The sequence below is a fragment of the Genypterus blacodes genome, unplaced genomic scaffold (genome assembly GCF_046128005.1).
Source record: "Genypterus blacodes isolate CSIRO-AG114 ecotype Tasmania unplaced genomic scaffold, CSIRO-AGI_Gbla_v1 ptg000011l_1, whole genome shotgun sequence".
In the NCBI taxonomy this organism is placed as follows: Eukaryota; Metazoa; Chordata; class Actinopteri; order Ophidiiformes; family Ophidiidae; genus Genypterus; species Genypterus blacodes.
Genome location: NW_027466825.1, coordinates 1,138,274 through 1,282,452, shown reverse-complemented (window position 1 = coordinate 1,282,452; position 144,179 = coordinate 1,138,274). Strand labels below are relative to the sequence as shown.

The 144,179-nt window shown below is 46.7% G+C and overlaps 1 protein-coding gene across 4 annotated transcripts; it reads left to right on the top strand.

Annotated features, from left to right (window-relative positions):
• Window positions 1-44,663: 44,663 nt before the first annotated feature.
• Window positions 44,664-140,991, top strand: pcdh7b (protocadherin 7b). Of its 4 annotated transcripts, XM_076161451.1 has the most exons (4): window positions 44,664-48,741; window positions 91,926-92,145; window positions 136,383-136,401; window positions 137,611-137,689. In XM_076161451.1, exons 1-3 carry the CDS (start codon window positions 45,667-45,669, stop codon window positions 136,397-136,399), a joined length of 3,312 nt encoding a protein of 1,103 aa, XP_076017566.1. In that variant the 5' UTR covers window positions 44,664-45,666; the 3' UTR covers window positions 136,400-136,401; window positions 137,611-137,689. The 4 variants fall into 4 exon arrangements, with proteins under 4 accessions (XP_076017566.1, XP_076017558.1, XP_076017549.1 ...); XM_076161443.1 differs by lacking the exon at window positions 136,383-136,401 and having other exon boundaries at window positions 91,926-92,121; window positions 137,611-140,991; XM_076161434.1 differs by lacking the exon at window positions 136,383-136,401 and having other exon boundaries at window positions 137,611-140,991.
• The last annotated feature ends 3,188 nt before the right edge of the window (window positions 140,992-144,179 follow it).

Sequence of the window (144,179 nt, the reverse complement as noted above, 5' to 3'; positions counted from 1 at the left end):
GAGTTGGAGACATGTTGACAGCTGTCAGTACTGGTAAAGCCAAGATTTGGTTTGCAAGTGTTCAGGAGGTGTGGGTGAATAATCGCAGACGCACAGATTTTCCTATAACTTATATGTCAGTCATCAATCAGGGCGACCTGATGACTCGATTGCGGGCTGCCTGGGTAATTAATCGCCGTCACTGTGCTCCTCCAACTGTTGGTAAACTTGGGCCTGAACTCTGATTTCTCTGCCTTGGACTGTACCAGCAGAGAAGGCGTTTGTGCAGAAAAGCCTGTTGGATCTTCATTTGTCTGAATTTCTCATAACAACTGCAGGATTGTAGCCAACCCAGACAAAAAGTTGGCATTAATGATGAGTCCTTAAATTCATTTTTCCTCTTTTTGGCATTCATTCAGTATTTACCTATTGTTAGGGCCGACCGCGATGCAAGAATTGACTTTTGCTAAACTGCTTCTTCCTGCTGGCCTTCACCCAACCTGGACTTTGCCTGAACTCTAAAAAAATCCTGCCATCTTTCCAGTTAATTCACTAACTTGGCTACGCTGCAATCCATCTTGGCCCATTAACTTTTGCAGGGCTTTGTTAAGAAAAAAAAGGCTCAATTTACAAGACAAGACCGTTGAAACCCAGCCAGCTGCGAACACAGCAGCAGAGTTATCGTTGCTACTCCTCACATCATTGTAGCGAACCAAAAACACTGGACCCAAGGAACTAATGATGATTACTACTAAAGCCCAACATACAGAATCTCACACACTGCTTAAGGGATTATGTGGTAAAACTCGTAGTTTTAGGAAAATACACCTTGACACTTTCCCCTCCTTAGCTGCCAACAAGCTGCAGTGTATTCCCTGCAGCCCATTAGCTGTACACTATGCATGCCACTGTTTTCCAACCGTGACAACGAATATTGAATTCACACAGCAAATTGGGGCGTTGCGCACAAACAGTAATGAGTATAGCCAGGCTGTGACACACACACAGTGCAATGCTGGGAGAGTTAGGCCTTATATTACATGGACACACAATGCAGGACAGCTGTTCATCATCTCCAATGATGCAGAAAATGCGATTTACTACATAACTATGTTAAGAAAGACAATAAATTACCAAAAAATACAAAGGATGGATGAGGTCTGATGCTATTAAAGGTAAACTTCTTCAATCAAACTTTATTTTTAACGTAGTAACTCAAAGTGTTATACCATAATTGTATTGTATAATTATATAAAAGTATGTTTAATGCTAAATATATGTTTAAGGATTTAATTAAAAAGGACTTAGCATGAAAACAGTGAGATGATAGCAAATGTATATGAAGATAACCAAAAAGAAATTCAAAAAAATAGGACAGAATAAGTGGACATTAAATATTAAACAGACAGATGATAAAAAAACTACAAAACAAAGAAACACATGTTAAAAATGATGAGAAATCCTACCATAGAATGCATGGTGTATGCCAGACTAAAGCTTAAAACATGCACTTAAAAGTCTCCACCTGCTTTACGTTATAAACATCTCTCTGGGAGGATCTGAGAGGTTGACCAAGGCCGAGATTTATAAACAAGTACAAGAATTTAAAAATCAATACAAAAACTAACAGGGATCCAGGGTAGGGACATTAAAACAGATGATATACCGTACTTACTCATCGCCTGATCCACACTCCAGCAGCACGGTTGTGCATTAACGGTAAATTTGTCAGGGGTTTGTGACGTTCATTCCTCTCTGACCATTAATCTCTCTCCTTGGATCAGTCTGGTATTAGCTACTTTCCCTGCTCCTTCATGGAATTCACACACACACACACACACACACACACACACACACACACACACACACACACACACAAAACATGCATTGATACGACGTCCTCACGCCTGCCAATCACAAATCCACAAAGGTGTGTGTGTGTGTGTGTTCATGTGTGCTTAGTACTGTGACAGATTAAATAGGCGTGAGTTGCCATTTAGACAACCGCAGCGTGTGTGTATTTGAACAAGTGTGTGTGTATGTGTGTGTGTGCGTGTGTTGTGTTTGAGCATCAGGTGTTGGGTAGGGGAGGGTGAAGCTCTCTCTCTGTGACAGATGAATAGTGGAAAGAAGGGAATCTATTTGCCTGGGGAGCCGCTACACTTTCTTGGGTGGGTGGGACCGAGGGGAGCATGTAGGTAGCGGTGACAGATGATATTAATTCACTTAGGTACCCGTGCATACTGCCGGTGTCACACACTTTGCCGAATTTTGACATATGTGCTGCACGGCTGCTATAGATTCAAGTAAATGCAGCTCCTATCTCTCTCTGGCTTTGTGTTGTGTGTGTGCGTATGTGTGTGTGAGTTCAAAATTGAATAAATGGTTGTCGGTTTTAGCAAAGATATATTTTAGTCCAGACATTATCTGAGGTCCTCTACATGCCTGGATCATACCTGATACTTCAAATGTTGTACAGCCGGTATATAACCATAATGATACACAATATGCTTTACCTGGTTCAGGATCTAGACAAAAATTCTCTGTGTACATGGACATTACATTCCTAGGAGTGACTCAGGCCGGCTTACAGTGAGGCACGAGGAAATGAAAGCTACACCAGCCCAGTAGGTGGAAGCATGAACACTAACACGTTGTCGCAGAAGAAGAAACCTCTTAGAGACTATTTTTGGATAAACAAGTGACATCTCAATTATAAGAGTTGTTAAAAGGCCCAACTAAGGATTTGAGCGACTCCCCTACTTTCTGCATGTTGCTCTGTGATTTCTTATAATGTGTCAAAGAAGTAACCACCATTCTAGGATTTTACGTCTTTGATTATCTAAAATTTGTCAGAATTGCATTAGAACTAGAAAACAATTGAAATGAGGCACAACAAGCAACCCCTGTTGTGCTGCTCGTACGAATTGTACGAATTCTGGGGATAACTGTCAGTTCGCAGTATTAAACACGGGGATGATGTCTAATTTAACACTTTCACGAGGACAAACAGCCCGGGACTAAAGCTCACTGACAAACATTTAGGTCCAAGATCTGGCAGTGCGGCTGTTGCTAGACAGAAGGCCAGATTGATGTGGTTTGGAATTGAGAGGGGAGAAAGGCTGCAAACTTATTTGTCAACGGCAAAAGTCTCAATGTCACAGCGAAATGAAATGAAGTGAAGTGACAAAAAAAAAAGTTTGATTCACACAGGGATGGAGCTGAGAGTGCACAATCCGCTCTGCCTTTCAAGATGACAGTTAGCATTGAGTCGGGGCGCCTTTGAGTCTGAAAGCAGGTAATTTACATTGGAGAAATGACAGCAACAACGTCTACAAGTGCTCATTAGGAACAAGGTGAATATTGGGCTGTGACATCGCCGGGATCTGTTCTGCCTAATTTGACATCTCAACGCGAAGACGGAAAGCAGGAGGCCTTATGTTAGTGGCGCGTCTCCGCATGAATGTTTGTAAAGGAATTTGTTTCAGCGGGGAAAAAAACGACCTTTCCGTATAGATCATATCAACCAAAATTAAGTAAATAATCATATCAAAGTATTTCCTGACATCTGTCATAATTTCCTCCCCATCACTGACAAAACATACAAACAGATGAGACGAATTGTTTGGCTGAGATTTACTCACATGAACTTTTATTATATCTTTTGATGATGAGAGGAACTTTGACCCACAATGCAACTGTGCATCGCTTATTAAACCACACACGGTCAAACTGTAGCTTAAAAATTATGGAAAATTATTGAAATCATGCTTTTCTTCCCCTTGTTGTGTAAGCGGCATTACCATTCCAGATTTTCCTCAGTATGGCCGTTCCCAGAATAGTACCGTGGAAGGGAGACAGAATTTCCCAGCTACATTGGCATAAGTGAAAACAAAGTTGACCCTGTGATCAATATCCCATCCCTCAGACTGCTTGTTCTAGTGTTGTATGGAATGTTCGGCACTAAACTCGTGGCGTCTGTTCACCAGGCATGACGGTAGCCTATGGGAACGTGGTCAGGCCATTGGCTTTGGGAATAAAAGTAATTATAAAGTGACTGCTTTTATCTGACCTCTATGTGCTGAATATAGAAGTCCGCTGTGGTAACTTAGCCTGATACAACAACTCTGACAGACTTAATGTGCCTATGCGTATGATTGGAGAGTTTGCAGCGTTAACATGCAGCTTTTCTCCCCAAAGTTTCCATGTTTCGTTGACATCTAGTTAAAGCAACATCACAATAACTTTTTGACCATTTTACCACATTTCTTGGACGTATATCCCGGCAATCGCAGCACAATGAGCGGTGACATTGTTTACAGCTTGTTTACTTCTACTTCCACAGATTTGTCTTAAGGGCACAACAGGCAAAATGTAATTGCCTTGACTGCGTGGCTGCCAGCGTCTTATCCTGCTGATCCCGATCCCTGCTTGATTGCTCACTCCCGCAGTCACCGCGGCGTGCATGATGTCTTTCATGGGCTGGAGGATGGGTTTGCATATAGACTGATAATCCTTGAGATTTGTTCTTCTCTTGAAGCGCCTGACCCGTTTCTCCCTGACAGGCTAGTATTCGCAGCGCCAGATCACACAGCCAGTCCATTCTCTGATCACTGACCCGGTGCTGAACGTGTCTCTTCAAAGTCCCTCAAGACACTGGAGACGCAATCAAATATGATACCCAGATTAAAAAGCCGCGGCGCTCCGTGGCAGCAGTCAGATGAGTCATGCCTTTCCCTTTGTGCATTTCCATTTAGACTCCGTCGCTCCCTTTGTGATCCTTGCAGGCAAGGTCCTCGCATGCATATCTCTGCATATCTTTATTTTCTCTTTTCAGGACTCCGGGCGAAATGTCACAAGCGCTTCGGATGAGAAATGAGCCGCGTGGTGCAAACACACCGGCGAAATATGAAAATTGGATGACAATTAATGGCCATGTGGTTTTAAGTGCAGCGGGTGATGATTGCGGGCGCGCCGACAGCCCGCTCGCCTCACGATTGATATTCAGTGTTTGAATAGGCACCTGCCACCATATTTCCACCAGTCTGCAACCCTTTTTATGTCCTCGCCGCACAAAATTGTTAAATGGAGGAGCTGATGAGGTGGAATGTCGAAGTAGATTGCATATGACAGGCCGCAACTGGCGAGAGAGAGAAATCCTCATTTTCATCGCTCTTCCGCCTTTTTTTTTTCTTGACTGGCAGAAATCGGATTTGGAATTGCGGCACATTTCCAATGAAAGAGTTGTGGAAGATTGTCATAGAGGGGTGGGGGGAGGAAAGGAGAATCTATGTTGAAGTCGGCGCCTGTCACTTTTGTGTTTGTGTCATTGTTGCCAGGATTCATCTACCGAATAGCAGATAAAGGGAATAAAGAGATACGGCGCCTTGCAGCTGGGCGGAGAACAACAGGGGAGATTGGAGTGTGACGGATGGCGCGTAACACCAATCGCGCGTGCGGCATCCCGAATCGCCGTCAAGGCCGCTCGCCAATCTCAGATAAAATTGTGATGCTTTTGTGGATTGTGTACAGTTGTGTAAACTCCTTATGACAATATTACTCATAGTAGTCAACAGCCTTACATTATAGCCGCTGCTCAGTCTTGTTTGCGTCCACTGTATCCAACCAATATAATAATTCTCTTTACATTTTTCCACCTCCGCTGTTCTTCTGTCCAAATTCGCAGGAGCGTAACGCACATTTTCCCTTGACGACAGCAGCTCGGCGATGTGAGACTGTGTCCATATAGCTGAGCTAGGTCCCTGCGTCCCATTTGCTCCGCTTTTCACCTTTCCCTCTTAAATAATAGGTCTCTGGCCTTCACGGCTGGTCATGGACATTGCGAGGCCATAAGACAAGACTGTAACCAAAATTAATGGCGCCCCGGGCCCGGACTCTCTCCTGGCTGACCGCTTAACGGTCTAGAGCGCGTGGACACGGAGGGAAAGACTGATAATGGGAATTGGACGAGGTGAAACACACACCTAACCATTCAATTATGGATAGTAAGACGGTATTGACAGATCACTGCAGATACATTACAGGCAGATATTCCCCTTATAATAGAGCTGAATGATCTAACGCTGCCTGGATGGCTTTTGTCAATACTAACGCACATTCTTGTCTGTAGAATATCTGTAATAAAACTCCACATTTGCCTAAATGTTATAAATGAGCCCCGTGTACGTGGAGTCATGTCGATTTCATTTCCACACGCTCCCCTGCTTCGCTACTTTCTTAACCTCGGGGTGAGAAGTGGTAAACGACTTTTCCTTCCGTCTTATCAGCAGCCAGCAATAAAGCTTTCCAGGGGGCACCTCTATCAGATCCTTTGCACTTTTCATCATCGAGCTTTGCTTCCTCTTCCTCTTCCCCATTTCTCCCCACAGCATTTTGTTTTCCCGGCTAAGAACACAAAGACGAACACGAACGGGGCGAGGAGACGGAGACGCCGACTCGCACACATCTCCTGGCTAATAATCCACGAGAGGAGACAACAGTCATTCATCTGCGCGTCGGCTCTGGCAGGTTGACTTTCTTGACTGAAGGAGGGGGAATAATTGCGAGGCTTTCGCGGCTGATGAATGCAGCCGAGACTGCGGCGCCGACAGCATCCCGGCTCGCCGCTCTCTTTGTTTTTGTAAAGAGTGGGAGAAGATGAAAAGAGGAAATGCACACAAAGGAGCATTTACGTAACAACACAAGATATACGTATCAAAGGAGCTGTGTTCCACTTAGCGACAGCTCCAAAGCCAGTCAGGACGATTCAATCTCCACAAAACAAAGCCGCCGGCAGACACACACCTCAGATTTTTCACGTTTTTTGCACGTTTCAACAAATTCAAACGGAAATTTGCAGTGAGTTGGGGAGCTTTTTTATTTATTTGCCATGGAAGGCAGGCATGAGCACAAACACATACAGGTTTGTGGAACTAATCAAAAACTTTCCACACACAAAGCTGCGATGGTAAAAACTATCAATATTCCTCACTTTGATCACACAGCGCCGCTGGAACTTACAGGGTACAAACGCCAGCCTCTCGTCTACAACGCCTCCCTGCTCTCCTCCCTCTCTCTCTCTCTCTCTCTCTCTCTTTCTCTCTCCCTCCTGTCCTTCGCGCCTCAGGTTCCCTCCATCTCCTCTTTCTCTCTTTCTCTTTCTTTGTCGTCATTCTCATTCCCTCGCTTCCCTCCTCATGTGGCGTCGCTTCATTTGCAACGCTCTCCCCGGGTCAGGGGGCGGGGGTGTCGTCTGGGTGTGGTACAGAATGCAGAACTAATCGCACACGCTTGATTCTAGTCTCTTTTTCTTCTTCTTCTCCTTTTTTTCCCACACAGGTTTTTGAACACCTCAATCAAACCTCCCCCCCTCAAGGTCGCCTTTGTAGCGTGTTCGGCAGATTAAGTCACCGCATCCATGAGCGGCACGCGCTTTGAACTGGAAACGCGGGGAAAGACAGACAAGAAGAGAGACAGAGAGGAGAGAGAGAGAGAGAGAGAGAGAGAGAGAGAGAGAGAGAGAGAGAGAGAGAGAGAGAGAGAGGGGGAGAGACTTTTCCCTTCATCCCTTGCTTTCATTAGAGCTCAAATAAACACTTTAGTCCCTGAAGGTCAACATACATCTAAACTTATGGACCGATTTTGATTTCTAATGCGTGTGAGTCAACTTTTCCGGGCAGTCCTCTGCTCAGATCTCATCAATTTGGGCGGCTCATTGATGCCGACTCCCCTTTCAAAGTAGTCCAGCTCGGCGCTCATCAGTACCCCCATGGCGGTTTAACCTCCCATCCTGCGCTTGATTGTCAACACTCGAATGTTCCAAACAATTCCATTAAAGCTCAGCCTGTCAACGGCGGACTGTGCCGTGTGATGTTGATGATAGCAGCGGGGACGACGCCGCCGTTATGAATGGTCTGCTGGACGCAATGTTCAATTTACGGCAGCCTGAGATTTCCATCTATCATCGGTGCGATGACAGAGAGCCAGGCGGAGAGGAAGAAAGAGAGAAGTGAAGCTCCTTCCCCTGTTCTCCCTCATGAACTGAATACCAACTGGGTCGTGAGGAGTGGAGTGTGCAGGCATGCTGTGTGAGTGAGTGTGTGTGTGTGAACGTGCACGTGCGCGTGAGTGTGTGTGTGTGCATTGCTCACAGTGTTATCACAGCCGCGGATGTCTCCACGTCTTCCTCGCTTTCTTTCATCACAGTGGTGTAGAATTCTGCCGTCTCTGGATCTCGCCTCTGTTTCCATCACGGGGAGGGGTACAGTATGAACCGCACCCTCGCCTTCCTCTCCCTCGCTCTCTCATACGTGCGGCACCTCGCAAACATACATCACCGCACACCGGTGTTACGCTCCAGGCTCGACGGGATTCGTCCTTACACATGCTTGCCATCCAATTTGCAAGAACAATGAAATTATCTCACCGAGTCCAACCGATCATTTATCAAACCATCAGGCCACGACGGCGCCATCTCTGCCCCTCCCAATCCGCCCACCGCAAGGTAAAAGAACAAGAACTGCGTCATCACACCTCGACGTCTATCGCCAGAAAAGATGAAGTCGTGCTCACACACCAAGACGTTAATACATTGGGCAATTTTCAGCTCCAGTGTTGCCAACTTCGTTCTTTGAGTTTTATTCTGCCTGCATGCTTAAATAAATCTTAATTTGGTGGCTTCCGGCGCCAGCTTTTATGTGCTCGCCTCCCCCTCTCGTACATACGTCACGGACGGCCAGACACGTCGGCGATACCTGAAATGGAAAAGTACGGCAAAGACCCAGAGCTCGTGCCGTCTAATTACCTGCGTCAAGGATCTGTTGCCTTTAGCCACAATCCCTGCGAGGTCGCCTCATTCCCACCTCTCACCTCCTTCTTCTATCCTGGCAGGCCTACTTCCTGCATCTGTAGCCCGCGGCTCTACCCGTGTATCGCTATGATTCAATTAATTAGCACGCTGTGGCTCGTTCGGAGATTTAGAGAGTAATGGTGTGCTAGCGCCGCGGCTGTGAATGTCTTAAATTGGTGGAATCCCAGCGGGCCATGTTTAAAAAAAGGGTCATGTTATTAGAGAGCAGTGAGGTGTGGGCTGGTGGACAATGGGGATCTGTTAGCATGCAGGCTAAGAGCGATTATGTAAAGGTCTTATTCGACTGAGAATTCCAATTCCTGATTAATCAGTTATCATTAGATGCCATAGGTCATTGATTGGTCGCACACGGAGGCCGAGTCGTTGACATTCAAGTGTCATGTTCTGCTCCTACATCCCACGCACCTCTTAATGCGTCCCCCGCCCACACACATCACGTCCATCTATCCTCGAAAACAAATGATTAGTCTAACGAACGGTCCGCCATATCGATCGATCACTTGTAGATGCTACGACAGGAGCTCAAGGTTAATTTCACACCGTCTCGTCACAGGCGGACAGAATGATTGAGAGCCTCCACACAACTTACTACTGTATATTCAAAGCGTATGATGTGCCGAGGTCATGTCTGGGTAAGACCGGAGATCTCAGGTACTATGCTGAAGGTGGATATCATGAGTACATTTATGATTTTGCTATTTTTGTACTTCCTGATGCAGGATTCCTGCTGCAGTTTTGCATTGTGCTATTCATTTTACTTCAAAGGATTGAAGTACTTCTCCCTGTGCCGTGTAGTGCAGATTGAGCCATTATGGATTTGAATTCGATTTATGAGCAAACGCCACAGTGCAATTAATTACAGGCAGCAGCAGAAGTTGGATCCAGGCGCCACAAAGACGTGGCTGTAATGAAAGCAATTATTTGTGCATCCAAAACAAAAATACTGGTAAGCTGTATCAGAAACGGCCTCTCATATGAGAACCTCATCTCTGGGCTGCTTGATGGCTTCTGCCCACAGAAGGTTGGGAAATGCTTTTCCTGCGATTAGTCTCATTTACGCAGTTTTCCTTCCCCGTGGTAAATTGTTTCCGATGAATGGGGGCGGAAAAGGCGGCAGGTTGGAGGAAGCTAATTTTCCACTTGAGGAAACTGTCTGCGAAATCATAATCTACGGTTTGTTATGTGAAAATGATGATCTCCCCCGACCCTGCCGGGAGCCGGTAATAGCGGTACTGTGGAGGCCTTCACGCCGGAGCTGCGCCTTCCACAACTGGCTTGTTAGCCGGCGTGCTGAAGCCTGTCCCCGCACAGGGCAGGTGGGCTGTGACTGCAGCATCTGCCAGGCGCTGGGTCTGGGGACGTTCTCAGGGCGCTGCCGCCAGCTCACAATGTACCAGTGGAGACACGTCCTTTTATGTGTTTATTTGTTCATCATATCGGCTGATATTTCGTTTGTGTACGGGGTTTTAATGTGTGTCTACATCTCCAAATCTTTCTATGGGTCTGAGTCTAATCGCGGACAACCGCAGCGTTTCAACTCCAAGGCAAATCTCATTTTGAAAGCTATTTTTAAGGCCGTCTGCTTTCAAATCGCAGCATTTCCTCGGATGACACAGAATAATGCTTTGCCATAAATAACTTTTCAGAGGAAATCCACCCGCCGCAAAACTTATTACACTACCCAGTCTTTGGCTGTGAGTCGGTGTCATGGTCGTATCAGTGAAAGAAAAGGTCACTCCTCTCTGAAGAGTTATGCAAGTGGCCTTTAGAAGAGCTTCATTTGGAGCTGGGGGGAGGGAGGGGCTGCAATGTTTCACGTATGCAGCTTGGGTGTGGTGAAAGCCAACAATCCACTAATCCTCCTTCCCCCCTGAAGTTTGTCTGTTGATTCAAATCCGCTCAGCCGAACTTTAAGACGATAAGATAGAGCGATACGGCCGTGTCACAGTCAAAGCCGGGCAAACAACTTACGGCAACAGCACTCGGGTGTATTCCTTTCTTTCCCTGCTGATTCTTTGGTATAAAGGTTCTTAATATCAATTTATGAATCTTGATTTCTGATCTAATCTAATCGCGTTTGAGCGTTCCTACCTCCAAATGCATGCTGGGTGAAGTGAAAAGAGGAATTAGATTTAAAAATGACTCCTGTAAACTACCACTAATGTCTCTATTTAGCCATTATTCTTCCTAAACACTGTATCATAGCTAATAAAGCAACAGCCTGACACACACACATGTCAGAAAAGCTGAGTTAATTAATAACACAAGCAAGCATTTGATATGAGACACACACTTTAAAGGCTGGGTTCTATGCCCTGCATGTTATTAGCCAGGGTGTGTGAGCTATTCACACGGACGCAAATTACCCCAAGTATCATTTTTCCTCATTTAGCAGAGTCTACGAGTGCCCTCCTTCTGTTAGAAATTAATTATTTGAGCTGGCTGACTTGATGTGGAGCCATTGAATAAGACAAAGAGCAGCAGTTTGCCATTCACTTGAAGGGAAGCTACACGTGAATAACAAGGGAAACAGTGAGGCAGTGGCTCAGTGGGTAGTGCTTCCGCTTGGGAACCGGAGGGTCGCCGGTTCAAGCCCCTGCCGAGGTGCCCCTGAGCAAGGCACCGAACCCTCAATTGCTCCCCCCTCTGCGAAGGGTGGTAATGTAATGTAAGTCGCTTTGGATAAAAGCGGCTGCCAAATGATCGTAATGTAATGAAAACTTGGGGGAAAAAGAAAATGAAAACATTGTAATATAAGATGATCAAAGTGATGATGTAGCTGCATTGCATATGAGTAATCTATATATGTCAAATTATTGATGAGGCATTTAAAAATCTGATTGATTGATCTCTGTATTTAGCCTGTACCAGTTCACTCTTTGCCTCGGTTGCCTATTTAGCTCTTAGAAGCAGGTTAAAGGGTCGTGGCTTTGAAACCTTAGGCTATTAGGTTTGCACCCATAGCGGCCTCATGCACTTTTACACACACACACACACACACACACACACACACACACACACACACACACACACACACACACACACACTGATCGACTGCCCTGCCTGGTTTTTATGGAAGCATGGGCCAACTTTATCATTTCCCTGTTCAATAATCCATCAACATTTACATTCCATTAATCATCCCGCTGTCTGAGTTGGAGTAGCGCTCCAGGAAGGGCCCCCTGGGCAGAGCACCGGCCCTCCCTCATTAGCCATACACTCTCCCTCTCTCTATCTCACACACACACAGACACATACAGACACACACACAGACACGCACACAAACACAGGCTCACGTGACTTACAGCTCAGGACAATATTGACTTCAACAACTGGATCAATGTGCTAAAATGCATCAAATGATGTGCAATAGTGTGTTTGTCAGCAGACCTGGATATGCATGCGCGCGTGAACACACTCGTGCACGATTAATGTGTTAACGGAAAGTCACTGGTTCAGAAAGAGAAGAAAGGTAATGGATGGAGTGATATAGCAACACAGAGAGAGAGAGAGAGAGAGAGAGAGAGAGAGAGAGAGAGAGAGAGAGAGAGATGAAACTGTTTTACTGCAGCAACCAGCTCAGTACTCATGTGTGCACCAACACAGTTGTCAAGCCATGTACCCACCTGGAGCATGCAGGCACACACACACACACACACACACACACACACACACACACACACACTCACTGTGCACACACTGTCACTAGGCTGCTGTGACGTGGCAGTAGGGGGTGCTAGTGAGCTGGTGAGGTACAATGGCACCCCTCCTGGGCTCTGTGAGGTTTGTGTACACTCTCTCTCTCTCTCTCTCTCTCTCTCTCTCTCTCTCTCTCTCTCTCTCTCTCTCTCTCGGATAAGATTTCTGTATGATTAATATCCTACTGCAGTCACTGTAAATGAATATTCTTTGACATATTATGGAACAGGATGCGGCCTGTGCAAACAAAGAATGTCCACAATTAGTTGGGACTGCAAAGAAGCAAAGTCGACATAATATGCAGGCGACGTTACCAAATGAAATAGAAGGAATCACTCCAATTGCCCAAACACAATGAATGTTTCCGCTGAATATTCAAAGGCTCACTTGTTCATGTGCAATAGATGCAATGCAATAGATCTGAAAGCACGCAAACAACACACTCACTTTTCCTCCCTCCTCTCCCCTCATCCTTCCTCTTCCTCACTCCTGTGACTGTGGAAAACAACCTGAAACCATTTTCAGTGATTGTCAACACTTTTCTATCACTCTAAACATTGTAGATGTGTTGGTTTCACAGAGCGCACAAGTCTTCTGCTTCCTTCCCTCTGTGTCTGCCTGCCTCCAGGGCAGCAACACCGACACATTGGAAACAACACATGATTGGCTACAATCACAGTTTGATTGATGTGTTTGTCTCATCTTGGCCGGGAACAAAGAAACATGAACGGAGGCCCCTGACAGTGTGGGCTGGAAGCACTTCATCACTTTACATTGAAAAACTCAGAAGAACTAACCAATACTCAAATCCTGTAAGTAGTAATCTACACAGCTGTGATGTTGTAGTAAAAAGTACACATTTGTGACAAACTGACATGCCTCAAATGCAGAGTGAGTGAACAATGCTGATTGGCTGAATTTGTAGAATTCCTAAATGCTCTCGGGGAATATAAAGCCTTTGTACAAGGATGAATGTAGTCTTCTGTCTTCTCTCCTCTGATGATCACTGAAAAATGTCAATCAACATTTTAGAAATAGGAGAAAAATGACTCCCTGTTCTTATTCCAACTAGGTTTGTTGGTGGAAAGTTTCCTTCACATAGCCCTGAATCAACACATACCACAATGACACTGTAGTTTCTGTTGGTACTGTTCGCTTTCATTTTAATTTGACAAATTCAGAATGATTTGAATGCAGCTCATCATGTTGAATTTGTCAGTTAGTTGAAACAAAATGTCTTTACAGAACGCAGTATTTTTTCTTAGGGCAATTTTACATCTGGGAGTAAATAAAGACGAGTGAGCCGTGCTTACGAGTGTTTCTAAGGGAAATGACATTTCAAAATGGGCACATTAAGAGAACCATGTCTCAAAGTCAGAATAACAAAGAGCCATAATGGGAGAGGGCTTAGCAGAGGGAGGAAAAAAAACGTAATAAATGGAAAATATGTCTTTTTTCCCTCTTCTGCTAAGTAAAAGCATGTTTATTTTGAGCAGATTACATATCTGAAATTAGAATATGTGGCAACAGAATGCATCTTTTTGGACTTCACACGTTATCATAATTATGTCGGTAAATTATCAAGCACTTTTATTTTACCCCTGCCTGTCAGTCGCTAAAGTTTCTATATCAGCATTGAGGGATTAATAATAGTAATAATCATATTCACATCGGCTTGAAAGGCTTGTGGAGCAAATCAGCCGGCATGGTAAAGCAGTGGTATGCATATTAAATACCAGATGAATGATGACAGATTTCCCAGTTGGCACGTCTACCACTTTGCATGTTCAGGTAAAATATGTTAACGTGTGCATGTGAGTATCATGTTGTGGAGATTAGATTCATTACGGCTACGCAGTCCTACAGCCCCAGGAAGCTCTACACGTCAAACTCTAATACACAGTATGTGTTTGATATAGTGGGAAGAGGTTGAAGTTATTAGGAACATTTCAAGGGTATTAATGTGTATTTAAAGTGTCGAAAAACCTTAAAGCTGCAGTGTGTAGTCAGTTGATGGTTTTGTCTGTCTCTGTAGCACCTCCTACTGGTGGATGGTGCGGTTTTGTGTTACCACACATAACAATTCCAGGTTAAAATGTCCATCTGTGACTTTTCTTATTGGTTAGTTTGTTAGACTGAGGACGAATGCCATCAAGGCCTTTGTGCTATTTTGGAATTGAGTATGCAACACATTGATCCAGCTACAACATCAGTCTCAAAGCCCTTAAAAGTCATATTCTCTTAAAACAAGTTGAAAATCTGCCAGCGCCATCAGATTATTCCAACCTCTTTCCGATAAAAATCAAGGCTCCAATTTCCTCTAACTCACTTTTCTTGAGTCAGCGTTCTGCTTTACCACATCCTGTTTGGAGATACTGACGCATTGCTACAATTTAGCCAATAGATTTTAAGATGAAAACAATGCCTGCATATATCCAGACTGTTTAAGAGAGATTCTAATGCACCAAATTAACGATGTGTGTGTTTGTGTGTGTGTGTGTGGTTTGGACAAAGGCTTTTCAAAGTTGTGTATTTCTTTTGTAAGGTCAGATACACTTGGTTGCACACAACTATCTCCAGCAAGTATCGTCTCCACATGCCTGTGGCCCAACACTCATTAAATCATTTCTGCATTTCCACGCCACGACAGGGAAGAGTAATTAATTTTTTGCTCGATTGCATTACTCAAGTAAGTTTATTGAATGTGTCACAAATTGGTTTGATTAATTAGATGTTCTGGAAGTTGGAAATTCATCCATCACTCCGATGACCCTATGAAGATATTTTAACATCACCCAGAATAAAAGTGTTAAAGCATTAACACATATCCAGCCACTTTGTGAGCCACAAAGTAGGAACAAAGTGACAAACAGATCTGCGGATGAGAGTGAGAGCCATCCCCACACACACACACACACACACACACACACACACACACACACACTTTCTCTCTCTCTCTGTGTGAGAAGAGAGTGACAGCAGGAATTCGAGCCTTCAGTGTTAGCAAGAATATTTATATTATTATGTTCGCACTCTGCTCTCACACCACCTTGAGGCTGTGAAATTAAACGACACCTGTTCTATTCTCGAGTTTGATGGCTGCCACCCCTGCCACTGATTCCCATGGTGCTATGGGTTTGGGCTTGCTACAATCCAAAGGTGACATCTTAAACCCTGCCTTGGTGATCTGTCGGCACTGAGAAGTCTTTGTCAACATAACATTTGCAGTGTTTTGGTTAGCTATTTTCCCTTCCTTTCTTTTTCTTTGTGGCAACATCACCAAACATGGCAGGCATTCATCTTGCTCTTTACTGTGTCTCTGACCTGTTGTTATGATGCTGGCAAGAGTTCAGGGGGGCCATATTATGCATATTTACACGTTCTGGTCTATTCTGAAACCTTTGCAATGTTTTGGTGTGGAAAACAAACACCTGATCTTTCTGCTCTAACTTGTTGTAGCACCGCTGTGCACACCAGGTGAAAACAGGCCATTTCCAGTACCACAATGTGCCCATGCCCATGCCGTGTATGTAAACATGTTACAGTAGTCAAGGAGAAAAACAGGATTGAATTTGTTTGATCAATTTCATGGCTGCAAAATCCGTTCACAAGGGATTCTTTACAAAAAAAAATGTAGGAATGTAACAATGCATCCTCGCATTATCCAAATCAGAGCCATTAATCGTCATTGATCTAATCTAGTCACCATTGCCATCCTGTGTATCATCATAAATAAAGTCATCACCATGGCTGTTGACCTGTCAGCATAGTCCTTATTATTGTCATTGCTGCATTATCACGCATGAAAACCATTATCCTCTTCCTCCTCCATCACATTAGTCTCTCACTTCAGTATTAAAAGCTGAACGGACGAAGCAGCGACGGAGGGAAAAAGCTTACACGAATCCATCTTCACTATCTTCTATCTCTCAGAAGCTTTTTACTCTCTCCTGTAATCGCGCAGCACACCTCTCATTTCAATACCAGCCTGAGTGCGCTGAGCCAACGCAGCAATCTGGCTCTGGTAATGAAAACGTATATTCCAGCTCTCCTTCCTGAAAGGAGGCCCCATTAGAAGACTCTGCCTCATTGATTGAAATGCTTTTAAATGCGCGCGTGTCCATTAATGCAGGACTGGAGGCTTTTGAGAGGCACGAGACAATGCCACCGTACATAACCCATTCAATATAAAAGTAGGAGCGAGTTCCCGGTTAAAATGTAATTTTTTTTTTTTAATGAATGCATTCTTGCTGCAGTGGAATTAACCGTGTGTGCCGAAACCCAAAGGCCCCGCTGATGCCAGACATCAATCAGCGATGTAAACATTTTATTTTCTAATGGAAGGATTAATTAGAAAGCTGATTGCTCATACACCTTGAAACAAACTCCATTTGATAAACATCAAGTGACTCAGCGATGCATCTTCAAACAAGTACACTTGTAGTGGAGTGATGACAGGAATCGGAAATGGGCTGTAGAAAACACACCAAATGAGCAGGTTTATAGGGAACGTTGCAGCTGATGCACCGTGACTTCCATCCTGGTGATGGCGTGAAACAGTGGGAGGGGCCACAGTCTGCTGCGCTACCAAAAGCTGTGATTTCCTATCAAAAACATCAGAATTACAAGGAAAGAAGTCACAGCTTGGATGGAATCAAGCCGCATCTCAGTGTACTAAAACGTACTGCTGGCATTCCCAGTTCATTTTAGGTTTGAATCAAGATGTGGCTTGAGTGAGCGACACGTAGTAATTATGACCTTCTTGGTGTCTTTTGTAAGCGCTTAAGTGTTCTGAAGTCATTCTCTGCATGGACACCATATACATCAAATGCTGTTCCCAGTAGGGCTCCTCAATAAAACTCATTTGCTATCTGTAGACACTGATACAAGAGAGCGCCATGTCAGACTGAGTAATGAAGTGGAAATGAAGTGGTCACTCAGTCGGAGGAGGCCAGAAAGTTCTAGATTAAGTTAAGATCTCAACCTTTCCTCCTTTATGCGGCGATATCGCCTTTATCTGACGCCGTGATCGCTCCGCCAAAGCAAAACACAACCTAAACATAATACAGTAAATGGCTCCCACTCCCAACCTGAAAGATTTAATCTGTCCAAGCTCCCGGCGGCGGTCTCCTTGGTGTTCCTCCCCTCGCTCCTTCTCCAGAGGTTATCGCAGCCGTCAAATGGGGATGGGGGGTGGAGAAGTGCGTTTGATCTGACCTCTTAAATCCAATCAGATCCCCCCCGGAGATTGACCACGCTCCCGTCTTGTCTCATTTGGAGAATAAGAAGCACGGGCCGGTTACGCGTTTGGAAAGGAAGCGTTGTCGAGGCTTTGAAGGGGGCGTGCGGGACGATGATCTAAACTGAGTGTATGGCGTGGAGATGAACAAGGAAGAGGAGGGAGAATGGCAACGACAAATACAATCCTCTTGATCCTGCAAACTAACAAGCGCTCACTTGTTGCCTTGTTGTTTCTGAATATGATCGCTCAATCTCGATTCATAACTGGTTATGCGGGCGGCGTGTTGCCTCCGATCAGAGCTTTCTAATCGAGCACAGGCCCCCTTAGCTTTAATTTCCCTGAGTGGAAGACAGAATAAAATGTGCATTTACTCTTCAAGTGCAGATCAATTTTGTTATTGGTGTGCGGAATACTGTCAGGGCAAAGAGCCGCCCCTCCCTCACTCCCTCCCTCCCTCTCCGGCGCGCCTTGACAGCCCGTGATAGAATGGAAACAGATTCAGTGTAATCACTCTGTAATGCCACGTCTTCATTTAACTAATGGTAAAGGGATTCTCTATGTATACGTAGTGTTTTCGCTCGCTTGTTTGGCTTGAGAAATGTAATATTTGGACAATAAGCTGTGGCGTGGAGCGTCTGATTGACTGGCACCGGGGTTATTCATGAATTATTCAGGAAAAACCTTCTAAATATCACACAATATCATTCTAGCAAACAGAGGAGGAAGATATTCATATTTGTCGTTTGACTCCTGACCTTTTCATAGCTCTGTTTCTCATTCATTCCCTTTGCATCGGGATAAACCAATAAAACCCGACGGACAAAGCCTTGATCAAATAGCAGAGCCGGTGAGGGATCGGGGAGGTGGGAGGAAGTAAAACTGGAAATGAGACTGTCTCACGGCGAGGCCGAGTAAAAATAGCTGCCGCCGCCACCGCCGCAGGTAAGTTAACTGCCTGAAAGTCCCCGAACTGATTTCAGGTTTGGCAGAAAGTGTGGGCGTGAAGATGGCCCCAGGAGTCATTAAGCTGCTTTCAGACAGGCGGCAGAGACGGAACGCACTGAAAATATATGAAGCGTCTTTAATGTTTCACCAAACATCCGACTTTCTGTTATTCCAACATTTTCACCCGTTTTGCTTCTATTATGACCGTTGCTGAGATTACAAATGAGCTTTAATGGGCTTTTAGAGGTAAGTGGTAAAAAAAAGAAAAAACAGAAATGAGGGTAAATACAAATACATGTAAATAGTACTTAAAGTTGAAACGGTGCTTTCTCAAAAATGATCGCTTGAATTATAATCCAACCTGAAACAAATTTGCTTCAAACTCGAAAGTTTTAGGGTTTTGTTGTTCATTTCCAAAAACCCGTCCTGCATGCTTGATAACTGTAGTTCTGAATACTACAGTATGAATGCAATCAGTGGTGCCTTGATTACCCTCTGTACGGAAGAACATTATGTTTGCACTCCAATGGGTGCCAACACGTCAGAAGTAGACAGACCTTCTGAGGCTGAGGAAGACGTCACGGATGTATGATTTGTAAGTAAGAAAATCCATTTTCTGCTCAGGCATCACCTCCTTGTCTTGTTGTTGCAACAGTAGCCTTGAAGATTACAGCTGGAAGCCAACAAAAATCTGCTTCACGGTCTGCTTGGTAACATTTTATGCTGCAAAAACAGAAAAGTCCAGGGCTCTTCCTCACACCACAGTCACCACAAATACTGAGGTCTTCAAGATTATTAGGGTGTTTAAGTTGAGTCTTATTTCTCAAAAGGAGGGATGTCCTTTTGTTCCAAACGGGGATTCTGGTGTCACCCTGTCTGGTTGGGTTTCTCTTTTTGAACATTTCTACAAAACCAACTTTAGGGTGTCAGTACCTTAGACTGTGATGGTGGGCCTCGCTGTAGCAACATGTGGCTGGAAGCCCCTGGACATGACTTGGCCTGAGCTCTTCACGGCGGGGGGGCCAGAGGGGGGATGTCTGAGAGCCAATATGAATGAGACAGCGGGAGCCTGCACGTTTTCCCTCCACCCATAATAATCCTTTCCGCACTGCCGCACGTGTACGCGTGCCTGTGTGTTTGTGGGATCTGTTTAGTTTCGACACACACTCATTTCTGATAAATTCCCGAAACAAGCTGATTTGTGTTGGAAACATGAAATCAGTTAACAGCACTGGCAGTTTCAATCCCAACAACTAACAAAACAATTTTCTTTAAAAAGATCTGATTCGTGGAATAAGCAAAGCCACGTGTCAACCATTGAGTACATGTGTTTCCATTCAAGTCACGCTGGAATACAGGCGGCCTAACGCCCTAATACGGCAACTCGAGACCCATTATCGTGAAAAGAGCGTTGCACTTTAGACGCATGCGGTGCGAGGAAGAGCCTGGGACTTTCTTTAATGCCGGTTTTTGCAGTGTAAAATGTTGTCAAGTCAACCGTGAAGCCGATTTCTTGCTTCCATATGACCCTGCTATAATCCCACACGCCACGGAGCGAGATGGAAATGCGAGCTCGCTGTGAAAACTAATCAAACAGGGCCGAGCTGCGCTATTTAGGCAGATTCCATTTCCAGTGACTGCAAACACTGACGGCACATGAATAAAGCTCCTCGCCAAAGGGCCAAGCGGCGGCTCAAAGTAGCGGGAGTCGACATCTCTCTCGCTTTTATCGTAGTTTCTAGTCTTTTTATTAAGCGCTACAGAGTGCAGGGTGCAAATAATTAGTCCTCAAATTATTGGGAAACTCGGCATGAATTAAATGCAACGGGGTGGAGAAAATACGCAAATTAATAGCTGCTGCTGCTAAATCCCCTTTCGATTGGACCACTGAGGGGGATTCCTGGGATTTAAGAAATTAAAATAGAAAACCAAGTGAATACCTGCAGGACGCTCATATTTCACACACCACTGCCATCACCACCGCCGTCGCTCTAGAAAGTATTTAGTAGCATTTAGAATTACTGTCCACCGGTGTTATCACTATGTTAAATCTCATTGCGTTCCCGCTCTGTTCATTACCACGGCGAGCTGTTCCTGATTCAGCGGGTCAGCACGCCGCTGCTCCATCCCCTCAGAGCAAAGGGCTCCACCTCGTAAAAGGTTTTACGCTTTAACACTGGCAGACATTTGGCATTTACATTTATTTCCAACTTGGGTTAATTAAACTCGACCTGTCCGCCATCTTGAATAAACAATGGTAAATAAAGAGACAATGTTTCTCTGCACAAGAGAGAGGAGGAGAGCGAGAGAGAGAGAGAGAGAGAGAGAGAGAGAGAGAGAGAGAGAGAGAGAGAAAGAGAGACAGGTGCACACACACACACAAACGTCAGGAATCGCTCCTCTTCTATCGGCTAACAAACAGATGATAGAGACGTCTACATGAGGCAGAGAGACTAAGGATGACAAACTGCGAGTAAAGTCATTAGTTTAGCAGAAGTGACAGCGTTAGTTTACGACGACCAAATGAGACAAATATTCACTGTCTTGTTCTTTGCTTTTTTGTGCATGAAAAAGTATTTTAAACAATCCTGATTTCCACTTGAACCCTCTTAACAGCCTATAAATACAGGTAAACAAACCCCATCACATCCCCCACCTCCCACCCTGTGTAAATGTGCTGCCTTTACAATTGACGTTAATGACTCGTGGCTTGTGCTGCGGCTGTTTGTACGAATGTGGGAGTTGCGGTAATTGCTTGGCCATTAGAATGCTTAAGGTTGCTTTATGGTATTTTTCTGTAGCTAATTGATAGAGCTGTCACATGCAAAACACTTTGGAATGAGCTCATCAACCGGGCTGGAATTTTTGGGGCTCAGCTATGAATTATCACCTGGCGATGTGATGCATAAAGGTCTCGCACGCCGCCCACACGCTTATTCTGGTTGGTTGAACCCCTTTCAGGTTGAGGGTGTCTTCTGCTGAGGTCACTGATACTTAGAAAGAATCATAAAGGTGGGAAGCGATCTGCCCTACAAACTAGATAGCAATTAAGCGCCGTCTGTGTACGCCCACACGGTCCTGGGAATGCGGGTTAATCATGAGGAAACGTGTGGAAACAACGACAGGGGCGTTTCCCATCTAGTCATTTACAACCTGTCAAAGTCGCTAACGTGTTCGGGTTGGGATTCAAACCTATGGAGTATCCAGGTTTAAGTCTAACTTGAAAACATGTTGGACGTTGACATGCAAATACGTAGCTCTCTCTCTCTCCACCAGAATGTGCGGCAGCCTGCCAAAAGCCCAGCCCTGCCCACCCCGGCTCACCCGTGCGGAAAAATCAACTCTCTCACTCCTCGTGTTGCATCCAACTTGTCGTTCTTTCACTCTCATTTACTTTTCTCCCCGCGAAAACAAGCGGTGCAAAACATTGTCGCTGGACCATCACTGACTCGGCTCAAATGACTTCTGAAATTGCTTTGTTTCCCCTTCCGTGCCCGCACATGTCACAGCTGTTGTTTGGCGGCGTGCGGCGGCGTGCCAGAATCAAGCGTGACGTGCCATTAGCAATTGAGCTGACTGTGCGCGGTTTGGTCTTTCTTCCATTAGTCTTTTTTTTTTCAGCTTTTTTTTTGTCAGAGGAGGTAACGCAGGCGGGCAAAGTGGCAGTGCTTTGTTGAGGCGAGGGAGCCTTTTGCCTCCATGTGAAGCTGGACAATGGGAGAGAGGGCAAAGCGCTGAGTCATCGTTAGCTTGGATTAGACTCGCAAAAAAGGGTCTTAGTCGCAATAAAAGGATGACATTGAACTATTTGAACAGCTATTTCCTCTGAAATATTAACTCAAATGTGAAATATTAACTGAAAGCTTTGTGAAACGACATTAGTAAAGATGGTTTGTGTAGATATCAGCTAGATATTTCTTAAACAGTGACCAGCGTGAATGTGACATCGGTATAATTTCAGCCAACATCAATACCACAGACAGATTCATTTCCTGGATTAAATGCAGGTACGGCCGTGTTGTTTTGTGGAGGTCTGGTGCAGTAAAGAAACCCTTGTCTCTCTCTCTCTCTCTCTCTCTCTTTCTTTCTCTTCCCCCCAACCCAAGTTGCTCTGAGGTCAACTTCAGATTAACTAACGTGATGTATCCCCGCTGCCACGACGCATTACCGCTCACATTGTTCTCCGAGTCGACTCACAAGGCGGCATTGCTTTCAATTACACCCTCAACTTTTCTTTTTAATTAAACGTACAGACAGATTAATTACAGGACAACTTAAATGATGAAAAAATTAGAGGTGGTGTCCGGGAGAACGCTCGCTGCACCCCACTGATCCTGCCAACGGCCCCTCCCCTCTCTCTCTCCCCCCCCCTCCTACGGACCTTAAGATGTCACGCCTGCTGTTCAATAAGCAATCTGGCGGGGGGTCGCGGTGTGTGTGCGGCGGAGTGGGGAGGGCGTACAAACGAGCAGAGCCGCGCGGGGGCCGTTTGTTTCTGTTTGCCAGACAGGTTCGATTCTGTGAGCGACACGGCCCACAAAACCAGACACCCAGGGCTGCAGGCTGGGTAAAAACTAATTATGGCGGTGTTAAAAGGCAAGCTCAATGAGGCACGGAGAAGACAGCCAGATTCTCAGCACCTCTTGACTTAAGATGCGCGGGCCAGCGGCGGGAGAGGGCAGGACAAAAACATGTTGTTTATACTTCATTTTCAAGGCCTATCCCCAAATGAGCCAGGCAGCGTCCTGGTGTTTAACCAGCGTCCTGCTGGTCACTCGCGTCTCAGAACAGAGTCATGATGGTTTTCAGATCAGCAGATGAAAGAAATGGCAAATAGAAGGAAAACACACACAAGCATGTCCGCACCGATCACACCCGATTGATCCTGATTGATTTTTGTTCCTAACCAAGAGGAATGACGAAGGAATGACACATCACGGCTCTTATATCCAGGCTCTCCAGATATCCAAGTGGACAGATATCCATCAAACGCCCGCAGATGATCGGCGGTCTATATCTGGAAGACACCAGAGGGCCTTTAAGGAATGATGCCGGCGGATATGCGAGTATCGAATGAAGGCATAGGGGAGCGCCGGAGTGACACAAACATGTTATGAGAGATGAGGAACATCTGCCGCAATGGATCTTATCCTCTGGTCGGCGGTCATTACTTTGAATTCATACGCAGAGCCTCCATTTGCAGTGCTAATCTGGGCCCTAATTCCCATGTATCCCCTTTGGCTTGATACACTCTTTAGAGCATTAACATTTTAACTTTTTCCACTCGTTTCTGATATAATTTAACACGGTGCTTCCTCTGAACTCAGTCGCGGCAGCTGGGATTCGCCAATGCCTATTTATCACCCCGGCTTTGCAATTGTTTGCTGTGTTTAAGTGGAATTACAGGGGATTTTCAGGAACATCTTGTCTGAATTCAGGCATTAATTCTAAATAATAACAAAGCGACCGCGCCTCTTCTCACTGCACACAAATGGTAAACGTGTTGCTACTGCTGAGGACTGCGCGCGTTTGATATTCTGGAGTACATCTCTAGTGATTTATAAAGTGCAGTATTTTGGTTTCCTGCCAAACTGGTGGAATGTGAGGAAGAAAGGCAGAGAGCAAAACGAAGAGGTGAGAGAGGTGGTTGAGACTGCCTCCTACAAAATGAGTGCGGCCCCTGAACTAAACCCAGGGGATTGAAAGTGGATTGAATGCATCTTGCCGTATATAGACAGCCGCTAGGCACCGGGGGGACAACCATGGGGAGAGAGAGAGAGAGAGGAGCGACTCCACGATCGGGATGAGGAGGAAGAAAGAGAGCGGAGGGGAGAGAGAAAAAGAGCAGTGGTGTGTTACCAGAGAGGCAATGGAGCTTTTCAAACCCCCTCCTCTCACATTATACCATTACTGAGACGGGGAAGGGAGGAGGGGGTCCTGCTTTCAGTCAGCCGCAGAGCATTATGGTACAGTGCCAAGCCTGCTGAGTGTGCCGCCACCTCACTGCGCCATCAGCACCGGGAAGCGGGACACAATCGAGGACAGGGTCTAATTCCAGGAGGAGCAAGAGCAAAAGGGCACGGCGTTCCGAGGGGTTAAAATGCTTTAATCTTTTTATCCTGCGCGAAAGAGGACTATTCACAGATTCGACACACTCGCTAAATCCTTAAGTGGCATGCTGGGGCAAGGCTGAGGGGAATTCCGCACAAACAGATAAACACTGGCAGCCAGACAGGGACGCAAACCTCCAAATCTGCCGTGCTGAGATTGTACTATACGTTGCGAGGCATTCCCCCACTGCTGCCAGGGCCGTGTGCACATTGATCCCCAAACCATATCAGGTTTTCTGATTAATTGGTGAAAGTTAACTTGAAGTGCAGCTCGGTGATAAAAGTGCTGTCAGCGAAGAACAGAATATTATGTGCAAATAAATTAGTCATTATCACATTGAAAACACATAGACGACAGTTTTCAGTTAGAGAATCTTCACCCCTCCAAGCGTCGATATTCCCTTCTCGGCTCTGTACTTTCTTGGTACTCACACGCATCCTCAGCATCCCCGGGTCCCTAATGAGGCGTGATCACTGTGTTAAACTGCTAATTAAAATCAGATATTAAAGCCTACTACCCATAATCCCTCTTGGCTTGCGCTGCAAACACCAGGCTGGCTGTCGCCTGGCATTATGCTCCGGCAGATTCCAAGCTGTGGGGCAGCGAGTCGCCCGCCTCACCTTCAGAGAGCAGCCGGCACATCGATCAGACGCTAATCTTTAACTCGCTAATATAGGCCATCATCATACAAAGTCTGTGTTTGCTGAACTTCGATTCCCCGGCTCTCATCCTCAGTGTCATCCTCTTCCGTTTGCCAGCAAGGTGTGTGAGATGATCCCCATACGCAAACAGATTACAGACAACATGTTTGAAGCATATGGCGCTTGTCTGCATTGTACATATTTGAACAGAGAAGCTCTAATTTGAACAAAATGAGGCCGACGTGTCAGTGAATGTGCCACGAGTTCCCTTTCAGAGAGAAATCGGCGTCTCGTAGAGCAGCTGTTGGTCCATCACAGAGCATTCAGTAATGATGAGCCATGCAAGATTTATGAATCTCAAACATTCATGAGTTGTGGGACATCAATGGGATCGTAACTGAGTTCAGCTTTCATTAGTGACAGAAAGCGCAATTAAGGCAAGGATGATGATTTTAACTCGTTTGGGTGGCTTGAGTGTGTGTATATGTGTGTGTTGGTCAACACCTTAAAAATCTAACTGGAAAATATACTAAATACAAGCTATACGTGATTCTTGAGTTTGCAACAACAGCTGTAGCAGAACCGCCTGGAGTAGGAACTGGGTGGCTTCTTTCCTTGCTCACATTTCCGCTGCGCTTCCATCGCAATGACAGAAATTAGATCTCTATGGATTTCCAACTCCGCAGGGCATTAAAGCGGCAATACGTAAGGGGCTGCAGGGGGTAGAATCTTACATATTGTCGCTTTAATGCCCTGCGGCGCTTCAATGACTCCCTACTCCTTCCCTTGTGGCCAATTGTGGTATTCCCCCCAAAAAAATCAGGTGCTATCAGAAGGGAGCACTACAGAGACATGATATTTTTCGATTCCCACCACGATGTAATAAGGATTTCAGCAAATTCTACAAAAGTGTTCTGGTTTTGTCTTCTTCACAGTTCCACAAAATTCCTCCCCAACCAATTTCCAATTAATATTCTTGGCTGTGGAAGGGTCGAGACCTCCATGATCTTCTGTCTCCTCTGCTCGGCGCCGAGCGGAACCGGGGGCACGGCTGCAAACAAACTCCGGTCTCGGCGGTGAAGAGCGGGGTTGAACTCTGAACCGTACTCTGCTACCTCATTAGCCTGCATACACACCGTCATCTGTTCTGCCGTGAACCCTAATATGACCGCGGTGAAACTTGAAAATAAATGCGCTTATTGGACAAAGTGGGATTAGATCGGCAGCGGCCAGAGTTCGGTGACCGCACGGCGCTGTTCGCCTTTCATTTATTCGGGAGAAAAGGGAGCTGGCAAAGAGTAACTAAATGAGGCTTTTCAGATGGGATATGGTCGTAAGCTGCTGGTTTCTCTGATGTTTCCCAGCTTGAAGAGCGGACTGCTGAAATAAGAGAGCAACCACAAGAGAGAGAGCGGGAGAGTGAGAGAGAGAGACGAGAGAGGGAATCGACAGACAGTATGAGAGGGGTCATTGAGCACAACGGGAAAGCAGGGCCCTCGCTCAGCTGGAGGGATTCTGGCGAGGACGAAGCCACCTATCTTGCGGTGACAAGCGGCAAATGGGGGCCCATTACGCTGTGGAATGCTAATGCCAAACTTCGGGCCCCTTGGGGGGTAGGGGGGTGGGATGGCGCGGCCGTTTCCCCGCCACCGCCAAACCAAACACTAGGAGAGGAAGAAGCTGCCAGGGCGCATGGATGACAGCCTCCATTGACACCCGCGACTACCAGACGATAATAAGCATATAAATCACCAGAGACTTCCACCCTCGCCGTCTACGCTCAATCTGTGTCTTAACTGCTTCTTACATTCGCTGTTCCTAATTGTTCTTTCGCCTATTTTCCCTCCCTACCCTCCCACTCCCATTCTTTATTGTCTCTTAACAAATCCCACCACACACACTCTTGTCTTCGACGTGCTCTCTTTCACCGTCGGATTCCCTCGCGCAGACGCCAAGGACAGCTGGCGAGAACCATCGGTATTGATTACACAATCTCAGCTCGTCATCTACTGTATCCACAAATAGCGCTGCCAGGCATGGATTGGGCCGCACGTTAATGGGCGGCGGTACGACTTAAACAAGCAGAGAGGTAAACCGCGCGAGGGACGGCGGGTGTAGACTTTGCTTTGTGTGCGCTCGTGGTTTGGTGTTGTACAGGATTTAACAGCAGAGAATATTTGCCCGTCATGTGGGAAAAAAAAGATGAAGTTAATTAAAAGCCTGTGCTCTCTTTTCCAAACCCGTTTGATCAATGTACAGTATTCCCCTTTTGTGCAGGTTTCTCGCTGCGGTGAAGAAATTGAATGTGGCATTTTCTCGCTGTACTCCAAAGAGAGAGAGAGAGAGACAGAGAGAGAAATCAAGGGGAAAGATGAAGAGAGGCGACTCGTGCAGGAAAGCAGACTTGTCTTTCCGTTCCCCGAGGCCTGTGGTGTGGGCACTGACTCTATTTGACATGGAGAGGCAGCGGCGAGGACGGGAGAGACGAGAGCGGCGAGACAGAAACACAGCAGTGGAGACATCGCGGCTCTCGTGCCTGCGGGGTTGTGTGAATGTGAGCCGCGGCACGACGGGGTGACTCGGTCAGGGTGACGTCACCCCTTGTAAGGTTGAAGTCGTCAAGGGAGCTCTGATAGTTTTGAATTATTTGCACCCACGCTTTCCTGAGTGGCGAAAGAACGAGATGAAAGACACTAAAAGCTGTAAACTGAGGTTCGATGTCAATGAGATGGAATGAAGAATGAGAAGATGTGTAAATGACGTAATACATACGGAAGAAGAAACACATTCCTCCCCTTGACCAATCAGGATCAAGAACACGATGATGATATATCACACTGCTGTTTCGTGGTGCACCTCAGGGCACGTTGCAGGACACACAAGTATTTCACAATCACCTGAGCTGCCACACATTTACAGTGTTCAGTTGAGGGGTTCGGAAGCAAAACGTTGATCTGGCTTTACTTGGTGAACATTTTGTGGACAAGCGTTTGCTCACTTTGTTGTGTTCTCGTGACTCGATAGACTGAAAGTGCTACTAAGGACAGTTAGATCACACCAGGCAGAGGGTTCCAGCCACTTGAAAAGCACCGATGTTGGCAGGAGAGCTCTAAATAAGCCACTCACCTCCGAGGTACGGTGGGTGACGGGGTTGAAGCCAGGCACACACGACTCTTCTGCCTCAGTGTTGAGAAGCACCCAGTTTCGAATACCAAAAGCGTTTTTTATCCCTTCCCTGCAAACAGCGGCCGCAAACCACTAGCACGAGATGGGAGTTGAAACCTATGGGTAATGCACTCCACACAATGGCCCCATTTACTGGAACTTTACTGAAACGGCACGCAACAGTGTTGGAGGACTTCAGCCAAATCACAAGGTATCATTCAGTCTGACAACAGTAAATGTGCGGGTGGAAGAGTGGATAGTGGCGATTGTGGTGTGTGTGTGTGTGTGGGTGTGTGTGTGTGTGTGTGTGTGTGGAGCTGCTTTATCCATGTCTGTTGCATTTTATGCATCTTGTAAATATAAAAACAGACGGATTGAAGCGACCCAAATCCATCTCTCGGTCCCAGAGCGGTCAGCCTCATGAATCAGGAATTCCCCCTCCGCAAGAGAGATCTGAGCATCCTTCTGACTGCCTTTCCTCTGACTGCAGTTTCCAAACAGTGGACGGACAAAACACAGCGCCGTCTCGTCTATAAGGTGGCATTTTCCATCAAGCAAAAGGCCCATAATCCAGATTTATACTAAACCCTATGTACACTGACATAATGCCCTCTAAGCTGCCTAATTCCTTCTAGAGCCCTCAATGTTTCCTCCAATTTCTGTCTTTTTCTGTCTCTCTTTCTCTCTTTCTCTCTCACACACGCACGCACGCACGCACACACGCGCGCACGCACGCACGCACACACGCACGCACGCACACACACACAGAGGTTTCTCTCGACCTCTCTATCTCTTTTCCACTTCACCATCTAACTCCTGTTTTTCGCCTCTGTCGTCGTCCTTCCTCTATTTATTTATGTTCCCTGTCCCGCACTCCCATCACAATAACAACGCTGCCATGGGCGAGATCACGCTGCACTTTGCACAAACAACCAACTGAGTGGCACCGGTTGCTAGGATACCCCACGGCCATTGTGATTGGTTCTCATTATAGCTGGGATTTGCGGTTTAATCCAGCCTATGTAATTGGCCCGCTCTCCAGTGTTCAGGCAGGCTTAAGTCCTTTAGACGAGCGTGCGTTTAGCAGTGACGCAGTGCTATCATGTATCAACAAACATGGCGGGCCGGGCAAGTGAACACACTTAGAGATGATGAAACGCCACCCGCTTTGTCCGCCACTGAGCCCAGGTCGGTCGCCGCGTCTCAAAGCGGTGATAAAAATCAAGTGGACTCGTGATGCGCCTTTGGATCCCTCTCGTGTGTCATTTTCCCGACGTGGGCGACGCAAGTGGTCACCGCGGTGACACAGCGCACACATGACATCAAGGCAAGCATTGTCAAAGTCCTGATGGAAGATGTGTCACACACCGTCACGCGCGCAGACACAGGCATGTTCCATGTGAGATAAGAGAGCGCTGTGATTGACAAGCCAAGCATTATTACAGAGCAGAGTGCTGTGTGTGTGTGTGTGTGTATGAGTGTGAGTATTTGTATAGATGGAGTGTGCAAATATATTGACTGAATTGTCAGGAATCATTCAGTTTTGTGGCATTTCTAGCAACAGTGCGGCTCCCTCATTGGCTACACTGCCTTTAAATGAATTATTCACACACTTGTACAAGTGCCTTACTGTGTGTATTCACACAGTAATGATTGAGTGTGAAAGGCGTCAGTGTATCACATAATGAGCCTTTATGTTCTGCTTCTCTTTTTGTCCGTTTGAGGCTGGAATTGAAAATGTATCACCACGTTTAGTCACAGATCAACTTTCACCTCAGCTCAGCCTCTTACTGTCATTTTAATTATGCACTTGGAATTATTTCTCTCTCTCTCTTTGTGTATGTGTGTGTGGTAGAGTTTGGGTCTGTGTCCCACCCTAGTAAGCCTCGCAGCCTGTTTCCGTGCTAATGGAGTTATGACTCCCATATGGCTGACATCTTGGTGTCGGCAAGCTTCTCCGCAGATTCAGACTTTGCATGCCCACACACAAAGACACACACACGCACACTCGCAGAAGCAGCTGCTACTTATGACGAGACATTTTATGGGGGCTCACCTCACACACATGCATGCAAACACACACACACACACACACACACACACACACACACACACACACACACACACACACACACACACACACACACACACACACACACACACACACACACACATAACATTAAGATATTTTACAGACAATGTGTTGGACGTAATGGGCGACGCCATCAAGCCACGCAGCCAGATGGTCGCACTCACAAACGCAAATTAACAAGTGAACAAATCAAACAAATACTGGAACCAGGGCTGCAAATTTCAGCTGCTGGTGGCGACGGCGTACGACGTGGCGACCGCAAAGCTGTGGGAGGCGCCGGGGCTTCTGCCAGACTAACGCGCTGCAGACAGACGTCCTATTAATATTTAATCTTTGTGGCACCAAGAGAAAATGTGTCAAAACAAACTGTGTGGAAATGCATGAGACAAAGATTAGCGGGCTCGGAATTCAGCACACACCAGAGAAATGAACTGTTCTGATTCTGAAGGAATTCTGAAGGTTTGTGTGTGCGTGTGTGTGTGATGAATGTTCCCCTGCTGCACCTTGATTAACAGAGCAAAGCAATGTATGCATGTATCGATGATGATGATGATGATGATGATGATGATGGTGATGATGGGCCCTAAATAAGGATTAGCACATGGCAGCCATATTAAACCTGCGAGTCAGGCAGAGGAGCACCGGCACGCCATTCGTCTTCATCGGGCCGGTTTCACTCCATCATTGCTGAAGGTCAAGCAGGGAGATACATGTGAATGAAACGCTCGCCTTTTCGCAGTCAATTATGTGTCCGGGCGTCACAGAAACATGATGGAGAGGGTGGCGGGGAACGCTGGATCGTGGGACGCCGATGGCATTCTTGGGAGGTGGAGGAGCGTGGCCCGGTCCGATACAGATGTACATCACGCCAGATGAGATAGGGGGAAAGTAGGGCGCTCTAAACGGGCCCGTCGCCTTTCCCTATACTCTCCCGTCTAGGCGGTAAGAGATAATAAGACGTAAAATGACTGCTTCCTGTCTCTCGGCGGCCAATGCAGGCTCCAACCCCCCCTTCCCCCAATTACTGCAGCGTTTGGAAACATCATCAAGCGAACCCAACGATGACGGCTAATAAATTATATCTGAGGACAAGCTGGACGACTTGATTATCCGCACAACCGTTTTCGGTTCATTTATCAAAATGTTGACAACAGCGGGAACGCTCAGGCGCAGTGTGTGTGACCTGGTAAAGAACGCACGCCGCTCCCCTGCACATATCAATACGTTTACACAATTACTGACACTTTTCCTGTTTACCTCTACAGTTTATTAGTGAAGTATTTATGTACTCCTAGCGTTGATAGTTTAACTCAATTTTACAGCTAATACTCATTTACTTAAGTAGAAATTTAAGTGAATAACTTTTCCATGTAATGTCCCTCAGTATTTACACTTAAGTGACCAGTAACCAGGTGCAGAAGTTAGAACCGCCGCCGCCTTCTAAACTCTCCCTGCATGCCATCTCTTATTCTCAGCACAGCCAAGTTGAGATGTGCAATTCTCTTGTGCGCGCGCATGTGTGTGTGTGTGTCTGTCTTGTGTTGTTGTTGTTGTTGTTGTTCTCTCCTGTGGGCTGAGTTTTACACAGTCTGTCAATCTCCTGAGCGTCACACATTAGAAGGACCAGTGGAGTGAGACACCAAGAGTGATCCCCCTGGGGAGCTTCCCCCCCTCTCTTTTTGTCTCTCTTTATCTTCTCTCTCTCTTTCTCTCTCTCAAACACACACACACACTCCCCTCCAGGGATGCGGCCCCCTCCCACCCGCCTCTTTTCTTCCTACATATCCGTCTTTCTTCGTCCTCCATCTTTCTCTGCCTGACTCCATCAGCAACTCCCCAGACTCCGGGGCCAAGTTTGAACGAGTCAGATCCCCCCCTAGCCCCCCACCCCCCAAGCTCCGTGTTCGGCACGAGGCTAAGCTACATCTGGTAGACGCACTCGGCGCTCGAGTGCTCAGCCGAGTCCAGGCAGCATCCCCCAGCATGCATCACAGCAAGCACGCAACTAATGAATGCGACTGAAGGAATGTACCAATGCGCACTGAGCCCCCCCCCCTTTTTTGTTTGTTAAGTTTGGCTCTCAATAGGGGCACTGTTTATAACGATCCGGTCGGGGACAAGAAGTGGAAATACCAAGTAAGACGAGCGGAAAATGATGACGGAACCCCCCCCTCGCCCCCGCCGGTACGAGTCAGGATTCATGTCCAAACTTTGAAACCAGGCGGGTGCGTGCTGACCTTGGAGAACGCCTGACGGGCACGACTGGCACAGAAATCCTAAGAATAAAACAGAGAAGAAACGGATAAACGTGCAAACCTACTTATTGGAAATGTCTATCAGGCGATTATTTTACAGATTGTGTCTTTGTAAGGAATGGAGGAGTCGGAGTTTGAAGAAGTATAAAAACGCAGGGGCTTTTAATTCAAGGCTCTGTGTGAATGGCACTGGTATTCTTCCGCATTTAATGAAAGGATCCAAAGTGTGTGAAAAGCCTGGAATAACATTAGTCGGCGCACAATAGTCGACTTAACTGTATGTATTAAACCTTAACAGCAAAGACCTAATTGGCTGAGGGCTGAATAGGCCACGTGGTGGCCGACCCAGCATCAGCTCGCCCTTGTCTCCTCTCTACCTTAAATGAGAAAAAAGTTGGACGTCCCTATCGGCTTCACATCTCCCCTTCCTCTCTTCTGTTTCGGGGGCCTTTTCTTTCCTGAAGCCCCCTCGAAACGTCATTTTCAAAGAAATGTAACTGTTATCAATTCCTTTATCTACTCTATCTCCGCATGCGAGCGCTCGGAGAAGGTTTGGATCTTTTCTCCACTGCAGATAGCCGCCCGCATTTAACTCGCCTTCATCTGACAAAGCCAACGCGAAAACACTCAGTCAAGCGAAGAGGTGATGAGGAGTCCTGGAGGTTCCGCCAGCGCAGGCCGGACGGCGGCCTGACCAAGGGGGGAGAGAGAGAGGTGCATGGGTGCATCCAATCACCAACTCCAATGAAGTGAAGTACTCACTGGCCGATGGAGGAACAGACAGTGGAGACGGCAGAGTACAATCATGCAGTGGAGCCGCCTTCACCCAGCCAAGTGTGCTAATCAAAACCTTGTGCGCCTGATCAATACCCGTGGACAACAGATTGCACTCTTGGGTGACCGTTGGAGGCTGGAGGGGTGTTTCAGAGAGGGGGAGAGGGGGCAGATAAGATAGAGTGTGAGGGCGGGTGGGCCGAGGCGGTAACCAGGGAGAAGTTGAATGATTTGCTCGCGTATGAAGTGAGACGCTAACTGGGCTTCGAGGGAAGAGAGATTACACACACACGCAAACACAGTGGGAAGTATGAAACGGCCACGATGCGACTTTGGTTACTCCTTCTTAGCCTCCTGCCCCGCCAGGACAAATTTGGGCAGCGCTCATCTCATATCGTGGGGAAATGAGAATTCCTGAGAAAGCTGATGTGCAAACAGAACACAATTGAAAACACGACATCTCGATCTGAGAAACACTGTCAAAATAGTTACACTTAGTAAAAAAACACTGAAAATCATTTCTTGAGAAAAAATAGGTTGCACGCTTTTCTATTTTCAGTCGAGCCAATCGCACGATCCAGGTGTTATCGTTGACACATTTTACAATATTGGCAATCAAAACGGCTGCACAGGCGTAATCATAGTGATTTCAGTGAGGTCGGCACATGCGGGAGAGCAGAGAAATCCAATCCAGCGCCAGGAGCCACAAACGTGTTATTTCAAAGTTGGACGACTTCGCAGTTTGACCATATTCTAGCTGCAGATGCTCCTTTTGCTTAACGTGGACAGAACTTACAGATGTGTGTGTTCTTAGTTCCATCTTGGCTCTGCATGCAATTCCACTTAAGCCTTTGTAACACCTCACTGTGTAAAATACACACTGATCCACCTTTAGACTTCATTTCTGGGGCCCTGGTGCACACTGAGTGAAAACAGGTAACTTACATTCCTGTATATCAGCTTCAAAGTCGATCAACACGGATGCTAATATGAATAAATGCACACCGGATCCGATTTTTCAATTCCTGTCTGCCGACCCGTGTAATACTTCCTCTTCGGTGTGTATTAGTGCTAAACGGTATAATCGGAGGCCTGACTGTAATTGATGCACATACATCTATGGAAATTAACAACGTCCTTTAATCCCTCTGTCGTCTCTGCTCGCTTTGAAACAAAGAGATGATGGGGGTCGGATTTAAAGCATTACACTTTTAATTACAATCACGCTGTTAAGTCTGAGAGCTTTTATCCTTCAAAAACATCCATGTTGCGATCGCTTCCTGGCGGTGACCGGAGCGCTCATGGTGACGGTTGGCGATTAATATGATATCTTGAACGGCGGGGGTTGATAGGGTCGCCTAATCGTTCCGGAGGCGTGCCAGGGGCGTATGGAAATCTGTAAGGCTTGGGGGCATCTTTGAACCCTAAACATTAATCTGAAATAATCTATCGATCAACCCTGATGATTGCATTAATCCTGGCAAATCGCTGTCTATGATACAGCCACATAATGGATTGCAACACATGGAGCAGATACAGTACATGGATATTACTGTGCAGACTTTAATTCTGTATGAATTAGCGGCGTCATGAGCTCTCCTTTAAACTCCGTAATCGTGTGAGATTGAATAAAAAGGCCTGTTTTTGCAATTCTTCATCTACAGCTTTTTGCTTCCAGCCGGTGGGAGGAAGGATCTCACTTAAAGGCACTAATGACACAAACAGGATGTCGGCCAGACTGATTCCCAGCGTATGTGTGCCAAATAAATATTCAACCCTTGCAGAATCCAGCACTTGGCCAGATCCTGCCTGTCTCTTTTGTTGTTCAGTTGCCATACTGATGTTACGTCTATTTATGAGATGCGCCGCCATGCAAACATTAATGAGAGCGAACACGTACCGCAGCGATCCAGACGTGTCATTATCTGTCAGGGTGAGCCAAGCCTCTCCAGCACGAGGGGACGACTTATCTGGTAATTAGCTGCGATAACAATAACTATTTTGGAGTTGCCTCGCACTTGTGTGTGTGTGTGTGTGTGTGTGTTTTATCGGGGCAAGCGAGATGTGCTTCTTTAGGGGAAAAGTCGTGCTGTTTTTATTTTTTTTTCACCTCACTGACAATCTGAGGCCAGGCTGTGCGCTGGTTTGGGGTGTTATTCATTGAAAATCAATATTTTCCATTTCTGAGGATGCAGAATGAATTATTACTGAGATGAGCATTGTGGAGAGATTGAAGGCTTAGTCTGAGGCATCTCTCATCTCAAGACGTTCACAAGGACATTTACTTCTTCTCCCTTGGCGTTGACTCAACAAATATGCACGTGTATCGCAGAGCTTCACCCCAAGCTCTGAATCTCCGTCGTGCAGGGAAACGCGCCCGTGCTGATATTTAAACACGCCAAACACTCCGACCCCTCAGGTCTCTGCACTGTAATGTGCTTCCTGTGGCCGGTCCTCCGGGTTATCACTTTGTCTGAAGTTCTGGTGTTAGGCCGATTAGGCGAAATTGCCATTTTTAATGAATGTGTCCAAAGAATGCCAAGCGTGTAATTCAACAATGACCTCAAATCCTTTTTGGAAATGATGAGCTAAGCACAGGCGCACTCTAATTAACGAGCCACTCACAATAGAGATGAGCAAATTATGGACCCGCTCTGAAATGTCAAGATAACCAATTACCAAATGAAAATGGCCATTAGGTAATTCCTTCTGGCCACAGGTGATGAAGCCACCTGAAATAATGGGGTAAGGACGGGTGGAATGGATTTTCAGACGTCGGCACAGAAGTATTAGATTAAGCGCGAATGTATGAAGCTTTGAGCTATGAATGGAGCCGGATGGATCTGTCCAGGATCCCTGCTGTGAAATAAATAATCAGCATCTAAGGTGATGGATGATATTTGAAGCGACAGTACAGTTATGCATAATTCAATTCATAGCTCAAGCTACAGCAAGACATCCAAAGCCAAAGTCTGCCAGGGTAATAAAGCATTCAGACGTGATTATTAACCCGCCCGATGAATTTTCCCTCACTCGCGGGTTTTGTTTCACGGATCATAATGGCCTCTGACAAAGATGCCAGGACCTGCGCGGCTCCACAGACAGGACCCAGGAGATAGACATCATGTTTTTTCCGTGAGGAATGGACTTCTGGGTGACTGGCAGATACCTCACCAAGACAGAGAGGTGCAGAGAGAGAGAGAGAGAGAGAGAGAGAGAGAGAGAGAGAGAGAGAGAGAGAGTGTTTTCCTCTCCGCAACGGCAGCATTCAATGAAAGCTTCACTGGAGAAGATGAGATGCCCTTTCTGTGTGCGATGAAGGATGGACAGATGGGGGGGGGGGGGAGAAAGAAAAAGAAAAAGGGGAGAACGAGGGAGAAAAACAATGAGGGAGAGGGAGAGGAAGAAACTTTTCAGTCTGCATTTTCCATTCAAAGACATTTTGACAGGGCAGAGCCCACTCTGTGCCAGAGAGTGGAGCCATTTTGAAGTCTCCTACCGGCAGCTTGAGGGGAGCGGGGAGCCAGAATAGATATATCTCAGGGCTGCCTGGGTGTTTTTCTTCCCCCCTCACCGCTCTCTCTTTCCTGTTTTTGACAGCCAGCACCGAACCGCCGAGCAGGTGTCTTCTTATTTTTTCCTGCCGAAAACAGTGGGACGGTGCACACAAACTCTCAGGCGCTGTTCATAAACAGATAAACACACCCGCGGACCAGACAGACAGACAGGCAGGCAAGGCAGGCGGGCGGGCAGGCAGGCGTGTGTGCGGACACACACACACACACACACACACACACACACACACACACACACACACACACACACACACACACACACATGCATTTAACATAGGGAGGAGCGCTCGCTGAGTAACTATGCATTGGAAATGACACTACCCTTCATGCGTAATGTTTTCCACACAGCTGCTGAAGTGGAGAGCGGGCGAAAGAGGGACAATCTGCGACTATCTCCACCGCATGTCAAAAACAGACCCGCTATTTTTGCCCTAATGCATGCAAATGACAGGCAGCTGTTGACATGCGGCCAAGATTTCGTACGCGACTGCGATTTTTGGGTCCCGGGAAATAGGGAGGGTGGGGGGTGGGGGGATTCATCCTTATTATTCCCCCTGGCCAATCCCGATAATGTGGCCACTGTTGCCGCGCTCCGCCTGGACGATTCCGGGTGGGGTGGAGGTTGGGTGGGGGAGATTAGCGGGGGCATTGTGCTTAATCGCCCTTTCAAGTGGTGGACGTCTGAGGCTTTCTCTCTGACAAGTGCCAAACACACTGAGAAGCGCCGCAAGCTGAGGGTGGAGTACAGAGTGTTGACACTGGAATTATCACAATTCCACTTGCCTCTGACCAAATCAATCTATGCGGCGGTGACCTCAGCAGCCCCCCGTCCCCCCTGACGGAAACAAAAAGGCCATTGAATGGATGCTTTCACGCCGCCTTTTGATGTTTGAGGGGCTTTTGAGCTGTGGGCCGTCCTCTGTCACTGGAGTCTGTGATTAAGTTGTGACTGCCTGCTTGGTGGGGGTTGAGCAATGCACACAATGTATATGCCCCTTGTACTGATGCCAGTGACACAGGGGTCATGTTTCCGCTTTCATCTCGTGAGTTTCCAATATGTTACTTATGGTGTGACTCTCAAACATTTTCCCAGGACAATCGCACCGTCTGCATCCATGTCCATGTCCACTCAGAGACACTCAGGCACAGAAGAAGAAGAAGAAGAAGTATTCAAGTAAGAGCAGTACTACTACAATGGAATACTGTGGCCCTGCATTCTACATTTGGTTTCACTTTTACCTCTACTTTTCCAGCCTACTTATGTGAACATGTCACAGAGGTATCCAGCCTGCCAATCTGAGACAGTGTGCACAGTGGGGAGATTGGATGTGGATCCGTTTTTTGCACATTAAATCATTACCCCTGAAAATAAGAATTATACTTTATGTCATCTTAAAATAAAAATGAATATGTCAAAAAGTAAATATGAAGCAGTACAATTGACTTTAGTGTTAAAAGTTAAAAGATATCGGAGAATTAGATAATGACATTTTTTTCACTTGAAAAACAATGTACTAAAAAAAAAAAAAACTTCATACTTTAAAGTCACCTTGTTGTTATTGGATGCCTCAGTTGTAGGCAGCATTGTTAAGTAGGGACACTAACAACAGCCATCAGATAAATACGATGCAAAGCTTCTACCCCTCTGAAGTACGGTGGGGTAGAAGCAGAAAGTTGCATAAAATGGAAAAAACTCGGATAAAGTACCTCAAAACAGTACTTGCACCCAACATGCACTTAAGTCTCATCCCTGACTGTGTGTGTACAACATAAAACAACTTGGTGTCACCACATTCCAGGGCAGTTGTGACACGAGTCATGCCTGGACTTTATGAAGCGAGCCACACGCCGCGCTTCTCTTTCATGCTGGAGACACGACAGCTTTCGTCTCGCTCCACCGGGACGACCTGAGCGCCCCGGACGGCGTCGAACCTGCTAACTTTGGTACAGCTGAAGTGATCTCTTCAACAGTTCCTGCAAAGCGCCCGGAGGGAGAAGACAGAACAAGGCGAAGGGGAGTCTGAAAATAGCAAACTCGCCAGAGGGAAGTTGGAGAGAAAAAGGCTCGCCGAGCGCCACCACACACTGGACTTCTTCTTCTCTGTGCTGTTGAGTCACTCCGCGTCCATGTTCCTCTCCCCGCTTCAAAGGGGAAGATGGCGTGACACATTACCTCTCGGGGCAGCGCTACAAAGAGTCGCCTAAGAGCGTCCTGGCTGGCCGCCCCCCTTTTATCCCCATCGGACTTTTTACGCATTCTTGACGGGTCGTTGTATTTTCTCTCTTGAGGCCGTGCAGCTGGTGAATACACAACTCCACACGGGCACAAACAGGGACAGTGACTGACACATGGGCGCACAAACATACTGTCGAAAAAACCTACACATATGCATGCAGAGCGCGAAGCAGCGCTCACGCCCACACATGCAAACACGCGGAGATGCACACAAACAATGTCAGGGAAGGAGACAAGGAGACACACATGCACACACACACATGCACACACACACACACAATGGCAGAGGAGGAAAACAACCAAGTACTTTTACTCAAGTAGAAGAGTTTTGAGTTATTTGAGGATTTAATCGTACTTTCTTTGTGTAACCCAATTCTCTCCTGAGGTTTTTTTTTTTTTTTTGGGGGGACTTTTGAACTTTATTCCAGATTTCCCAGAATCCCCAAACTCTTAAAAATTGGGGATTCTTGTGGATTTTCATGTTTGATGCAGTAACATGGATGTGTTTATCCCTCACTAGGCAACTTTTACCTCAGACACTTGAGCACATTTCACCACTAATGCTTATTACAACAGGATTTAGAAGTATTTGGTCACTGTTTGGCATTTTTACTCAACAAAAACATTGAAATAAATCTTCCATCACTGCACAACACACACACACACACACACATACAGACAGACACACACACACACACAAACTTAAGTGCAGGCTCATTTCTCTAACATCAGGGGGTGTCTGCAAGACGTTGATAAGAAATCGAGCAGGTACGACTCCAGCAGAAGTAGCTGACACAGATAACGCAGACCGTCGTTCTCTCCCTAAGAATCATTGTCCAACTGCTTTACAGCACATCTGATCTGTTTCTGTTTCTCAGACTTTGATACTTCACACACACACACACACACACGCACACACACACACAAACACACACACACACACAAGAGACAACACATCATAGTTAAACCGTCGCCGTGAGGAGTGCGAGGCGTTAATCACAACGCATGAACTAAACAAAGGCTGCGAAATAAACAAAACCTTTTTATTTGGCATCAGTGTTGATAACTTACATCTGTTTCATTATTGTAGTCAAATTAATGTATATATATTTGTCATTGTTGATAGTGGAAGGTTGTGTCGAGTCCCCAACACCTGGTAGCATAGCACCAGCGTGAAACACACACACACACACACACACACACACACACACACACACACACACACACACACACACACACACACACACACACCATGGCACATACTTCAAAGCAACAGTGTATTTATTATTAACAGTCCACCGACAGACAGGAAATTCTGGAAGGACTTTGTGCGTGTTTGGAGACGGAACAGTGAAGGAATCCTGCCGTCACTGCAGAGCGCCGACGCCTCCATGGCGGTAAGTTCACGTACAGAAAGCTGAGACGTGACCGCTAATAAAAGACTTTGTTGCATCTAATTTATGCATATTACGAATATGATAACCCACAAGCAGCAGCGTCTTTTAATACGAGTGCTTTTGTCGAGCGTTGGGTAGCGTTTAGCTGCATAATGTGTTCAGGATGTTACAGACCAAAACACAGATGGTGCCAAAGGTCAACTTTCGCAACAGATGGCAGCCTGGTGTCAGTGTTTCCTCCGGCTCGTGGACCTCAATTTACATTTATGCTCCAAAATTTCTCAAGACCTCGATGCCCAACAACATTAACATGCAAACCTCTGTATCTGAATATTCGACCATGGTGACAGCCTCCCCATCCTGCGTTAGATCTGTATTCCGTCAACTTGTTCACATCCCTGTCATTTCATCGTGTAAATCCCGATTGCTGCAAAGGTGCGTGATGTTCACTGGCAATTAGTGCCGTTTTCTCCAGCGGAAATCGTTGTCTGGCAGTCGCACAGGGTCTCTCTACACCGGGGGAAGCAGCAGGTCGCCCCCTTGATTCATTATAATCAGAGCTTGCCAGTGCAGCGTGGGGAGGGAGGTGGGCGGGGGGGGGGGGGATGTTTGGCCACGACTGAATAATGCTAGGAATGGGCTAATGGTCAAACTTTATGATAAACCGCAGTGCATAAAGCTCAAGTAACAAAAGATTATTGCTTCGAATTGCATCTTGATTGAGAAGCTGGGAAATATTGTTGCATTTTTGCAGATTGCGTTAATGGGTTGAGTGGTTGGCGTAATCGTTCATCTGATTTATTAAAGAATGAGTTCAATCTGAGCTTTGTTTTTGCAATATTCGAGACTTTATACAGCTTCATAAAGTTGCAGATATGGCTGAAATTGGAGAAACTTGTATTTTCCATATAAAATGAAATGGAACCTCAGGTGTCTACGCTCATAAAATCACAAATCTGTAGATCTGAGGCGTCTAAACCTGTTAACGTACAGCTGATCATTTCAATCCACACATACAGTATCTGGCTAACAGACGTGTCATTTTCACTCTGACGCCCTAAGCGATTGCGACATTTCTGCACTTGGTGTCGCAGCACTACAAGAGGCATTAACTAACTAAATGAATAAGGACAGCCGGACATTTCTGCTCTTATTATATTTATGAAATGAAAACCATTAATTCAGCAGACTGTGCAATCATCTCACTGTTTCATTTTCTCCTCTCCCATTTCATTAATGTATTGAGACTGTCTAGAGGGCACAAGCAAACCAAGGCAGAGGAGTTTAGGATTTGTATTTTTCTCACAGCTTTTTCTTTTTGTCACTCAATCATTGCCTCACACTTTTTCCTCCAACACACAAAGAGAATCAAGTGGGTAAAACGATAACACCAATCTTTTATCCCTTTAAAAAAAAGTCTCAGAACTTGTCTTAATTCCGTGCGATCAATCACGGCGTGGGCGTGCGAGTCACATTTCCAACCGTCTCATTTTCAAAACACCTCACTTGTTTTTTCCCCCCGCTGATGAGGTCTTTGTGAACGTGTGTGTTGAGTGTTTTTATTTATCCCGGGCACGGTTTCATACCACTCATCCACTCCGCTGCAAGATCGATGCTAAACACAATGATGATAATGATTTTCAGTGATGATTTTCAGCCCTTTATGTTTGGCTGGCCTGTTCGCTCGCCCACGGTGCTCAGCCCCAGTGTATACAGCAAAGGGCCTTGGCCTACATACAGATCATGGCTGCTGTTTGTGAGCGCCATTTGATGTGGTGGACTCACGCTGTTTGTTGTATAGTAACCCCGGCGAGCCACGAAGCACACCGCCACCTGTGGGAATCCTTTGATGTTTCCGGTTCATTTTTCAAAAAAAAAAGAAGAATTCACCTTTCGGAACTGATTAGGCTGAACTGTCCAATATTGTTCCTCATCTCATATAAATTAACATGAAGGCGTACATATGCAGTATAGTGGGCCGCGTGATTAAAAACTCCATTTAAATTAACATATTGTACGTGATGGCTCTTTAAGGGAGAGCTTTCCACTCAGTCCACTTAATGATGATGAAGATGTTCTATTTTAATTGTGATAATTAAAAGTGCCTCATTACGTCTAGCATGATGGACACCTTCTGGGTCACTGTGGCACATTTGAAATATACATAGCGTGTGTGTGTGAGACATTACTGCGTCATGTAGATCGGATGATTACAGAAAAACTAATCAACCTGAAGGGTGAAAAAAACATGTCAATCTGTAAGCTCGGTACCTGCGCGTGATTTGATTTACACCGCAAACACTGTAAAAGCTGCAGACTTGTGAGGGGGGCTTGGTTTTAATTGGACGATAGAGGGCGGTAGTAAGCAAGGATACAGCCATTGAATGAATTCAACTCCGGACTAGGGGGAGAGAGATGCAGCTGCTGAGCCTGGCTGCCTGCTTCCTCTCTCCTCTCTCCCCCCTCCCCTCCCCTCCCCTCCCCTCCTCCGTACTCCTCCTCCTCTTCCTCGCTCGCATGTTGCACGGACTCGCATGAAGCGTACACATCCCTGAGATTGAGAGTATGACTCACACACCAGAGTCCAGACATTCCCAAATTTAGGAGAATCCTCCAGAAAATCCATAATCCCCCCTACCACACACACACACACTTCAGAGGAGTAGGGGACGGCAGTAGATCATGTCATATGGAGTCATGTCTACCTCTCTGTGCGCGTCCGTGGGAGACTTTACGCACACGGATGCTCGCCGGACTGACCGCTAATAAGTCACGGCCGGTCTATAGCAGCGCCCACGTCTGCATCTGATCACGTCTATTCCCGTCACACCGACACACAGACGTGGACTGCAGCTGTATGGGACACACGCCGCGCGCAACGATCACATCACGGGAGTTTGGGTTTGCGCAGTGGCCGAATTATAGCAGTGATCACGGACACACTGATCCCGCTGCGCCGGGGACCAAATCACAGCCACTTGGCGACCGCACACGCAGACACGCACACGACAGGACACGCCAGTGCACCGATCAATGGTCCCGTCCATCCCTGTGATCTGTGGTTCCACGCGTGAAACAGCGCGTAAAAAGTTTCAGCTCTGGATTCGGAAATGCGGGTCTCTTACCGGGGAAGACATGGCTCGAGGCGGAACCGACCGACAGCCCCGCGCCGCATATAGGCTATAACGACCCTCTGTGTGTGTGTGTGTGTGTGTGTGTGTGTGTGTGGTAAAAGCACTCTCTGATATAGTTGTTTTTATTGGGTGTGTGATCAAATCTGCTTCACACATATAAACCAGCGTTTTACATGAAGTATATGAAGCATATGAACTGTGTGTGTATGCGCGCGTTTGTGTGTGTGTGTGTGTGTGTGTGTGTGTGTGTGTGTGTGTGTGTGTGTGTGTGTGTGTGTGTGTGTGTGTGGATCAAAGCGCGTTTCAGGGGGGAAATAGGTGAAGATAATAACATCCACGCACCTCTCGTCTTTATTTCCTCAAATATTACCGGCTGGCCTCTAGCCCCGGCGATTCACGACCGAGTCCGACCCTGTTTACGTGCGCTTCTGTCTGCGTGTGTGTGTGTGTGCGCGCGTGTGTGTGGTGGTGGCGGAGAGAGAGAGCGAGAGAGAGAGAGAGAGAGGTAGGGAGAGAGAGAGCGAGAGAGAGAGACTGCAATATCATTTGTGAATCCCTCTCATAGTGCTGCAGATAGGGGCTGCCAACACATGCGGCGCGTCTGCAGGTGAGGGAGCCGACTGAATGTGCTGAGCTCACTGAGGAATTCAACCAGCACCTCCTAACAGCTGCCTCGGATTTACCCTTTTTCCCTTCTTCTTCTTCCTTTTTTCTTTTTTTTCAACACAACCCTGCATTTTTTCTCGTTTGTGCATCCTGGATTTGGTCCATCAGAGAGCGAGAGAGAGAAAGAGAGAGAGAGGGAGGGAGAGAGAGAGAGAGGGAGAGAGAAGGAGAGAGAACTACATTGCTCCGTCTTAGTGGCTAGAGACTTGGAGGAGGAGGAGAAGAGCGAAAATACGCGAACCGGACAGGTAATCTTCCTCATATTCACATCTCCAAGCCCGGACAGTTGACGAGACTCCCCGCAGAACGTCGCTCGCCCCGTGTGATGAGTTTGGAAACTGCGCGGGCATCGATATAAATCTGCTGGATTTAATCACAGGGCAGGAATATCGCTCCTTTCAACCGGATGATAAAGCCCGAAACGTGAGTAGATACGGACTGATTGAACTTTAAACGCTGATATTATGGTCAGACTGGGTGACGGCTCGCCTTTTACGCGTCAAACCCTCGTCTGTTCGCGGCGCCGTCCGGAGCGCACGGAGTCTCTCCAGCGGGTCCTGATCTCATTGCGGTTTTCGCTAAATTAAGGGAAGACCCGACCACCGTCCGGTGCTCAGAAGGAGGAGAAAGCAAAGGAGAGAGGACAGGAGTGAGGAGGAGAGAGGAGAGAGGAGAGAGGAGAGCGCGGTGCACTTGCTGATCTCACTGCAGCAGGAGCGATGTAGGAAGTCGTCCGGAGGATGAAGTCTCACACATCCCGCATCAGACGCCTCGCTCTCGGTGAAAACAGCGTTTGATCGCCGCCGCACTCGCACTCTGACATAGTGATTAAACTTCCCTCCATTTTTTCTTTCTTCTAAATCTAACATTTTTCCGAGGGGGAACAATGAGGACTGGTGGTGCAGTGGACTATTTCCTTTACTGTGTGCTCATCCTGCAGCTTGTGCATCAGCCCGCTGCCAAGCAAGTGCTCCGGTACCGTCTGGCCGAGGAGGGACCCGCCGATGTCAGGATAGGGAACGTAGCCGGCGACCTGGGCATCGTAGCCGGGTCCGGCGAGGTGACGTTCACGCTCGAGTCCGGCTCGGAATTTTTCAAAATAGACAACATCACAGGTGAGCTCACTACCAACGAGAGGCGGATAGACCGGGAAAAGCTACAGCAGTGCCAAATGATATTTGATGAAAATGAGTGTTTTATAGATTTTGAGGTGTCAGTGATAGGACCTGCCCAGAGCTGGGTCGACCTGTTTGAGGGGAAAGTCATCATATTGGACATTAATGATAACACTCCATCTTTCCCATCACCTGTCCTGACACTGTCTGTGGAGGAAAACAGACCTATTGGAACCCTTTACCTCCTGCCCACAGCCACAGACAGAGATTTTGGCCGAAACGGAATAGAGAGATATGAGCTCATTCAGGACAATGGGGAGAATTCCAGGCGCTCGAGCTCTTCAGGGGATTCATACTCGGGGAAGAGGAGATTTGATGAAGGCGCAAGCAGGAGCAGTGTCTTTGAACTGCAAGTTGCTGACACCACTGATGGCGAGAAGCAGCCTCAACTCATCATTAAAGGGGCTCTGGATAGGGAGCAGAGAGACTCCTATGAGCTCACGCTGCGTGTTCGGGATGGAGGCGACCCCCCTCGCTCCTCCCAGGCCATCCTGAGAGTCATGATCACCGACGTGAATGACAACAGCCCCCGTTTTGAGAAGAGCGTGTATGAAGCTGACCTACCAGAAAACAGCTCCCCAGGCGCCCCCATCCTGCAGCTCAAAGCGGCAGACGCAGACGTGGGGGTGAATGGTCAAATAGAGTATGTGTTCGGAGCAGCCACAGAGTCGGTGCGGCGGCTGCTGAGGTTGGATGAGAGCACAGGGTGGCTGAGTGTGTTGCACCGCATTGATCGCGAAGAAGTGAGCCAGCTGAAGTTCACAGTAATGGCCCGTGACCGCGGCCAGCCACCCAAAATGGACAAGGCCACTGTGGTGTTGAACATCAAGGACGAGAATGACAACGTCCCTGCGATCGAGATCCGGAAAATTGGACGTATATTCCTGAAAGACGGGGTGGCTAATGTGATTGAAGATGTGGTGGTGGACACTCCCATCGCCTTGGTTCAGGTATCAGACCGTGACCAGGGAGAAAATGGCATAGTGACCTGCACAGTGGTAGGGGATGTGCCCTTTCAGCTGAAACCAGCCAGCGAGATGGAGGGGGAGCAGAATAAAAAGAAGTATTTCCTCCACACGTCTGCGCCACTGGACTATGAGGCCACACAGGAATACAATGTGGTCATAGTCGCCGTGGATTCCGGAAGCCCCAGCTTGGCAAGTAATAACTCCCTTATCGTCAAAGTTGGCGACACCAACGACAACCCTCCTATCTTCAGCCAGAATGTAGTAGAGGTGTCGTTTCCAGAAAACAATGCTCCCGGTGAGAGGGTGACAACAGTGGGAGCCATTGACGCAGACAGTGGGAAGAATGCAGAAATAGCCTATTCCCTCGACTCATCAGTGAATGGGATTTTCTCTATCGATGCAGACAGCGGCGACATCAGAGTAAACACCATACTGGATAGAGAGCTAACAGAGCGATATGAATTCAAAGTGATAGCCAAAGATAAAGGCATGCCCATCCTGCAGGGCTCTGCCACTGTGGTTGTCCTTGTGGCTGACAAGAACGACAATGACCCAAAGTTCATGCAGGACGTGTTCACCTTCTATGTCAAAGAGAACCTTGAACCAAACAGCCCTGTTGGCATGGTTACCGTAATTGATGCAGATAAGGGCCAAAATGCAGAGATGAGTCTTTTCATCGAGGAGGAGGAGGAAATCTTTTCCATTGAGAATGACACTGGAACAATTTTCTCCACTTTATCCTTTGACCGTGAACAGAAAACCACTTACACATTCCGAGTCAAAGCTGTGGACGGAGGCGACCCCCCCAGGTCGGCCACCGCCACGGTTTCTCTCTTTGTCATGGACGAAAACGACAATGCACCCACCGTCACCTTCCCACTAAACAGTTCCTACACACTTCTGCCTCCCTCCAGTTACCTAAGAACTGTAGTCAGAACTGTCATCGCCACAGATTCGGACACCGGAATCAACGCCGACCTCAACTACAGCATCATTGGTGGAAATCCATTTAAGTTGTTTGAGATCGATGGGGGCAGCGGGGTCATTTCACTTGTGGGAAACCTGGAGCAGAAGCACCATGGCCTCCACAGACTGGTAGTCCAGGTTAACGACAGCGGGCAGCCCTCACAGAGCACCACAACACTAGTCCACGTTTATGTCAATGAGACGCTCGCCAACTCCTCCATTGTGGAGGCCCAGGTGGCAAAGAGCCTGAGCACGTCCCTCAACACCAACATCGCCGGAGATCCTAACTATGATCTAAGTAAACAGCGGCTAAGCATCGTCATCGGTGTCGTTTCGGGCATCATGACTGTTATCCTCATTATTCTTGTCGTTGTCATGGCCCGTTACTGCCGCCCCAAGAACAAGAATGGCTATGAAGCCGGCAAGAAGGACCACGAGGACTTCTTCACACCCCAGCAGCACGACAAGTCAAAGAAGCCCAAGAAGGACAAGAAGAAACAAAAGTCCAAACAGCCGTTGTACAGCAGCATCGTCACCGTGGAGGCCTCCAAGCCCAACGGGCAACGCTACGACGGCGTCAACGAGAAACTGTCGGACAGCCCCGGCATGGGCCGCTACCGCTCTGTCAACGGAGGGCCCGGGAGCCCAGATTTGGCCCGGCACTACAAGTCCAGCTCACCGCTCCCTACCGTCCAGCTTCACCCACAGTCGCCGACGGCGGGGAAAAAGCACCAGGCAGTTCAGGACCTGCCCCCTGCCAACACCTTTGTTGGCACCGGAGATAACATTTCCCTTGGATCTGACCACTGCTCTGAATACAGCACTCAGACTATCAACAAGTACAACAAACAGGTAAGAAAGCACACTATCTCCATGTTCTCCTCTTCCTCCCCTTCACCTAAATGTCTTCTGTTTCTTCCTTTTAGCGTCTTCTCTGCCTTAATGCCTTCTGACAGGGCTAGTCTCAGTAGTCTTGTTGCCTTTGTGGTGCTAATGTGTGTCAAGTTAGCGGTATTGATCTGTTTTGGTTTGGAGTGCCATTCACATGTAATATTGAAACGGAGAGGAGAGGTTTTTAGATCTGAGGAAAGGTATTGTTGCCACACCAACGACCCCGTCCGGCTTTTTTCTTGCTTTCATCGCGGCTGCCTCCTCCTGACCGCGGTGTCACGGCAACTAACCTTGGCACAGATGTGTCGGAGTGTTGTAGACGGCTCACATAAGGGTTTGGTTTGCAGTTATTCTATCCCAGAGGGGAGCGTGGCAGCGGGGGGGAGGCACGACCTGCCCCCTCCCTTTCTCTCTCGCTCTCTCTCTCTCTCTCTCGTCTACCTTTTCTTCCAGCGGGGGAAGAGAAAGAGCAAAGAGAGGTAGAAGGAGGCAGAATGCCGCAAAAAGATGGCTGTGTGAGGTGTGTGAGCTGAGGCATCAATCATGAGAAAATGAGTCGGCTTGAATAGGAATGGTGATATTAATGTTTTTTCCGCGTTCAAGCATCTTGAAACTACCCGTTCATCATCTTCCCCTTCTCCACTTGTTTTCCTCAAACCTCCGTCTAACCGCCGTCGTCTGCCTGTCTCCCCTCTACCTCCCTTCTGTTGCCGTTTCTACTCCCTTCTTGACAACTCTTTTTCATACCTTGATAGTTTGCCTGCTCTTGCAAAAATCCAAAAAGCAGAAACAGCGAAGCATGGAGTAATACGTAATGAAGAGGCTTGATTTGCCTTTTCCGGGGAAAGAACACTCACTCTGTTGTTTTATGTGTTTCTATGGCAGTGTAATGAATTATTGATCTTTCTCTTACTTGGTGTAAGCAGCTTTTCCTTTAGGATTCTGGATGTGTGTTCCTCACCACACATACTGGATTGTGTTTGTTGTTTTGCTCCCTTTTCCTCCTCCGGATAGCTTTGTTCATATTTTTACAAAGTGTTCCCACCTTCACCTCATCCCTCACTCCTGCCTCTCCACGCCATCCGCTCTCCTTCCCTTCTCCCCATCGCTCTCCCTCCGCACTCTGCCATGCCTCTTTTCTTGCAGTGGTTTCCTTTTTTAATCTCCTCTCTCATCTCTCTCTACTCCCTCCCTCCTTGCCGTTTCTCCTCGCTCCCCTTTACTTCTTCCCCTCTGCTCTGTCTCTAACAGCTTCTAATATGGTGTATTCACTGAGCTGCTTCACAGAGTGTGAGGAGTGCTGTTGCTTTCCGATGTCTCCTGCATAATTAAAAGGGCACTCTATTTGCTACTGCGGCAGGAGCGTGTATTGTGTGTCACTATGCTCCACTTATATCATTATTTTTACCCTGCGCATTAAGGCTGTGGTAACTTTTATAGACGATCCATTTGTTAGAAAACGGCGCCTCGGACAAACCTTAATCCGCACTGACCCAGACGCACAACGTCAACACGCACTTTCTTCCTGATTCTCTGCTACTTTCAAACTGTAATTAAATTAGTAAGAAAGCGTTTAGTGGCCATTTGAGCGTTATCATCCATTTTTATTGTCTGGTAAAGCCTGTTAGGTATTTGATACACAATAGGTATTAAATACAGCTTTTTATATCCCACAGGCTTGGTAAATAGTGAGCTGTTGATACATCCAGCTGAGGTGAACAGGGCCTCATTTAATGGCTGCACAAGAGACCTAAATGAAGAGAAGGCGTGTGTTGATGTGCTCCAATTACGGCATTAAACACTCGCCTCTGTATTAGATTAGGCTGTGAAGTGGTCACGCTCTTGATTTTAGGCAGGCTGCATCTAAAAACATTCTTTTGTCAGGTGAGTGCATAATCAAGCGCTCGTGGTCGTCTAGTGTAAGGGAATTCTTTTCTCTGGTGTGGTGATGGCAAATTACCACAAACGGTGTGGAAAGCCAGATGTGATGCGTGTGTGTGTGTGTGTGTGTCTGTGTGTCTGCGGTGTGTGTGTGTGTGTGTGTGCATATCTGCATGTGTCATTTAGCATAATTACCAGCATTCAATAACTATCATTAGATTGATCGTAGAAGGCGAGGCATCATTATTCTGCATTTATTATGACATTTAACCCCATTGCTGGGTTGACGCCTAAATTTGACACATTGTGAGGTGGAAGCCGTTACAGCTGTGTGACGCGACGATTTAACAAAAAATAATTGCGTTCCCATACGTCGTTTCGTCACCCCCAGATCATTTTCTTCCACTGCTCCCTCTCCCTCTCGCTGTTTCTGTGCGTTTGTGGGGGGAGATAGAGACAGGCGGAAGAAAGACAGCCCTGTTAGTGGTGTAGAGAATGGTTCCTACTGTTTCACAGGGGAGCTGGGGTCTGATGGAAAGGGGGGGGGGGGGGGGGAGAGAGAGAGAGAGAGAGAGAGAGAGAGAGAGAGAGAGAGAGAGAGAGAGAGAGAGAGAGAAAGAGAGTGAGGTACTGCCCATCGACTGTAATCTCTGAGGTATCGGGTTCCGTCTTTCTTTTCCGCCGCCAACCTAATCTTACAATAACTGCTCGGGCAGGTAACCAGGCAACGGAAGTTTATCGAGAGGCCAATCCTTTTCTTTCTAGCCCTTCAGACATTTTAAACAGTCATTAAGCTGTGTGAAAGAGAAGCCAGCGTGTCACCCAGCAGCTGTCGAGAGCTCAAACAGGAGGGTGACGGACTTGACATTTCATCTCTTCATGTAATTCCATTGATTACCGCTTGTTTTATTCACATTGTCCCTTTTTTTTCTTGCTCTGTTTGGCTACAACAACGTTCCTACCTGTTCCATGCGTTTGAAGGCTGATGAGCAGTGCTTGCACTTAACAAAACACTTAACTGTATTACGTTTGGCAGTCATTACTCGTCTACCCGGTGCCAGTAAATAACGGCATCCAACTATAATGTACTGTGAGGAATGAAATCACTTAGCTAGCGAATTAGCACAAGCCATCAGGTTTTGTTTTATCATTGCACTTCAAAGAGGCACTTGTGCCCAGGTGGATCACTTTTAATCAGTGTTGAGCCAGAGCAGCTTGTATTGCTCGTGTTCACAGTGCAGCCCCTCCGGGCAGGCACAGCCCCGAGACTACATCCGTATCCCAGGTTATGTTGCCTCAGGCCTGATGCAGGAAGCATAACTGGACGCTGCCCTCAGCCCGGCCCCAGCGTTCACCCCCTGTGCTCAGGCCAGCTGTTCCCCTCGCGCCTGCTACTAACTGCAACCTTTCCAGGCCTCGGCGTACCCGCATCTGATTTGCAAAGGGCGAATTCTCACCCCGATGCAGGATCGCCGGGCAAACAATATTACCATGCAAATGGAGGTCATCTGGTTGGTGTTTGCCGGCAAAACATAGGATTCGACTGCCCTTCAGGCCCTGTGCAGATCAGGAAACCAATATGGAAATGCAGTACTTTGCCTCTGTCCTCATTTGTAGTAACCTACAAATGTAGCTGCCTAAACACCTATGAAAAGCCACAATTGACCTGATTTAAACTGGCAACGCCCCAGCGACCTTGCATGGTACGATGCACAGATTTATATGAACACCTGCATGCTGGGGTGCGGCAAATCACCGCCATTGTCTGGACCTGTGCGTGTGTGTGTGTGTCACTTGAGCTTTCTCTTTGGCATTCATCACAGCTTGTGTTTTGCAGGCACTGAGTTCCCCTGTTGGTGCTCGGACGATTTTATCTGCGAAACCGTTGAGGCAGTCAGTCACTTGTTGAGCTCAATACGGTAATTACTTGATAACAGGTTCCACCGGGGGCTTTATCGTGTTTGGTCAGACCCCCCCTCCCCCCTCCCACAGCAGCTGATACAGGTCAACTTCTGGGTATAGAGAGCAACGCCAGGAGAGCAGCGATTCATTGTTATTACATTTATGACCTTTTACGAACTAGTCTAGGTGTTAGAGGGGCTTGTGATTACAAAAACATTGAAAAAAAAACGTGTTGTTATAGCAACTTGGCTTAGAGTCTGAACAGCGAATGTGGAAAAACAAAACATCCTTTGCATTTAGATCACCTGCTTGGTTTATTGCCACGTTATTATCAGAGCTCGTCCTTGGTGTGGAGCTGCACGCCCGCCAAGTGTAGCTAATTCCATCAGAATTGTTTTGGATCTATTATGGCTTAATTCAATCTATGGCTGCTCGGGCTTTTGTTGTTTACGTTTGGAAAAGCAAATGGACGGTGTAAAGCCGTGCGGTGATGCTCGTGAAATTGCGGCAGGCAGCGTTTTCTGGTTTAATTTGGTTTGGTGATTTGAATGCATTAGCTCGAAGGCAATTACTAATCTAAGGATTAGATTTACCTGATACGCCGGCAGAATTAGTGCAGACTGAGAGAGAGAGCGAGAGAGAGAGATGAAGAGGGGGAGGAAGGTCACAGCCATAGCTGTATGATGCTGTAATACTCTTCAGAATCTTCTCTTGAAAGTGGAAAAACCTTCCTTCATTGCTGCTTCTTTGACCGTTTTATCTCTCATTTCTCTCTCTTTTCTGCACTTATTACTTCCTGACTCATCCGTAACATTTATCCTGGCGAGACGCTGAAAGACAGACAAAGAGGCGGGAGGTGAGAGGGAAGAAACAGAGGAAAAATTTCACTGGCATGCCACCTTGATTGCTCTCCGTGGCGCTGAGTGGAGTGTCGAGGTCGCCACCTTCTCCTCGCCGCTTCTTTCAATTTGGCGAAATGGAATTTCATTTCATACTCAGCAGCGATCACATTAGATGGAGCTCACCAGGAAAAAGCTGATTTATATTTGCAGATTCCTCCTTCCTGTGGCACGATCAATCATCTCGGGCTCAACACATCTCAGACTTGTTTTTCATGGCGGTATTTAGGAGGATTTTTACAGTAAATTGACTTTTACAAGGCTCTGAGGGTCTATGATATACTCTGCTAGCATTGTTGATTCCTCTGTCGCCTTCCCCCTGTATTGACTGTGGATGCTAACGGAGCATCTAAATGAGAACATCACTTAGCTCCTCTGCTGTACCACCCTGGGGAATAGTTCCGTGTCGACGAGTCAGATCACAACATGGATCAGACATACGGCGTGTTGTTTGTGAGACTAATGGGCAAAACAAAAGTGTTTTGTTTACCGTTAGATTCCTCCTCATCAAAATTGCAAAAGTGTCTCGCATAGTTAGTCCCGTGTTAAAGTGACTTTGATTGTTGTTTTGCTGAAGAGGCTGCAGACCATTTGCCGTTTTAATGTTGTTTGCAACAAAAATGACTTAATTTAGATTTATATTTTTCCAAAACTTGACAAGTATTTTTCCTCAGCAGAGACTTTAAAGGAGACAAGTCGCATGTTTGTTTGCATGCCTCTCTCGCTCCCTCTCTCCCTTAAAGGAAACATCACGAGGAAGCAGATGAATCACTCCCTGTCTGTTTGCCTCTCATAGGGGCTTGGGTGTCAAGGGAACTGCACCCCCCGGCCCCCCTGTCTGGCGGGGGCGTCGATCTAAACCTGGTCTGGCGTCGACCACGTGGCCTTCGTGAAAATGAGAATAAGAGCCATGAATGTCCGACACTTTGATCCGTAATTCGGCCTCTAAGTGCCACCTTTCGCTACGGCTGCCGACTGAGGGAGCTGCTTAACTCAGGGTGAACTTGTTTATGAATACTTTACCCAACACAGGATGGCTAGGATGGGTTTATGAGACGTAAAAAGTTCAGAAGTAGGCGCTGGTAATCAGAGCGTGCGTAATATACAACCTTCACCCAGGGGTCAGGTTCACATGGGTTGTTAAGCAGCTGACAGACACCTCATGTATCCTTCACCTCACCTCTATTGTGGAAGTGTTAAAATATTGAGATCTTTCACATTAAGCATCAGCAGGGATAAATAATGAATCCCAAAGCCTGGCGTCATAGATATTTGCAAAGCGATGTAGCAGAGTATAATGGACAGACCTGATGTGGGAGGGGAGGGGGGAGGAGAGGACAGCTTTAGTGCTTCTGTTAGCCCTGTTTTGGTGTGGCTCCCACCATGTGGCCCCCAAATGAGATTATGTGTGTATGAAACAGGAGGTAGAGCACTCACCGACCATCCATCACAGCCTGCGGGGACCCGTGTGAAAGTTTGCGCGTGTGTGCTCAGCAGGTATATACACGCCGTGTGGAGGAGTGTGTCGATCTACAGTATGAGTGTGTGTGTGTGTGTGTGTGTTTGTGTGTGTGTGTGTGTGGACGCGGGGTTGTAGAGGCGGGCAAAACTGGCCTCCGCAGTTCAGCCTCTCCATCATCCCGCACGCAAGGCACACATGCGGCGACATGCCTGAGAGCGTTTTAATATCCTGTGTGTGTGCATGCACGCGTGTGTGTGTGTGTGTCACTATGATTTCTCCAGGAATGCAGTTCATTATATTTGTATGTGTGCCCAGTTACTACATATAGTCTGTAAATACAAGTAGAAGCAGCTTAAGCTTAAGTATCTTCACAAGTAGTCCAAGAAAAGTAGTAGTACTTTACACGAGTATTACCATTGCATTTTCAGAGGGTGATTTTCCTTTTTACCACACTGAATTGTAATTATTTGACCTTCTAACTAACTAACTCACTATTTTTATTCTTCCCTTCATCCTTTTTCACCATGACACCAAAACTAAACCCTTTTAATTAACCCTACTTTTATCTAAGGTGCTTGAGTAAACAGCTCATACTTGTTGGCTTTTACTTCATGAAACCTTTGTTGTTTGTTTACTTGTAATTGGATGTTTTCTGTCGTTTTTTGTCTCGACATCTGCAACCGTACCCACCAGCAAGGCAGGCTGACTCATTTCCAGCTGAGCTAATGATCATACAGCCATTTACATGACAATACAGTGACTAAGAATATGTTTCTCACTCGATTCAATTTGGCCTTAGGAAAAAAAAAAAGTGCACCCATTCCCCTGCAGGCGGGCACCTGTGTAACACCTCAGCAGGAGCGTGTGAAAAAGCAGAAATATTCATTAGCCCCGTATCGATGAGGCCTTACCTGAGAGAGAGGGAGCAGGCTATTAGCCGGGCTCGATAAATCTTGTCAGAGGCTGGAGGAGTCTGCCTGCCTGCTGAAGAATGAAGGTCACGGGGCCGCCGGAGTTATGAGCGGCCTCGCCTGGGAAGTCGCTATCAAATCAACTGAAATATGAAGTCCAGACGGCCCTTTTTTTTAATGCTAATTTTTCAATTTGCTCTTTTATTTTTCTCTGTTCTCTCTTCCGTCACGCTGTGTACAGAGATGGAGGATTTCACAGGAATGTGATCGGCAACCGTGATCAGAGAGAGAAGAAGATACTTCTGAGACATTTTATGCACATAATTGTAACTGTAGGATAAATTATCTTAATAAAGTTATTTTGATAAACTAAACGTTGGCTGGTTGGTTTGTAAGCAGAAGTAGGGGGTCACTGCCATATTTGTTAGAAATGTAGGGATGAAAACATTTGCTTTTATACCGTTGATGAAGACCTACGAGCACACACATTGGTTCAGATTTGTTTCCAGATGTTAGCCAATAGGGATGGGCTGTAGGGTCGGGGCTAAAGCTAATGGAGACTCATTAAGATGGACATTTTTGTTTTGCAGTGGAGCTCTATTTAATGTTGCCATAATAAACTATATATAGCTACACAGAAGTCTCTGTTTACTGTACAGCACATTCCCATCGGCCTCCCCTGTTGGAAATTGCAATATAAAGTGGAGCTGACCGTAATGCTGGCTTTAGCCAGACGAATTCTACTGTGGATTGAGGAGCTCCAGACATTTAATATGGTTTCAGGTATTGATTTGCGGCACCTTGCCCTATAGCCTGTTTATTATCTAGCTTTGGTTTCACCTTTTACTCTTTTTCTCACTGCATCTCAGGAGATAGAGACCTCCATATTTCTCCTTCATTCTTCCCAGCAACACTGTTCTCTGTAATAGCTACAAATATTCAATCATGCCCGCCGGTGGCAACCGACGCCACCCATTTTAGTTCTGAACGAGTGGGTGAACTCAGGTGCTTGAATAATAGCGCGTTCTGAGCTGAGGATTTTACTCGGTTTGCCGCAATTACACGGGGAGAGAAACAGGGGATGTAATCAAGACTGAGAGACCGGTCTTTGACATGCTTCATTTACTCTGAGTTGGTCCAATGCAACACTTGGGACACAATAGCCAATTGTGAATTACAGAGTGGATTCAGTGGTGAGAAGTGCCTTGAGGGGTAGCTAGCCCCACAGAGGCGGCGGGGGGTAATAGGGAACGTTGTTACATTTGTAGCCGTTTGGTTCTAGGTTGATGAGGTCTGGGATTGGGGGAAAGGCAAGGATATCAATCAAATTGACATGTCTGGAGGCGGTAAAATGATTAGAATAACGGCAAACAAAGCTGCTTAGAAACAAGGCTCTCACGCGCCCAAGTTTGTCCTATTTTACCTCAACTTTACTCCAAACTCAGCCTTTGCTTAATAAGCTTCACTTAATGTCAGATTCATAACATTTAATCTGTCCGTAATGATATATTAAAAGCGGACTTTGGCGGCGAGAGGCAAGCTTCTGGGAACGTAAGTGAATAAAAGGAGCCTATCACGCGGTGAAGAGCTCTTATGAACTGCTGACGTGAGGGAGCTCATAGCGGATTTGACAAGCGGCTAAGAGCCTGTGCGGGTGACATTTACGAGTGTGTCATGGAGATCCTCAGCCGGACTCGCTGGGGGGAAGACAGTTACTTTCTGTTTAATCACCATCAGGATTCCGTGGGTGTTTGCGACAGAATGTTTGAGCAGCAAAGATTAGTTTCCCCCGTGAAGCTCAATAGTGCCGGCGGTCGTTTGATGTCCTGCAAATGTGCTCGACATGCGTGCTCTGATCCCGGAGCAAACCCCTCTGCCTCCTTTCATACATTTGAAAGATTTACGCCAGGGTGTGTGTGCGCGTCTAGGCTTTTGAACGTCTCTGAATAAGCCTGAATGTTCCAAGACATCTCCCTCTCTCAGAGACTTGGGGACATGACATGACGATTGGAGACCTTGTAATGTATGTTTAAAATGCCAGAGCTATCTGTGCCAGCGTGATTGTGTTTGAACAAGGCGTCGTACTGGCAATGCTCCTCAGCGGCTGCTTTAACCGTATGCCTGTGTTTGCTCAGGGGTCCTTAGTGGGTTCTCCATTGTTACTATAGCAATATACCTTCGCCTCCTTCACCCACCCACTGCAACTTGTCCCATGGCCTTACACCCCACTGCTATCTTGGGTAATTTACACACACATCCACCGCCAAGACGAGCTCTCGAATGACATTCTCAACCCAAAAAAGTCTTGCCGTGTTCGAGCGATGGCAGCCCAGTGCGGATGCGGCGTGGGAACATGCCGAGCCGCTAAACTGTTTTGATAAAGCCACCTGGGCGAGACGGAGGCATTTCAAAGATGAAGGTCCCTGAACACTAAATTTGCAGCCATTGCCTCGCCACAATGGACCCGTCTCTTCCCCGCGTTGTGTCTGTTTAGCGGCCTGTGATTTACCGCCCGTCCTGCTCTCCACTTCTTGATTCATGAGATCAAATTAGACAGTGAGAGAGCGGCAGTGGCAGTACAACACTTTGCTCTTTAACTCCGGGCCAACGTTTCATCCCCCCTGCTTCGGCTGCTTCTTAACTGTTTCAGCCATCTCTAGTGCCGCCTCTACTAATTACATCAACAAATCAAATAATTGAAGCTAAGTAAAAGCACCATCACACAGAGTACTGCAGGCTCTTCTTCGTATTAAGCGACTGGCATGGAAGGTCAAGTCCATTATTGACTCATTATTGGAATTCCGCGTTTCAAACAGTCCAGCGTCTGAAGAAACTGTAAGTCTTTAAGACGAGTGAAGCCGTTCGTCTGTATTTCGCCGGCGTCACGAACATGCCAGTCGAATAACAATGAGTCCGTTCAGGCAGACTGATGGAAGGGATGTCGAGGATCAAAAAGCAGACATGTTCACCCAGTAGAGTAAACGGTTGCGGATGAGGAATAAACCTGATGGTTGAGCTGCCTGTGTGTGTGTAGAATGCAGAAGCTGTAAAAATGTCCCTGGCATTATACGCAGGTATGCAGTCGAGCCGTCAGCGCCGGGAAACGGAGTGTTAGGAATGATCACAGCTGAGTGTGTCTATGTGTACGTGTGTGTGTGTCTACAAATCTACCTCAAGTATCTCCTCACTGTAATGACTTGCCTTGTATGCAGCCTAATGAAGTGGGACTCGGCCTGTGCCATGACATGAATGTGTCTTGATTGTATGTTTCCGTAGCCGGGGGGGCAGCCTGGGGTGTTTCCGAGTGCTCGCCTCATGTGTTTACACTCCACGCGATAAACACTCACCTTTCTGCCCTGGCATTTCCCTTCCCATTTCCAATAATTAGCCCACATTTGCAAACGGGAAGATTTTAGTGACATCATACCTCTGACAAATGCAAATTCAACCTCATATACATAAGCGGAGAGTAGAGTAAGTAAGGAATCCCCAGGCTGCAGCAGAAGCCTGAAGAATATTCTTTAACATAATATTCTCCACTTTAGTCTGAAGCAGGGCGACGCTGACACGGAGGGCGCCTTTGGGTGCACACACTGGCTCCTGTTTGATTACTAGCCTCAGAGTCTCTGCAGACGTGACTGTTGTAACGTCAAAGCTCAAAATGAACACTCGGGGCAGCGAGTGAGGTGTGTGTGTGTAGGTGTGATAGGGGGAGAGAAGGAGCAGAAAGAGTGTGTGCCTGTGTGTGAGAGTGTGTGTGTGTGTGTGTATGTGTGTGTGTGTGTGTGTGTGTGAGTGAGCGTGTGGGAGACACATTCCTCAGGCATCAAACGCACAAAGTCCCCAAACACTCACTCCTGTCAGCGCCGTACCTGCCTGCAGTGGCCGAGCAGGTCTGTTCTTTACGTCTCAGTGCAGACGAGACAGCGCCGGAGCCTCAGCTGCTTCTGTTAACGTCCAGAAGGTGTAAAAACGTTGGGAATGAGCAAGGGGATGGATGGGGGGGCGATGAATCGGATTGCCAAGCAACAGCATCCGGCGCCACTTCCAGCTGCCACTGTTGAACTGACAAAACATTGTGTGCAATTTCTGACGTATTGCTCCCGCCGCTGCTTATGTACACACGTCGTATTTTCAGGCTTTTGTGCGATTTTTCAACACCCACTCAAATATCCTGCGTGGATACGGTGAGCTGTCAAAAAGGCACAACAGTCAGCGTCCCTCCCACAGTAATGTTTGTCGCCGTGCAGTGCGATCTGAGAGCGATGCATTGTGGGGGGAAAATGGAAGACACTGCCTCACGTGTTTACCTCGAACTGGTACGATGACAACAGCGCTAGGAGGAGGCCCTTTGTGCAGCACGGGGCTGATACGCCGAAAAGGGAGTGACAGGTTTGAAAAATTGGCACGCGGCGTTGGCTGGAAGGCTTCCTTGGGGCTTGGTTACCTTTGGAATCGTGAGCGCATGCAGAGGAGTGTGAATGAAAAATAGCTGTGTGATCCTGCCATGTTGCTTCTGTCAAGAATGTTTTTTCTCTCCCTCCCACCGCTTCCTGTCGTCCTCAAAGCTCGCCTCTTCTCATCATTCCCTTCTCTCATTCTTCCACTCTCTCTCGCTGCCCTGCCCTCCTCCGTCTTTCGCTGTGTCTTATTTATTCACGCTCGCCATTCCTCCCCCACCGCTGTTCTCGCAGCTTAGGAGTCGTTGGTTATTTAAGGCTTAGGATCCATAAAGCCGGCCTGAGGTGTGTTTGCTTTTGTTGCTCTCCCAAAATTGGTGCGCTGACTGCCACATTGTCAGCCGCTGAGCCCCGTTCACCCACTGCCCCTCTGAGGAGAGTTTGATGTGGTTTAGCGGGGGGGCTTAAGCCAGGGTGGGGACCTGTAGTAGTGAAACTGCCACTGAGTGGGAAAGTCGGGAAGACATTCTCAGGATACCTGGTCCCTTCCCCACCTTTCCCCTTGGCAATAAGAGTGTGAGAGTATGCACCCTGCAGGCATGCGGACTTAAGCTCCTTACTGGAAACATCAGAGCACAGCACTACTCCCAGCATAGAGGAAAACATCAGTAGGTGGACACGTTTTCATCCGTTTCGTACCATCATTCTCCTAGGTGACAACTGGAATTTCTCGTTTTTCCCAGCGCCTCCCCTGTCCTCTGTGTGTACTTTTGTGGGGATCAGTTTAGCAGTCGCTTTAGCAATTAAGTAAAAGCTGCCTAACCGCACGACAAGACCACACTTGCAGCGCCAGACACAAACAGTGCAAGTACTACTCAAATCCAAGTACTCAGACAACTACGCAGTTACAAAGCCATTAGATTACTAGTATGAGCAGTTAAGTGTACTCAAGAATGAACTATTAAAGAACTGGATGATGCCGGGCAGTGTAGACTTAATGTGTTAGTTATGGGTTCAGGTTCTGACATTAGAATGAAAAATGTTTTTACACACACAACAGCTTCTTTTAATTGAAGTAATTACGCTGATCAGGTGAATGGATTTGTTTCCGAACAACGATATTCCCCCCTGAAAGACCTTATTACTACATCACAATATTTTGTTCCAGGAAAAGAGAGCAATGGTTTCCTTTACCGTGACTTGACTGATGCTAAAAACAGCCACACTCTGCCTCACACTCTGCATAACATCTGTCCCAGAATGCACTGCTGTCCCTAATTAAGCCCTGCTTACCTCCAAGATTGTCAAATCACGGCGCCGACTAATTATTAAGCACACAGGCTCGCTGAAATCCCTGCTTGAATCCCACGCTGATGAGAGATTCGCTGTTGGTGGACGAGAAAACTAGACCGGAATCCCTAACAAGAGTCTTTCCACCCCCGGAGCGCCGCCCGCTGGTGTCCGCTCCCGACCTTTGCGCCGCCCAACTCTCCATCAGAAGTCGGTGGTCTTTCACATGGCACAACCTTTAATTACTGCCCCGGAAGACTAAGAGTGCTTAAACATTGTTTTCATATTTTTCAGGGGAACAGAGATTGGGGCGAGGGGGGGGGGGGAGCTAGAACTTAAGGCAATTTGGATTCATACATTTTTAATGTTTATTCGGCTGTTTCTTAATTAAATCCATGCATCAGAATGGAGTAAAAAGTATCCAAAGTAGAGATAAATGAGGGATAAATCCATAATTCATATTTACCAGGGAGTATTCTGCAGACCGTGAGGGGTTTTAATAGATCATTTTGATATTCTCGTGTCTTTTTAGTGGAGTTATATATTTGCCCTCTGGTTTTTTTGGAAGGAATCCTAGAGTGGATAGTGTGTGTGAGCGTGTGTGTGTGTGTCCTGTGGGCACATGTGTGTGGAAACGTTTGGGAATACGAGAGAATTATTGCAAGCGGCGGTCAGTGTGGTTAGACACATTATAATGATTTTAAATGTGGTTCAACAGACTTCTTGCAAACACACACACACACACACACACACACACACAGAATTATCCCGGGCAGCAGCTTGATTCAATTAGTTGGAGGTGAGGAGCAGAGAGATGAGGGTCACACTTGCCATTCCAGCCCAAATGGAGATGCTTCCTGGGAGACCTGGCGTGTCTCTAAATTTGGCAGCTCCTGGGTCATTGTTTCATCACAGCCCAGAATGGTTCCAGGGCTCAGTGCGCCTCCATCTACAAGTCTTCTATCTATACATCTTTAACGTACATTTCAATTTAAGTAAGGCCCGGGTGTCTTTGGGGAATCAGAGGGGGAGTTGTTGGTGGTGGACTGGATAGGAAGGTTTTCTCCCACTGCTTCTCTGGATCACTGTAATCACAAACCCCCGGAACCCCTGCAGCTAGAGCCATGACTTCCAGGGATTTGTGTACCATGACCACAAGGGTCACACGTACAATTACAGATTTACAAGACCTACTTTCATGTTCACATTTTTTGTGCTGTGTGATGTCATTTCCAGAACTTTCCCATGGTAACGCAAGTGTGAGTGTGTCTAGTTTAGCAAAACATTCCACAAAAAAATCTGATATTGTGCAAGAAGTAAGTGCTTTGTGTGTTATCACAAATGAATCGCTAGCTGGCTTCCTTCATGAGGGTACGAGTGCAGATTTGTTTTCATTTCTCAGGTTCCTACTGTGACTGGAGGGCAATTTTGGGATATGTCACAATTTTTCCAGAACATTTTACGACCCTGAATAACCGACGCGGCACTTTGCTCCTCCAAAACAGTGGCATTTGGAGAACTCAGAGGCACCAATGAGATGATTTTTTGCAGTGTGCTGTATAATGAACCTCCTGGAGGAATAACAGCAGCTGCCTGCGCCGCTGCTGCTGCTCTGTTATTGCAGTTAGAAAATGAGCATTCATAATAAGGAGGGTATTAGGTATAGATTTCCTGTAATGGCGCTTACTGACAACGGCCGCTCCTCCCGCCGAGGCGTAATGGACGGCGGGGATCAATGGTGGATAAACACCGGGCCTTCATACTTTGAAAGTTATTCAAACAAGCTCCAGCCCCCATTTGCTAATGTGAGTGTTTATAAAGAGCACCTGGCTCTCCGGCGCCTCCCCCCCACGCTCCTCCTCCCCCTCCCCCTCCCCCCACACCCGTCTAGATGCTGGCGTGGGTCTGACCTGACGGGGGGAAAAGCCTCTTCAAACTGTAGCATTTCCAGTGCGAGTTCCGAGCATATTTCCTCAGCGCTCTGCGTGTAACCCGTCGCACTCGCGGCGTCCTGCTGTTATGACGTCTGTCTCTCGTTTCTCTCCCTGTACGTTCTCCCATGTGGTGCAAGTACTGAACGCCAGATGTGTCAACACAAATCCACCAAGCGCAGGTTCTGCACCCCTGCCTCTGCTTGTTGCTCTTCTCCTGGGGGCTTTGCAGACACTTCAGGCCTCTGCAGCTGAATTATTCTTTTTAGTGTCATTTCAAAAGCTTTTTTTTCTCTCTCCCGTGTTTTGATTGTGGAGAAACATTCCAGATCTCTTACTGTATCAACAGCGAGTTTAAGAAAAAACAAAAACCCTCCTCTGTTGTTGTGTATGCGTTTCTAAGTGGTTTGGCTTGGAAACAGTTTAATAAACTATGAAGCAGGAGGTTCTGGCTGTCTGAGGGGGGAATGACACGAGTTACGCTCAACTCTTACAAGCAAAAATGGGGAGAGAGGAGGATGGAAATGTTGTATGCTGAGGAAGAACTCAGCAGCGTCTATATTGGACACGATGGTGGACAGGATAGTGCAGCTGGGATAGAAATTTGCAATGATTTTTCTGAATTACCTCCCCGTTTTCACAGCATTCTAATCTACTGTAGTTCTATCTTACTTTGCAAAGGGTATTTTTGAATTTACTGGGAAGGAAAACAATCCTAAATGTATACTGTAGACTTAAATTGCTACTGCAGTGACATTAGAGGCAAAATACTGAATGAATGAGTGTCTAGTTGTACTTAGAGGCAGAATAATGAAGTACTTAATTCTACTACTTAGTTTGTACTTAGTTGAAGGAAGGAAGTGTGTATTTGTTGTGTCTGGGATGAGATCAGCGCCTGGAGGATTTGCCGTCTCGCCCTTTATAATAACGACAACACTCAACAGTTTGCCAGCGCGGAGATATGAATCAGGAACAACTAATATGGTCTGACTGCTAGCGAGGAGACGGAAGTGGAGCGTGTTCTGGACGTGGCGGCACCATCAAATAGCGTGTGAGGCATCTTCGCCCTCTGGGGAGAAGACAAAGCCGCAAGAAGCGGGAGCGCAACAACAAAAACGAGTCTTACTTGTTTTGTTGTTGTTGTTTTTTTCATATTCCTCTCACTGATGGCTAATTACAGACTGACATGGCTCGTAAAAAAAACAAGGAAGTACAAAAGGATGAAAAACATAAAAAAAACAATAAACACCCGAGGTAATTATATTTATTGTGATAAGTTGGAACAAACACTCACTGCTAGAGCTCCAGGGGATTGTGTATGCGTATGAGTGTGTGTGTGTGTGTGTGTGTGTGAGAGAGGCATAGTTGGAATGAAAATGAGTCTTTCATTACGTTAAATAAACAGCCATATCTGTTAATGCTGTTACAAAGTTAGTTACGATACTGTATGCGTGTGTGTACAACATATAGGCCACACGTTGGGTTGCCAGTTTGGAGCTCAGCCCCCCGCAGCATACCATTATACTTTTTCTTAAATTTAAAGGAAGCGACTGAGTCAAATCTCTGCTTGCGTCTCCCTCAGAAGGCAATTACATCGCATGGTTTTTGAGGCAATTTGCGTTAATGACATAATGATCTACTTGACTCGTGTGTGACAACATGCGCGGCTGAGAAATAGACGGAATATTAGGAAAAGTACGTTTTAGTATTTCAGAATCAGTGGCTGAAAAGCTGCGAATGAAAGGACGTGACGGCAGCTGGGACTGTGTGTATGTTGTTGTGTGTGTGTGTGTATCTATGTGTGTGTTTGAACTCCGGAGGGCGTGTCAGCCATGTTTGTGTGTTTTAGCTGGAAATGTTAATAACGAGCTGTCAGCGTGGAATTTCTCGGCAACTTTAGCTCTGTCATGTGGTCTGAAGGTACGTGTGTGCGTGCGTGCGTGTGCGTGTGCATGTGCATCTCCAGCATGTCTTACATCTGCACAGCTCTCATGCAGTGCTGGGAGTTTCTCTTTACATGTGCAACAAGGTCACGGCACTCTGTGAGGTTACGCCGCTCCAGAGATATTTATAGGAAGGAAAATGAGCTATAGGTTGAAAGCTGAGGAGACAGAACGGGCGCCGTACTCGCATCAAAGCCTTTTTAATCCTCCATTTTTGTTTATCCTTCGCAAAAAACTGCCTCAGAAGGGAATGTCAGAGCAAAGACAGATGAGTCGCCTATAAATTGTGTCGGCACATGCTTTAGGAGAAGGAAAACTGGATGGAACTCTGAAAAAACTGACAAAATAAACAGATTTAAAGCTGTTTTCTTTTTCAAAGTTAACAAATAATGTCATGTCATGTCATGTTCTCCTGATTGAGATGATTCGCGAGCAACTCCCGTGAACTCGCCGTGAACCTTCCCCGCTGCTCGCCTATCTCTGAGGCCACCGTGACACTGGCTGACCTGTCCGCCGCCGTGATTTATGCCGCGCTGCAAGAAGACGTCGGGCCTTTCTACCCACACGCGATAATTCAGATCATGTCGGGCTCAGATGAGCACCGTCTGTTCTTCTGCGTTCCAGACCTCTGGATCATTAAAATGCCTCTGGCTACGTGCAGCTCGTGTAAGCTGTTTCTTGTCTTACACCTAGTTCCAGCATGTGATTTTGGCAGAGCACGGTTGGATCATCTCAGAAAAGTCCAAATAAGGTGTTTTTGCGCAAACACTGTTTCTTTCCTCTCATCTCTCCCTCTCTCTTCCATCACAACTCCACTCCCAACCTTTGCTACCCCTCATTTTTCTAAATCAGCACGCTCTATTAAAACAAAGCCAAACAAGGAGCTCTGAGCGAGGCAGCAAAGTTTGAAAATTCATTAGTCTGGGCGTTGTTTTTGCAAATGAAACATTTTCTTTTCCTCCTCCTCCTCCCCCCTCCCTCCCTATCCGCCCCCAGTGCCTTGTGTGACACGCAAGTTTCGTTGCAATTTCATTTGCCCAGGATAATGAGAAAACTCTGCATATCAATATTAGCTGAGGAAATCTCATATCCATACAAGGATGAGGTTGGTTAATTTGAAATTATACCACTGTGGCTTTTCCAGTCGGCGCCTTCGTCTGCCTCCACGTTTTCCAGAAAGGGAGGCGGACGGGAGGGAAGGCTCGGTTTACAAACTTTATCAATGAAGTCCACACGGTTGATACCTGTGTAATAGATTTCTGCTCTCGCTCCCTCTCTGCCCAGCAGGCTTGGTAAATAAATGATATTAAAGCTTGTTTGCGGATTGAAGAGGGATGAGGGAGCTGCAGCGTTCCCAGTCAGGATGTGTTAGATGGAGGCGTGAATGGGAAGGACGGAACCCTGGGTCTTTGTCGCTGTCGTGGGCCTAAATGGAGGAGGCAGCTGCCACTGGCCTCAGATCAGTCAACACCGGGGACTCAACACAGGAGGTGTACTGCAAGAAAAGTACTGGAAATCATGAAGTATTAAGCTGTAGTGACTAAGGGAGGAGGCCATACCTGCTTTGGCGGTATGACAACAAGTACTGAAAGGGCACAGGCTGGATAAAAAGAGGACCTTTAATCACGAACATAGAGTCATCTCCTTCACAAGTATGCACTTAATCATGAATGTGCCGCACGCTTGCAGTCTCAGCATATCTGCCAAATAGGGCCGCGAGCGCTCACGCCAGGAAACAATCCTGTTTATGTGTCCGCAAAAACCTGCATCAGGTCGAAGCGCGTTCGTCTCCGGCAAACGCAAAGTGGAACCCATCGGTCAGCTCTCATTTTCCTTCATTACTGCAGGTAAAGCCAACACATTAAGTCAGCGCCGCATGCAGAAAATGTGTCCGCCTCAGCGTTTTAATCCATGTCGGGGCCCTTTTTCTTTTTTTCTATTTTTTAACGATGGGGATTTTATACCACAGTGCGTTATTCAATTATGAGCGAGAGTAAAGGAAGGTCTGCTCGCCAGGTGGCTGCTGGATCTGAGCGCAGGAACAAAAGGATGAGGAGGAGGGAAACATAAGGAAGGAAGGAGAGGAAGAGTATACCGAACAGGTTGAATATATTTAGCCTTGGCCCGCTTAATAACATGAACCCACCTACACACACACACACACACACACACACACACACACACACACACACACACAGACGCAGCAGCTATAGCAGCCAGTGGCGGCAGAGCCAACGTGCATACTGAGCAGAATGATAATATAACATTTTGGCTGGATTGGCATGGAATGCATTAGCGGCGATGACAGTTGTTGAATTGCAAATGGCCCCCACCCCCGACATATCCTCGCTTCAGTGGATTATTAGCCGCGCTTATTTTGCATTTTAATCCGTTTCTCGGAGTAAGAGGGGAAATATTGAGAAAAAAGTTGTGGGCTTTAAGTTGGACGGCGTGCCAAGCTGTTTTTCCCGGCGCCGTGCCGCAGAAGCAGGTGCACAAACATCCTGTGGCGGCGAGGAGCATTTGTCAGTCCTGCCGCCCCTCCTCTGTCAGCCCAGCGCTGCAATGAGCTCAGTTTCTCAGGGTCCCCGAACAAATGAGCACTGATTGAGCCTGTTGTTCTCCAAATGCTTGAGTGGCTTCTTTCTCTCTGAACACCCACACCACGGAGCCTGGATCGCTCCTCCTGAAACGGTGCTCCAGCTACCCATGCCGGCTTGACTCCCTACAAAACCTTCCTGCCTCAGGTAGAGAATAGAGAAAATGAGAGGGGATTTGCACCCCCCACCCCCTAAAAAAAATGCGAGCTCGCCGAGATTTGGCCTCTTCCAAACAATAACCTGGATTCTGAGCGGCGGAAAAGCTGGGGACACAATCTCGCTCGGCGGCCAAGAACGGGATGAGAATACAAATGCCAGTTTTGTATGTGGGAGAGAAAACGAGGCAGGCCCCGGGATTGCACACAAAGTCCTTCAAATCCTCTGAGGCGCTCGGGGGCTGTCATGTGCCGAACGGTAAATTGATCATGACATAGCACTGTGGAAGGAGAAAAAAAAGAAAGAAAGAAAGAAAACCCAGAACGTACAAGCGTGTCAAAGGCACAAAAGACGAGGCGGCGGATTTGGGGCCCGGAAAAGAAAAGGGAACACACACAGAGCGCATCATTTTGTACACCTTCGCTCAGAAAACAGCAGTGTGGCCAACGTGTCCGTGTCTTTATATTGACACACATGCAAACGCACATGCAAACAGCTTCTGGGCCAGATGTACCCAGAAGAATGGACGCTGACAGCTTCTTTACAGCCGCTGAACTCTGCTCAGCCTCCCTCCCACGGTTAAAGACGAAACTGGTTCATTGCCAGAACCGGAATCAGATGCGCGCACTTTAAAATCACCCATTTTCCGTCATTTCTAGGTTAAAGGCACCCATCCTTTGAAGTGAATGCCTCTGTCCCAGAGCATGCAAATATTATGCTCAGAACCTTGAAATATTAAAGGCAAGGCGCTGCAAAGATATCTGGGTGAAATCAACTTCGCCTTTTATTGCTCTTTAGAACCCCACATGGAGGACAGTGACCATCTAAGGATAAACCGCACGGGATTTAAGAATGTATTCAAACGAGCAAATGAAGACTCAATCTAGCCACAAAGTAGTGGGTGGGGGGTCAGGGGAGCGACCCAAACCCAAACAGATTTTGGCGCAAAGACGCGGCTTTCACAACCTGCCTGCCGATTGGCGGTGAAATATTTATGGCAATGTGTTTTATTTGACAAGCTGCTTTGTTTGGGCTGACGGAGAGCCGGGGCCTTGGCAAGACGACAATGGGTTTATGTCAGCTGCTGTTTTATTTTTTTTTGAACGTGTAGGTTTTAATAGTTAATAGAGGGCCTTGTCGCGGATAAGGGGGATTCATTTGTTTAGACTGGCGTGTCAAAGCAACGCTGATGATCAGAGATCCACTGAGCTCTCACGTTGCAAATGGATTCTGGTTTGTTTAGGTGGGGGTAGGTTTGCTTCAATTGTGATGTTACAGGTGGTGGCTGCCAAAGAGACTACAGTACAAAGAGTAAACTCACACAATACGACCCAACCAGGACCAGGAACTATTGTGATTTTGCTGAGGTCAAAGAACACCAGTTTTAGCTACAAAACGTACTTATCACCTCAAAGCAGGACGTAAGTATAAGTAAGCACTGCAACGTCCAATCAATCGAGGTCTAGTGCCTGAAGAAAGCAAATGTAGATTCATGTTGTAGATTTGAAGTAGCTCTGTGATTGTAAACCCCCGACTGTGCTACCTGGAGTTTATTTGTTTTTCCAACCTGATAGAACAACAAAATGCAAACAAAACATCATTGGGCCACATACCGCATTTAGTGGACCCTTTGCTAAGCCATTGTCCCTCTGGGTTCCATACTGCTGGCCTGTCTTTGAACCCACCGTGTGAATGCCTACCCTCAGTCTGCCCTTTGGTCTGCGCCGGCCTCCTTTGAACTTGAGGCACCTCTTAACACTGAGCGCTTACACGTAACCTGGGAATTAAAGAAAAAGGGGTCTGAAGGAACAGGGCTAAATAGAGGCTGTAACCCTATCATTGTTCCTCCGGGAGGGAGACGGAGGCTCCTTGTGAAGAGCTCTGGAGCGGGCCGGTGGCTTTTGTAGAGCTCTTTTTGGAGCAGCCTCCTGCCGGGGCTTAGAAAACTTTCCCCAGACAGGTGTTCATCCTAATGAAATGCCTGAAGAGAATCTTGTTCAGCCTTTCTTTCCTCCGTACAACCAAATGGTGTCAGGACATTTCTGTGCTTCTACCCCCCCCCCACGCCTTGCAGCTGATTTTGTCCGCTACTGAGCAGCACATGGTAATTCTTTGTGACTCACGCCTCCATCTTTTTCCTTCAGCGCGGCGGGGGGGGGGGGACCACTTTGTCTTTTATGCAGCCAACAACAATAGGATATGCCATTGAGTTTTATTCCCCTTTTGACATCAATACCGTTTTAGAACTCCGCTGTTGAGGCATGACTTTCTCTTCAGCCGCGCTGGCCTCTCTCCTGCCTGCGGCGAGAGAGGACGCGTGCAGCATACCGCAGCGCCGTTACCCAGCTTAAGAACCTGCCGCCCTGGTCCCGTCTTCTCTCCACTCGCATGCTCCCACACTCTCACAGCCAATTACCAATTCCCCTTTGAGCCTTTACGGAGATGCAATGACATTGAGTTATGACAGCTGAGGGTTCGCCGTTGTCATTGAACCTTTTTCCCCTCCTCTTTCTCCTCTTTCGCCCCTCTTTCTCTTTCCCTCTGTCGATTTTTGAAGGTCTTTAATCTCAACTCAAAGACAGGTGGGGCGGTTGAACTGCGCGCTAAATGAAAGCCCGTGGAATTGCAGTTGCCTTTCTGACCTTAGGTTCTCCTTCCTCGAGAGCCGGCCTCGTTACTGGCAGCAGGATGTCACCTCACTGTGAGCCAGATCAAACGCCGTGTGAAGTGCGTGCACGGACATGCCCACGTGGATATGTGTGCGTGTGCGTGTATCTGCCAGAATCCTATTAGAGCACCTGATAATGTCAAAAAAAAAACTGCCAGGAAAAGAGATGAAAATCATCCACATGGACACATTTGAAAAAACTTTTCATGGACCCAAACTTCTGTGACAAACCCAAAGTTTCAGTAAAGTTCAGTCAAACTCTCAGCTGTTTGTCATTCTATTCCTGCTCGTCTGTCGATAACTATCGCAATTTACAACCTAAAGGTCAAAGTCGACGTGAGGAAGACTGAAGCTAATCCATCTGCAAGAGCATAACTCTGTTTTGATGACACTTGGTGATGAGTATGAGTACAGCGACATCCTGGGTTTGGAATAGATCTAATATTTGCAACACGCTGTGTTATTGAAAATGAGTTTTTCCGCCTTGGATGAAAAAAGAATCAAAAGACAAAAAACAGTTTGGAAACTATTTATAATATTCCTCCCGTGTCCCTGTGTGTTGTACTTTTGATGCTCGCAGCTTTTTTCCCCTCGCCTTCTCTTTCTTTTTTCCCTCCCTGTTTATTTTGTTTTGTCCACCGTCGCCTCATTCAATCTTCCTCAATCTGGCGTTCTGTGAGCCGGTGCAGGGAACGGGTCAAGGGCGGGAAAATGATAACATTCGCTCATTCTCTGGTCAAATTAAGATTGCGGCTACCTGTGTACGCACACACACACGCGCACACGCACACACACACACACACACACACACACACACACACACACACACACACACACACACACGCAAGCACCATGATGATGGATGGGAGGTCTCATGTTGAGGCAGTAAACATGATTCATGGCTGTTTTGTGGGTATTAGACCTACAGTACATGTGAATGTCCGGACACATACACACATACACACACACGCGCACGAGAGAGAAGTTGCATTTGGAGAATGCACCCATTTGTCTAGACATTTCTATATAATACCAGATGGATTCCACCTCTGGCACTTCAGTAGCAACAAAAACGACTACACTGTTTGAATGTCAGCAACAAGAAAGAGCCAGAGAGCATTGAACACAGCGCCTCCAGTCAGTCACGGCAGGTGGAAGTAGGTTCAAGGAGGGGTGTTTACAGACACACACACATACACTAGCAGAGACAGATGTCGAATGTCTTTGATAGTATTAGCTTTGTTTGTTTGTTGTCGCTCACTTCAACGGAGGTGACGAGGCAACTCTTTGTTGATGAATGTTCCTTTCCCCCGTCTCTTAAACAGGCGTACATCAGACGATAGTGTCACTGAACGGAGGGGGTTAAAAACAGACGCAGAGGGAGAGGACGGGGGGAGAGGAAAAAAGGGGGTGGGGTGAAGAGGAAAGAGAGAGATAGAAAGGGGAAGTAAGAGGTGAAGCGAGGAGCTGAGGCAGGAAGAAATTGAGGCGTTTCTAATGACAGAAACAGAGATACGGAGACGTTGGTATATGAGAGGTTCAGGTACCAGAGTTTGATGTCCCAACACACCCAAAAGCTCCATTAGGTAATTTCCCACATTTCTTTACTCACTCATAGAATGAAACAAACACAGAAAATGTGAGTGATTTGTGAAAAAGGTAAGGGTTTGTGCTCCTGTGTCTCCTGCGTGGTGTTTGTGAGGCAGATGGTCCCTGCACTGCCCTCGGCGACAATGAACGCAAAACACACCGGCTGTGGTCACTTAGTGCTGCAGCGTAAGGGAAAAGACGAGCCCCAGACACACACAAACACACCCTCACACACACTGCATTTCAGCTCCTCATCTACGTTCCAGCTCCTCTGGATCCGTGTTTAAGTCACCTACTCTTTGCTCCTCATCCTCCCTCGTCTCTGTCTGGCTTTTTTTCATTCACGCCTCGCAGGAAGATGTGTGTTTTGTGCACTGGCCGGATGCTAAAATCAGACCTATTTCAGCTGAAATTGGGTTCAGCCTGGCAAAGCAAATCGTATAAAATCCTCGCCGTGTCGTCTATTCTGCATCCCTCTGTGAGAATTATTTAAAATGCCCGACTGTGTTTATGCGGTTAAATATTTCCATCAGCTCTAAGTGAAACCCACAGTGCATCTTCGCTCTCAGACACGCCGATGTTTGAATGTTATCACCACCTCGCTGAAGAACTACCGCCTCTTGCTCTGATGCACCATTCTTCAGATTCCTCTCCCTTTCCGTCTCTGGGAAGGTTCAGGGCTCACCCATTGGGTGGCGTCCGTTGGAACTGAACCGGCGCTATACGGCCACGGCCATCTGTGTGTTTTTGGCGCGGTGGCGAGAGGAAAAACACTGCTGAACCTCAGTCCTACAAGCAGGAGAGGGTTTTTTTTTAAATCACGGTTGCTCTGCCTGAACCATAAAGGAAACAAAAGGATGAAAATGATAAATATACATTTGGAAAATAGAAAATGAGCCTGATACAAATAAGCCGTATTTTGCTTTTCTGCTCAGTTAGGCTGAATAGATACAGGAAACATTCTGCTTATATCCCCTGAATTAATCCCTTTAGACAAACATCCAATCCCCTCAAAGCTCAGCCCTCACCGCTCTGTGCTGCTCTGCAAATGATCCCCGTTTGCATTCCTCTGTATATAGATTTTTAAATATCTTTTTCAGATAAATCCGCTTCTTTGAGCTCCATTTTCTCTCTTTTGTGTGTGTATTTTCTCCCAGCTCAGTCGATCAGAAGCTGGGGTTGTTTGGCATCATCCTTGCTACTGGAGAAGCCAAAATATTCCAGAAAATATCGAAATTCCAACAAATAAATGTGTTTAATAATAACATGTATTTGGAGACATACAGCTATTTTTACCCATTTAAATAGGCCATATTAAGGTCATGATCCTGGGCAACTATGTGTGTGTGTGTGTGTGTGTGTGTGTTAAATTCCACAGTGGGTGCCTCCCCATAATAATGATGCTATTAAACCCGTCGCTTAAGCTGACTTTGCTTTCCTTTACCCTCCTCCTCCTCCTCACCCCCCCTTCTTCCCCCTTCTCTCTCTTTTCTTAACGCCACGCTCCCCCCAAAACCCCCACCTACACCCTCTGAACACTCCCCCTCTCCTCCCCCTCCGCCTTCCCGCAAAACCTCTTCACCCTGATCCCCCGCTTTCTCCCCTCCGCCGCATTATTAGTGCGTCGAGCTCTCTCTCTCTCTCTCCTTCTCTCTGACTCTCTCCCTCTTGGCTCTGCAGAAGCCATTAGCTGAGATTAGCAGCGGAGGAGCCAGCCATCTCTCTCTCCTTCTCTCTCCCCTTCTCTCTCTCTCAGTCACTTTATTTCTCTCTTTCTTTTTTTCTCCTCTCGGGTTAGCCATAGCCGCCACGCTCGCTGAATGATTACCATCCATTATAGGGCCTTATTGTGCTGACAGAGGCAACTTCCAGCCCTGGCCTCGGTCATAAAGAAAAAAAAGCGAGAGACTCATAATCTTAGACACACTCCCTGTAAGTGTACTGTGTGTGTGTGTGTGTGTGTGTGTGTGTGTGTGTGTGTGTGTCTGTATAAGACAGAGAGAGAGCGCGAGATGATGTGACTGCAGATGTAGAGGGAAGGGGAGGAGGAGGAAGGAAAGCTGCAATGAGGAGAAGGGCACATTTTGGCAGTGATTTCTGCGGTTATTACTTATTCGTTGACGTTTGACGGATGCAACCAAACTGCATGGTGGTTGCCGAACACACACATGTACACGCGCACACACACGCGTACGCACCATAGGGAGTGATGTTAACCTTCTCAGCCAGGCATGGGGCTTGTGTACCCCTGCTATGATTACTCAAGCAGACGCATCCCCGCTCTCACAGGTTGCACAGGTTAGCTGCGGGAGCCGTACACAAGCAGGCCAACACACACACACACAAGCACACACACACGCACGAACAGGAAAGCATTACTGTGGAGATGGTGACAAATCAACTGTCACTTTTTATTTAGGATCTATAAAAACAAAGGATAAAATAAAAAAGGAAAAACAACCGCAGGCTCATTTCCTGCTCAGGTTGTTAGGAAAGATGGAGCAAGAGAGAGAGAGAGAGAGAGAGAGAGAGAGAGAGAGAGCCAGAGAGATGGAAAGAAGAAAGACAAAGAATTCAGTCAGTCGACTGCTTCAAGAATCAATCATTTGTCTCATTTTCTATGCTCCTCTTTTCTTCTTCTGTGTAAATAACACAAAACTTGGAGTTCCTATGTGAAATAAAACACACGACAGACAGGTGGCGCCGCAGCGAGGCTGTTGAGAATGAGTACCATGCTTAAGGGCGTTAAAACGTATAAATACTAGTCTGGTTTTATGTCATACTTAGTAGTATTACAACTCTCCCTCTCTGTCTGCTCTCCTCTTCTTCTGTGGTTGCCTGAGCTGCATTTCAATGAGTCTGTCCCCATAACGCCCCGTCAATATCCCCCACCGATCTTTAAAGCTGCACAAGTTCAGGAAATGTGTGTGTGTGTGTGTGTTGCGTGTGTAATGAGTTCATTAGTACGGGAGAGAGACGTTTTCAAATTAGGACAGGATCTGCTTGTCAATCATAAGAATTGAATGTATCTCCAAATCTTTATATATAAACAACAAATACTAAATCAGTACTAATAAAGAGGAAAAAAAGCACAATTATTCTGAATATTTTTAAAAATATTTGTATTTAATGATCACTTTTGCCACTAGTCATGGACATTCAGCCTTCTGTCTGCTGGATCCATTTTGCAAATATTTGGCTATAAAGATTGCAGACTGTGAATTTGTCTGTGTGTGTGTGTGTGTGTGTGTGTGTGTGTGTGTGTGTGTGTGACAGCTTGTTCCATTCATCAGTCCCCGAATGGATCAGGATCATTTCCACCACCCAGCCACAGGTCCAGCACTCAAGGTCTGGATTAGCATACTGGCCACGCCCCCTCTCACTTTAGTGTGTGTTTATCTATGTAAGCGTGTGTGAGCAGCATGTGTGCATATTGTATATCTCACCTCTGATATTGGTAAACATGAAGTAGCCATACATTAGCACCCGGTGTGATTGCATCCCCCTCAATTCCAATATCCATCTCTTCCTCCCTCTCACTCTCCATCACTCTCGCTCGCTCTCTCTCTCTCTCTCTCTCTCTCTCTCTCTCTCTCTCTCTCTCTCTCTCTCTCTCTCTCTCTCTCTCTCTCTCTCTCTCTCTCTCTCTCTCTCTCTCTCTCTCTCTCTCTCTCTCTCTCTCTCTCTCTCTCTCTCTCTCTCTCTCCCTCTCTCCTCCGTCTTCGCTTTATTTTTAATCTATTTTCTCTCCTTTGCTCAACCTCCTCCACTCTCCTCTTTCGACACCATGCCATCTCTTCCACTTCTCCCTCCTTTACTGCTTTCAATCTCTCTCTCTTGCTCAGCCGTGCTGTTCCCTTTTTGTTTTCCATCCTGTCTCTCTCCCCCCCTCTCTCTCTCTCTTTCCCTCTCTCTCTCTCTGCCTGCGTTTCTCGCCAGTCAATAATGAAAATTGCTTGCTACCTTGAATGGATTATGGGTGTGCGCAGGGGCCCTAGGTAGTTTGTTTGAAGGCGCAGTGGTGTCAAATGAAAAGGCCCGGGCCATTTTCTACCTGCCACAGGCCCTCTTCCTCCATCACACACACACACACACACACACACACACACACACACACACACACATACACCCACACACCCACACACACACACAGAAAAACAAACAAACTCAGATACACACCCAGCTCAGGTGCAGACACACATGAATACCCGCATGATGGAAACCAGCAGGAATAAACACACCCTGATAAAACACACAGACCTGATGAATCACAGCAGGTAGAGCTGCACCAAGTCAACTGAACTGTGTGTATCAGTGTTTCCTAGACTACTGTATTTCCACCTAAATATTACTCTTTGTACTCACTATTTACTTGGAGATTTCAGATTTAATATGTGTACTCGTCAAATATTGGAGTTGTCATCTACAAATCCTGTATCTCAGCTTTGTTTTAACGCCTTAGCACTCCAGGCATTCACGTCAAACAGCCCAAATTAGATACACGTCTCCAGTTTTGGTAATTTGCCGTATTGATGTGGTAATCTAACAATCTGAGGGCACCCATTTCTCACAATAAGCACTATCTCATTGACACTTAAGTACATTTTACTGCTAATAGCAAAGATTTGAGTACTTCCTCTACTCACCCCACACATCTTCCACCTTCCTTCTCTCTCTCTCTCTCTTGCTCTCTCTCTCTCGGCCTCCCTGCGGTCATGTATTATGAACGCCACCTAATTACGCAGCCTGGAATTCTTGGTGCGAGCTGGCACATTTATTTGTTTGCTTTGTATCTCTTTGCCTCTTCTCGTGTATGCAAAATCCTTCTGCGGTAGAGTCGTTTGTTCTTGGGCTTTGCCTTGCTGAGATCAAACGGAGAGCAGATTGCAAATGGGGATGGGGGGGACACAACGCAATTGACGGTCAATCCTGGGGGGTTTGAGACACACACACACACACACACACACACACACACACACACACACACGACATGCTGTTACTTTCTGTATTCGCTCTATTTTGTTCTACGAGTGGACCTGCGAGTGTGAGTGTGTTTGGTGTTTGAACCAGACTGACAGCTGCGACGTCAGGTTACTGCAAACACAATCACATGACTCTCAGCACATTGCATCTTCTTTAGGCAAGTGTAAAGTGGCTGGACCTGCTTGACAGATATGTTAAGACATCGTTTTTTCAAAATTAATGCAGAGAGGGAGGGAGTGTGTGTGTGTGTGTGAGAGAACCAGCTGCATTCCAGAAGGGGCTGCGTGTTTTAATGTCACATCCGTTTAAACGGCATGTCCGTCGACTGGGAGTGTGTGCCTGTGTGGGTGTGTGTTTTTCCATCGCATGTTTTGATTAATGCATGAATGTTTGCGGAAGTGTGTGCTCGCCAAAGCGTCCCAATGTTGGTTTCCCCTCTAAAGCTCTGAATGCCTCGTTCGCTTGTGTGTGTCGGTTCGAGCTGTCCAAACCATTTTTGGGAACAGCGAAGGATCGAGAGGAGATAGGAAACATTGGCGAGAAGGAGGCAGGGTAGCGTGGGTTTGTTGGTCCAAGAACGAACGTGCAGCGTCCCCCGCAATCCCAAACGCATCCCAACAGTGGATTAATTGTGAATTAAAATCAACGGCAGATATGCTTTGTTGATTGCCAAAATAAAAGTCTGCTTTAGTGCAAAACATCTGAGCGTGGGATGGAGAGAAGCCTTCTAATCTCTCCAAACTGTAACACCTACAGCAGCACGGTGAGAAAGTGTGTGTCTGTGTGTGTGTGTGTGCGCACATGCTTACAATATCAGGCAGGACACAATGCTGCTCTTGTCGTTCCAAGCGTGCGCAAAAACAGAAAAGCTGCAAAGATGCTTTTCCTGAGCGGAGCCGTGTGAATGCAAGCGGAGCTCCGGGGCGAAGATTTCACAGCCGCTAATATGCATTCAGCCTCATCTCCTCCTCTGCCTCGTGGCCACTTGGCCGCTAATGTGTGACTGACAAGCCTCGGCTTCTGTGGTGATTGGAGCGGCTTCACAGGTTGGGTGAAACGCTCGCCTGATGGACAGATCTGGGCTGTGCGTGGGACGGGCGTGTCTCGCCGTGCGTGGACCCGATGGGTAAACGCTCACGCGGTATTGCAGTCTTGTCCCTCGCGCTCAGGTGTGTCCCCTCCAAAGAGACGGTTTGTTGAGATGTATTATTCTGGATTAGATGCGGCGGTTTGGGCCCTTTGCCTGTGTGGTGGCCTCCCTCGGTTGGCAGCAGCAGGGTGCATCGGTTTGCTTTTTGCCAGATCGCCGGGCTGCCTCTCTTCTTTGCCTGCTTAAATTAGCCCAGTAGGGACTAGCAGTTGCCAGAGTGAGTCCTCTTTTTAGTTTGTGGTCACATTTGTAACAAACTCTGCCCCTACCCCTGCGTCATCCTCTTCCTCGCTCCCTTTCTACATACTCACTTTCCCCCTCGACGAGCGATCAATACGTATGAGCTCCAAGCGCCTGCAGACAGAGAGGTCAGTGGGGTCGCGTATTACAGTGCACAGCGGGTCAGGCTGTGGATGGACGCCGCCTAATGACCGGCGGTCTCGCATCGGCAAAGCCGGCGCACTCCGCCCCGCATTGCTGCTTCATCGAACCAGCCTGAGATGAGAAGATTGTTTATTGCTTCCATCTCTGATTGTAAACCTTAAACACATAAAGGGCCGCTGATCCTTTTAAATCCAAACAAATAGGTCATTGATGACATCCCTTATCAGGTGCCAACATATCGTACATGTCGACGTATTGTAGCAGATGATTCTCACAAGTCTTCTAATGTGTTGGAGGTAAAGGCAGGATCAATTTACTATCAATTATTAATCAATCAATCCGGTTCAGATGCTGTGTTTGGGGTAAACCCACTGAAGATCCACATGACACACACTCACATGAACCTCTCCCTTGATTCATTATGAAAAAGAACAAATACATTTATAATTGAGCAATTAAATATTCAATACTCCAAGTCACACAAACTGGTACATAAATGCGGCCGTAATGAGCCAGAGCTCCCAGTTCATTGTGTCGTCAGCGGTGGCAGATCGTGTCTGTAAATGAGGCTTTCGTCAAAGACCAAAGAGAATCCGTACAGAGCAAATGACTGCACATTTGCAGTCTCTTCTCATTTAGCCACTTTAAAACCGTGATATTTTATTCATGTGGAGTCGGGTGGTCTTTCCCATCTCTAGCCTCTCCAAAGATCTCTCTCATCACCCAATCCAACCCCCTCCCCGACGACCCCCCGCCGCCGCCGCCACGCTCCTCCTCAGCCCTGCGCCGCCCCCTCGTCCTGCTCTCGGCCACTCTCGCTGCGCCAGGATTTTTGGCTGGGGGCTCAAATTCATTTGGGCTTGTTTAATTCCCTTTGAAAGGAAAGGAAAAGCAGCGCGCAAAAAGAGCAGCAAAGAGGAGCAGAAGAAGAAAAGGAAAGACGGCGGAGGAGAATTAAAGAAGCAAGTCAGGTCGCTGTTTGAGTTTCTAATTGCCAGGGCCCAGAATGTGACCTACAGATTTGAAATTCCTCACTTGATGAAATATTAACTAGACTGCGGGGCTCGGCGGAGATCAACTGCACTGACGAGCGCTGTATAGAAAAAGGCGAGAGAGGAGGAACGGGAGAGAGAGAGATTGAGAAGCAACGAGGGAAGAAAAGAGGGAAGGTGGTGGAGAGATGAGCGGTGGCGCTGCAACTCGACACGATTGAGGTTGATAGGGTCGTGTAAAGGAATGTAGGAATGGCAGAAATGAAATGGAACTCATTAGTAGAGGAGAGGGGAGGATGACAGGGACCTTTATTCGTGTGTGTGTGTGTGTGTTTGAGCATGAAGATACCAGAAAGTTCCTCCAAGGTCTTACACGGCATAAAACCCTTAATGTGAAACAGGCCCGCTCAACATATCGGCGGATTTACGACCCAACACGCCATTCATCATCCCTCTAGCTTGTTAGCATTACGCCTCGGCACCGAAGTATCCAGATAAGCAGAGCGCGAGACGTGAGAATTAGGGAGTGGATTGAGTGTGATGGATGACTCGGCGGGTAATATTCTTGACAGATGGATGAGAAATAAAAAGTTGCCGCCGCTGAAAAAACAAACTCAATAATGGCGATGATCACATCTGGATGGGCTGGTACCTGGCCTGGCTCCACAGCCCGGGGACGACAGCTTGAGAAAGATAAGGGCTTTTTACTCGGGACCGCGGCAACAGGGAAGACGTGGAGGCCGTGTGTGTAAAGCATGAGCTCGATGATTATGGGTGGGCGGGTGCAGATCCTGAAGAACGGGGGGCACAAAGTAAACACACAGGGAATAGCAGAAAGTGTAGCCTGTTTCATAGTAGCTGCTCTACCAGTGCCCCAAATTCCTGCTAATGTAGTCGGCACCACTGCAGATAAATACAACACACCCCAATTTCCTCGTCAGAGTAGAAATGTAGGCCAGGCGGAATCTGATTATTGTTTTTAGTGAGCGCTGCCTCAGCTTAAATGGATGTCGCCCCCCCCCTCCCGTCTCCATTCCCCGCACGGCCTCCCACCTTCTAATTTACACAGGGGGTCAAATTAACCAGCCTGATGAGGCCCTTCATTAGTGCGGCGGGGTGCTGTGCTGTGCTCTACGGTGCCACGGCTTTGGCTCTGGGCTCGAGTGAAGCTGGGTGAACACTGGGTGGAAAACCTGTTCGGCAGAAAGTGAGCATTGTTCTTGAATGAAAGAGAGAGAGAGAATGAAATGCCAGTGTAATGTGAGCTCAAAGCCGAACAGGATGTTTTGTCAGTTGTCTGTGGTGGCCTCGATATTGGCCGCCTGGTTTTTGATGTGTGTGCAGTGGAAGGTTTGTTGTCGCCGAGCCGTTCTGTTGCAGCTCCGCGACAGAGGGAGGAAGGATACTGTAAGCAAAGAGAGAGAGAGAGAGAGGGAGAGAGAGGGGAGAGAGAGAGAGGAGGGAGACAGAGCCGCACCCCCTTGTGCTGTTCTCCATGAAAACCTGCAAGGACGCAGAAAGCCTATTCATAGCCAAACACACACACACACACACACACACACACACACACACACACACACACACACACACACATCCCTAACTCGACTTCATGCCTTCACGTATCGATTCCCCGCATCATGGATCCTCGATGAGCTCGCACGTGACGCACACCCCTGTTCATAGCTCCAGTCACTATTATCTGTCATGGTGATGTCGCTTTAAATCAATAGCCATCTCACAGTCATTGACATCCTCTACCACACACACACACACCTTCCTTCATCATGGAGTCGGTGACCAGAACGGATGCTGCCACTGCAGAGACTGTGTGCGTTTGTGCGAGGGCTGTCTGGTATGTCTGCACGCCGGCTACCTTTCTACGCCAGCTTAGGTTACTTCAATAGGAACCATTCTTCTCTCTGCCCCCCCTCCCCGTCCTCTCATTCCTGTCCCACTCTTGATTAGCCGTATAGAAAGGAGAAGAAGAGGAGGAGGAGGGGGGTCGCTTGCACAGTTAGGCGCTTTCACCTGCACTGAACAAAGTGAACTGATGAATGCGGGAGAAGAGGGAGGGAGGGGGGAGCAAGGGAAAGGGGATGTATTTCGCAGCGACATGGGATCCGTCCCATCTGCGGCCTGCTGCCCACTTTCCCCTCCTTCGTCTTCGTCCACCTTCATCCTCTGCCTGGCCATCTCGCTGGCAAATCTTTTATTCCTCGGATACCAGCTGCCGGTAAGGTGATAGGTGAATCGCACACATACACACACACACACACTTGCATGAGCAGCTACAGAGTCAAGTGGAGAACAGGCACAGGTGTCCGGTAATCATGCCTGCTTGACCTCTCCCTGACCTTTCATTAAGGATGGGCTGATAAAAAAACAGGCTTCTTCATTTGGCCGTCGGTGGTTTCACGTGTTAACAAAGAGGCTTCATTGTTTGCAATTTCCTGCGTACCTGAGCTTTTTTTCTCTCTCCCCTGCTTCATATTCAATACGGGCAGCAGAGAGCAGGAGAAACGGACCGAGCGTAAACCGCGCACGGCCGTCTTTGCGTGCCTCTTTTCCAGTACTATTTTTTGACTTATTGGGCAGAAGGACTAGAGGGAACAAACAAGCTGCTGTGCTAATTGTGTTTCTCGACAATCCTGTGCCCCCTTAACAAAGTGCCGGCGCAAGCAAACCCACTGGAGTACTGTGACAGCGGGGACCAAAACAACCTGACGCCATTATCAAATTTCCCATTATGCACCCAAAATGGCTGCCGAGTCAAGGGCTGAGTAATGAGATCTAATGGAGCCGGAGCTGAAAATGAGACCTTAAGAGCACATTGTGGATCTCCCCCTGCTCTTGATTTTCATTCTTTGAGGATAGAGGAAAGTAGGCAAGGAGGCAATGAGTGCGCATGACAAGTGGCCTTGGCGAAGCAGTTATTACATGGGGATTGGTTCGCGTATCGTCGTCATCAAACTGCGATCGGGGCCTTGATAGGAGCGTCTGTCTTTGATGCCGACTGATGCATATCTGCTGTAACGCGCTGCTGATCCAACCCTTTAGAACTGCACAGATGTGTAAGATTAGACAGCGCGTGTGTGTGTGTGTGTGTGTTGAAATCGATACACATGCACGCAACTATATGTGCCGGCATGTATCACTTTTGTAAAGCAGATGATAATGCCTTTCAAAGTCAATGCAAATGGGTTGGGATGGGGCACGTGTCTGTATGCAAAACGTGCCGTCACACACACCTAAAACACACGCGCGGACGCAAATCCTCACAGCTGCGGGCGCTTTACGATTCCGACACATCTCCGCTCCAACACTAAATGGCTGTGTTGTGCACTTTAACTACGTCGTTTTACATTCCTCCACACACACCGTCAACGGAGGAGCTGCACCGCCTTCACACTTTCCCCTCAATTGCCAGTAAAAAAAAATATATTTTGTTGTGTTTTTCATTTTGTCCGCAGGGGGGGTGAAGGGGGAGGGGGAGGGGGAGGTGGAGCGAACACATGGGGTTTGTCTGGGATGGAGCCAAACACACATAAATTTCAATATTAATTTGGTCGGCACCTCGGCGGCCTCCCCTGCTTCCTAATCTCCCGCCGCATATCTTCATTATCTGAAAGTGTGCTTTCATCTTAATTCCATTTTCATCCATCAAACGTCGAGGAGCTTTGACCTTGCAAGATCTAGATAAAGCGAAGAGGCGGGTGGAGGTGTGGTGTGTGTGTGTGTGTGTGTGTGTGTGGGGGGGGGGGGGGGGGGGGGGGGTGACAGAGATCGGGAGGGACGAGGGGAAGTTGTGAGATAAGGGGGCCCCGAGTTGAAATGATGAACGAGGATGGAGGGATGGAGACCATGACAGGAAGGCCTGTTGTGAGTGTTTGTGTGTGCGTGTGTGTGAATTTGTGTGTGCGCGTCCAACTTGCAGACCTTTTCGTATCTCACAATCCTCATGTTGCACCGCCGCATTTAAAAGCTACACTTTATTCCCTCCATCCATCCCTCAGTTGCCTCAGGCTTCTTCCCTCCATTCCATCCCTCCCTCTCTCCCTCTCTCTCTCCCTCTCTCTCTCTCTCTCTCACTCCCCTTATTTATTCCGACATTAGGGTTTAATTACTCATTTGTAATAATTGTTTTCATAATTGTTTGGATCATAATTGTCCCATGCTTCAGGATGTTGTCAGAAACAGGTGGTGGATGGGACTGGTAAGGGATGAGTGTGTGTGTGTGTGTGTGTGCGTGTGTCAGTAAATGTTACAATGTTGACACAAAGCATTTACAGACAACATTGATTTTATCAAGGCAAAGACACGCCACCTGGTGGAGCAATGCTGACGAAGTGAGGGATGAGAGGTTGTACAGGAGTGACAGAGCGGTGACACAAACACACGCACACACACACACACACACACAGGCAGACAGCCACTGCACGATGACGCACAATACTTCCCGCATGAATGATACATGCCTGCATGATCATATTCAAACAGAATGCATCATTAGTGGATAGGCTGCTCTCTGACCCGGTCCATCTCTCGCCCTCTCTCTATCCTTCCTACTCTCCCTCTCTCCCTCGTCTGGAAAGTAGCCCTGATCCCCTAAATGCAGGTTATCTGTCATCACTGACTGAGGATGGTAAATAAAGAACCATTTATCAGCCTTATTAAAGGCTCAACACTGTCTCTTTCTCTTGTCCTTATCTCTATCTTCTCCTTCTTTATCCCTCTCTCTCTCCCGGCTGTCTGGCCCCTGTAGATCCTATCAGCTGTTTTTTATTTCTCTGTTGTGACATTCATTTCTTTATATATGGCTAAGGTTAACGCTCCAAGGCTTCTACAGCTCCCATCTCTGCCCACTCTGGACAGGTAGGGAGCGAGGTGCCTCCTCCGATCGCGTTAGGGCTTTGCTGATGTGGCGTCACGCTTTCTGCTGACGCCCTGGCCCGTGTCACAACAAGCCAACGTTAGCGGCGGCCCCGGGCTTGTCACAAAATGACAGTAGTAGGTCGTCGGTCAGATGCGGCGCTGCGAGGGCTGTGATGGATCCCCGCCTGTGACACCTAGATCCTCCCCCCCCCCTTTGCCAGACCCTGGAACTCAGGTTGATGGCAGGGTGACGTGTGACATGACATGACAATGCCAAAAACATGACACACACATGAAGGGGCACGCAAATGTGGACTTACACCCACAGACAGACACGGGCAGTCACGCGCACGGATGCACAGGCAGCGATTTTCGGTTGAAACGATATGCACCTAACGATCGCCGTGTCATTCAGCTGTCAGTCTGCAAACGAGTGCCGGTGTAGAAAAAGTCGGGGAATGCGATCGCGAGATTTGCAGGCAGACTCTATGTAAGCAACACCGGGGTCAGGGTTCGGTTGACACTCATTCCTCGTGTCTGCCAGTGCCTGTGTCAGCAGCGGTGGCTCTAGCGTGTCGACACAGGAGAACACGGCATCCATTCATAATGAGAGGCTGTAACATAATTCTCGATTGATAGCAATGGATGTCTGTGTGGAATTCTGCCAAAAATGTAGCACGATATGAAAGGAAATGCATTGTTTTTTTGGCTGGACAATGACGAGCCCCCGCTTCTCAAGCCTTATGTTCCTCCGTTTTTGAGGGTTGTGCTATCAGTTACATGACACTGGGCTCGCAACGGCGGCGTTCCCGAGGCCCAGTAGCCGAATCCCACAAAGGGTGTTATTTGTCAGCTTGAAGCTAATCCACTGCCACTCAACCCCCCCTGCCCATGGCCAACCCCCCGCCCCCCCTTTCGCCATTCAGAGCAGATCAGGGGTTGGTCTGAACTTCTGAAGACGTTCAAGCGCCCCCTCCCCCGTGCCACCCCACGCCAGAATAGTATCTCTGTTACAGCAGCGGCCTAATCCGCCACTTGAAGAGCAATTAAAAGTTTAGCTGAGACTTTAAAAAGTAACCATGTGTGATCTTTTTCCCCCCCTGCTCCTTTTTTTCTTCCTCGGGGTCTGTCTCTCCGGTCGTGCTCATGGAGCGCATGCTAATAGAAAAGCGCTGGCGGTGGCACTCTTCCAAAGGCGTCCCGAACAGACGAGACTGAAAGGAGTGGATGAAGGAGGAAAATGGAGGCTGAGACAAGACTGTCGCCCTCTTTCTCATTTCCTTCTCCTGCGTTTTCTCCCTTTGCCTGCCTGCTCTTTCCAACTTTGCATCTTTGGTCTTCCTTGCACCCTTTTCCCCTTTCCAAGGCATGAGGATTTATCCCTCTGAGCAGTTTTTGTAATTACAGCGAAACATTTTGTGGCACAAACCCTGCCGAACAATAGTCTGAAGCATTAGAGACCCAAACTGATTAACCGGACCTTCATGTTTTGGTTTTGCGGGTGTCTGTTTGGATTTCTTAAACGGTCTCTTTTCACTGGAGCACATATATATTTATACAGCTACTTCTTCTGCCAAACGAGTGCAATAAAGGGTCAGTAAAGACCCAGGAGAACAAGTACAAGTAGACTTTAGAAAAAGCGCTAGAGGACATTCAATTGATCTGTGTGGCTGTCAGATCATAAAACAACCACATGGTGAAACGGAGGGGGGACCTACTAGAGAGCACTAATGGCAGCGGCAACTTTTAACGAGACAGTGCGCGGTTTTGTCCCTGATGTCTGTAATAGTACTTTTAAAAGGCGTTGAAGGAGATTATCATCAAATTTTGAGGTCAATGAGGCTCACACGGGTAATGGCCTATGTGTACAACTACATCTACCTTCAAATCAATCCCTGTGAGATCATTGCTCAGACTGTAGATTTGTAAAGCGTGTTGTAAGCTTGAGGGATTTGCTGTTGGATAAAAGGTGCGTGTCTTTCTGAAAGGATCCACTGAAGATAATCAGACTCTGACATGTATTAAAACTTGCAGGAGCCTCTTTTATCTCCTCTTTGTTTTTCTTTTCTTTCTCTCTCTGAGTGTTGGGTGTTTTTTGGCCTCTCCTCTTTGCCTTGCCCACTTTCTGAGGAAGGATGACCGGCGAGGAATGCACGCAGGGGAGTGATGTTAAGGAGTGATGTTAAGACAAAGAGCGGGAATGTAAAGAGGAGCACCGGAGCATGACAGGGCCAAAGCTATCATTCAGGCCGGAATACGATACCGCAGACTCCACGGGCGGTTGTGGTAACAAAGCTGCAGATGCCTTCGCCAACATTCCCCGTCCTTGTTTGGCCCTAACTGAAACCCTCAACAGAACGGCCCTTGATCACTCAGGGAGACTCTCTCACCTGAAGCACCAGGTGCATTCAGGGCACGCCAAGGCCGCACACCATCAGTGACCTGCTCTTAGGTCAGCTCGGCAGATTGTAATTAAGAGTGGACGAGCAGCACCCAAATAGAACCCGAACCCGTTCTGATCAGATTCCCATTGATTTCCACTCAGACATTCACCTTGAGGGCCATTCGTCTCATTTATCGCCTGTATCAATGTATCTCAATAGATTTTTTAATCATTGTGTGGGAATCTTACAATCTTTGCCTAAAATGCAAGAAGAGAGATTCAAGATCTTGATTTAGAATGAAGACTGCCAAATGACGAAACCCATTTTGAGTTATTTTTCCTTTCATTTTTTGACTTGAGACCCAAAAGAATAATCAGATTATGAATATTTATAGTTCAGGGGATTCTTCTGCAGTCAAAGCACTCATTCACTCATTTAGCACAGCAAGCGTTACGTTCTACTGTGGCTATTTAGCTCTTTTGGTGTATCACAGGTGGCACATCACAGGTCACTGTCAGGTTGCCCATTAAAAATAAAACACAGCGTCTTTAATTACTGACTGGCACTTTTGGCAATCATGGCCGAGCTTGTGTATCACTCCCTCCTCTCACTCTCTCCCCAAGCCTCTTTGTCAGTCTCTTGATCTTTACCTCCATTGCACTCGCTTCATGCTACCCTCTCTCCATCCCTCCATCTTTGCCGCTCGACTGCAATAAGACACTAGCCCCACAGTTTGTGTTTGCCTCGCTCGCCCCAAGTCCGGCACAGCCACAATTACTTGCCGTGGTTCACCGTAGTGGGTCACTGCCATGCGCCAAAGGCATTTACAGCTGAAATTACACACAGTGTGCTTTCTAACCCCTACAACCTCCATCCTTCCATTTCCCCCCTGCTCCCTCTAAGCACTTGTGAAGTCGGGCTTAATTATAAATACAGTCATCCGGCGAGCTGGTCCAAAAGTCTTCCTCCATGACTGCAGACGAGTAGCAATCAAGGATAAACACAGTCGCCATTGTGCATTAAGCGTATGCACTGTGTCAGATGAGTTGATAAGAACGATTTAGACGATATTTGACTTGACTTTGCACGGCATAGAGCAGCGCTGCCCTCACCTATTCTCTCTGACTCAGAGAGTTCAAGCAAAAGCACAGAGCTGATGTCTAAATGTGTTATCCATTCAAGGTTTGTTGGGAGATAAAAGCACGGAATAAGTGAGGCTCCGCTGACAGCCGCTCAGTGCTCTTAGTAGAGGGGAGGAGGAAATGAAAGTCAAATCCAACAGGTCGCACATTATTGACATGAGTGGCACGGCTCTGTTTTCATTGGCTCCAGGTTTAGTTGGGTCGGGCGAGCACATGTGTTTTCCCTTTAGCGTCCAGGAAATAGCCCAGGCCAAGCTTGGGCCACAGGTCCCAGTCAACCTGTGGCTCGTTTTCACTGCACATTCTGCGGGATGACGGATCTGTTCAATCACCCGTTGCTGTCACGGCTGGCTTTCAAACACAGGCGCGCCCGTCAGGATCCCCAATGGGCTCCCAGCATCTGGTAGAGATAAGGTGAACTAGTGCTAAATTCTAATGAAAGCCATACATTAAAAGCTTGACTACTCTCTGGCAGGTCAAAGTATGGGCTCCTGACATAAATGCACCCTGTATGCATGTGTGCGCTTAAATGATTTTCCTGATGGTTTCAATCTTCTGTTTTAAAAAGGAATATCACAAAAAAGATTTTTTGGGATGCAGGATCATTCTCATTTAAAATTAAATGAGACAGAGTTCGCTTGGGGTCAAGTGCGTGCGTGTGTGTGTGCATGCCCCCTGGCTCGGCCGCCGCTGAATTGATTGGCAGTCATGCCGAGCGCGGGGTCAAAAGGTCAGCTTGAGAGGAAGAAGAGACTGGCATCAAAAGCGAATCTACTCGGTCAAACTTCACAAAAGCGCAGGCGGTGGAAAGGGCGAGTATCTGGTGAGGGGGTGGGGGGGTCAAACTTGTCACGTGGGCTTGAAATCTCAATTTGAAATCTCCCCTTTCATCACTCGTGCAAAAAGGTATCTTGTAGTAAAGCAAAGGCCGGTTATCACCAACGTGTGTATGCATGTGTGTGTTCTCCACTGATAACTTCTTGAAAGCTGGAAAAACTAATAAAGGAAACCACAGCGGACAGTTTTGCCTCCCTTGTTACCGACACACGTGCACACACACCTAAGCACGAGCGCATGGGGAATGAATCACCTTTATTATATTCATTTATTTAACAGACGGACAATGAATGGAGGTTGCCGTGCAGACAGTGGTTGGTGCAGATTCTAAAGCAAAAGCCTCCAGCGATCTCTGCGTGAAATCCATTTCTGGTCGGCAAACACATTAGCTTTTTTTTACCTCCTCGATCTCCCTCCTCCTTCAGTGAAAATAAAGGGAAATTCAGGTGAACAAAATCTATTTGTTCATTTAACTTCTTCTTTTCCCCCGTCAGCTTATTCTCCCGCTCCCACTCTCTCTTTCCCAAACTCAATTTTCCCCCGGCTCATGCTCGCTCACAGTGTTTCTTTGCTACAGTCTCGCCAGCGACTCATTAGGCAACAGTCGCTTAATTTGTATCATTAGAAAAACGTGTTTCCCAAGGAGTGTGGCACCCAACTAAATCTGATCCAAGCTACTTTCCTTATCCAACCACATGCAAGCTGTGGAACTTGTTCACACACACACACACACAGACACACACACACTCACACACACATACATACACACACACACACCACAAGTGTTTGTCGAGAAACATTAAAAAGAAACAAACAAACACAAAAACATGTTTTCCTATCTATCAACTCCTCAAGTGTTATTACACTCATAGAGAGAAGTCATCCTTCTCGGCCTCAATTTTAATTATGCAACAAATGTTTGACTATCCAAGCGAAATTTGCATGAATATTTATACCGATTCATTTGTTGAGTGTTGATTGTAATTACATGGAAACATGATTTATTGCCAAGATTGCTGGGTTAGCCAGCCAGAGAAGGAGAACTGAGTGGAAATATATTAATAAATGCAAATTTTGACATGTGGTGCGAGGAAAAGCATTTTCCCAGTGGCTTGTGGGAAATTCGACTCTCTAGAGAAGCATTTCGACAGTGCGTGCCGAGCAGAGGTTGCAGAGATGTGCTTACTGTTAGCATCGCAGGACGACAAAACAACATGGGTTCACCTGTCTGAGGTGACATGTCAATGCTTCCCAACCCCGCGAGCTCGCCTTTCATCCCTCTATTCTTCTGTTTGTGTTCGTGAACACGGGCGCGTAGCTACATGCAAACCTGTCGACGCGACCTCGGCAGTGTTTTGGCGAAGGATCCCTCGTTCATCCTCTCAGATCACAGGCGCTGACGCATGAAAGGGTTAGACGGGTTATGGACAGGCGCGCAAATTAAAGGTGCAGTTAGCCTTCACCACTGCTGATAACATGTTTCCCTTCATCGAGTGAGACAGTGGGGGGGAACGAATGGAGAGACAGAGAGAAAGAGCGAGAGAGAGTGTGTAATGGGCCTCTGTCCTGTTTAATATTCGCATGATGGAACACGGAAACAAGGAGGACAGAAGGGGGGAGGAGAAAAGAGAGAGGGAGAGGAAAAACAGAGAGGAGGAGGAGGAGAAGTACATGAACAAGTGATGAGGTCCAGCGAGGGGCAACAAGAGGAGATGCACAGCAAAAGAAGGGGAGCTGTGACAACGTTTGTATCTAATTAATGAGCGGCATTAGCCATTTGCTATGCCATTTATTTTGATAATGACCATTCTTCACCTCTCTCTTGATCTTCCTCTCATTCCCTCTCTCGCTTTACCAGTACGTGCAATGCAGAGGCATTGGCAGTTTTGTATAGTATCTCCAATTTCAAAATCAAATTAGTATTACCAGAAATGTAATCAAACACCGCCAACCAGACTCCACAATGAATACCTTTACTTTGGATATGTGAGTACATTTTACTGCTCATAATTCTGTTACTACTTTACTTAAGGGTTTTCAGTTCCTCTCCTACTAAAGCTCATTCACTGAAACTTAGAGGTGTGCATGTGCGTACACATAGTTGTGCAACAGCAATGTGTGAGCCTATGACTTTGTAGTCTCATTCACGCGCTTCTGCTCGACAGCGTCACATCACACCTCCTGCAGAGGGGAATGCTTGTTCACCTTGTCCTCTTTTTAGTGGGCAAATAAAGAAGTGAAGGAGGCTGGCACGCTTGTCCCTCCTTAGCTGTATTTAACACACAGGTTGAGCCGGCTAGCCATGTGTTCTTTGTCCCCTGAGATTCCGGAGAGATCCTCAAAGACGCCTTTTGTCTCCCTCCTTCTAAAGATCTCCTTATTGTAAAGTTTGAGGGCGAGTCAAAGGCAGGACCTTGTTTGTGGTACGAAAAGCTTTTTGTTGGCAGTTGTGAGACATGAGATCAGGGGATGTGTGTTACCTTTGTGATGAGTGACATCGCAGATATTAGGTGCAGTTGTGTCTCTGACTTCTAGACAACACGCTCCTAGGACTACCCCAGGGTAGACGTAGCCTCCTTACCCTCGCCCCCTGCCCTCCTAACCTGTTTCTCTACCATTCTGAACTGAACTGAACCCCCTTTCTAAAACCCTGAGGATCAAAATTCCCAGCTCCATCGCTGACGTCTTACAAAAAAAGTAAAAAGCAATTCGTTCAAAAGTAAAAGTCCCCTTTGTAGTGACCCCCGGCCATCTGGTTTCTTTTGTAGCCGTTTCGCCGAGTGACCTTCTCGGTGGTGAGCCAGCCCCAGGACCCTCACCAGCAGGGATCGCTGCAGAGCTGCTACGACAGCGGCCTGGACGAGTCGGAGACACCCAGCAGCAAGAGTTCGTCGGGGCCCCGGCTGGGCGCCCTTCCCCTCCCCGAGGACAGCTATGAGAGGACAACGCCAGATGGCAGTGTCGGTGAGGCAGAGCACATGGAAAATGGTAGGGGCAAACACTGAAAGGAGATTAAGAAAACGCTGATACAGGGAAACACACACGCACACAACGCCTTTTAGCATTCACGTAGCACGTTCGATAGTAGACACAAGTCTCACAAACATGCAGAAACATATGAGGTGTTCCTTTTTTGACTCTTACGGAATGAAGTTGAGATTTGTTAGGGGGTTTCCAGCTTCGAAAACTGTTGTCAGAATAGCGCCGGGATAGGATTTGGTGTTGAGGCTGTGAAGTGTTTGATCTAAAGCAAAGCCGTTCCAAAAATCTTACGCCGCCTGAATGATGTGAGGACAAGGCGTGGATTTAACAATAATCTACAGATCTGTTTCAGAAACACTTTTATTTGAGGAAAGGGCCTAACACAAGAAAATTGATGTAATAGGTATGCCTTTCAAATCATCTCCCCTTTGAGTTTGAAGCTCCTTTGGACTGCTTTACCATTTGATATCTAGGTTTCAACTCTACTGAGGATTAGCTTCCTACATGATCTCGCCCTCTGTCTTGCCTCACATTACTTGACACAGAACAAAACAAGGAGTAGCAGCAGGGGTTATTGCTTAACTTGACTTGTTTAAGAGTTGCTGTTCTGACTTGCAAAGCGTAGTTGTCTCCAGGCTCTCGCTCCATTTATCAACGAAGAGGTAGAACTGATCTGCGCGATGCAAAAAGACAAAACCTCAACACAGCTCTTCTGTGCTACTTTCCGAGCGAGGCCACGGTTTTGCATATGTGTATCTGTGTGTGTGTGTGTGTGTGTGTGTGTGTGTGTGTGTGTGTGAGTCTTAGTGTGCGGTGAAGGTTAGCGAGGGAGGTAATGGTCCCATTCAGGGTTTAGGAGTCTGAGGCGAAGCTTAACAACTAGTAGCTGTTCTGAGAGTGCAAAGCTCAAGTGCTGTGCAGCTGAAGACAATCAAACGGAATTAAGATGACATTGACAACCCCATTCCAAATTTAGATCCTGTCTACATTGATAACGTTGTTAAGGAGTCAATGTCATAATTCATGGAAGACTCTAATGGTAGATTCAATATTGGTGATTCAGGGATATCAGAGTGAATGAAATGTGGACTGATTGTGTGCAGTGATCCACTGCAGATACCAGACAGATGGGTGGAGCTTTTCCATCATTTCTGGCCTCAAAACAGATTAAAAGGCATTTGGCCGTGTGTTGATAGGGCCACCCTGTGGAAATGTTAAGTCTCCTCTTTCAGACAATACACATCCATTCACCAGCCAAATTAGAGCCAATTAGGGCCTCATTCCATTTTGCTCTCTGTTTCATGTAATTGGACTGGGTTGGGACAGCTGATAGCAGACTACCCAGTTCAATCAAAAATGCACCAATCAAAACCAGATTGAGAACTTAAACAGTTAAAATAATGAAATATTTTGAGAAGCAGTGTCGCACCATCAAAGTTCAGCCTGGCGTGCATGTGTTGCTCATTTTCCTTTTCAAAGGATTGCGTTACAAAAAAAAGTGTACTGGCTCTTTAGAGAAGTTTTTTCAGAAGAACAGAACGTCAAGGTCAGTTCATGAATCAGCCTCCATCCAAGAGAAACAACTTGCTCTGCTGCTGCTCGCTATCTTTAGTAAGATCAGCTCAACTGGTGTATGTGTGCCCGTGCTTGTGTGTGTGTATATAGCTTGTTAAGCATCTTGGCAAGTGAGATGGAAAGCCCAGGGAGCACATGTGAATGTCGACAAGTTTTGCTAGCATTGCAATCCTATTTGACGTCAAACAGTTTCAGGCGTCATAACACATTTCCAGCTTTGACATAATTGCGTCACAGCCAGTCCTTACTTCTTTTTATTCTCCAATGCCATTACAAGATATCATCTGGCATTCAGTAGTGACCTTGTGTTCTATGAGACTGTAATTGGTCTAAGACCTGTGATTCAGACCCGGAAAGTGTCCTTGAGGAAGACACCGAGACCATACTTTGTCGCCTTCGTAAATCATGGCGGATGAGGGCGTCCGCTAACTACCTAAGGGTAAACTAAATGCAATCATCAAAGGTGAGGGCAAATATTGGCCAACTGCTTCCGCCTCTTGAGGCTAGCTAACTACAGTCATTAGCACTCCCCCTTGTGTTGTAGCCTGAGTTCACGTAGACGCCAACGGGTCCTACGCCGACTCGCTGCGAAAGCCTCGTTGGTCAGAAAATTAGGGGGTTACGAGGAAAGAGGGAGAACACAAACCTTACCAGATGGCGTGGGCTGGTGCACAGTATTGACACGGGCGTCATTAGCAACAGGTAATTGCAGTCATTTAAGAGCGTAATGTGATGGTGATTTGTGGTATGCGACCTCGCCAGTTGTCCCCGTCCACATCAGAGAGACAGAGGAAGAGAGACGGGTGTTGTGTCTGCGTGAGCAGAAACAGTTGCTTCTACCTAGTGCTAAGCTGGATCTTTAAAGGTCGTATTTAATAATTAAGACTTCTCAAGTTGAAGAGCCTCTGCTTTTGTTTCCATGACTTTTGCTGGTGGTTGTCGATCGATCAATGTTTGCCGACCCTCATCTCCTCCACACACACACACGCACACACACGCACACAAACGCATACTTATCCAGAAAATACACAAATCCTTCCGTTCCTCATCCTTCCTTCCTTCATTCCTTCCCTCCTCCTTCCCTTTCTTACATGTGTAAAGAGGGACCGTGTTTTCCATTCCCGGTCTCCCTCGTCAAGGTCAGCTTCCCAACTTTATTGTTTTCTATTGGTTGACTTCTTTTCCGTGGGGAGTGTCGGAAGCAGGAAATTCAGTCTGAATTGCTTCTTGGAAAGTCCTTCTGAGCCTGAGAAGGAATTTCCGAAAAACAACTCAAAACACGGAGAGTTGGGGTCACTGTGGGGATATCAACATAATCCTTGACCCATTCCACACTGTGCAAACACAAATCACACAAGGATTCTCCGTAGCTCTATTCTGTGTTTGAATACGTTCAGTATTCAAGTACAGAATACAGCAAAGAATTGTCTCTATACAAAGAACTGTCTCTGTCTCTTTTTGTCCCGTTGTCTCTTGGTGTGTGCAACACACGGTTACATTTATTCATTAGCTTAGCTCTGCACTCGTTAGATATGCATAAATGCTGTTCAGGTGTTTGGAGCCAAACACCTGATTAGACCGTTGCACAACCTGTGGGTCAAAGACTTCTGTTTATTATTGATCTCCACGTTGCCCAGGGGGAGGCTGCTGATTGTTCATTTTTAGCACTCAGACTCAAGCACACCTCTAAATTGCCCTTTCATCATGTACTGCATGTGAGGCGTCACAAAGGACGTCAGCACTGAAGATGTACTATTATTGTAGGATACATCACTGCATGGAGCGTGCCGCGCTGCGTGCTGTAGGTCATACAGCTACAGATAGATCTTATTTTATCCATAACAGTGGCGTCACATACAGTACCTGTAACTCATAGACAAATGTTAATATCCGTCCATGACATTTCACTTTGCTTTTCGCTCCTTCGGCTCAGCTGCACCATAGATCAATGTTGATGCAACTGAAACTGCTGTGTTGCCGGCAATGATATATACACAGCTGATGTGACCTTTTTACACCGTTAACTTGCGTCTAACCTCCTATTTATGCTCGCCGGCGTGGATGAGGTTCAAAACTCATATTGTATTCTGCCCCATCAATCTGTGATACATTTAAGAAGAGGCTTTAAAGATCAGTGATAAACCATTAGCGAGACTCATGTTTGGTTTGCCACATTGTGCAGTATCCCTTTAAGTATGTGTATGCCCTCCTCAAGCAGAAACTATTAAACATTTGCACTATATTAATTGGATTCCTTAATGGGTTTCATAGTCCTTTAATAAGCTGGTGGTTCTCAGTCCTGCTCCCGGGGACCCACGACGCTACTTAAAAAAGTGGAGCGGTCCAGGTTCCCCAAGAGCCGGATTGGGAACGGCTTTAATACGCCATCAGGTGAATGCTTAGCATTTATACTTAGTGAGGCATTAACAAAGCATTTGTTCACTTGAATTATACATGGATGTTGCTAAGTTGTTGGAAAGCATAAATGGTCGAAGGGCAATAATAGTAAAAAAAAGGCAGTTCATGACCTGGCAACCCACATGTTTTTGCAGAAAGGGTTTACTAGTGAAGTATTGAACTTTATAAAATTACTTATTAAGTAAATAAAGCTGCCTTGTCTAATGTCTACGCTATTGGCATGGTTAGCTTTGTTTTTGTTCACTGCACCGACATTTGGAAGGAATACAGTTGTTCTCTGAAATTTTTATTCACCACTAAATCACCAAGAGTGTCTCACAGAGGCTGATACATGTTCTTGTTTTTGCAGAAGCGCCGAGACCGATGAATACTGCAAATTTATTGGTGCCTCTAAGAGAGTAATAGCACGTCCTACTGGCTACTAATGTTAGCATGCCTCCCACGTTTCTGAGCTTTGGCTGCCAGACAACCCCTGCAGCCTACACACACACACACACAAAACGCATAAGCGCACACGTCCCCTATCTCTCTCCTGCTGAGAAATCTTGGGGTACAACTGTAGGATTGCAAACATCGTCCTTTAGCGTCGCCTAGGCGTGCCTATAGAAGAGGACGGACAAGCGGTACGTCACTGCAGGTGTGACGCCATACAAACATACCCGTTGGACATACACACATACACCTAACCGTCTTTAAAGCACCCAAACACGTGTGCAATCGTCATTCAGCACAATGAGGCAGTGCGTCATTTTCCAGCTCTGTGAAGCACCTCAGTAGATCACTTCATTGTTGTTGTTTCCCACCATTTCTGAAGCGATGCCCACCGGAATGCTGCTTATCCTGCTTAATAATGTGTGTACGCACGTGCGCGCCGCCTTCACGTGCGAGCCTGTTCATTAGGCGAGCCCAATCGGTGGGGGCCAGATGGCAAAGCGAGTTTGTTTAATTAAAACCATTCATATTTCAGGAGCGGAGCAGCAGCACTGCTCGTCTTAGCTCTGATTTCCCTCACTCGGCGGAGGGATGGGACTGTGTGTGTGTGTGTGTCTGTGTGTGCACGTATTGTGTGTACGTGTGCCTAGCTGTTGCAGAGCAGTGTACTGAAAAATCACATAGCCATCAATCAGTATGTTACACTCCGAATTCCCCCCGCCACCATCGCCAAGGTCACAGTTCATGTGTGTATAGAGCTACAAACAGCATTATTTATCAGAACTTAAAAGGCAGCGATTAATCAGGTACATCTAACCAACATGAGCAGGGCTGTGTGTGTCCCCCATCCGTGTGCGTCAATGTGCGCGTGTCAGATTCATTTCCATCTGTCGTTTACGCCTCACCCCTTATTTGCTCTTCGTGACATCCTCGGGCAAGGCGGCGGCGGCGAGGCAGACGGAAGGAACGAGGGGCCCCCGGCGCGATGGCGAGAGAGGTAAAGAGAGGGAATCGGAGTAAATGAACAGTGCGGGAGGAAGGAATGGATCAAACGGCAGCGGTGGGGGACAGACTGGGAGACAGCAGAGAGAAAATGCATTTAGGGACAGCCGGAGACGCGAGGAGCGAGGAAGGGGATGACGAGAGGGAGATTGTAAAAAGTGGGAGAGAGAGAGATACGGGGGTAGCATGCATGGGTGACGCGGAGGTGATTGATCACTGCTCAGTGAGAGCAGGCAGGTATTCAAATCATAGTCTGTGTCTCCGTCTCCCCGCGTGGTTAAGCACCCCCACGACGGAATGAAAAGCACTGGAAGTAGACCAAGCCTAGGAATCTGTGAGAAAGTAATTGACCCCCTTACTGATGCCAAACACACCTCAGTAATAAAGCAGACAAACCAGAGGAGTCGGAGAAAAATGATTGAAACTATTGACGCACGTATTGGAAATCAGTTTGTTGTAAAGTACTGAAGAATTGATGACCGTGGGGGGTTGAGACTAAACTTTCCCGCAAAATAAAAGGAAAATAAGATTCGTTCCTTCAATCAATTTCCTTCGTACTTTACAACTGGTTTAGCCAAGGATTAAATAGAATCGAATCGCAGGCGTTGTGCGAGATTTGATGAAGCGTCGAAGCTTTCCTGAGAGAGAGAAAACAATCGACTAGTTGGATTAAACTGCCCCGCCTCTGTTTGCGTGCACATCATGGAATGTCCCAGAACAGATGATGAAATTGTTTGCGCGAGCGTTTTCTGCTTGTGACACCTGACAAAGCGTGTATGCGGAGAATAAAACGGAGCCAAATGGTGTTTCTAAATGGCGAGCAAGTTGTTACAGAGGGAATGCGGCACACGTGTTGAGTTCACCCTTCAAAAATGGCCATTTGTCGCATTTCTACCCCGTCTAGCACAACGAGAACTCGTGGGGGACCAGGATGGTTTCTCAAGGCGCCGCAAAGACACGACTGTGTTTTCAATGAGAGCCTACAGTCATACGCGCCGCCATGTGCATTTCGTGCCTTTTTAGATGCAATGAAGCGGTTATTCGCAATTTGGCTCGTTTCCAAAGCGGCTCAGGCATTTGTTATGCCTGGAATGAAATCACTCTGAGACAGATGCTGATTTGGAATGCGCCTGGTGTTGTGCTTTTTCCGTCTATCCCCCCGCTCTCTGAAGATATCATCAATTCTTGGCTGCTCTGTGTGTTTCAGGTGTAGCGTTTGGTTGGAGGGGGAGGGGCGACTGGTGGGGTGGCCTTCAATGAAGACAATTACACACCTCCAAGGCACTCAGCCAAAGCCTGCCACCCTCCACTCCCTCCCCTCCTCTGTACCCCCCTTTCCTTCACAGGCACTCAGTCATCTGCTTGTTTTCCCATTCCTCCCAGTCCAGCTCCTCCAGGTTCTTCAACATCCTCCTTGCTTTACGATTCTGTGAATGGGGATACAGGCGAACAGGTTGGGCAGAAGGAGGGAGCGCATGTGCTCGAACATCGGGTGGTTATGTTGGCAGGACTGGGAGACAGTGGGCGCCCGTGTATTTCCCAGTGTGAGGTCCGGAGTATGTGTGTGTGTGTGTGCAGGGCGGTGAGTAGTTGGCAAAATGGGTGCTAGGTGCGAGGATTTCCTACGTTCTCTTTCTTTACTTAATGTTTGTTTGTATATTCTACGGAACTTCAACGTGAGCCTGAGAAGATCCAAAGAAGAGCACTGCAATTGTAGAGTGTGTGCGTGAGTGTGTGTGTAGCGCAACATGAGGAACTCATCTGAGACGGCAAAAGTATTTCTCATCACTTCAAGAAATTGAATGAGGGAGCACAAACAGAATCCATAGAGCCCTGTTCAGGTGGCAGACGTCATGCTGAGACCCTCATGCATTCATTCATGTGTTCACCAAACACACTGCGTGAGCAAATCCCTCACTCGCACTCACTTCATGTAGAATAACCGGAACATTAACTTTGTTCTGCTGATTTCTATTCCACACATTCCTTCCACACGTCTCGAAAGGCTTCCAGTTGGAGGCGATTTCATTGTGCGTGCGAGGAATGCTGCGGTGATTATGAAACTAATCACATTTATGACTGTGGGACCTTCAAAGCCAACTCCAAAAAGGTTAGCATGTACAGCCAAGGCCGAGCCGATCCAGCGTGATCCAGATGTAACCTAATTAGGCAGAGACAATAGCTTGAATTCATTGTTACTGAGAGTTTCCATGTGTGAAAACAGGCCATGCACCAACTGTTTCATAAATCATGAGACTTTCAAAGAGAGGAAACCCTATTAAAAATCCCAGAAAACACATGTTTCGATTTGTGTAGATCTGAAACTTATTAGCAAAGGCAAAAATAGAAATGCTTCATGTGAGATGATGTTGTTGACCAAATGCCTTTTGAAAAGTGGCTGATTTTGGACATATGAGCTTCAGCTATGCAACCCAGAGGAGCTTAGTAAGCATAATGTGTCTGCTGCCATGGAGTGTGGCCCTCTCCTGTCTTCTTCTGTTGATTGGACTCATTTGCGTGTATATGCCTGCTGCAGTTTTTGCAGTGACACGTCTAATTGACCTTTAAGGATTTGCTGCGTGTGTGTGTGTGCGTGTTTTTCAGTGACACACACAGCATATTTTAGCCTTTTCCGTGTTTATCATTATATATGTTGCTGCTGACCGGCCAGCGGCTCAACCTTCGACATTTCAGACGTTGCATAATCTCCTCTTCAAACGCTGACATCTGTCTCCGCCGCAGAGTCTGACTCCACATGTTCATAGAAACCTTCTAATTTCGTGTCACTCTCGATATGCAACAGCGAGGTCATGCTGCCTGTTCTCGAAACGTCTTCCTCCGTGGCGGTGGCGGACGCGACATCGACTCCAGCAGGCGTGCTGTGACTGGCATCCCTTCCATGAGGGGGGATTCTGTCAGGAAGCCCTCGCTCTGCCAGCAGCGTTTGGCTGCGCGTCGCTAATTGACACCAATTAGGTCGCATTATTTAGGAATTGACATCGTGTTCGTCTTTATTCAGCAAGATCTGATGACTCACGGAGACGCGGCAAAACACTGTGAAACTGTCAAAACATGGAAAAACAAATGATTGCTGGCTGCAGGCAGTGTATACAAAGCTAATGGTAATCAGTGTGTGTGTGTGTGTGTGTGAGCCTGGCTGCGTTGTGTGGGCTTATACTATACTCATATTAGGCACAGATAATTGATTGTGTTTTTACAGAAAAAACCCTACACTTCTTTCGATGGAATTAATTGGTTGAGGCCTCGTATTTTCCCACGCACCAAAAGTTTCAGTTACCGTAAATGAGGTCACCTAGTGGCGAGGAGAGTTTTTGCTATTAACTACGGTGTGTGTGAATCCACTCTCAGTGGTACAGTAACAGTGCTTGCCCTCCTCCGTGCTCCTTCTCTCGCCTTATAAAAATAGATGAAAGCGTGCAACAATGGAAGACGGGGATTATCCTCCTCCTCTCCTCTCTCCTCCTGCGCTTCCTCTCTCTCTTGCTCTCACTCCCTCTCTCTCTCTCTTTGAGGACCTGGCTAATGTGTCTCACATGGACGGCAGGCAGGGGGGAGTTGGGGGGGAGAGAGGGACTCTGTGAGGGAGCGGTGGAAGTAGCTGTGGTGGGAGGGGGGGGGGGGGGGGGGGGGGGGGGGGGGGGGGGGGGGGGGATGCGGGGGAGTTGAAATGAAAAGCTAACACAGTTTATTAAAGGGGGTGTGGGGTGTGTGTGTGGGGGGGGGGGACGCCTACGGCAGCGCTGTGTTAAAGGTCTCCAAGTGGCAGCAGACTGTGTGACCTTTGACACGGGGGATGCTGGAGGGTTTCATAACTTGACATATACACACACAAACAACATATCACACAGGAAGACGTGAAGGCATACAAAAGGTTTCCTCTCACGAATGCGACCTCACAAACACACACATACACACACACATACACACACACACACACACACCTGGAGGGACAATAACCTCCTGAGGAATTTCATTACCTCGTCTCTCTGCATTATCCCCTCTGCCTCAGTTTTTGCACGGGACACAATTACTACAGTCACACGCACATTAGTAAAATCCTCCCAAAGCGCACACATCCTATATTTTCCTGTATTCCGGGGTGAGAAAAGCTCATTATTTTCCTTTTTCTCCGTACGGCCATTCAGAGGGCTCTTTCAGAAGCTTACAGGGAACTGGAGGGAGGTTTTGTCGGAGGCGTCACACGGCATTGTGAGTGACTTAATGCATTTTCCAGTCGACTTTTAGAAAGGCTTGTCCATTTAGTCCATCGAACTGGTTTCCCTGGTGACTGCGAGGCAAGAAATCCACATAACGGCCAGCATTAGCGCTATACATGTTTTATGAAGGCAGAGGGCTCACCCTACTTAAGACAAACATTCGCTGAACCATTCACACAGCCGTGAAATTGCCGTGGTATGCATGTGTGTGTGTGTGTGTGTGTGTGTGTGTGTGTGTGCTGCTAATATTTGCACTCTCCTGGCTCCTCTCTCGTGGATGTGGAGCTGCTTACTTGTGCATTGTTGACCCATTTAAAGGGCTTTAGCGTTTTTGTGCTGTCTCCCTCTTTGCTCGCAATGAACTATTTATTCCTTTACATGCAGTACCTGCTCTCACAGACACACATACACACACACAAACACACAGACAAAGCATTTAGACACCCCGCTCTTCCTCTCTCGCAAATCCATTATCTCCCTCGCTTTCCTCATCCTGCCATCAGCCTTTCTTCTGTCTTGGAATGTTAGGATTTAATGTCACATGCTGGGCAGAAATTAATGGGAATTCTTAGTGGAGTAAAACAGGAAACAGAAACCCCCCCCCCCCCCCCCCCCCGCCCCTCCATTTTCCATTCCGAAACTCCATCTTAGTACTTTACTTTTAACTTAACACATTACACTCAATATGTTCTACGATCATTTCATTTGATCTTGCTTCCGTTCCTTTCCCACCTTCCTGACTTCTCTCCCTTCAATGATTTATGAGTAGATTTCTCTCCTAGTACTTCTTAAACTTCAGTGCAATTACTTCACTAGGAGTGCATTTTGATACTCTTACCTAAGGATCAGAATAAATCAACATCTACGAACACGAGGTGTGAAACGCACGCCCGTTCCGGATCCCTGCTGCTCGCCAGGTGGACTTTTCTACACCTCAAAGTCACAAACCGAAGAGTAAATACGACTTCTCCTCTCCTTTGTGTGTCAGTCAGCGTGAAAGCCGCCTTTTCAGGCCCACAGAATGGTGCAATCACCTAACAAAGGTTCGGGGCTCGGCTATGCATAGCTCTGACGACGGCGGCCCTTGGCGCAATTTCCTCCAAGGGATAAGGCGAGACAAAATGGCAGCCAAAGTTGTTTAAACGCCGGATAGAAAAGGCATGCGAGTGTAAAAACACATCGCCCGAGACAATCTGAGTTGAGCTCTGCTACACTGAAACAAAACAATGGCAGACAATGCCGGCGGGATGTGCGGGAGGCAGACCAGGTGAGTTGTTTTCCTTTCCTGAGGGGAGTACAAAGAGATTAACGCCTTGGAACGGATGCAATAAGGACACACCTGTTTTTGTGCATTTGCAACAAAAGCGTGTGACCATTCCCTGCATTTCCTGCTCTTTTGTTTGTAGTCCCACCCGCAGACTAATGGCTACCTTGAAGGCTAAAACAATAGCATTTATCTTGTCTGCAGTCCAAACTAACCCTCAGGGTGAAACACTCCAGCTGAGTTTGTGGGACTAGTCAACAGAATGCCTCCAAGGGGCAAAAAGGATTGGATTTGTTTGTGTGTGTGTGTTTGGAGAGGAAGACACCCAACTAATGACAAACACTCAAAGGAGAATTAAGGCGCCGAAAGTTGAAGCCAGTTAGCTCAGATTTCATGTCACAAGCCTTTAAAGCTGTTTTGTTTGTCTCTTTCAACTGTTAACACATGGTGAGAGACCATCCAGAGAGATCAAGAGAGAGATAGAGATGGATCTCATTTCCAGACTTCAAGCCTTATTAAAGTCACTTGCATTTGTGAATAGTTCAACTTGTGATGTGTTTTTGTTTTTATTAATTTAGGGGACAGGCCCAGATATGTAATCACGCCTGGATCACTGTGACCCACACCTCCTATGTGCTTTCTGTAACTCTAGATCCGTTACAGGCAACCGTTCTGTTTTTGGATCACTGTTAACTCCAGCGGTTTAGCAGAGTGTGTGTAGGCTTGGACTCTTACCAAAACCTGGTTGTTTGTGGTCACATGAGGCTACTGTACTCTGTGCTTCATGTGCACACTGCTGTAGGACTCAGAGCGGCAGCGCTTAGCCCGCCTCCCACACATTGACAGTAAGACATATGAATTTGAAAATCTGCTCAGAGTGACAGATTGGGTTCACACACTGCGCGGTAAAACAAGTCACAGTCATTATCCGGTTATAGCTGCTACGCCGAGCCACTCGTTGGGTAATTGCCTCGCACATGCACACACACACACACAAACTGGCTGCACGCTTTTCAGATGTCGGTGGTAACTTTGGCCCTCACGTGGATTTCTCTAACCTTCGCCTGACTGTTGTTTGCTGCAAACCCCACCCTCTCCCCCGATTGAGTAATGTGCAGCCCAAAAATGTAAGACCTCAGAAACATCTAGACTGTTGCGAATTAGGAGAACGGAGCTGCCAACAAGTTTGAATATTATTACTGGCAGACAGAAAGAGAGAGAAAAAGAGGGAGTGGGAGAGAGAGAGAGAGAGAGAGAGAGAGAGAGAGAGAGAGAGAGAGAAAGAGAGATGACTGATGGCTCCATCACCCCACACGTTGTGAATCTGAAGTCACGCCAGGGCAGCATAAATCATCTTAATCCCTGAGCTACTGCAAACGGGGCAAGGACACACACACACACACACACACACACACACACACACGGGTGCGCACGCACTCACACACTTTAGGCCTCACCTTGTTTCAGGATGTCTGTTTTCAACTCCCCAAATCACCGTTCAAATCACTCATCTTTATTGAAAAAGAAGAGAGGTCGCGCTCCTTTGCCGCCTCGCGGGGCTCCAGGAAGGTTTCATCTTCATCAAAGCAGCCGTAGATTACTCACGCCGCGAGAACAGATGGTTTAGGGGCAAAAATCTCAATCTACCTCCCACCCTTTTGTTACTATGATTATTACCATCCCCGCTTTTGGTGATTTCATTTTCTTACGTGCATTATCTAGGCTTAGACGCGCTGACCACTACCCAAAATGCCTCTGACGGGATGTTTCATCAGGGGCTAAAGCCTTAATCTGCCTCAGTACATACGTGGTATAATCCTCCCCTCCACTTGAAAAGACCATAGCTGTCAACTCCCCTGTTCTTGGCTGAACCCAACGTGAGGATAAAGCAATTTAAAGCATCAGGGGCGGCTGTGAATGCGTGCGCGCGCACACACACACACACACACACACACACACACACACACACACAGAGGGTGAAAGTGCATGTGGTGTAAAACTAAAAAAAGTAGATTTTAGCAGAGAGACTGCAAAAATAAAGACAGTTAACTGTTTGATAGAAAGTGTGTGAGCCAAAGAGTTTATCCTCTGGCAAAAGGTGATGATGGGAGAGAGGAGCGTGTGTGAGAGAGCGAGAGAGTGAAAGACGGAATTGTACTGTTCAAGGTGTTATGCAACCCGAGCAGATTCCTTCTTGTGCCTTTTTCTTCTGATTAATTGTGTGTGCACGTGTGTGTGTGTGTGTGTGTGTGTGTGTGTGTGTGTGTGCGTGTGTGTGTGTGTGGGTGTGTGTGTGTGTGTTTGCGTCCTCGCGCTACAGCAGAAGATTGTGTCAGTTTAATCTGAGGCGCTGGTGATGTGAGGCGCGGCAAAAAAAAAAGAACGAAATAATGAGAAACAAAGAATGCAGAGTTGCGATCCAGAAAGCACTTTCCCCTAATGAAAAGCACCGTCTGACACATTTACACACACACGCGCGCACCCACGCACGTGCACACACATTAGTGAACACTGCACTCACACAAAGAGGGTGAATGATGCCTCATTTGGTGGTGCTGCTGTTGAAGACAGATAAAATACATGACTAAAGAAATCAATAGCGTACTTTTGCTAGATTTACCTTATTGTGCTTGGTTCTGCCTTTGTGGAGAGGCGGGTTGTTATTTGTACCGTTTGTGCGCCGAGAAATTGGACAAAAATTCAAAGTGTCACTGGCATGAAATCCCTCAGTGGCGCCTGAGAGAAAATGAGGCCGTGGACAAAGGTTTCCCTGAGATGCCAGCATCATCTCCAACAAGTCTGCTTCAAATCAAGAGAACGGCCAACGTTCACAGCCCACTCAGTGACACCAGGGTTTCCATGGGAGCGGGCGTGTGTGTTTACGCGCTCCAGGTCCACTGGACGCCGCTCTCTTTATGAGCGCTGACAGGCACAGAACTGTAAAGATAAATAAATAAATGCTCCATATTTCCTCTCAAGTCTCTTCTGATACGGAGAGTGTGTGTGTGTGTGGGGGAGTGTGTGTGTGTGTGTTTTCATAGCTGTCTTGCTTTCCCTTTATTTCGCCATTTTGTGCCCTCCTGCGTGTCAGAATGTGTGTATGTGGGTGGTGTCTGTTCTTACGTTGTAACGATCAAGAATAACGAGAAAGCACAAGTAAACAGCGGAGATGAGAGGCTCCTCCTTTGTTCCAAAAACTTCTCTGTCGGTCTCTCCACCCACTCGTTCTTATTCAGACGTCGCTTTATAATCATCTGTTTATGCAGAACAGCTCAGATCATCTACCGAGTAATCACCTCGCCGCCTCCCAAACAAATGTTATTTCTGGCATTTGGGGGGTTATTTAATGAAAATGTGTGTTGGGCCACGCGGCGGCAGCCCCCAGCGTGTCAAACGTGGACATGTGCCCCCCTCTACCACCTCTACATCCAATAAGTAGCCAGTCATATTCAGGGACGGGGCAGTGTCAGCTGTGGGGGCAGCTAATAACGGAATAATAACTAGGTGATGGTGTGTGTGTGTGAGACGTGTTGTGTGGGTGAACTGCACCACTAGCAAACATACCAAACAGATCTAAGAAGTAATGCCTCATTTGTGATCAATTTGAAGTGATGCCCTGTCCCGAATGGTGGACTGGATGTGGACAGGGTGTTCTGTTTGTCTCCTTGGTGCGGCCTACATGTGGGATGCATTGCTGTCTACAAACCATTTCGCTGCTAACTTGTTGACTTAAGCTTTCAAAATCTGGACTGTGAGGGCGTTTGCACTCAGAAAGTGGAATGAAGCTGCATTTGAAGTTGGAATCTCGAGCAAGATTTCTGTAGCGTTGTGACTCGCCGGGCTAAATAAACCTGACTTCAATGCAAGATGCTAATGTAACACCGCAAGCATTGCAAGAAGATTTGAAATGATTATGTTATCCTTGCATTTGAGAGAATTATGGGAAATGACACTGTGAGCAAATATCTTCAAATTGCCTATTTGTTTTGGAAAGGTTGGATATTCCCACTGAGCATGAACCCCACTTCTGCTCCACATCCTTGACTGTTCAACATCTACTTCTGCTTCCCCTTGGACTCAGTAGTGGAATATAGAGACTTGTGTGTTTCATTGCTCACGTTGCCAAAGCAGCTCGTATGAGCAGAAATATTGATCTGAACATTGCAGACAACCTTGGCTGTTGGAGGGTAGATATTTGTGCTTGTACGGTGCTTATGATCTAAAGTTGCCTCCATTGGATAGAACTGCAAACAAAACACGTCCGTGATCAATTTTCTCTCGACCAAAAGGGAACGTAAACAATCGTTCTGGTCCGACTGCTTTGGAGTGGGCTAATTGGCTGCGAGAGGGGAGGGCGGCGGATTCTGCGGGCAGAGATGGAGGCGAGAGTGAGACGGTGCCGTACCTGTAGCTGGAAAGCCCTTTGCTAATAATAGACGTGAAGGTCTGGGAACGAGGCAGTGAGAGGAGATGTTTGCATAATGGGGAAATTGTGTGTGCCATCAATTTATGCAAGAAAAGCCGAGGTAGAAACACAAGTCTACGTATGCATAGTTTTTCCTCACTTGACGACTCTCTCCATCTGCCACACACAAACACACACACTCACACACATAAACAGATCACTTTGGCTGAACTGTCACCCCGGTGCCACAAAATGAGGATTGAAAAAGCGAATAAGAACGGCGAGTCCAAAGGCTTAGGGACCTGACTGTGTAAATGTCAACCCTTCTTTAACCGAGTCAGTCACCTTGGCTGCTCCTCTGCCATCCTGCGCCCTTATTCATCTCACACCAGGCCAGCGGATTAACATAAAACTGTCACAATCATGGATATTACCTTCTGCATTCACTGTATTCAGAAAGAGCATGTATAGCCACAACACAATACGCGAAACATTACAACCTGCATTCCCATCAGCTCTACACAAACAGAACCAAGACCAATTACGTCAAAAAGGGCAGAATATGGTATACACATATATCCTGTCAAAATAAGATCTCCAGACCTTCTTGGGTTAATGGAGGCCAGTGGTGTATGTGTGTGTGTGTGTGTGTTGCTGACAGGCAAGATGATGTATTGGCTTTGGTGATTGGTGTGTGCCTGTAAATGTCTTTACCCCCCTCCTCCGTGTTTACAATCTTAAATGGATTACGGTCCACGGGCAGCCTGCATGTTACCGTGCACGCATGTCTGCTCCCGGCTTCACATGTTCCTGCGTGACGGGAAAGATGGCCCATAACGAGCATCTTCCCCAATGTCTGCCGAACGCCAGGGTGTCGCTGATCACGTTAGCATTGATCGTGTAAGAGACTTGGTTTCGGCCTTGGCTCGCCGCTTTCACTCTGAACTTAGGCTAAGGTACTGCTGCACCTTTTACAGAGCAGTTAAAAGGCACTCGGCTAACACAGTGCATTAAGGAAGAGCTAATATGTAAAAGCTATCACTCAGCAGACGGGGTGTGTGTGTGTGTGTGTGTTATATCCGTGGGGTTGCGAGAGCTTACAAATATATCCCACGAGTCAGTGTGATGTGTGTGTGCCCCCCCCCCCCTTCTAATGCACTAATATGCATAAGAATTAATCTTGTGCCTCAGAAATGAAAATAGCGGAATTAGCCGTCAAAACGAGTGCGGCGATGGAGACAGTCAGAGGGAATGTGTGTGTGTGTGTGTATGTGTGTCTGTGTCTATGTGTGTGTGTGTGTGGCACGGGGGGGTTGGTGATATCATGAATGTAATGTTTCCTTTCATAGAAGTCGGGGATGAGGTCGCCACAAATCATTCCCCTCGACATAAGTCTGGGAAATGAAGCTTGCACTTTCCAACCGGGGGGATAATTAGCCGGGCTGACAGCCGATCCAGGCGTTTGTGACAACGCCGCTCCGCTCCGAGTTTGGGACCATAATCCCTCCTTTGACGAACGCACACGTTTGTCCTTCCAGAATAGCCCGGCAATTAGAGAGGACGCCATAATACCCATCAACCGCATGTAATTAGCAAGCATTTGAGATGATGCTTGAGGCAAACGAGAGCCCCTTTGACCTACACAGGGATTGAGTGGCGATATGTGTGGGTGTGTTTGTTTGTGTGTGTGTGTGTGTGTGTGTGTGTGTGTGTGTCCGGGTCTCTGTAGACACAAGGGAATCAAGTTAGGATGAGTAAGCAGTAAGTGTGTGTCCACCGGAGCACAAAGTGAGCTCAATCTGCCCCCCACCAACAATTCTAAATTGATGATTCAGCATTGGGAAACACACACACACACACACACACACACACACACAAACACACACATGCAGGTTGTAAGTTGAGGCCCGCGTGCATCTTTGAAAAGTTCTCGACTGTTGTTTTCAGCCACCACTCGACTGTCGCTGTGCAGCAATGGCTATCGCAGCCGGCGACGCCCTTCCCTGTCAGGCCGTGACCCCTCCCACCCCCCTGCCTGCTCCCGCTGAATTATCATCTGTCAGAGAAAGACAGAGGGTGGTAAGGGGGGACAGGGGGACGGTACAGACAAACAGGGGGACAGGGGAGGGAAGATTTGGCTGAGTGCCTCCAAGGTGTTTAATTGTCTTCATTGACGACCGACCCACCTGCTCGTTTGACACAGAATTCCCAGCCAAGGCTCGTCAGGCATAAACAAATAACTCAGATTTCCAGGGCACCGGCCAAACGCCCCAGCTCTGTCCCTTCACGTCTTCCTCTGAGGGACCACTCAAGGGAGAGATCCACCAACATTTAGACACAATAAATCTGTTTCTGTTCCATAAATGACTGAATATTAAAAGTGTAGTTCAGAATTGTTCCACCGTCTGTTTAATATCTTGTATCTCCGGTTTGGGTTTGACATGCGGTTAGATCGGTAGGAGATGAAACGGAAGGAAATAATGAAGCGAAAGAAATGTGGACAGCAAGTCGGCAGGAGGAGAACAAAGGTAAGAGGATATGAACATTTCCTTCTGAAATGGCGGCGAAGAAAGTACTGAGAGTGTCCAAAAACGGAACTGCTCGAGTAACGTAACCGTGCCTCAAATCTTCTTCTTTCTGCCGTCTCTCATCTTTTCTTTTCCTCTTCCTCCGCTTCCCCTCGCCAGCTGACTGACTGTTTGGATGATCGAGCAACAAGTAAACACGCGGCGGGCTCATTAAATTATGTAACATGAGGAGGGATATGACGGCTTTGAGCCTTCAACCTTGGCCCCTTCTCTCTCTCTCTCACTCTCTCTCTCTCTCTCTTTCTCCCTGCCTCTCACCCTCTCTCTCTCTCCCTGTTTGTCGACGGGTGTAGAAAATTTCAGTCACTTCAAAGGATTTAGACAACCGTGTGTGTCATTAAATTTAATTGCGTGGTGCAGGAAGGAACGCAAGCTCCAAACTCCCCCCACCTCCTCCTCGTCATCTCTCTCTCTCTTTCTCTCTCTTTCCCCCGCCACTGCCACAATCGCAGCAACCTAGAACTGAATGCGCACACACACAAACGCACAAATCAGATTGGGGGGTGAAACCTGCTCGTCTTTTCATTTTCTTCCCCAAGAGTCTTTGCTCGAAGTTTCAATTAGTTAGTTTGAGCCACGGGTTGTTTTGCGCGCACTCTCTTCATTGCAGACGGTAGTTTGTAAAGGTCAGCGCTGTCTGCCGGCTTTATTTGAGGGCGCCTGAAGACCCGTTTGAGACCGACTTTAACTTTCAGTGTGTGAGTTGGACAGCTTGAGTTCCGGACATTCTCTCGCTCGCTCTCTCCATTTGGCTGTAGCACAACTTTGTACTCATTTGCTCTCTCTGCTCGTTAAGACTAAATTCTGTGAGTCTTCATATTCTGGAATATGTCTTTAGGAGTTAGGGTGGTCAAGTGCCATTTCGGGTTGGGTTTACTGTACTACATTCATACACCCGAGCATGAATCGTGACTGTGTAGCATGCCGGGGGAAGAAAGCTCATAACCTCACAGGTATGATGATGAGCCGGGGAGATGGACAGATGGATGGATTGATGCATGAGGTGTGGAAAAGAGACATGAGAATGTGTTGGGTGATGGAAGACAGAAGTCAAAGAGTGAGTTATAAAATGGCTGGAGGGGACACTCTTGGCCAAAGTGGGCCATTCGCAGGCGTGCGAGTGATTTGTGTGTGGGTGTGTGTGTGTTTGCGCGCCGAGGGTAAATACATGTCGAGCCCCGTCACCCTCGCCAGCTTAACGAGCCGTGACACTGGCGTCGAGGTGAGGGCACGTGGGGTTAGCGGTCGCTCCAAAACACACAGACGTGCGCTCAGACAAGCATAGCTAAACTTGGCTGATGGAGCTCGCAACATTTTTTTTTCAAGGTTTCGCTTCAAAATGCGAGTGAAGGACGTGTCCGGACGGTTGTCTCCGAACAAGTCGAGAGGCCTTGAAAAACATGTCTCACACGCAACATGCGCCGGTTACATATGGAGGAGGGATTATGTGTGTGTTTGCTTGGAGGACACTCAAAGTGCCCCACTTCCCTCTCCTCATTTCTTGGTGAGTGTATAGAGCAGAGAGAGAGAGAGAGAGAGGGCGAGAGAGAGAGAGAGAGACTCTGCTGTCCATCCCTTTCCTTAAATAGCCTTTCCCCGGGGGGCGCTACTGGACACATGCAAAGTCAACCCGCCTCACCCACCCACATTCTCCAGCCCATTTACCCTTCACCGCACGCCAAACACTTTCTCCAGTATGAAACATTGCAAGTTTGATGCCTCAGATTGGTCAAATTGGTATCAAATCACGTAGCTGTTCTCTCTTTCCAAATAAAACATTCTTTTGGTCCTCAGTTATCCCTCTCTCTCTTGTCTCCCAAGCCTGCTACTTGTCTATCAAATCCTTCCGCCACTCGCTCACTCCGGCCGCTTTTTCTCTCTCTCTCTGCCCTCTCTCCCCGTCGCCCGCCTCGCTCGCTCCCTCTTTTAGAGCGCGTCCAATTTGTGGAGAGTGAGTCAGAGAGGGACGATATGAATCTTATCGCACCACCGCTTTAATTATTCCATCTTCAAGGTGCGTTCCTTCTTTTCCTTGACGCGGGCCAGAGTTATTAAATAGTGTCCATTTTAATCAAAGATTGCTATTGCCCCAAATTGGGCGAGTAATTAAAGGCGGAATAACCAAATTGAATTGAGGAGTCGACAAAATGTGCAGCTGTATGGGGTTTGGCCCTTTTCACAGCTGCCTCATCTCGTCACTGATAAGGCTCCTTCTCTTTCTCCTCCTCGTCCTCCACTCTTACCGCCATCCCTTGTATAGGTTTGAGACAAATGGGACAGTAATGACGTCCATTCATTGCCTGCATGCTTCCCTCCTGTTCTGCTCTCTTCCCCTCAGTGTCCTCCCTCCCTCCCCCCCTCCCCACCACCACCACCTCACCGCCCTCCCTGTACTTTGCGATGAAGCATCGCCGTCTCTCTCTCTCTCCAAGGCCGACAGCGATAATTACTGGCAACGGGAAGTGGAGCACCGTCTGACTGTAGCGGTTTCGTGTGCCTCAAAGACATCTTTTATGGGATTAGAGCGTCCCTTTTATTTTATTGTAGATCTCTCATGAGTATCGTGGGTCCGTGTCCAACGCAATTTTGTTGTTTTTCCAGTCATTTGTCTGGCAGTTGTGCAACACTGTAGGCATAAATAAAAGCAGGAAATTGGAGCCTTTAGGTGACACATGCAATCACTTCTGAAGTCCATGCTACTTGTTTGGGGTACAGCAGAGGTTGAAGCCAAGTACCGTATTTGCTGGCACGTGTGCCGGCAGCTGTGGTTACTTCACAGAATTCAGTTTTTACATCTAGGTTGTAAAATTTTGCTCGTTTGGTAAAAGATTTCTCAAAACAGGTGATTTTTTAAAAACACATTTAAAAACATCTGAATGCAGGGAAACACCCAGGATTGGATTAAAATCGAACAGATTTACAACTTTTGTACATCTTATTGAATACTTGTTTGCTTTTGCGTGCATGAAAAATTCAAATGCCAGGCTTTTACTTTTAATGGGATAATTTTGTGTGTGGTTTCACCAGTGTGTAGTTTTATGCTAGCCAACTTCTTTTTTGTTTACTTGCCCATGTTTAGTGAGCTCACGCTGATTCTTTTTGGTGGAGGTATGCTCACGCAGTAGGAGGCCAGCCTCACTGTAGGGATGAAGCTTTGAATTCCTACTCGGATTAAACATGGCAAACACAGGATTAAGGTTTGTAGCTCCACTCCCAAGACATGGGTGAAAAGGTCTCCGCCTATCGACGTAAAAGCACACAAATGTTTTCCAGTTCCTCCTTCTAGTCACAATTCCGGTCCGTTCCCGTCACCTCGTATGCCCCACTCCCTCCCCCACCGTCTCTAACTGTTCCCCGTGCCCCGAGGTACCCATGTGCCCTATCAACTGCACTCCAAACAAACAGCCGCCGGATCAGTCAGGCTCCCTGGGATACGCCTGGGGGAGAGAGGAGACGCCAGGCGGGGGAGGGGAGGAGGAGAAAATGATGAGAAGGAGCGGGACGAGAAGTGGAACGCTCATTGAGGAGTTGCGAGAGAGAGAGAAAAAATGACGAAAGGAGGGTTGAGAAAGGGAAGCAACAGAGGAGGCCTGCTGAGCGTGTGTGTGTGTGTGTGTTCGATGCTATGCTTGAGGGACTGGGCTGCAGAGAGAATGAGCTCATTAGTCCTTAGTGTATATTTCATCTCACTTCCAGGTAAATACACTCACCAGCCAACACTGGGGCACCTCACACCTAGGAGTGATGAGTAATATTTGTGTGTGTCTACATGTTCATACATGTGTGTGTGTGTTTACTTTGTTTTCTACTACACTGTGCCTATTTGCATATTCAAATTTCGAGCTGCATGCATATGAAGTTTGTTTGTTAGCGGCAACGTTTGTGTGTGTATTTGTCTGAAGCAGCCAGTTGGCTTATTTGTGTGTGTGTGTACTGTGTATATCGAGCCTGAAGAACATGGGTGACTTTCTCGCTCTCGCTCTCTCTGTCTCTGTATCTCTCTATCTCAGTGTTGTGTGTATGTGTGTGTTGGCAGGCCTAATGCAGAGCCTCTGTGAGCAGGTAATTAATGGCAGTGATCGCCGCAGCAATGGATGGAGGGAGGGAGGGAGGGAGGGAGGGAGGGGTTGGTTTAGAGGAGAGCTGGAAATTTGTGAGGATAAAACTTCTCCTTGCTGATGTGAAATCAAAATGGCTGCCGTGCAAAAGCTTTTATCCCCAGTGAATATGCTCGCTGGTGAGTCACGGATTAGCTCTTTAGCGACGCTCTATTACTCATTTCAAAGACTTCTCCCATCTGTTAAATACAGCAAAAAAATTGCACACACAGAGGTGAGCGATGATAGATGTTCATCGCCGGTGGACGACGCTCACCTGTAGCGACTGAGCGCCCATTTGTGGTAATCCACGATGCTCCACAATCCACCTGGAGCACAAACAACGGTGAGCTGAGCCACATGTCACCGAAAGGACAAGTCATTTAAGCTTAATGATGCAATCGCGCGCTTGACCTGCACCGCCTCCAAGGTGGACAACAGGAGCCCACTTCTGTCTGCAGACTGGTATCATTAGCCGACTCGTGTCCACTTCCTGAGTCAAGGGTCACGGCGACAATTCACCAGTACCATATTTAGGCGCTTTACCACCATCACTCACAGCGGTAATGAGGGAGCAGCAGATGGATGCCATTCTAGAAACAGTTTTTAATGACCAAGCCGGGGATTGGGCCTCATTCTCGAATTGGACCCTGCAGACGCTCACTCTTAAAGGGCAACTGCCAGATATCTGAGCCAAAATGGAGGCAGGAGGGCTTGTTTCTACCCTTTTCCCTCTTTTTCGCTCCGCCTGCTGTGGTGATTATGCTCTCTTTTGTGCTAGTGGCGAGGGGAATCAGTACATGAGAGGGACGGAATTATCCCTGGATTTCCTTTTTTCCTGTCTGCGCAGGCTCAGTCAAGCTGGCTTTGGTTTTATCCAGTGTCAGCCATTGGGGAGCGCCTTGTCTCGCCTTGTCTATCACCACCCCCCCCTCCATGCCCTGTTCCCTCACAATCCGCTGCTTTGTAAATGGATGCTTGTGATGGCCAATCAATACTGGAAGATTAGGAATGGGATTTCGCATTACAAATGTGGTCCCACAGCATTGTAATCCCCCCACCATCAATTTGTTTGGAGAGAGAAAACACAGCCTATAAATAGACAACATAGACGAGCATAAAAGCTAATTTCTCCCTTTCTTTTGCATCCCGCTCGCCTTGTCCAAGCCGATCATTGATGCAGCCATTTTGCAGACTAATACTTCAAAGGTTTTAATTGCAGCACACAGAGGCAGAGAGAACAACAGTGCACCCTATGTTTTCGAAGGAGCTGAAAAACAGACAGCGCTCTGAAAGTTGCTTCAAACCGTGACCCTCCTGGGAGGAAACGGGGATAAGGGGTTGTTGCAATGAGGGACAGGCATCACGGTGCACCTCCAGGCCCCACGAGGGTCTCTTCCTGTTACCTCATTTCCCTTGATTGTAATTATCAGTCTGTATTAGCAGCGTTGCTGGCACAGGCGAGGGTCTTTCAGGACATCTATTAGGCCGCTGGGGGGAAAGCTGCAACAGGATCTCAGCCCGACTCACTGTGATCCCAGGGGGCGAGTCAAGAAAACAGCTTAGGCAAACAGCCTCTCAGGTAGGGTCCTCATTAGTGCTATCGCCGCTATTAACAGCATTAGTGCCAGTGTTTTGATTGCCGTCATTATCATTAGCAGCTCGATCAGAGCAGCTTCCTACCAGGATGTACAGGGACCGGCATTTTGGTATGACAGGTGGTCTTACTCAGTACTCTGTGACAGCCCCAGGGCAACAAATTAAAGTTAGTAGAAGACATCACTGCATAGAAAGTAATGTAATGCACACTGGTGCTCTGTTAGCACTCACACACATCATCCTTCTATTTATAAGCTCCTGGGCCTGGCAGGATTAGTTTTCTCAGCAAATTTGTTGTTGTAATTGTGTAAAACCCGTGCCAGATGACAACAAGAGTGCACGAAAGGAGATTGACCTGCGGGTTGAGTGACCACAGGTCTGACACTTTTTTGTAATAGGGCAGCATTAAGTGAAATCTCCAGGCACTGTGTTCTGGTCTCTTAACTGCTCTTGCCATGTCCATATTGGCTTGATTCATGAGGCCATTGAGCCTTGCCGCAGCAAATTGCTTTTCTCCCACAATGCCCTGCTGGTAGCTGCGTGGCATTATGGTCAGTGGGATCTCATATCTAATGAGATTCCGGCTGTCCGTGTCATCGGCGCTTCCTCTTTCCATCCTGTCTTGCTCTTATTTCACAGTTTTAAGTGTTAAATAAAACAGCAATGTGTCTTCTGAACAATTATCCTCTGGCAGTGAGAGTTGTAGGTACATAAAGATACAAGTATCCTGTTGGTAAAGAAGGGATAATATCATCCGCCATGGTTCTGTTGATTCAACTACATAATCACTTCCAAGCTTGGTCAACATTGTGCTGTATGTTGTTTCAAATATTTACAACCAATGCTATAAGCTTTACAAAAGTAGGATTTATTACAGTGCAAATGTGTTGGATTACATTAGATTCTACAGCTGTACCCAATAAACTGATATTTCACTGCATTTCCCTCACCGGTATGATTGACAGCTGTGCTTATCAGTGAGCGGATGCTTGTCTGGGGGGAAATTGCGTGCGCTCCCCTGTTAATACTGTCCGTTTTGTTGCTGACCCCGGTGTGCTCTGTGTACGCTTGGCCAGAGACGGCCACTAGGGAGAACAGAGAGAGTAAGAGGAGGGAAAGAGAGGGAAAAAATACCGGTCTGTTACACGTTCCACCCTTCAGTCAAGGCACAAAGAGGGACTTAAAGGAGAGCGAGGGAGTGTGAGGCGAGAGCAGGTAGTGCAGTGGCCCTGTGTGATGCGGATACGAGTACGCCTATGTAAGCAGGGTGTGGGTGTGATATGCATGCACAAGTAACACCCTGAAGCTGCAGTACTGCTATAGCAATGTGCCAATTATGTTTGTATTTGTTATTTCCTATCCAACAACATGTAAGTCAAAGCGAAGTCCAGATACAGAATACAAAGAAGTCACACAAAGCAAAAAACATGACAAGTAGTGTGTCAAAGATGGCAGCGTTCCCCACTTCCTCTTCCTGCCCCCACACAAACGGCCTCTTTTGTGAGCGCGGTGGCATCTCCCACGCCGGGGCCCCGTGATCAGGTGGCGGCACGAACAAGCGTTTTTGACGAGGCCGGGGAGATTAAACACGCGACTGTCACACGCCACACCCGACGCACGTAATTACAGCTGCTTACATGTGACATTAAGAAACCTGCCAGTGTTCGACGTTTCAACAAAGGAGACACAGAGGGTGAAAGAGAGGGGAGGGAGACTGGAGCTGGATGTGATGTCAGAAGAAATTAAAGCCTTTCAGCTACTTATCGACTGTTATTCAAGACTCTTGGATGGAAGTTGGAAGAATAGAGCAATCGAGTTCGGCAATTGAACATAAAGGGACATGGAGCGCTTCCGACCTCTTTATTGAAAGTAATCCGCCCTTTCAGCGAGTGTCGGAAAAACGCTGTGTGCATATACAGTGTTACATTTTCAAGAGAGATTCCAAGAGCGAGTACCTTGGATTGGCAGCTTCCTATCCTGTTATTTACATTTTTCTGCCCGTCCAGCACGATGCAAAGACAGTTTTCTCAATGCGAGTAACAGATGAACAGTGGGTGGCCAGTGTGGATCACATAACAACAAGGATTTAGCAATTACAGGTATTTGCCAATCAATTAGAATCACTTCCCAATATCTGAAATGGCACAACACAGACGATCCCCGTGTAAACCCATCCATTTATTTCCATGCATTTTCATGGAAACCGGAGAGCAGATGCTGACATTTTGTGCATTGTGCAATTGGGCCGATTTTGGAAAACAACTATTGGCATCAACCCAGGACACCGATGTCTTTACAGTGTGATCCTTCTGGGGGGCCATTGTCAAAGCCATGTGTGAGTGTGTGTGTGTGTGTGTGGGAGGGGGGGGGGGATATTGATTGTAATCTGAAAAGAGAAATCTATGGTTTTTACACACTCAATGGCTGCCTCCCTGGTGCCTAACACAGGAGATGAATCACACTCCCCTTAAGGCCCATTATTCAGCCATTATTGGCAAGTGCTTGTGCTCACTTAATTGGACAAGTTGTCTGCAACTGCCAACCCCCTGGGCAGGCCAAGGCAAAGCCAAAGCCAATCAGCCTAATTGATCCCAGCAAATGGTATTAGCCACTGGTCTCAGTAGCTGATTGTGGAATCAGGTTTGAGAGTTTATGACGAGTTAAGGTTTAAGGTCTTGGCAACGCTGGAAGCAAAACCCATAAAACCACTGTCAGTCTGTAACGTATTGGATTACTTTAGAGGTGCAACACCAGTTGAGATGTTATCTACACAGCAAACAAATGAGAACACTAAAATGGAGATGCAATCACTGATGCAAGCCTTAATTCCCAACGGGCCAACCAGGCCACCCAAGCAGAGGTGTTGTATAGGCGAGACAGAAGACAGAAGCTCCTGGGCTTAAGTGATTAAATGTGCTCTGTGTCGGCAAACATCATTCCATGTCAGTGGCTCCCAAAGCTAATACGCCTCGAATTGCAGCATTCAGATGCGCTGCCAAAGCTTGCGCTGTTATTTCCGAGTCATTTCATTTATGTAGTCCAAAAAAACAGAAGAGGAGTCTGGGGTACATGTAAGCAGGGCGGGATCCCAGTGACCAGACTTCCTTTAGAGGCACCTTGTGTTTTGTATCAATGTGGTCATGCTTCAGAATGACGTGATGTATATGGGATTTAGTGAGATTTAATGGGAATTACGCAGCACAATGAGTAGACAAGGAATCCCACGCATTGTAAAGGGAGCATCCAGATCAAACCAGCTCATCGTCTTTGTGAGTTAGAGAGTTACAAGCTGTTGTGCGATAAGGTACTATCTAATGGGCACGGGGGTGAGGCCACTCTCAAGCAAATGGGTTCAGTGAGCTGAACCAGATCCCTAGTGTTTGTGTCTTCTGCATAAACATCGGCAACAAAGTGAAAGTAAGCAGATAAGTGGAGAGAAAGACGGAGGGACACTCAGCAGGCATTTCAAGCACTTTCGGTGTTAAGCAGATTCTGGTCTTGTCCCACCGGCTCGAGCCAAAGATGCATTTACATTCCGTGGATCTGCCCGGTGTTCAAATCAGGCACTTTTACTTTCTTCAAATGGAGAAATGCCTGATGGAGTAAAGGAGGAATTTACTCTGTTTTTGATTGAATCTGGCAACCCCGGGAAAAAATACAGAGGGTAAAGAAAGGGACGGCGAAATAAATAAATAAAAGGAGGACTCGGGCTCCGTGTGTGGACTCCAGCTGTCACGTCCTTCTGTCGGTGTGAAATATTGCTGATCCCACCACACTTCCAGTGGGGAGGTGCTTGTAATGATTCAGTCCTTGCGGGGGTTCAAAATGTCATCTGTCTAACCTACCTCTGAGTTTGCTGCTGTGCCCTCCAAGAACAGCGGAGACGCAAAACATTAGGAAGGGCCCCGGCTTTAACACGAACTGACACAGGGACAATACCAACACACCCGTCTACTCTTACACGGATCTGCATATTTTTGGGGGGGATTTTTTGGATAAACCGCAAAACAAATGACTCACTGATGCAAATGTGTTGCTTGTTGTGACGACCCCGCAGAAAATTAGCACCCAGATCTGCAGCTGTTTGCAAGCTTTTAGCCCATTTCAGCTCATTGTTGTGGTTTTTACAGCTGCGCATTTACTGGTGCGGTTGAGTCTCATCAATTCCGTTTTCAGCGGCGGAAAGGCAGCTGCTTCCATTTACAAAAAAGAAGAGATAAAGCAAAGCTGCGATTAACACCATTTACACCACCTTCCCAGCTAGAAATGGCAAACAGACAACAAAAAGTGCATGTGATGCCTTTGCATGATGAAAGTGTTGACGTGGCAACAGCCCACTTTAATTTCAAGAGGAGTTGGCCGCGTTACACCTGTTCATTACCGGTGGCGGACATGGTGGCCGTGTTCGCCTTTGGAACAGGCTGCATTCCAACACTTTTACGCTCGCACGCTTGACCTCTCACACAACCCGCCCGCTGCCTCTCCCCTCCCACGAATCAATAACCTCGCCCCAATGAGTGGAGACTCCCTGTCACCGGCTCCTCTGACAATGGAAATCAATAAAAAAACAATAGCCATCTGCATCCATGAGCTCAGAGACCATTTGTTTTTTCCTGTGGTGGGGCTGTTCTATCAAACATCTGTCTTAACATATATTTTCACTTAAAAACAAATTTCATATATATATGGTCAAAACAACAAGCCCTAGCACTGTAATTTAACATCCATATGCCAGCACAGAGCAATGTTTATCTCCCTAACTAACTAACTTGTTTGTGTCAGTAAATATGCACTTGTAGGAGGATGGCTTAATCAGTGCTCAGCTTTTATTTACTGGTATGTTTTCGCAGCATTAAAGACATAGTGGGTTCCCCCCGCTTTGCTGTGATACCCACAGCCCCAATCGATTGGTAGAGATTCAGTGCCCAGAGTGCTCCTCCGAATTACAAAATCTCTGTATACAATGAAGATTTGTTTAGTGGGCGTGAATGCCATTACTCTCCTACGTATACACAAATACAAAAAGCAGTAATTAAGATGACAGAAGATGAGGATGACACAGTATGCACCACATAATGAATAAGGGAAACAATGAGAGGGATAAATGAAGAACTGTATGTACTACAGTAAGCATCCTTAACTATTGTCAGAGTTTACACTGAGAAGGTGAAAATGCTTGAACATCCCTTTTTTAAATAGCAGACAATGAGGCTTCATTTGACACAGAAACATTAAAAAAAAAAAAAAAGCACAGTATTGCAGATTTATTTATGCTATGAAGCAGCACTATAACTCCTAAAAAAATATAGGACAAACAGTCCAGGAATAGATGGTGTTTTGTAACTATTACTTTGCTTCATGCTGAGCCTCACCTCGTTGCTAAATCCAAGGGAAATGTGATTTATTTCCCTCTTCCCTTCGCTAATTTATTTCACAAGTTGTCACACCACAACGCGTCTCGGAGCTTGCCCAGCTTTAAGCAAGGTGCAGGCATGAAAATCCAGCTGCACCGAATTGTTCCAGCGTATTTAAGTGATGAGAGAGGATAAATAGTTTCGACACATCAATGACTACCTTCCTGCCCTGAAATGGACAACCCGACTGGCAGGGACAAACCAACCGGTCATTATCTCCCGAGACCAAAGTCTGGCTTTTTACCTTCGGACTGTGTCCGATTCGTGTCGATTTAATACGCCACCGCCGGCTCTTGCATAGCATCCCTGTTTCTTCTGGACAGATTTGAAGACTAATCTCATACTTTAGGCCTAATACAATTAAACGGTATTGAACTGATGGGTCGTCTCATACATCAGTCTTCATCCAGTGAGGAATGGAGCCAATGGTTTGCCGCAGGCCAGGGAGAGACATTTGAGCTGGGGTGAAAAGGTTATGATTGTGACTGGAGGTAGGGCCAAGAAATGAATCCATCAGGGCTCCTATGTAAGAGACCTCTGACCATTTTAGAGAACTATCGGCATGGAGGAAGTACCTTAGTTTTTCAAGGTTGGCTATTGAAAATTGGAACACAACTGCTGTCACAGAGTCATCAGGTGCACCTACACTAAACCCACACCACTGTCATAAAAAACATGTCACGTAGAAACGGAATTGTGGGGGGAAACAGACGAGAACAAGAGACGGAACTACTGTGAAATGAGTACTGAAAATATAACCGTTCACAAACGAGTTACAATTTGAAGTATTGTGAAAAATTGAATTGATTTGGCCTTGATTTGGCTTGTCACACTGCCATATTTCCTAACAAGAGGAATAAAAGTGAAAATGAGCAGATAGGAATATCTTTCAGGACAGAATTATAAGTTATGTGTCAACATTACAGAGTCGATGTGCAGCTTGCAGCCCTATTGGCACTTTATGCTTTGTCCTTCCCACACCCGCACTGTAGTTGAAACGATCCAGCCTTGCATGGAAAGCTTCATACAAATGTGGCTATTCGGAAAATGAGCACTTGCACCTGCTTGAAAGATTAGAAATATGATTCGGAGATTGCAGACAATGGTCCATGTCTGTTTGCAAGGTCTGGCCACGGGGTCCAAGCAGGTGATTTTCAGCCATTGGCAATGCCTGGCACAGATCCTCCATCACTGTGTGCTCGCTGTCAGTGAGAGGCAGCACACTGTGCCCTGACAAGACAGAGAACATCCATAAAGCTCCAGCAACGTCTAAGCAACCTTGACAGAACAGTGTGGGTTTTGTCCCTCCCCGCCTCCCCAACACCTCCAGAGGCCGTAGTTGAGGGAAGTTCTGCTGTTCACAGCTACCCTGAGAGAACCTGCCACATTCACGGCGCGGAGACGTCAATAAATCTGACCACTAATGTACCACATAATCTTTTTCTAGCACTCTCCCTCTCTTTGCCTCTAATATTAATGAATGCCAGCTGAATGGTGCCACGGGCAAGGATAGTAGAGCATTCTTTCCACAATCTAAAAAGGAACAAGGATATAGCTCCTTCCTCATTTGGTGTAGGCAAAGATCACATTGGCAGGAATTCAGAATGGTTATTATTGAATGTTGAGCCTTTACGCTTCATCTAGATGGCGTACAATTCCTAGTGAATGATTAAGAGCTACAACAGAGTCAAATAAGTCTGTGTAGTGTCATGTAATGGCGGCATAATGGCGAGCAAAACCAGTATAAAGCAGATACTTAACCAAATCCTCCACTTAGTGTGAGAGGGAAGAAACAGATCTACGTCATATGAAAGACGGAGGCTATTTTTAGAGGCCACCTTCCCTGCTATTCAGCAAGTTGTAGCAGGGAAAGAAATTCTGTATTCCTCCCACAAAAGAAATTGCGATAATGAGGCTTCACCAGTGACCATGTGCCCATTAATATTTGATGCATCTGAACACACACTCGCGCGCGCGGCCTCACTCATACACACAAACTTGCCTTAACATACACAATCCATACAATCTGAAGTTGTTTGATATTCACTTGTGTTTCTCATTTCCCGCAACTCCATCTCTCATTCAGCAGGGATGCCAAATCATCAGGGACAGTGTGTGTGCGTGTGTGTGCGTGTGTGTGCATGTGTGTGTCTGGTATACTTGGCCTATATCCTGTTGTGATTGTCACATGGCCTCTTGGAGACAGCAGTCATTTGTTACTGTCCCTTTAATCATGCTAATGCAAGATCCCTTTCTCCGCTCGTAGACATCTATGACACTCACACACACACAGGCACACACACTCAGTGGCGTACTTACATGTACACCTTAAAAAGAGAGAAGGAATAGCATGAACGAAGCCCCCACAGGCACATGAATATCTCAAATGGAGAATCTTATAACTCAGTATCTTTACATGCCTGTGGGCACACTTTACACACAGTCGTACACATATTCACATAAAACTGATGCACGAGCACGCATGCACACACACAGAAATGAATAGAAAATGAAGATGCTAAAGTATTGAATCAAATTAAGTAGTAATTTTGCAGCACTAAAACGCTACCAGTGACTTTTCCCTACTCTTTTCCTGAGTGCTGTGCTTTATTAGTATTCTGCTCAGACTTTACTTCGCTTTCTTCTCTCCCATAGCCTCCCTCTACTATCTTTCTTTCGCTCGTTCTCACTCTCTCTCTCTCTCTCCCTCCCCCTCCCCTCCTGGGAGTTGAGCCCAGTGCATGTTAAGTGATAGGGCTGCGAAGTGTTACCGGCAGGGATGTGGGTGCCACATAGTGTGCTGTATAGGAGCTGTGTGTCGGGCAGCAGAGGAGAGGGCCCTTTTAGTAAATCCACCTACCCGTGCAAAAATGATCAATCTCATGAATTTGCCAATAGGGAGTCGTTGGCCGATCAGCGGAGGGAGAGGCAGATAATGAGAGAATGTGGGGCGGGGGTGAGGAGGAAGAGAGAGAGAGAGAGACTAAAGTGACTACAGGGAGGATGGCAGTGCGGAAAAAAATGTCAAAAGATTGAACGAGCGTGCGAGGGACGGATTTAGGGAAGATAAAAGAGCAGGTGAGCTTTGTCACCAAAGAGAGAATATGAACATCAATGTCTGAAAGCCATCAGCTCATTTCGAGCACTTTTTGGTGTCCAAGTCATGGTGAACTGGCGAGGAGCTGGTGGCTGAAAAAGCGCCTGTTCTAAATTTGAAGTGTGACGCAGCTTTGGGGCGATTCTGACGCCGCTAGCATGTGTGCTACCTAAATGTCAAGGGACTCAACGGAGCGAGATGCTGTCCGTCTCTGTTGGAGTGAAAGGACACAATGTTTTGGGGTGCGTTGGCGTCAACACACACACACGAGTATGGTGGGGCAGTACAACAACATTTTAGTATTATGGCATTAAATGTAACCATGGAAATGGAAAACTACTTCTTTTGACATCTCAGGTGTTCTGCTGTAGGCAAAGTAGAACATTGTACAGTTTCAGCTAAAACCATTCAAAGTAAATAATGAAAGGTCATTTTGGGGTTCTTTGTGGTTGTGTTCGTACAGGTGCAAATTCACAAACACACATCGTGCAGTAACGATTGGCCTGGTGTTCACAAACAATGGAGTGTGCACGAGAAAGCCTGCTGTATGTGAGTGTTAGTGTTAGCGTGTGTGAGTGTGTGTGACCTTAAAGAGGGTAGCTTTGGAGAAACGCAGCATCAGGAGAAGAAAGTGAATAATTCTTTTAAAGTGTAGCCTGGGGCGCATTAGCATGTGTGCTAGCTGTGTTTTTTTCCCCGCACAGCCCCGTTTGTCAGAGGGAGGCATCATCCTTTATCGACACATTTCATGTTTCCCAGAGGACTCTGTGAAGCGGCTGATATTATTGAGAAGCGCTGAGCCTTATTAAATTCCCAAGCATATTACCAGTCTTCTCTCTGCCTCTCTCCGTCTCTCTCTCTCTCCTCCACTCACTGATTATATTTCTCTCTCTCTTAATTTGGTTGCACACTCTACTGTAGCTCAATCAGCCTCCTCCCTCTCCTCTCTCAAGAGGAAACAAAGGAAGTAAATACATATTACCTTTTTCCCCCCAACATTCATCAGGTCTCTAAACATCATACCTTTGCTGGAGACTCGGGGAACTCGTGTAACCCACTTAACCCCCAACTAAACTGCAGTTTCATCAGTTCTATTCTTCTTTTCATCTAAGGGCAGACACAATGCTAATGATTCAACCTGTGAATTGGATACAAAATCAAATCTTCCTCTGCCTTGCGAGGATTAAGTTTGGAGCCATCAAACAGATTTTTTTTGCTTCGATCCGTCTCTCTGCATAGAATGTGATAAATCCACCACTATTGATTTAATATAGTTAAGTATCAGATCACAGTCACAACTGCTATGACTTCTTTCTTCTGCTTTCTCGTTAATATGGGCCCAAAAACATCCTTCTGGGTTCCACACATGACAGGAGCGAGTACAGTACAGTATGTACAGTTTGGCCTTGTGCGGGTGGGATGACTGTATGTCTTCATTGCTATTGTACAGAGCTAAAAGATTCATTCTTCTCCAGTCCCTAGATGCTATTTGCCTAAGCCGAGGAAATGCCTGCGCCTATGCTCAAGGCGTATTTATCAAGCATAGGCTTTTACCATTTTTATGATGCTGACACAGATGGTGATGCGTCTGTCTCCGTTGCTGCGGTGGAAGACGATTTACATATGACCTTGCGCGCGGCAATTGGTGGAACGGGGGATTCGCAGAGTTTTATTTGGTGGAATGATGTGCTTTTAGCTTGGATGTGACAGCAGAATATGAATATGAAAATATGAAAAGAGCGGTTGAGTCAGCGCGGGTCGTGATATTCATGAGGATTAGGTATAATGTGTTTACTGGTTCGGAAGCAGCGTCTACTGTACGTTATGTCAGTGTACAGTATGTGGGGGCTGTTGACTATTTAAATATATGTCTCGCTCATTTTCCACATACCTGTACTTTTCTCTAGGGTTAAAGAACTGACTGTCACATGCTACCAGGCTTCTTGGCCCTGTCAATGTTACGAAAATAATAACTCTGCCTCCCTGGAATACAACTCATGGTAGGGAGAGATGGTAAATGGTGGTGTTGGCGTATGAGCGAAACGGTGAATGTGTGTTGCCGTTGAAAGGTGTGCACCTGGGGGATAGCAAGTGTTGGAAAGGCCCAGCGGAATACCGCTGTCAATGAACCTAGCGGTACAGTTCCAGTTTGCAGGCCTCATACATAAAGCCCCACTGCTCTCCAGTCTCCTTTGAGAGAGTTGGGAGTAGAGTGAAAGTAAGAGAGAACCACTCCAGCTTTGAGAACTTCATCACTATTACAGGTGCGTGTCAGACGGAGCTGTCGAGACGGCTTGATGCTATGAAAATTTGATGCGGAAAATATCCTGTCGGTGCTGCATTTTTAATGGGGACCACACGGATGCAGAAAATTATCACAGGAGCGGTAGCACTCCCGCCACCTACCCACCTCCAGACATAACGTAATGCTTAGCTGGATGTGCCCCAAGAGCCTTAGTGCCGACCGGAACCAATGTTTCTGCCTTCTTCTTCTCCAGTTCGACCCAAATGTTCAGAGTATGTCTTAAAAATGTCCGTCTCTGAGTTTTCTCCCAACAGCGTGCACTCTCTTGTAGGAAATGTTTCCAGCCTTTGTGCCTCGTTTCCCTAATCTGCAATCCACTCCACACCTTCAGCTCAGCGGTGATTGATATTTGGAGACATCCGTGGGACAAAAACAGTTTGAGTTCTGACGATCATGAAAGACCCATCAGCCCCGTCGACGATCAATGTGAATAAATATTTCCCACAACCCAGCAGCATTAGAATCAAGGGCGGGAAAAAGAGGCAGACAGCAGAAAGAGGAAAAATCAATTGGTCAAGAGCTTTGCAAAAACGAGAGGGGGTTTAGAGGGAATGGATGGGAAAACGTACACATCAAGCCGGGTGAATAATGAAGTGTGTGTTTGTGTACTTCAAAGGAGGAAAGACACGTGGAGTTCTGTTGCATATTCTGTGTCATCTTGTGTGGATAATGTCAAATCAGTGTCACACGTGAACCAGAATGCAGTCGAGAAGAGTCATGAAGAGTCGTTAATGTTTTAACCTTAGAGTTCCGGAAACGGAGTGAGATCGGACCACAAATCGCAGACATTTACCGTTGATATAATGTAGGACTGTGTATGTTCTCAGCTAGTCTATCTGCTCAATGGCGTGTGACTTGAGCCCTGATAAAGCGATGGCATTCATGATTCATCCAACATTTTTGAGTAGCCATTCTGCCGTTACTGCCCACGTGTCCAAACCTCACCCACCCACGACATGAATCTCTTTCGTCCCCCGTCTGTATCTCTCACTCAGCCTCGTTATTTTGATAGTGGATCCATTTGGTTTAAATTGACTCATTTTGTCTGTGGGAATCAGAGCAGGAAAACTGAAGAGGGAGAGATGGGCAAGGCTGCTGCTGCTGCTTTGATCCCTCCGACAGGCAGCGTGAAAAGTGCATTTCATAAAGGATGTTCGCCTCTGATAAGCCCGCCAGAGTGACAAATTGGGCCCCTGGTGCTTTAAATAATACACTGTATATGGCTCCAGCAGTGGCGCTGTAGTGCTACACTTCTGAACTGTCCGGTTTAGAATGGTGAGTGTGTAGTGGGAAGAGCTCATAGCAGGGGCAGATGGGCGGTTAGCAAATCTGTGCGTTTTCATGAGAAGAGATGCCAGTCCACGGCAGCTTCTTCTCTCTTTCTTCTTTATCTCTCTGATTGGTATAAATGTGTTTGCAAAACATCAGCAAGAAACTTCCTTTCAAGCGTCCACTCACGTTCTGATCTAGACTTCTAAGCGTCAAGAATAAGAGGCAACTTTTGTCCTTTGTTGTGTCCCAGCGGTATTTGTTGCTGGAAGTATAATCATGCAATGATGGAGCAAAGCAAAGAGATGAAATGGTGACAATGTTCATTGAGGACATTCTGCTCTTAATTTGATGCAACATGCAAAAGGTTCTAAAGGATGAGGGTGGTAGATAGGTAATGCACACAGAAGGTTAGATAAAGATTGATTGATTGAAGTACAATGGGAGAGAAGTTCAATGTACAAACATTTACTGCTGAGTTTGGGTGAAAGAGGTTAATGGGGTCCTTTTTCTCAACTAATGAAGGAACCATCAGAGGAACTGGAATTGATGTGACCCAGACTGGGGCTTCAAGTCACACATAGGAAAGTTGACAGCACTGCAATGCTGTGTGGTGTGTCCAATATACTGCACCAGAAGGGGAACAAACAGCCCATAAGCCTGGACATCCCGGTGTTATCAGCCTATATTGCTTTGAGTTGCCCAATGAGCCAGAGGAGCCGGAGTGTATAAGACACTGTCACCACACATTCAATTGTGCTCAAGTGTGAACGAGCCATATCTGGACATTTGACTAGTATGCAAATTTGTCAGGCAAAGACATCTGATGCCACAGGCCGAGCCTCTCCAAGGACTTTGTGTGGTGAATGCACAAGCTGGGGCTTCCCCTCTCTTGAGTGCTTAACAATGTGAAAGGCTTTAACACAGTAGCTTGTTCAGACTCAAGGATACATAAAGAAGTAGTGGAAAACCAGCTTGGTGACTGGCATATCCTTTTAACATTTTATTCAGGCCTGCGCCGTGCAGTGCACAGCCATTTGAGGCAGTTTGTTTTCAAGTCTCACTGCAGGTGCTCTCTAAATTCTTTAAAACCTGTTGCGTCAGTGCCTTGGCTGCCCACTACTGCACTATCTGGGAAAACAGTGTCAAGATGCATCATCACACACCCCATACCGCCAACAATTAAGCTGGATGAGCTGAAAGCTATCATCAATGAGCTGGACAAGGTAAACATGTCTCCCCCCCCCAAACCACAGGACAATACTGCTTGGAGACGTGCGTGGGCACATTTTCCCAAGAATCTGTTGAAGTAAAACATCAAGAGTCCATTGTGGTTTATGAACCTTTTGAAATTAAGTCATCTAACCCTCCTAAAAACACAGGAGTCTTGGGTAATTTGGCTTTCCTGCCCTGGAGTGGAGCTCAGTGCACCTGTTTATGAGCCTATACACTGGAACTTGAAAGTTTGTCCCTTGGGGTCAACATAATTATCCCCTTACTACCACCACCGCCACAATTTCACCACTAGCCTTCCATTAAGAGCTGTGACTCACCAGGCCTGGATCACTCTTTGCCTCGGATGTGTTAGCAGCTGAGAGCTAACTGCCACACCAGGGATGACAAGCGTGTTAGAGAGGGGGTGTTACTTAGATGACTCATGAGCCAACTCGCTGCTAACTATTATTAGTGGAGGGAAGGCAGAATGCTGGAGGATTCACAATATTTGTGTTAGGTAGGTCATACTAAAGGAGACATAATGAAAATCGCATGTAAATACGCAGCGACTGTTGTGAGTGCGTTTGCAGAGTGGGACAACGCTTCTTGTTAGAGCTTCATATTTCAGCCTGAACACGCGGAGTTTGTTCTGTGGTCCGTCGTTCATCTTAATACATCAGATCAAATCCGCCCTGGCACCGCTGCAGCTGTTGTCACATCGTCTTGGAACCTGCGCCTGTCACAATTCCTGCGTTGTCGCCCCATGTAGATCTACGGCCATGCAAAAGCACGATTTTGATGTTTTGACTTATTAGCACGATTACGAAAAAAAAAAGGCACACATCACAGACTTTTCTCTTTTTTTTCAGGAGGATTTAATTGAAATTGTATTTTGACAAATAACCATTTAATGGTGTAAAACAGGCTATTGTGCGAGTATGCCTGGGAGTGTGCGATAAGAGCAACAGTGGAGGAGAAGCAATGACACTTTCTTTCTCTACAGACTGCAGACGGAGAGCAAGATGTGGTGTGTGTGTGTGTGTGTGTGAGCAAGCGAGAGAAAGAATTTAGAGGAATAATAAACAATAAAAGAAACATTTTAACTGATTTAACCCGTCACTCACACTCCAGCTACTCAGTAAGCCCTACCATTTTCCACACACCCACCACCTCTTCATCTGTATTCTGTGTTTGTCTTATCGTATAATGCTGTGTGCTTGTCTTCTTGTCTATGGACGCCGAAAGCTCTGTTTTCACACACACACGCGCACACACACACACACACACACACACACACACACACATGCTTCACGTATACACTGCATGGTTAATCCAGGTTTGCTACAGTACAGGGACTGCAGCGTATGTGAGGAGGGGAAGCGACGTGAGGCTGCCATATTGTTTTATCAGTGGCGAGCAGTTTTGCATGTGTGCACTGTAGCAGAGCAGCTAATGCTAATCCTTACAGGGATTCTACAGCATTCGTTTTAGGCTCAGTGAGAGAACAGAGCAGGTAAACAGGTTGGCTTGAGTGGCAGCCTTGTATCTTTGAGATTGTTGCTGGTTAATATTATCAAGGAAAACATAGACAACACTTAAAGATGTGGATTGCTGTGAGGTTGATCAATTTGAGCCTGATACAAATTTGGATCTGAGTTAAAAGTTGCAAAGTATTCAAGCTTTTCGCCTTGTCTGGCAGGAAACCAACACTATCACTCTTATTAGCACAGTGGATGAGTCACTCTGCTTGATACCGCTCTTCATCATCCTGCTGTTGTTCCACTTATGGATAAGGTTGAGAGGTCAGAAGTGTTCTAAGGACACCGGCTGCCTCTGTGTGTGTGTGTGTGTCTCTGTCTGTGTGTGTGTGTGCGTGGACACAGGCGAGTAAATGAGAGAGAGTGAGTGACAGGGCCATGAAACAATCCACCTGCTGTTTATGACAATTTGTGTGTGAGTGTGTATGTGCGTGCAAGACAAATGGGGGAGCGTGACGCACAGGGCAATGGTTCATTTATGGGGTCGTACTGTATCCCCAAGCACGACTGTTCAAATAGACAGAGATAGAGAGAGAGAGGGAGAGAGAGGATGTGTGCAAGTCCACATTTGATAATTGGCTGAGCAATCGTCACCGGAATGAAATTATGCTAGTTAATCTCTCCTCAATTAATCACCTCAGGAGCAGTCTGCAGTACAACTCATTACTCCAGAAACGCTGTTGACCCCGCTGAAAGAGAAAAGCCATATCTTACCCGTAACCAACTTACGTAATGAGAGAACACGGAGATGAAGGCGGAACCGGAGGCCGACTGACTCTTTCCCCTCGTCCCAGTTCCTTCCTGTGCGCTAATCCACCTCGCTTTTGAGTGTGTCGCACAGGCAAATAGGCTTCATACCTTCATCTAAGCAGAAAGTACTTCCTGTCAGTACTGAATGGGCAGAGTCTTTGCTCTACACAGAGGTTTGGACATTTCAAAAAAGCGAGGCGAGAGCAGGCGGCAGCTCATCGCCCAAACTCGACCAGGATTCTATTTGTTCCTCTTTGCGCCGTCGTGCACTTCACCCTTCTCCAGACGCGGCGGGGGGGTTCCGATTATTCCCCTTAGTCATCCTCGCTGGGCTGTAAATACTTCAAGAAGCTCAGAGAGCGGAGAATAGATCACCCGCTGCCACTTTGAACAGCATTCCTGCAGCTGGCCCGAGCGGTGCGGAGAAAGCCAAAAAGGTTTGGCCCCTCTGTGCGAATACACGTTGGCATGGCAAAAGGGACGATGTGGGTCAAGTGGGGACTTCAGCTTTTATGTACAGAACAATAGTGAAAGGGATTCATGTGTTACCCGCTGCCTCACTTTGGTGATAGGGGTTACATACAATATTTGAGGTTTGAATAAACTCGGACGTTCACATCTGACTTGTCCTTACTGCAAAAACCGCCGCTGCTGACGCTACTGCCATCAATTCACATCAATCACTGCTGGCCGTGCACGCTGTGACGTGCATTTTCAAAGGTCATATCCCAGGACTCCCCCCCTTTCCTTCTCATTTTCCCCTGTCTTCTCCTCTTCTGTCCCCCCTTAATTGTCTGGCAAACATCTCGGCGAGAGAAAGACAAATATCCCCTTTTCCTGTGGATATTGTTCTGTCTGAACTTGCCGCCGCCGCGTTAATAATGTAGCACCTCTTCTTTTTCCTTCTCAGGAACACATCCTCCCTCACCTTCGTTTCTCGCCCTCAGCCTTTCCCTTCCTTCCTTCTCCTCCCCCCACTTCCTTCCTTCCTTCCTTCCCTCCTGCCTTTCGTTCCCCACAGCCACCTTTAGTCGTATGTGAATCCGGCAGTGTCGAGCGTCTGTCTGACTTTGATGCCGAGGACCTCTCGGCTTGGAGGCGACGCCACGGGGCCTTGCAAAGGGAGGCAGCCACACACCAGTCACTCTCACATCCTAATTAGTCGCTAGCCCGGGTTTCACCTAATTAAACGAAGCCTTATTAGAGGTGAAAATGAGTTGAAAAAGTGGAGAAAGAGAAACTGAGACCAAGTTGTAGCTCTTTGCCATCTGTCTATTTGATATCAGTCTGTGTTAGTTGTCTTTTGTTGCCTTCCCTTGCTGCTTCCTCTCTCTTTTTTCCCAATTTTCTCATGAAAGCCGCAGTGTTTTGGACAGCTGGTTTTTGAGGATAAATATTTCATTTTCCCCCTCGCTCAGCTGCACAGAGTAATCTGTGTGACACCCAGCAATGTAGACTTGTCATCTTCACGCCAATTGCTCTGTCGTGTCCGCACACGGGAGGCCTTTAATGAGAGACGCAAGGCAAACGCAAGCCCACTTTAAAGGATGCTGCCACTCTCACACAGGCGCCCTCTAGTGCTGCTTCCTCACAGCCTTAAAGTGTCTTTAACCTCGATCAAGATAAAGTCATTGCGACCTTAAATTGGAATTGTGTGAGATGGATGTAAATTTCATCAAAAGTCCATTTTTAGCTTCCCAAATGTGTGGAATAGGGTGGAATGTTGGTTGTATTGGATTAGTGGAGTGAAGTGGAGAGGTGAGTGTCTACCTGGACAAAGGACTTCATTGTTAGGGAGATAAATGGTTACATCGTCTAAATCAGGGTCCTTGGTTGATGAGGTAATATGTGTGAATGTTTGTGCGTGGAATGACATGAGGCCACATGATACCAACAGTTTTCTACAGTGCATCTCCTGTTCTCCTACTTCACAGTCTCATCTGCCTTTTTCTCCTCCACTGCCGCTGCCCTCTCCTTTTCTCTGCTCTTGCCGTCTTTGCTCTTGTCCTCAATTCTTTCTTCTCTCCTCTCCTCTGTCTCCCCTTCTCTCCTCTCCTCTATGCTGTTCTCTTTGGCAGTGTGTTTGGCCTGTGACGGCCCAGAGGCAGCCATGCTGTCTTCTCCACTCAATCTGCTGTTTCCTTCCTCCCAGGCCCTGACCCTGCTATACTCAGCACACACTCTCTCTCTCTCTCCTTGTCTTTGACTCTCCATTTATTCTTTTTTCTCCCCCTCCCTCTCTATATCATTCCTGTCTTTATTCTCTCCCTCATGCCCTCTCCCTCCCACTCTCGCTGCTCTGACCCCTATCTGCTGTCCAGCCAACTGCAATGTCTGTCAAAGACACAGCGCAGAAGCCGAACACGCACGCACACACGCTTACACACAAATGCACGCTGGCAATCATCTCCGTTTCATTTCCCCTCTCTCCGTTTCTTTCACCTTCCCTTCAGTCCTCCCAGTGCCTCAGCTGTTTGGGTTGAATCTACCAGCTGGAAAAGAGGGGGCAGAAGGTCACAGAGCTTCAGTCTGTGTATCAGTGATTCTTAGCATAATCTGAGTGGACAGGACGAGAGAGGGTAGTGTGGGAAGCACACATCACAAGAGTGGTATGTGCAGTGGACTGAGATGCTATATCGCGCTTGGCCGGAGGAGCAAGGACTTTTACATCATCGTTCACCTATTTTGGTGCACTACTCTGATGCCCCTGCTTGGGTGGCATAATGGGTGACACTGCGGCACCCTAGTGCACGCTAAAGTCACTTCATCAAATTGCTCCTGCACTGCAGTTCCTTGGATGATAACACAGTGAAAGCTCTTCTGATAGCTGAGTGTAGCCAGCTAAGTACAAATCAGTGCAGCTTCTGGCCCACTTTCAGCAAGCCTGCCTAAGTTGCAGGCAACATTGAATATGCAAATAGACTTGACGCACGTACACAAATAATGTCCATGCACCGCCACACACAAAGCGGCACAGTAGAAGGCAGAAACGTCTCCGAGCGCTGATGTACAGTAGCGTCTCAGTGGGTGATCATCACTACGGCGAAGCGGCAGGACTTTTGTCCATATGAAATTACATCTCAGGGAAAAGCTGCTGCTCTTCCGTTCCGCTCGCTGGCCCTCTAACCCATCTGCCAATCACTCCCTGACCCGCCATTGTCGCCCTTGCTCACTCTTCCGGAAGCCTCTTTTGAGCAAATCTAAAAAACAGGGGCATTGGCTGGTAATGCAGCCATTATGAGTGCTTCATGCCCCCATCTCCCCCCGTGGGCATGAAGCACTTCTCTTCCAGGGACAGAGATAGTGGGCCCGCCTGTGGCACCCAGACTGTGCCACTGTTTCTGGCTCTGCAGCCCAAATAACAAGGCCTCCGCCCCGGGGACGCAACCTGGGTTGGAGGGCCTCCTTGTACTGGGCTCTGCGGCTCTCAGTAGGACAGTGATGCTTTTTAACACAGCAAGTGACCCACTTGTATTATGTTATGTTGTGGTTGGTGGTGTGGCCTCCCGGGATGTTTGTGAATAAGTAACAAAAGCCTGCTACTGTGCTATGTATGTGCTCTAAGGGCTTTTCTTTGAAGATATTTTCTACATCCTGAATTCTGAATTGGGTCTTGAAGGGCCTATGGGTATGTACGGAAGCAGCTCAGGCTACGTTCTGCATCGGAATATTTTAACAAATTACAACTCATCTACTTTTATCTAAATAATGCAGCTATAGTTTAATGTTTGTTCTTACTCTACAGGGTTATCCCATAACTTGCTGCAGATCATTTCAGTTACACACATTGTACATTTTGAAGCATAGCTGCAGAAGAGACCAATGTTGAGTGAACATCAAAGTCAGCTTAGCAGCTTCCCACAAAAGCACAGGTTAGTCCTGACTGTGCTCTCTGGCTCTACAGTACTTTGGCCACTGCAAAAGGGACAGTTGGATATAAGTGGGTTTAAAGTACATATATTGATGCCCATCCTCAGGGGGGAGTGACGCCCAGAGAGAGACAGAGAAAAAAGCAGAGGATTTCTCTTTTATGTGGCAGTCCAATTCATTAACCCAGCGGAAAGCCTCTTCATTTTTAGCAAGCCTGCGGAGTCAATGGACCGTGGCGAGGAAATAATGAGCCCGTCCTCAGCACATACAACACAGACAGCGCCGGCTAACCACATCACCGGCTCACCGGTCGAGCGTCGGATGTGCTGAAGGTTGTCTCAAAGCCCCCAAAGAGCTGAAGAAAGCCCAAAAAGGCATCAGCCCGGAGGACCCCCTGCTGATTCTTTACTAGTTTATCTGAATGCGACCACAGGGTTGAGGATGTGATTGGATGTGCATTTAGCAGCAAGGTGCTGAGGTCACAGGAGAGTTGCTGTGCATTGCGGGCAGACCTGAAGGCTCAATTGTATATGTAAATGAGCGAGAAGATCAGTAGCTGGTGTCCGCTTGCCTCTTTGACATCTCATTCAACCGCAGGGACATGTTTCATTGCACGTCCCATACTGTTCTAGCCTCAGTTGCCATTGCGCCGTCTCAGCTGGCATGTTAGATATCTATTATATCTGTAATCTGATCTTTCTCTACATTCCAGTTCATTTAGCCATTCAAGTGTCATTAGACAGAACTAATCAACAGTTTCAACTAATAATGGTCACTTTGTCTGTTTTTCATTCTGTGGCACCAGCTGTGTTAGTCTAAGGAGTGGATACTTTGCAAAGAAAACGTGTAGCAGAAAAATGGATTTCAATAGATACTCTGTAGAAATGAGACCTCTAGAAACACGCTGAAGGCTTTTCTGAAGGGCCTTCGGTTTCTGATTGAAATCTGATCAAAAAGGACCCTGGTGGCTTCTCATTCTCCTTTTCCTATATCCTCTTTCTTTGCTGTCTGTGTCTCTGCTGCATTGTGTCCCCAGTCCCCACTTTTGTTGGTGTTGTTGACAACATGTCCTTTAGTTCGTTTCAATACATCAAGGTTTCTTATAAAGTGTGGATATTTATTTTTCAGAAGACCAAGAGTGATTTGTGTTCTTTTTTTCTTTTACAGGAGAAAAAGAGCATTAAAAGTAAGCCATGGTCCAAACTTATATTTACTAAGGGCAAAGGCATGCTTGGCTTGGTTTGCACTCACCCTCGCTCTTGCTTGATTTTGGTTTTCCATACTTTGCATCAGGCCATTAAAATAAATGACATCTAGCATGGCATCTTTAGAACACTGGCACTATTCCTAACTTTGGCACTGTAATGTGTAGCACAGCACTTTGAGTCAAACCCCCTTCACGTCCTTCTCTAAGGTTTTCGTCTTACATTGCGAAATTTATCCATTTTGCTGTTCCACATGGGATTAATTATCTCTGACAGATTGCATTGGAATAAACCATTGCAGTGTAGCTTTCTGTCCAAGCTGTTGTTCTGTGCAATTTTCTGTAAGCACTTTATTTGCTTTCCAGAATAATACAGTACAAGTAGCTAATCTGAGGCCAGCGCCCAGATAGATAATTGGTTAAAACCCTTAATAGTGGATTTAAGAGGATACCAGGGCACTTGAGCCCCACAAAGCTATTGAGCTACTTTAGATCAGACTGTGATTGCCATCTGTCAATCACCAGATAAGGAATTACGGTGTTGTTGGGCTCCCATTTCACAAACGTCCTCACCTGGACCTAAGCGCACACACATCACACACACACACAAAGAGAAGGCTAAACCGTGCATGTTCGAAATTTAGACCTTTTCATCGCTGCCCCACCCTTCCCTTTCCTCTCAGCACAAACACGTTGTGAAGCATGACATGACTTTATTTCAATTCTGATTCACGCCACTGTTTTTAGTTTGAGGCTGTTGTCGTAGCCAGTGGAGTCTTGTTTTCGTTGTTGCTTTCTGTTACCGTTTCTGTCATGTGGTATGGGTTCTGCATGAAATCAAAGCAACCTCAACAACTTGCACTAGGGAGAAAAGTCAGAACTTACTTTGACAGTAGAAGCCTGGGTTAACCATTGGGAACAATTTTCATTGTTCGTTAATTTCTACCTTCTCCATCAAAGTGTCTACATTCAGATGCGATGATTATCTCATTAGGGAGGATAAAATACAAACTCACGCATCTAATGGAGGAATTCATAACACCCAATCTCATGTGACATACAGTTTACCACACTAGACATCAGTGTTAGGGAAATCATTTAGTAAAAGATGTTTATATATTTCATATCCCACTATAATGAAACCAACAATGTCCCTGAATGTTTCTCTCTTCTCTCTTGTGCCCCATTTAGACTCCCGGCCCTTGCCTGACGTAGCCATGACGGGCAAGTGCACCCGGGAATGCGACGAGTACGGCCACTCGGACTCCTGTTGGATGCCTGTGCGCACGTCGCCTGAGCGGAGGCCATCCAAGTCAACCAACCCCCAACAACCAAAGCTTTCCACTTTCATGAGCGGCAACGGCAGTGGCAGCAGCAGCACCGAGCAGCCCGGCAGCCAAGAGACCCTCCCCATGGCCGCAATGGCCAATGGAGACCCCACTGGTGCCCACATGATGGGCGACCGCAATCGCAATCTGCTCAACAAGAAGATGGCCTCCTCCTCCTCCTCCTATGAGGCCTTTGGCTCACCTTCCTACGGTTCACCTGGAAGCGGGGAGGAGGTGCTGGGCCACCCTACTGAGGAGATCCCTTTGGCCCCAACTGGGGAGTACAAGCCCACGTCGTGTGGTACTCTTACACGACGGGAGGTGTACCTGTGAGCTGGGAGGGTTAAGTTGCACCTGCTGTGCCACAAGACATGGCATTATAACATAACAATAAGTGTAGTTGCTTACCCACCACCATTTCAGCTCTAGAAGCTTTTACCCACCCTCGGTCTGTGCAAAATAGAACTAAACTTTCTCCAAAGACTTAAACGACAGCTTCTTAATGACAAATCTAGGTGGATATATCAACATAGAACCATTTTTAATGTGCTAATTCTGGCCATGACTTGGAAGAAAGGAGGAGGAGAATGAAAAAGAGTTTGAGGGCAACGATGGGATTTGGGATGAGGCTCTTCTGCTGGCGTGTCGGGCTGTTGGTACATGACCTGCTGCCTGACGGTCAATCTGTACAATACTCAACTCATTTTACATATACAGTACATGCATGCATTATCCGATGCCTCCCATTAACCTCCTTAAAGATGACGCTGTACAAAAGAGACCATTTTTTTCCTGATTGTTTTTTTTCTAGAGACAAATGTACATGTACATGTGGACTATTTTGACTTTTAAGTGTGTCTGGTTATGCCCTTTTTTTTAAAACTTAGGATAGTGCAAGTCAATGGCTACAAGGTTCTCTGGCTGCAACTATCCTGGACATAATCGTGGTCTCTATCCTGTGGACCTGTCTATGGATCATCTTTCCACGGGTGATGAAGGTTGTCCAAAAGGAGACCAAAACTCTACAGTCTTAAAAAGACCCTATCTATATGGTCAGGAAAGACTCAGCTTTAATTATTCCGTCCAGAAACAACACTCCAAGATTCTTGGCCTGGAAGGGGAGCCAATGAATTTTGCTACAAAGCGTTGGTCACATCCCACTGGTGTAACACGATGAACATATGATGACTGATTCTAACGCACCAGTGTGTGAATGTGTACTCTACGCAAGTGAAGTTACTCCTTGTACATAATCATCGGACCACAGCAACAACGCTTATTGCTCTCATTCCCTTTTGTCTCTATCTTTTTCAGTCTCTCATTCTTTGTCTTTGTTGGCGAGTCGGAGACCAAAAACCACTCACAAGATGCAAGTTCTTAGTAGTGTCATCGCGTTATCCATGCGTGTACATGGTTGTGCATACTTGGATCACATCACATTGCAGCCAGTTGGCAAGATGCTACTGTTTATATCGAGTTCTGACACTTTGACCGGTTTTCTCTTGATCGCGCGCCAACAAACGCACACACGCGAACACATAGAGAAAGAGGCAGACAGACAGATTAAGCCAAGACCGGTGGCACTGCTGTACTGTCTGACTGAAAGACCTGGGTAAGCACAGTGTGTGGCATGCAGAGATTAAAATAGCTGAGGTGGAGTCGAAATTGTACATGTATGGGCCAGATATGCAGTATATAGTATGTGTGTACAGACCGTATTTACAGTGTATGGTTGTACACTAATAATAGGTTTAGGAGGACGTTAATATGGCCAAGCTGGTCCTATTACAGCTGCAAGGACAGCTTTTTACTGTTATTACTTTTTGTTATGTGATAGACAGAGCAATAAATATCATGTACATGTGATCAATAGGCATCAACTTCTTTTTCACTTCTTCTCAAAGCCTTCAAGGTGACATTAACCCACACATATAGCGCTCCGAGAACCCTTTTACCGCCACTAGACGGCATCTTTGAGCATGAATGTACGAATCGGCTCAATGGAGAACAATCAGATTCAACATCTGTCGTGTGCAAGATGCAAAGGGAGCTTAGGTCACACATCTGGAACACACGATCAAAGTGAAACCAAAGCTTCGCGCACAGGTGGATGAAGCATTTCCCATTCCAGAAACACGACACTGACAAAAAAAAAAAGCTTTCCCGGTCAACTTTGCTTTAAGTACACAGGCAAACTTTTAAACAAAGGATTGAGATGGAACCATTTGGGTGCCCCCCCACCCCGGGAGCTGACGCTTAATGACCACATAACACAGACAAACCGCAAAGTTGAGATGTTGTGCCTCCATATCTACGGTGATCGTTCATGTTTGCAGTTACAGAGGCGCAAAATCTCATGACTGTAACGACGCAAAAGAATATCAGATGCAATGGAACCTTTTTGTATTGTTAGCAAAACCCCTTTTTTGGTTTGACCGGAGCAGCTTTTCCTGCATACCGGCAATCTATAGTCTGTAAGTACTACTCGTTGTTCGAAAGAAAGTGCTCCTATACTTATCAACTGTATACATAAATATTTACTTTTTACTGCACGTTTAATGGGAACTTACTTCACTTACTGGGAAGGAAGAAAAAAACTGTAAAACAAAATGTACAAAAAAATGTTATCCCTGTAAACATGGAAATCCACCTTGTTGCTTGCTTTTGTTATACCTAAAGAAACATTAGCCATGTAGTACAACTTAGTAGATCAGTTAAGACCGTACCATTGTTTTCATACTTAATCAAATCCTGCTCAAGGTTTCTTATTTTCACACACTCAAATCTTTCATACGTTTCATCCAACATCCAACTTTTTACCATGGAATTAGGATTTTTTTATTCATATTTGTACATCACGCATTTTGCTTTTTAACCCCACACACTGATTTGTTATACGATGACAGTCAAAAATCGTAGAGATGTCCACAACAATGTACTATGTGTTTTTCTTTAGTTTTTCTTTATCTGGTGCCACTTTGTATATTTAGAGTGCTTCTGAAAAAAGGAACAAAAAAACAAAAACATAAAAAAACTAGAGTGAATGCAAATATGCAATTGTGCCTTTTTATACCAATCGGTATGGTTAAATGTTGGTTTGGAATGGTGCATAAACAATTTCGTTGACATGCTTACTATAGATGGGGTGGCATTTAAGAAGGAAATGAAGAAAAGTTGCATATCTTGGATGAAATCCCATGATGTCAAAGGCATGTTGGTGGACGACCAGTCAAATGTCAGTGAGGCTCAGTCTAACTCAGCAAATCTTCAATGGGGATCGATTATATTGTTAATTCCTAGCATAGTGCGTTGTGTTACGGAATGAGTCAATTCAAAAGTTGCTTGTTGGTAGTGATGATAATGATATAATGGATTTTCCTGTCGTGTTCCATTCATGTACATGTACGACAACAGAGGTCAAGTAATCTTTGTGCATGAATCAAGCTCCAGGACTGAAATTAGAAGTACAGAGGGGAAAAACTGCTTGGAGACATTTGACTGCTCAGAGTTGAGGGAGCCTGGAGATAAAAATGCTAATGTGACGGTTATCCGGGAGGGCTGGAAGTGGAGGAGAAAAAAAAAAAAGCTGCAAGGGAGAGGGGCTGACAGAACACACACCTCAGGAGAGCGCCGTGGCACACACTCACGCATTCCTAGGGCACCTGCGAAACCCTGCGACGCTGCAAAGTGATGCTGTGAGATGAGGTGGAAGCAAACAAAAAAACAGCAGCTAACCGCAGATAGTTCCTAAAGTATCGGATCAACCGTTCCTTCCTGAGGTGTGTGTTCGGTCACGTCTCCTCCCATACTCGTATAGCATTCACAGTGTGTAATGAGATTTGTAATATTAACCATTACTATTTGTCCTGCGACTTGGATGTTGATATAGAATTCGAGGAACAAGTTTATCATCGTTTAATATGAGTCACTATGCACGCAGCTTAGCTGAACATGGCAAAGTGTATTGAACGCAAGTCCACTTCTATTTATGAGATATTTTACATAATTTAATTTGCTTTTGTACAGGTTTGTGTAAATAAATTGCTTGTCATTTTTGTCTCTGCAGAAATTAAAATATAACATGGTAAAACTGAAAATAGTGCATTTGGTTTCATTTATGTTTATATGTGGAATAACGTGGCATAATAATCTATTGCAGATGTTTTAATTGCTGTGAAAGCGCCATCAGGAGCCATTTCGCACATTCTCAAACTGCCAAGGACATTTACAGTCCGGGCAAATTCTTAACAATAGCATCAACATAATAATGCTTATAAATACATCAGCGTAAACAAATATTGCACAAGTACATATATTGCAATTTTAAATGTAATTATCTATTCGAATACAGCTTTTTTGGGGTAGATAACAAAAAAGGAAATCATTACATAACACTCCAGCTTCTTCCATGTTGCAGTTCTCTCACCATAACAAGCAGATGCTGTGTAAATTCCAATCATCAGCTGTTATATCCTGCCAATCGTCCATATAGCTGTTATTTAAAGCAGACAGATTTATGTGTGTGTGTTTGTGTGTGTGTTCCTGCTTTGTAACCTGTTGAAATGATACAAGATGGGGAATTAAACCCTCTCATTCATCCAGTGGGTTGACGTGATTGCGCAAACGAACATATTCAAAACCCACTCACCGTGATGAGCCCAAAGTGACATGCTGGCCTTTCCTGCTAACACGACAGCTGTTCCTAACGTGTGTGTGTGTGTGTGTGTGTGTGTACAGTATGTTGGTGTGCAAGTTTGCCACTATGTTGACGCCGCGCATGTTTCCTTTGTTGCCTATACGTCCGGGGTGATGTATGAGGCGATTACAGGCGAGGTAATTAGAGATCCATTCCACTCAGTTCCCCGCGCTCTGATTAACAGCATGCCGCCGCCGTCTCTCCTGCACCTCCGAACCGCTAATGGCATCTCAATAGAAACTACAATGCATCATAAAATTCCGTGCCGGTAAGTTTGACTGGCAACTGTCAGGGATATTAGAGCACGTGCGTTGAGTTACAGGATGAGTTATACTGCTGCCCAAAACAAGCGTTGGAAAAACAGAACCTGGAGAACCTGGAGAATCATTGTTTTGGCGCCATTTGGATGCGCGGCATTCTGTCTTCAAAGGACGTCGCTTCTGAGAGACAACAAGCTTTGAATCACGTTGATATGCAAATGGTGGCGCTCGTTCTCATGTCGTCTCTGAAGTAGTTTTGAATTGCCTGGTGTGGAATAATCAGTGAGTCCTATTAATTCTTCTGTTGAGAGAATGGGTATTAAAGACTAATTAGAGTGGATTTTAATGTAATTAATGTTTAGGCCAGTGGTTCCCAAAGTGGGGGGTGAAAAACTTATCTGTGAAAAACTTAACTGATCTATACACAGTAAGGGGGGCGCGAAAAAAAAAGTTTGGGAACCACTGGTTTAGGCAATGCATACCAATGGGTTCTTGTGTTGTTTTGAATGAATCCAAATGAAACCCTGACTGAATATTCCGAAGATGAACAAGATGAAGAGGCACTGTGATAAAACTATATGAGCAGCTGCACTGATATCACTTATCTAAAACCATGAAGTTATTACTCTGCACAACAGATACATAGATCTCAAAGCTTCTTTAAGATTTCTGTTAGATATTCAGAAATCAAGAACTGTAATTATGTTAAGTAGAACTGAGGTACTTACATTTGTATATTGAGTTACTTTCTACTTGTAATTTACTACATTTCTGATGGAAATATAATAAGCTTACTTTTACTGATGTGCATTGATAGGATGGATTCTGAGTTTCCGTCCAAACTGTTGATTTAGCTGGACTACAGCCATACCACAATATCACAATAATTCAAATTGCTACTTATGGGCGGCAGTTGGAAGATTCTAATGATCTTGTGACAAATTCTATAGAAGTGTCTTCACATGGTTGCTCACAGCGAAACACTTTGGACATCTTTGTCGATATTTCTTGATTAGAACTCTCAAAGCAGGGCTTTAATAGTCAATTTTGAATCCCACCACCATATCCCGAATCATTAGTACTTCTACTGAGTAAAGGATTACTTGTTCAATATCTAAATGTTAGGCCTCAAATGTACACGTATCGATGGCAATCCGGTCGACATCACCTTATCTGGTCGTTATCTTCCGGTTAAAGATGCAGAAACGTGACCTCCAACCTAAATCTCTCTCTAGGGGGGGAACCTGTGATAACCATGGGGCATGTGCCTAAAATCAAAGGTCCACTGTGCCTGCCTGTCATGTTCAAACGAGGGAGGCAAGATGGCCCAGGGCAGACCAAACCCGCAGCATGTACGAGTGCCGAAGAACTCCAGGCGCAGGTTGCAGAGGGAAGTCTGAGTCTGGCTGCATGAGAAAGAGAACATCTGAGCTACTACTCCCCGAGCTCAAATACGTAAAGCTAATTAATGAAATC

What these genes read in the sequence shown, in the direction of transcription:
- pcdh7b (XM_076161434.1), top strand. Translation starts at nt 45,667, where the DNA reads ATGAGGACTGGTGGTGCAGTGGACTATTTCCTTTACTGTGTGCTCATC. An exon ending in TCAACAAGTACAACAAACAG is followed by an intron (nt 48,742 to 91,925) that starts GTAAGAAAGCAC and finishes TTTCTTTTGTAG; the next exon opens with CCGTTTCGCCGAGTGACCTT. An exon ending in GGCAGAGCACATGGAAAATG is followed by an intron (nt 92,146 to 137,610) that starts GTAGGGGCAAAC and finishes TGCCCCATTTAG; the next exon opens with ACTCCCGGCCCTTGCCTGAC.